The sequence below is a fragment of the Myotis yumanensis genome, unplaced genomic scaffold (genome assembly GCF_028538775.1).
Source record: "Myotis yumanensis isolate MYYU_CA2020_CCGP unplaced genomic scaffold, mMyoYum1.0.hap1 SCAF_7, whole genome shotgun sequence".
Classification (NCBI taxonomy): domain Eukaryota; kingdom Metazoa; phylum Chordata; class Mammalia; order Chiroptera; family Vespertilionidae; genus Myotis; species Myotis yumanensis.
Genome location: NW_027223758.1, coordinates 79,026,196 through 79,170,374, shown reverse-complemented (window position 1 = coordinate 79,170,374; position 144,179 = coordinate 79,026,196). Strand labels below are relative to the sequence as shown.

The 144,179-nt window shown below is 39.4% G+C and overlaps 1 protein-coding gene across 1 annotated transcript; it reads right to left on the bottom strand.

The window, feature by feature from the left end:
- Positions 1-49,326: 49,326 nt before the first annotated feature.
- PIK3C3 (phosphatidylinositol 3-kinase catalytic subunit type 3) lies at positions 49,327-120,841 on the bottom strand. Its single transcript, XM_070421071.1, has 25 exons — positions 120,724-120,841; positions 117,720-117,908; positions 114,245-114,388; positions 109,458-109,587; positions 100,341-100,427; positions 98,329-98,424; positions 95,240-95,311; positions 91,178-91,282; positions 90,464-90,556; positions 84,095-84,280; positions 81,680-81,834; positions 80,053-80,143; positions 78,764-78,831; positions 75,620-75,725; positions 73,900-74,016; positions 71,294-71,425; positions 69,944-70,072; positions 69,218-69,287; positions 67,229-67,293; positions 65,451-65,535; positions 64,377-64,451; positions 54,857-55,025; positions 52,274-52,364; positions 51,691-51,816; positions 49,327-49,554 (listed from the first exon to the last, which is right to left on the bottom strand). Exons 1-25 carry the CDS (start codon positions 120,789-120,791, stop codon positions 49,540-49,542), a joined length of 2,664 nt encoding a protein of 887 aa, XP_070277172.1. The 5' UTR covers positions 120,792-120,841; the 3' UTR covers positions 49,327-49,539.
- Between the last annotated feature and the right edge of the window lie 23,338 nt (positions 120,842-144,179).

The window sequence follows — 144,179 nt, the reverse complement described above, 5'->3', positions numbered from 1 at the left end:
GGCTGAGGCAGTGTGCTCATCTCCAGCTGTAAAGGCTGTTCTGTAATCTCCCCATGAAAAGGGAAAACAACAGAGGGCAAGGCCTCCCTCTTCCAGCAAAACCTCCAGGAAGTCCAGGTGTACCTGGCTGAAGCACTTCCCTCTGCACAGGAATGGAAGACCCAGTAAAACAGGGACACCACAGGTGTCTACCTGAGCCCTTGGCACAACAGATCTCCCAAAACAAACATGTATGCAGATCTGGAGAATTATCCCTTCTTAGAGCTATTCAGTCTTACAGTTAATTACAGGGTCATCAAGAGTACAGGCCACAACCTAAGCTTGGTCATCCCTAGGATTCAGAAATGTTCGGTAGGTTGTTTAATAAAAATTAGTAGGTAAATCGGCAAAGAATGGAGGGGTACATTTATGAAGACATGACAGAGACATGAGAAAATGTTTCAGTTTACTAGTAATGAAAAATGAAAATAAATGAGATAATAGCTCTTTACAAGAAAATTAACAAAATAATTACAAAATAAATAATTTCACTCTTGGAACCTAATTAGGCCATGTCTACATTATTTACTATAAGCCTGGAACATAAGGTCAACCTCTTTAGAATAAAATATGGATATATGTAGCTTGACCCATATCAATATGTCTTACTTAATAGTTTCTAAAAATGTAGTTTTTAGAAAATAATAGTTTTTAAAGTAGTCATTGCAGCATTGTCTAAACTATATATTCTTAAAAAGTAGTTGAATAAATTATTAAACTCAATAGGATATATACTTTTAAAAAGCAATGCCAATGAACTCTGCAACTACAAGGAACAGTGTTTATAACATTAATTAAACAATTCAGACTCAGAAATGTATAATTTCTACTATTATAATTATATAAGTGATACATGACAACTAAAACTGAAAAATAATATGCTGAAATGACATTAGCTACTCTGTTAGAGTTGTGACTTAGGATACTTTATGTCCTTAAAATCCATTTAACACTCTGTATGCTCATACTATAAATACATTTTACAAGACAATTAACTCTTGGGAATTACTCTAAATTCTATAAACAAAAATACATCTTATTTTACCAGACTAAAGAGATAATGAAATCAAAATGCATTTTGTTTGAAAACTTAGAAATGACAGGATGATGGCCAAATCACTTAACTTTTCTGGCCTTCATTTCCTCGTTTGCAAAAAGACATCGTAATACCTGTCGCTCCTATCTCACGCTGCTCAATGAGCTGATACACATACACGTGCTGATTAATCATATTGTCTAAGTCCATTGAGCTGCTATAACAAAACACCATAAGTCAGGTGACTTACAAAAAAAAAAAACCCAATCATTTCTCACCATTCTGGAGGCTGGGAAGTCTGAGAGTAAGGTGCCAGCAGGTTCATCTTCTGTGAGGCCCTCCTTCCTAGACCGCAGTCTCCTCACTGTACCTGCTCCTGGCAAAACGGAAGCAGGGAGGGTTCTCCAACGAGAACTCGATTCAAGGCAACAGCCAACACCTGGTTTACCTAGAATGCAAGTGAAAATCCCTGGTTGACTGCAAGCCCAACATCAACCAATTTTGTGACACTGTTTTTTTATAGCTTCTAGAATTTTAACCTATATTTATAGAAGTGAGAAATTTTGAGTACAGGTGGTAATATCACCACCATACTCAGGGCTCATGCAAAGATACTGTGATCGCATGTAAACGTCATTTTTGATAAGATAAACCTGTGAATAATGAAACCAGAAGAACAGACACGACTACATATAAGGAGTTTGAAAACCGTGCCATAGAAGTTGACGAAATAGGAGATTATTTTGTAACCAGGAGGAGCCAAGAAGGAACTGCCTAAAACAAGTGCATCAATGGCATATTCCAAATGGACAGTGTTTTAAAGCCTAAACAAGACATTTATATGAATTCCTATATTTTTGCTTTATTAAATTAGTCAAACTTTTTTCTTTTTCCTGGATTAAAGATATGTGCGTGGTATAATCTGGACAAATTCATACAATTGAAGTTTTTAAATAATTATGTTTTCCCAATGAAAAATCCATTACCAAGAGTCTCATTTTATGATTAAATCTTGACTAGTTGTTTTGTATGTATGGGGAGGGTCACCCTTCTATAAGTAACTACTTTAGTGAATACACAATTATGTCAGGAGTTGAATTTGTCCTATGTGCTCTAGTTATATATTCTCCAAATTTGCTATTGTTTTATGACAAGATGTAAAAAAAAAAAAAGATTAAAAATTGATTCAGTGATTTTGATACCTTTACTGAATTAAAACAAGCAAATAGTGAATAATTCAAACAACCTGGATTTACTGAGCACTTGTTACACATGCTAGGCTTTGTGGAAAAGAGAGAAGACGGGAAAGAGAAGAGAAAGAATTCTTCCAGGGCATCACTGTGGTGGTGCTTTGCCTACATTGTGTAATCATCCCATCGATCTTCTGTGGTAGCTATTATTATGCCTGTTTTCTGAAAGAGAAAACTAAGGTTCTGAAACTCAAAAGAACTTTGATAAGTGACTCACACCAATTTTTAGGGAGTGATTCCTTCTCCCAAGAACATGTGAATTCTAAAAGAAGGTTCTAGCAGCGGTTCTCAACCTGTGGGTCACGACCCCTTTGGAGGTCGAACGACCCTTTTACAGGGGTCGCCTAAGACCATCCTGCATATTAGATATTTACATTACGATTCATAACAGTAGCAACATTACATTTATGAAGTAGCAACGAAAATAATTTTATGGTTGAGTCACAACATGAGGAACTGTATTTAAAGGGCCAGAAGGTTGAGAACCACTGAGAGGAAGCAGTGTTTAAATCCAAAAATTTAGTAGGCCATTTTACTTATAATTTCTACCTCCCAAAGAGAACCTCGAGGTTACTTGGAAGTTACAAAACAAATTGTAAAAATATCAGTTTGGGAGCAATTTATTTTTAGTTTTATGGAGGCAATACTGACATATAATAAAGAACATACATTGAAAGTATACAATTTGACCAATTTTAACATGTATACACCCATAAGACAATCATCACAACCAAGAAATTAACACCCACAATCATCATCTACAAAGTTCATTTGTGATCATCTGAAATTCTTTCCTTTTCTCCACCCCAAGCAATAACTAATCTACTTTTTCTCATGATAGATTAGTTTATATTTTCTACAACATTGCATAAATATAATTTTACAGTAGGTACACTTTTTGGGGGGGGGTCTGGCTTCTTTCATTCAATATAATTATTTTGAGATTTATCCACGTTGTTGCATGTATCAATCATTTATTCAATTTTATTGCCAACTAATATTCTATATTCTTTTGTTTCCAGTTTTTGGCCCCTGCAAATAAAGCTACTATGAAAATTTTTGTGTAAGTCTTTGTATGAATGTATGCTTTATTTTCCCCTTGGGGAAATACCTAAGGGTGCGATGTTTGGGTAACATGAGAGGTACATTTTTAACTTTAAAAAAAAACTGTCAAAATGTTTTTAAATGTAGTCATAGCACTTTACATTCTAAGGAATAGTATATGAGAGTTCCAGTTGTTCCACATTCTTGCTAATATTTGATACTAGAGGCCCGGTGCATGAAATTTGTGCATGGAGGGGGTTGTCCCTCAGCCCAGCCTGCACCTCTCCAATCTGGGACCCCTCAGGGGATGTCCTGCAGGGATCAGGCCTAAATTGGCAGTCAGACATCCCCCCAAGGGGTCCTGGATTGTGAGAGGTTGCAGGCTGGGCTGAGGGACCCTCCCTGCCCGAATTTTGTGCACCAGGCCTCTAGTATATATATATTCCAGATATGTCTTCTATATCCATTTTTCTATATTTTACACTAGAATATGACTTTGCCTTTTTATTTCCATAAGAGCAAAAGTTTTTAGTTTTGATAAATTCAACATTTTTTTTTTTTTACTTCATTGCTTTTTCTTTTGATTGTGCTTTTTGGGTGGTATTTAATAATTCTTTGCCAAACTAAAAGTCACTGATTTTTTCCTATTTTCTTTTAAATGTTTTATAACTTTAGCTATTGCATTTAAGAAAATAATCCATTTCAAATTAATTTTTTATATGGTGTTATGCAAAAATTGATTTTTAAATGTTTTTTTTTTTTTGCTTGCTTCTTTGTTTGTTTACATATAGCTATCCAAATGTTCCAGTACTGTTTGTTGAAAAAATTACCCTTACCTATTAAATTTCTTTGGCGTCTCTGTCAAAATTAAGTTAGCCATATATGTGTACATCTGCCTCCAAAGAGAAACTCCCAAATTAATTTCTTTAACCATCCATGCACCCTTTATTTTAAAAATTTACTCAAGATGATACAAGAGCACAATAAAAAAAAATACATAAACAGTGGCAGCTGGATATAAACCAAGAAGTAAAGAAAGAGCTTTAAATAAATTAAGAGAAGCCGCTTGGGAGACTCAGTCAAATGGCAAAGTCTTCATGTAGAGCGCTGTTTCTCAACAGGGACCATTTTGTTCCCTGGGAGAATTGGCAACATCTGCAAACATTTTTGATTTTCACAACTGGAGTGATAAATGCTGCAGGGATGGAGCGAGCAGAGGGCAGGAAAGCTGCTGGACATCCTGCAGTGCACAGGACACCCTTCCGGAACAAAGAAAACTGACTGCATGTGAATGCCTAGCACTGAGTCTGAGAGGTTCTGAGGTTGAATGTTATATTTCCTCCACCTTGGATCCAACCATACTAACTAGTTCTATATAAGTGACATCTACATAATTATAACAATGTTGAGAGTCCCTAAGGTTCTTTTAACGTTACAGAACAGATTGTGAAAAGATGAGTTTGGGCAATACTCTTTTTAAATACATTTTTTTTCTAGACTAATTCGTTAAAATGTCATATGCTGTCACGACTACTTTGCTTTTGAATCTGTGATGTTAGCTACAAATTTTACAAGTTTGGCACCAACAAATGGTGCTTCACAAAGCAAGCTCCAACCCTAGCCGGTTTGGCTCAGTGGATAGAGCCTCGGCCCATGGACTGAAGGGTCCCAGGCTGGATTCTGGTCAAAGGGCGTGTACCTCAATTTCAGGCTCAATCCCCTGGTGGGGACTCATGTGGGAGGCAACCAATTGATGTGTCTCTATCACATCGATGTTTCTCTCTCTGTCTCTGTCTCTCCCCTCTCTTCCACTCTCTCTAAAAATCAATGGAAAAATATCCTCAGGTGAGAACTAAAACAAAAAAAGGCAAGTTCAAGTTTTGTCCTCCAGGAGGTCACAGGCCAGAAGAAACAGGAAACATACTTATTCATGCTCATCACACGTGGCAGGGAGTGGCAAGGGCCATAAAAGATGTACAGCTAGAGGGATTCAAGGAGATTAAGGAAGGTGAGAATGTATTCCGCTGGGGCAGGAGAGGATCTGTGGTAGACCTTGAGAGCAGCAGGATTTGGACACAGAAATGAAGAAGAGTGAATTCCAGGAGTGGAAAGCATGAGCAGAGGCATGAAGATGAGAAAGCATGGGGCACACAATGGGAACAGAAATTTAAGATGAAGAAAACTGCTGCAACCTGCACGGCAAGGTTCAGGATCTGAAGGAGGGGCCAATGTACAAATAAAAATGCTATACAAGAAATGTGAATTTAGAAGGCATTGGGGGGCCAGGTGATGACCTCTTTCCTGAAGAGGTACACACACTCCTGGCCTGGCCCACCTTTTAGTTACTTGAATACATATTTGCCCTTTAGCAATGCATACAGGCAGATCAAAGGTAAAGTTTGGTAAACAATGTAAGGATTATCAAGTTAGGAAATTGCCTTGAGCCATTGAGCCCACAGCAGGGCAGTTTTATGCTGATTTTCAGGGCAGTTTTGTGATGAATATCAAAGTCCATTGGCCTGCCAATGTTTCTTTTTGCATTTTCATGTTAACTTCTGTTTGCTTTAGCCTCTGGCAGAAAACCATCAGGAGCTGTATGTTTTTTATTCTAGAATGTTCTGTGCAGCTAGGGATATTTAAGGGTTTCCTCATCAGGGAGAACTGAACCAGAGGAACACAGAATCCCCAAACCCAATACTCCAATATTCTGCCAATGGAAAATGGAAAATTTAAAGAAAAAAAAAATAACAGATTTCTTTAAAAACAGTTAAACATTTCGGGTCAAAAATGTACAAAAATAGATACTCCGTTAAAATCACCTTTCTCCACAAAGTATTCCCTGAATTTTTCCAACCTTGGAAACTGTGTTCTCCTCTGAACATTAATTCTATTACAGTGACTCACAAGGGAATACATTGGATTATTAGCCACCCTCCTGTGTATTTAACCTTGACTCCTAAATAAATGTCTCTTTCCTTTTTGATTGCACATTTTTTGCTTGTTGATTGATAAAATTTCTCACAGTACACCCTAAGAAATTACATACATGCAGAAAAGAATTTCATTCAGAAATAGTTTTTGTTTAGTGGCTCCCCCAGCAGAGGCAGGGTATTGTTAGAATTAAGGTTATTTCTCGCGGCCTAATCTATGTGGCTTGTTTGAAACCAGCATGCAAACATCCTTTTTATAGCTCCATATCATGTTTATGTATAATTCAATCCATACCCTGGGGCATACTATTTGATGCTAAAAATAAATTTAAAAAAATCTATTTCGTTGTTTTTTGTGAAGGTATTTTCATTATTACATGTTGCTCAGGTGCAAGGGTTTATGGGACCATTTACACCCGATAGATGCTTTAAACATATGATTTTTATGACAACTAAAGTCCAAAATAAATTAAAACATTTAAAAAAGATATTAGGATCCTTTCCTTGGTCTTTGATTGATATTAATTGGGGCAGTTAAAAGGGTTTTCTTGGTTTCTGTCCTGCCTGTTACCAGGCGCTGGAATAATGAAGCCAAGATGGCAAGTTCCAAACAGCTAATGCCCACGCATTACCAGCAAGGACCCCAGAGCTCAGAATAAAAAGTGAAAAACAAGCAAATGATCTCTTAACCAATGTACCAATAACTTAGGTCAATTAAACAAATACAGGCAGTCCTCAGGCTACGTCGGACTCAACATACGTCGTTTCGTGGTTACATAGCCATCTCCTATTTACAATATTTATTAAAAAAAAATGTTCCGTCATTTCGACGTATGTACGTATGTGCTTTATGTTTTTTATTATTTATTTACCATAAGTAAAGGTCAGGAATTGTCATCTTTCTTTTAATTTTTTTTACTGTTTCACCTCAAACTGTTGTGTATGTGCTCCATGTGAGTGATGTAGGTGCTTACATAGGTGGGTTCCAACTTATGGCAAAAATCGCGTTATGTCACACCGTAGGAACGGATCTCCGACGTAACCCGAGGACCTGCTGTATTTATTGACCACTTTCCATAACACAGGCCCCTATGTGGTCAGTGGGTCCCCCTCTTCTCTCCTATAATCTTTCATTAGCCAACAGGGTCATTCTTTTGAATCCTGAGACTATTTTGGTTTCAAGAGAGCCATTTAAAATGCAAGCCCCTACAGTGACAGAAATTTGAATAGGTACTTCATATTAGATTATTATATCAATATTAAATTTCTTGATTTTGAAAAACAACTGTGGTTATAGTAAAAAAGTAAAAAAAAAAAAAAAAAATCCACGTTCTTAGGAAAAATGTGCTGAAAGAGTGGAGAGGCATGACCTCTGCAAATTACTTTCAAATGGTTCAGCAAGGTGATCATAATCCTATATAATAAAAGGCTAATATGCAAATTGTCCCTTCAGGAGTTCTACCAGGAGACCGGGAGTTTGATCACTCACTGTGATGTGTTGACAACCAAGGGGCGGCATGGAACATGGCAGGTGACCAGCAGCAGGGTGCTGAGGGGCAAGGGAAGGAGGAGGTGGGGAGCAGGGAACCTGATTGGCCCTGATTGCTGACCAGGCCTAGGGACCCTACTCATGCACGAATTTCGTGCACCAGGCCTCTAGTTATTATAACAATTGTAAAAATAATATGGTGGATGTTTTATGTTACATAGAGAGAGAGAAAGCAAATTTGGCAAAATGTTAAAACTGGGTTGAATTTAGGTGAAAAATGTATGGGAGTGCAATGTAATATTCTGGAAACTTTTCTGAAGATATGAAAGTTTTTCAATAAAAAATTTAATTGAGAAGGACTGAGGGTCTGTCTGATCAAAGAAGAACCCATGGAAAATGATGCCCAGGTGGTACCTAAAAGAGCAATGGGTCCCTTGATGCCCTTAGCAATTTATCTCCAATAGTTGTGAACCTCTAGCACATGCTTCAGAATCCCTAATTCTACCCATTCTCGGCACTCTCATCACATGACTTGGTGACTTTTCTTCACCTCTAATTTATATAGATAGATATAGATATAGATATAGATATAGATATAGATATAGACACACACAGGGCAGGGCACAAGTAGGTTTATAGTTATTCATATGGGAAATAATACAATAATTAATAAATAATAATACAAGAGGAAATGAATAAATTCTGTGTTTCACATACTCACAATTGTAAACCTACTCTTATATAATCTCCTTTCACAATTCTTAAAGTATAAAGGTGACAATGAGGTGTTCCTCACCAAGAACGTGGAAAAGAATAATGAAATCAGCTAAACTAAAATCACATGGGTCACGTGTCATGGAAATCTACATCACCTTACAGAGACAGAATGGTTGGAAGGTCACAAGGACTTGGCTAAAATATGATTAGTAATATTAACATAGATATAGAAACAATGTGGTTATTACTTTAAAAGGTTAGTTCAGAAAGAACAGCAGAGGAAAAGCAAAGACAACACTATAGAGACAACAGCAGATCGGTGGCTGGCAACCGGGGATTGGGAGGGGCGGGGCACATTTTAGGGTGATGGAAATTCCGTATATGTGAATATATGACTACACATTTGTTGAACTCGTCAAATTACACTTTTTAAATTGATGAATCTTACCGTAGGTAATCTAAACTCAACAAAGTTACCTTTAAAAATTGAAGTTATCACATATGCCAGTGTTTATCAGTAATAACAAGGTTGGGAGGACATACATCACAATTGATTGCTACACACCTGTGGGCATGAGACCCTGTGTGTCACGTGCCCTCCCCAGGCTGTGCTAGTTGTTCTGAAACCATGCTCCTCTGGGAGCCCCTATCCCTGCACAGAAGCCTTACGGCTGGTATCAAAATAAAAGTATCCTTTACTTTATTTGAATATAGTAAGAATTTCCCCCTTGTTCAGAGTGTTCTCCTGGCATTACAGCGTGTTCAGAGAGCTAACAGAACACACACAGCCTTTTATTTATCAGATATTAGCTCACCCACACTGAGCTTAAAATTACCAATAACAGCTGTACAATTCTGTCCTTCACGTTTCTTCCTCTATTTGGGGGAGGGTGGGAGAAGGTGGGGTAGACAAAGAAAAGATGGTCTAATTGCACCCAGGATGGATTTTTCTCTTTTTGTTAGGCTCAAATAACAAACCTAGGAAATGCTACATCCTAAAAGCCTGTCTGTTAGCATCTGCTTCCCCAGAGACCAAGAAAATGCTTTCATTTCGCTGAAGGTTGCTACAGGCTACATGCCTGCCTGGGAAAATACATCATTTTTTGCAAGTTTGAAAATGACTGCTAAGGGGAGTCTGAGCCCTACTTACACGCCCCATTTATGAGCCTTCAGCCCCCCGCTGCAGGGACCAAATAGGACAGTTTGGCCCTGGGGATTCAGGAATTCAGCTTCTGTCTGACATCCTCACAATCCCTAGGCCACATCAAGTAAAGAATGGTCCCTGCCACCAGCTCAGAAAACCCACCAACAGCAGGGACCCCATCTTGGTTCTAAAGGAGTCACTGGCCACCCCTCTCTCAGCTTCCCCAGGCTGGACCCTTCATCAACCATCAGTGATCACCACCACAGAGGGCGCTTGAGACAAAACAGCTGCAGAAATAGCAAGTCTCTTCCTCTTGCCTCAGCATCTCACTGAACTGCTCAGCCTGTGTGCCCTCAGCTTACATCTATTCCTGACCCTGCATCCCTGACCCCCATCTTCCCCTCTCCCTTTCGCGCTCCCCCCCCACCCCCCGCCACACAAACACACACACACACACAGGCCCTCACATTCCGGCTACACCAAGACTAACTCCAGGCTCAGGCCCGACATGATTCAACTGCGCTTGTGATATTCGCAAATACGCTCACAGACCTACACTAATGCTTACATTTGCACATAGTACTTCAGCATATTATTTCTGGCATAAAATGCATGAACTCTAAAGCGGGGTGGGGAACCTTTTTTCTGCCCAGGGCCATTTTGGATATTTATAACATCATTCCCAGGCCATACAAAATTATCAACCTAAAAATTAGCCTGCTCTACTTGGTCAAACATTTAATTAACTCACCTCTAATGCCTTGGCAGGGCCAGACCAAAGTGGACCTTACATGGCCCTTGGGCCAGACCTTCCCCTCCCCTGCTCTAAAGAGAAAAAGTTTGGTGTCGCCTTTTGACCTCTGTTCTGAGACCTAAATGCTGGGAGGTCAGCCAGGTGCATACACAAACTAAACCACCATCACCTGACATTTGCCACCTGCTTCTCAGCAAGTGCAATTCACCTCCGTGCCTTAAACCAGGTGCAAGTGGCCAGGGAGCTCCTAGTCCAGTGGTTCTCAACCTTCCGGCCCTTTAAATACAGTTCCTCATGTTGTGACCCAACCATAAAATTATTTTCGTTGCTACTTCATAACTGTAATGTTGCTACTGTTATGAATCATAATGTAAATATCTGATGTGCAGGATGGTCTTAGGCGACCCCTGTGAAAGGGTTGTTCGACTGCCAAAGGGGTCGCGTCTCACAGGTTGAGAACCGCTGTCTAGTCCTTCACAAACAGAGAAGGCTGGGGCTGTTAAATCTCAGAACCCCGATGCTCTACACCACCACCTGTTACCTGTTACGCTCTCTACCCGGAGAGCAGCAGCTTCAAGCTGCATCCAGACCCTACAGTGGCCATCTGGTTCCTGAGTCCACCTGAATGGCTAGGAGGACATAAGGAGAGGCACATTAAATCTCTTCCTATTTAAAGGGAGGGCCCAGACTTCAGACACTTGAAGAGACATTTGTCTGAAATGGAATCATTCCAGGAGAGAAGGCCCATCACAGCTGGAGAGACAACGTTTTCCTCCCCTGAGTTGGAAATTTGTTAAAGTCCTTTTTGTCTTGTGATAGAGGACTATTGTTTTCATTGACATTTTCACTGAAAAAATGTGGTTTCTCCACCTTTTCCTCATAGGCCAGTTCCATCAAGTCACGCTGGGCTTATTATACTCATCTTTCTTGGCCTTTATCCCAATCTCAACCCCAGCGGCCAGATAGGTACTAAAGCCCCACCTCTGTCTTCCCTTTACACTGTTATTGAGAAACATGGTGGATCCTTTGATCTAAAATATCAACTTCGAATGTCTTGGCCAGTCTTTCAGGGACCACCACCATCCTCCCACCACACAGGCCATTTCCCGGCACTTCCTTCGGCTCCAGCAGACAGGTATACTCACTCTCCTTGTCTACGCTCATCATTCCCTGTATCTTTCCTTCCCTTCAGTTCCCTTTCTTCTCCCCCTGGTATAGAAACCACACCCAGAACAAAAGTTAACTTCTGCATGAAGCTTTCCTGCAAGTTATTAGCTTACACTGTTGTTCCTTCCTTTTCTGGTGTGGGAATGCGGTTAGCACTTCATTTGGGGGAATGGACCTCAGGTGTGTGTTTCCCAGTGCTTCGAAAGGTATCCTGTATCCTCTAGAAACAAAGAGGAGGCTTCCCTGCCATTTCCTAGGCTGAAACACATAGAGAAAGTTATGTCCAAATACGTCTTTGTATCTGAGAAATCTATGCCTAATCTGAGCAATGCTCAAATCCAATGATCACCTGTGAAATATCCCATCCCCTCTGCAATTTGATATCTTTCCCTGGGAGAATATATCTCATCTACACAGCTACTCTACGACTTGGACAAATAGAGTTCACCTAGAATCTCCCTTCAAACCATATTTAAACCTCCACCCTTTCAGCAAAGACTCCAGGCTGGATCTCGGTGAGCCAGTCAGCTTCTCGAATCTGTAACCAATTTTTTTATTTACTAAATGCCAGCATTCAGCTGGAGGACAGATGGGAAAAGCCCCAGGTAACTGCTGACCTTCTGGCGAGAGGACTAAGATAACCACACCGCATTTCACATTCAGATATACAGAGGCGGGGTTGAGAGATCTGTCCCAGGGTTGGAGGAAGGAAGGCATATGGACCAAGAATGACATGTGGTTAAAGGATTCATGAATTAATAGAATCAAAGTGATGAGAAATATGCTGGTGCTTTCCTGAAAACTTGAATGCCATTCTGAGAAAGCCAGTTTGAGCAGAGGATGTTTATCCCCTGAAGAAGTGGGGTGTACAACTCACATAGAATGTGGGCCTAATGAGAGATACTGGTGGTTGCTATCACTAAAGCGTTGTGAAAGCCTGTGGCTGCTCTGTGGCGAGCAGGGCCAGCTCGAGGCAAAACTGGGTTTGGTTTGTTCTTCTCTGTCCTCCTCCATGTGTGCATACCTGTCCCAAACCCTCTCCCCGCTCCCTTCATGGGCATCTCCCACACTGTCCATCTCACCTCCTTGCCCCTTTTCCCTCCCTTTCACGCCACCGCACTCATCGCAGCCCTCGTGAGATGCACCCTGTGAACGATGGAGAGATGACTTGACGTGTGCTCCCCAGGAACATATGCATTTGAACAGGGAGAGGACTGGCATATACCCCAGGGGAGCGACATATTTACAGTTGAATTTCCAAGAGGCATTTTGGTCTGAGAGTTCTCTAAATGCAAATCACATTGCAGACCATCTGGGCGCTGAGACAGCTCTGCAAATAGACTGAAGCGGGGCAGCCACAGACAAGGTGGGCTTGGAAGTGACCCTGAGGAGCAGCACCGGACATGAGTGAGCGGGAGCCTCCAGGAAGAGCTTCAACTCAGATAAGTCAGGGCTGGCTGCCAGTCACGGGGACTCGCTGGCCTGGGGAGGGGCAGGGGTAGCAGGCAAGTAAAACTCTGGGGAAGAACCACTTGGTAATGAGTCATGTGGATGCCATGTCTGAGTCAGAGCTTTGAGAAGAGAGGTCTCCTGCCTGCTCCAGAGGGGTCCCTCAGAAAGTCCCCAATAGAGTTCACAGACTCTCCCTCCCAGCCATACTTAAAGCTCCTCCCTTTCAGCAAAGATTCACGGCTAGATCTCCGTGAGCCAGACAGACAAGGAAGAGCATCACACATCACAGCCTTGGTGACCAACCAAGTCTCTCTCTATGGATAGGTCAGCCAGAGAGTGACAGAAAGACACCCAAACTTTAACTCTTTTTGTAAAGTAACAATTGAATACTTCCTATGTACTAGTTTGTATGTCCCCAGGAAATGCATAACTGTATCTTCAGTCACATTCAGTCTTTCCTTTTGTTAGAGTATTTTTATATTCACTATGGGCTAGTAATGTTTCCACTTCACAGATTCTCTAGAGTCTAGACATTGCACTGTCATTAGAGGCTCCATGTATGTGGGAATAACATGGAGTACAGGCACCAGACAATGCCAAGGGTATTCGTGGACTGGAAAATACCGCAGCCCAGTAGAGCTGCATGAGATGAGACTGAAGGCCATGTCTGACTCTGCCTACCAGGAGGGTCCCCTGACGGATAATGAGGTTGTTACAATGCTGGCCAAGCACCTTCCCTTGTTACCTCATTCAACCCCCAGAGCGGACTCATGAGGCTGGTGTTTCACATCAGCTCACTTACAGATGTAGAAGCTGAGGCTCATAGATACTAAGTACCTCACTCAAGATCAGAAAGCAAGCCAGCCCCAGAGGCAGGATTTGAACCCACACCTACACTCTACCCAGTAGATTCTGAATGCTGGAGAAATGGCAAGAAGTGATTTGGAAACATATGAAGGGATGATAGTTGAATAACTGCAGGGCCTATGCCCTGGGTGGGATATTAAAAGCTACCTATGTCTGCTGCTTTACGGGAAGTTTTAGTTTGACATTACCAACAGAAACAGACTCTAAGAAATGATTTCATACTCTTGAATGGTAACGCCATCTTGTTTCCTGTTGTTCTCATGGTGTGCTGAGCCAGCACGGCCATGGGTAAACCTGAACTCAGGCCCCTGTTCCCCATCCTCAGCCCCACATTGGGCACCATATGTGCCACGCCAGCATGGCCAGGTTCAGTGAGCCTAAGAGGGGGCAGTGAAGGATTAAGAAAAGACACACAAGAGAAGAAAGCTGGCTCTGGGTGGGATGCGGCCCTCTCTGATGGAGAGACAGTGCCACAGCCTGTAAGCCGCCTCTTTATTTTATAGCCAGATTCCATGAGGCAAAGTAAGGGCGTGGTCAAGATGTTTACAACATTCTCTTGGGTTTCGAATCTACTCAATTACATGCACCTGATCAAGCTTTGTTTACTTGCTGCACCTCCCACAGCCCATATCACTTAGCCACATGGGGCTATAGGTTCAGACCATAGGTTCAAGCTTACAGCTATAGCTGTTGGCTATAATTGTGCTGGGAGGGCTTTGCCCTCCAAGCTAGGACTTGCACGTGGCTTTGCCATGAGAGGACAGTGCCCTCTCATTAGTCTGAGGCTTGAACCTGTCCAAACACTGTAGCCGCTTTCCACATGCCTCCTGCGTAACTGAATGATAAGAATAATGCCCCCACTGCCATTTCTATTAATGGTGTAATCTGCTGAGCTCCCAAGAGCATACCTTAGACTCACTGCCTTTTCCAAAGATAGACCATCTCAGCTTACACAGTAAGTCCTTGCCCAACACTGTCCAAAGGTTCTGTGATTCTAAGCAAAACAATGTATACCAAAACTAATTTTACCATAGGCTAATAATATAAATACTAGAAGTAAGTTCCTGTAGCATCTCATCAATGTCATAATCAAACAATGCTGAACAAAATTATTTGAGGACCTGCTATTCATGCTCAGTAAGACTCTAAACATGTTTATTCAAGCACTTTCTTCCTAATTATTAAGTTTGAGTGCATTTCAAGGGACATTTTATCTTTCTTTGAGTCATTTGCTTTGGGCTCACTCAAATCATTCGGAAGTACCCTGCAAGAAATATTTGCCGTTTAGGTATTATCAGAGTCACCACAAACCTTAAAACCCGGTTCATTGGGCCAACATTAAGTGAAATTGTCAATTTTCAAGTGTATTTTTTAATTCAAGGTTGAAAGAATAATTTGTTAGCAGACAACAATTATTCCCTAACTTTAGGTTCTGTGCTCAAGGTTGCAGTCACTCCACAACATTTAGGAGCATGCAAGAGGCACAGGAATGAGTTAATCATGTTGGCTGCTTAAGTACTCATGGCACCATCTCTTCTGCCTGGTATTCATGTCCCTGGGTCAGTATTCATGTTTTTGCCCTGAGGCCAAACTGTGCTCTTTTTTTTTCTCCATGCAGCACATCACCACACGAACCTCTTAGGAAAAGTCAGCATTTGATAAAGAATAGCCAAGTCAGAAATAAATCATAATATTAAGTTACAGAGGAACAAGGCTGCATACTGAACAACTGGTATACCATGATAACACAATTTAGGGCAGCTGTAAGCAAAATCCAGGTCAGCTTCAGGAAGCCGTGCAGGATGTTCCTTGCTGAGCAGAGGGCTACTATGTAAAACTGAAATCAAATAAAGATTATGTGCAGAATATTTTATCCCACCTGAAGATCAGTCAGTCTACCTAGAGCCACACAAATGATAGTTTTCCCTGTGATGTTGGCGCTGAGAAATAAAATTAGTGATCTCCCCACTGAGATGTATCCTCAAAGTTTATTATTGAAATAGTGCAAAAATATATAAAAAGCCCTTACCAGAATCATGTAATGATCAGGGCTGTGAATCTCAGGATATTTTAGAGGTGGGGGCATATTGTAGCCTGAATTTCTGTTTTTTTCTTTGTGTTTATGAACAGCCACAAACTTTCTAAAGGGCAAGGATGATTGTGTCATCCTAGGTTAAATTTTTCTGCTGCCCATGCAGGAAGCAATCTAGTCTCCCCAGGTTGATCTGTCAGGTCCTGAATGATATGGCCTCTCCATAAATCTCAAGCTCTCCTATAGCCACTCACCTTCAGACACAGGAGATTTTCCAGGACTAAGATCTTTTAGGATTCTGTGACTTGGCACACCCAACAAGGAAATCTTATTTTCTCCATATGCCATTACATTTTATTAATCTAATCAGTTGGAGTGACTGGATAGAGACCATGATGTAGGTATCTTTGTACCTCTAACTCCAAAGGTCCCAGAACCTTCTAGAAATTGCCAGATACTTGTTTTTAGTATGCCAAATATGACGTAGTAATTAAGACTTTCCAAAGCATACTTAATCAAAAAGAATATAATATTTTTTAAAGAATATAATGTTTTTAAGGCTTTGAATAAAAACCTACTTCCTCACTCATCTTATTGACATACCTGTTACTTGGCTAGGGGTGAGAACAAATTTTTTCACATATTTTAAGAAATATCATTGCGCCAGAACCGGTTTGGCTCAGTGAATAGAGCGTCGGCCTGCGGACTCAAGGGTCCCGGGTTCGATTCCGGTCAAGGGCATGTACATTGGTTGCGGGCACATCCCCAGTGGGGGGCGTGCAGGAGGCAGCTGATCCGTGTTTCTCTCTCACCGTTGTTTCTAACTTTCTATCCCTCTCCTTTCCTCTCTGTAGAAAATCAATAAAACATATTTAAAAAAAGAAAAGAAAAGAAAAGAAATATCATTGCAAGTCTAAATGGAGGGGAAATTAACATGCTCCCAGAGCTAGAGGCTGACTGATGACTCCTCACTTGATGCCTGCATATGAAGGGAGGGAGAGCTTGGAGAACCTCCAGTGCTTACTAGTAGACTCCATGGTTATATAGTTACACTTTCTAGTATGCAATAAAGACATTATGTGAAGTACCAAGCTCTAATTACTTGCTGTAAATGGATGCTGTATTGAAATGACTCATGAGGAATTTTAGCCTTCTATCTTGGCAACATATCCATAAGTCTGCAAAGATTCCTTGGATATATATATTATGTGTCTAGTGCAATATGGGACCAAACACCAAATTTTTTCCTATACTGGTTGTCCCCAATAATCAAAAACTAAATGTTTTTTCCGTAAAAATAGGAAACCAACTCCTTTTTTCCAGAAAGCACAAATTAAGATAAATAGATCAAGTTGAGGGTCTTTACATTTTGAAGGAATTATTGAGAAAACCCTGTGCAATTTTGAAGTAATTTACAGACTTTGTACTGTAAGACACACCGGCGTCCCCATCACCGCCCTCTCCTGAAAGAGGAAAAATCAATTCTCTTTCCCTGCATCTTGTCTTCCTAAATCCTGCGGCATGTACATGATAGCAATCATCTTTGGGGAGATTTTATCTTGGTAAGATAAAGGAACTTTGCTAATGCAGTGGCATTAATAACTACTAAAGAAATGTAAGCTAAAAGCCAGAAGGGAAATCTATTTCAACAAGCCTCTCCCCAGAGGAATTACCATTCACTTAGAGAGTTAAGACCCTCCCTCACTGCTCCATCCCCCACAGGTGGCCTGGCCCTGAGGAGCCCTCCACAAACAAGGCCAGATGGACTGATTAGGCCTTTCTCCAAATTAATGGTGGATTCTCTGGGCTTTGTCTTTCTGGTAAGCGAGGGAGGTTGCAAGTTCTGTCTTGCAATAGGAAAATAAAGTTGGCTTTCTCAAGGATGTGCATCCCCAGGGCCTTTGTGATGAATCAGCTTTCATAGATTCCTTCTTTGACCTTATTAAGGACACACACAGCAGATAATTTTAATAACGCAGCCTTCAATAGATCAAGAGTATTGCTTCCAAAGACTGAATAGCTGAGAAGACTAATTAATGTTGTTTCTTTGGGGAGGGAGCTGGAAAAGTAGTAAGAAGATGGAGCAATTACCCAGAATTTGGACAATAAAATACTGGCCTTAATTTTTCTTTTTCTTATCTGGCTGCCTCACACTAGGAATTGAAAGGAGTACATTTAGCCGGGTATGAGGAACCATAACCAGACCACAATCAATGGATTGCTAATGAGAACAGCCAGCTGAGCAGCCACAATAATCACAATCAATACAAAAGGAAACGTGAAAACAGTTTGGTATAGGGTCTTTCTCTAATCACTCCTAGTCACTCCTAATCAGAGGGTTTGGTGTGTATTCATTCCAGACACCTTTGATAAGTAGGCAGTATCAGAATCTTTTCAAATAATTGCATAATGAGGATATATGGACTACATTGTCTAGGATACATAACAGAGGCTAAGAATCATGTATAGATATGAAAGAAAGAGCCTTTATCCTTTCCTGGTACTGGATATGACAAATCAAGTGCCCAGTTTAACCTTACCAGAAAGAAAGGTTTGTGACCATGGCCAAGAACTTCATATTCCTGTATTCTATATCAGCCCATCTTCATCAAATAAGCACAACAAATTTCTGGACCTGATCATAAGGAACAACTTCCGTGAGTCCAACCATCAGGCTCTCTGATCTCACTAACCTCTCATCTGTCACCAGAGCCCTTTAGAGGAGCCCTGATACCTGGTAAGGAAGAACACTGGCCCTTCTGATTTGCAGGCTCACCATAGCCTATGGAACCTCACACCTTGTCATGCTGAGTAAGTAGGACTCAGTTGGAGAAAGTTTTAGCCACTAAGAAGGAAGGCAGCTGTCTGGAATAATCTGAGAAAACATCATCCAGCCCAAAATATGCCTGGACTTCCCCACTCTCCTTGTCTCTGGGTGTGTTGTGATCCCCCTAAGCAACAGGGTGTGGCTTTTTCTTTCTTAGCTGCCCTTCCTGTGCCTTTATTCTCCCTTCCCCACAGGTGAACGAAGGTTCTGGCAAGGTTAAGAAGAATGAGGACAATATTCATCAGCAGATACAGAAAGGAAGCAAATAAATATTGTAGAAAAACAAAAACAAGACACAGAATGGTGTACATGGTCTTTGGGGAAAGTACATATAAAAAGAAACATTGGAACAATAAACCAGAAGCTAATTATCAAATGATTACATGAAATTGGATAGAAGATTAAAGCAAACTTTTCTGAATATATTTTCTGTATTGTTTTGACCTTTGAATTATGTGGATATATTAACTTTTCAAGAAAGTTAAATTAGAAAAAAAACACACCTCAAATTGAAAACAAATTGAAACAAATGAATCTAACCATATATCATATTGGTAATAGAAAAAATATTTCATTCAGAGGACATTAAAACATAGTATTTTGACTCTGAATACTTAATGTGAAGTATTCTAAGGAAAAAAGAACCACACACACAAAAATAACCTCTCTCAGTAATTATATTGTTTACTGTAAAATTGGCATTTTTCCAAACTATTTTTAATATATGCTAAAACAAGTAGTCATATTGATATTTAGAAATTTAAACTTTCATAAAAAACTAATATAAATATTTTTAAAAAGAGTAAGTGAAAACACTCTAATGTTAGCATTTTAATTTAAATTATGAATCTGAGCTCCTGACTTGTAAAATATATATTGGTATTTAAAGACCCTGGCCCAGCCGACGTGGCTCGTGGTTGAGCGTCCACCTATGAACCAGGAGGTCAGAGTTTGATTCCCAAACAGGCCACATCCCTGGTTGCAGGCTTGATCTCTCTCTCATCATTGATGTTTCCTTCTCTTTCTCCCTCTCCATTCCTCTCTGAAATCAATAAAAATATATTTCAAAAATAAAAATAAAGCCGAAACCGGTTTGGCTCAGTGGATAGAGCGTCGGCCTGCGGACTGAAAGGTCCCGGGTTCGATTCCGGTCAAGGGCATGTACCTGAGTTGCGGGCACATCCCCAGTGGGAGATGTGCAGGAGGCAGCTGATCGATGTTTCTCTCTCATCGATGTTTCTAACTCTCTATCTCTCTCCCTTCCTCTCTGTAAAAAATCAATAAAATATATTTTAAAAAAAGAATAAATAAATAAATAAAAATAAAAACCCTGAAAGGATCTAGAATCAATGTAATCTCACAAGCAATGAACATCCTCATGCTCAGATTATGGTGTTGGTTACTGCTCCCCATGAAAAGAAACTAAAGCTCCTTAGCTGATTCTAGTCTGGGAGAGAAAAGGAGACAGGTGAGCCTGGAACCTCTTGTTGGGTCAGAAAGCAAAGGAGCTGCAAAGATTAGTGGTGTCATGCCAAACAGAACCAGGAGCCAATGTGGAGAGGCTATCACTGGTCAAAATTGTGACAATTTGGACCTCAAAAAGAATAATGACTATAGGGGATTGAAACAGACTGAATCAATGAAAAGTCAATGAGTGCATAATGATATTATAAAAAAGAAAAGTCATGGAAATCTTACTTGTCACCATTTGAGATATGTATTAACACAACTCCTCTGAAAACTGAAAAATAAAGGGAAAAAAACTGATCATCTATCTTGTCTTTCTTGTGGGAGCTGGGTTTAGGCTAATAACCCATGTAGTGAGGGAAAGCTCTTTTTTACATAGGTATGCCAGCTATAATTAAAGGAGTGGTGGGTTTTTAAAAAAATTCTAGAAACTAATTTAATTGACTGCTTCAGGTAAGGATTATCAATTGGTGTCAAAACCAGTAGGTGAATGGTTTGTATCGTTACACATTCATAAGGCAAAGGAATAGCACACAGATAATATTCTAGTCCCAAGAGAAAAAAGTAATTCTACAAAGGAAGGACTAAATTGTCCTTATTTTAATCCAGGGGTCAATGTTACTATCATTAATGACAAGTCAACCAGATGTTATGTCTTCTGACATACTACAATATTGTATATCTAAAATCATCCAGAAACGTTTAAGTTGAATGTATTAAGCCTTTCAACATAACTTCCAGTATATAGTAAACACATATAAGATGTATGTGGGCAAATGACCCCCACAGCCAAACAAATGAAGATTGCAATACATTCTACAGGACAACTGACCTATTTTCTTTAACACATCAGTGTCATAAGAAAAAAATAAAAAGGTGGGGTGCTATTCTACATTAAAAGATACGAGAGGCAAAGGTCAGCTGGTAAATGTTTCACAACCAGGGCAAGTAATGGGGAAGCCCCGACTTGCAGTACTTGCAGGTGTTGCTACTGGAACACCCCTACTAGGGCAATTTCAAGCTACCCGTGTGACATCAAACAGCTAGCAGCATCCCTGGTGCGCAGTATAAGCCAGCTGTCCCAAGCCACTGCTTAGGGGACATAAGCTATTCCACGTGGTCCTGGGTTGACACTGGAGAAACCAAGTGTACAAGTCATTTGAACATTATTTGGGAGGATATTTGATGAGTTTACAATTTAGTAAAATGAGACAATGGACATCATCAATGAGAAAAGAAGCAGGTTGCAGAAGAGTATATACAGCATGGTCTCATTTGGGTGTCAAACATGGCACTTATGCACAGATGGGCTATGCAACCGGTACCAACAGTGTGATTGCCAGGTGATGAGTACATGCTGGTGTTGGGTTTTAAAAAAACTTCTGTAAGATTCAACAATACACCTCTACTGATGCTAATACATGGGGCTGTACCATTATAGGGGTATTTTTTAGAGAGAGATGACAAATGAGGCAGAACTGACATTTTGGAGCAGAAGGTACCATGATAGGTGGTGTTTGAGGAAACTTGGCTGCACTGGTAGAAGCTCACAGATAAAATGGAACTCACAGCTCATCCGTTTTCCCTCCTTTGAGCTCTCGGTGATCCTTGCAGCCCAGATCACCATGAGCTCCCCCGTAGCTTCAGTCTGATGGGGCACTTTTTCATTCGTTTATTCAGTCACTCACTTCTCCACTCCGCAAACTGTTCTTGAGCCCTGGCTTCTTGGGAGGTTGACAGAGATGCTGGGTATGAAAGAGGACGCCTGTTCGCAGCCCTCGGTGTCTCACCTGGGATTCAGCTTGTTGCTCTTCCTCTTCCCATTACACAGTGCTTAGAGGTCGTTCATTCTTCTTAATTTATGTTGCAAAGTTTAGCACAGGACTATTTCCATACGAGGTACTCATAAAATAATTACTGACTACCAGACGGACTGACTCTGCTTTTGTAACTTCCTCAGGCAATAACTAAACACACAGCTAGTTCAGGCTATTGGCTGGTTATCTCCAAAAGTTTTTGATCATGTACTCTTCTCCTTAGTTAAAAAAAAAAAAAAGTGAGCTTTATCTCTCAAAGTATGCACATTTTTATCTATAAATTATATACACATTACATACCACCATGCTAACATAACATGTCTAAATGTTTCTTATTTTTTTTTTTTGACAGCACATTATTTCATTTCCACAACCTCTAGAAAATACTGGACTAAATGAGCCTTCTTGTTGTCCCTTTTCCTCCTCCTTGCTCTCCTTCCAAAATCCCCAAGGACGTGGGAATTGTCTTTACCAGAAGTTAAAGGCAGTTGTCCCAACCTCCTCCTATTCAGCCCCCTGCATCTGGAGAAGTGTCACGTGAGGGGTCTTGCTCATGGGTCTTCTACTCACACACACTCACACCTTTTGGATCTGGAATGAAGCCAGGTGAATGCAGCTCTGTCACCCCCTTTGTAAGTATCACCAGCCATGAGGCCCGTCCATGCCTCCAGGCCAGGGCTCTTCACCTGCCGCAGAGGAAATAACTTGGAGAGCTAACCGGGTGAAGTTCGTCTGAATGAAATAGGAAGAGCTATCAGGGCTTGTCCATTACCCATGCAGGCGAGACAGGAATAGGAACATCCACTCTGTCACAGCGAGCAGCCGGTGCTTTCGCACTCTTAGGCTCCGGTTAACATCAAGGTGTCTCCGGCTCTAAATGAAATGTCAAATATAATTTGACTCTGGATTCCCAAGATATATGACTGCCCTTGGAGGAAACTTGATAACTCAGCATGCTTGTGTCAAATGTATATCTGCCTGATAGGCCACTCTATAAAGCTGGTCCCCCCTCCACTCTCCCTCTGCCACATAACACCCCCCAGCCAGCCTGAGGAGCTGTGCCCCATGCCTCACTTTAAAGCGCATGAGACCTCCTAAAGAAAAATTGTGTGTCTGTGAGGCAGAGGCCAGTGTTCAGAGTTCTCTCTGGGAATCCAATCTTCACAGAATATGACAGCCCAGCATTAAAATGCAGAGACTTTCAGAGTCTCGGGACACAATTGGCATAGCACACATATTCCCTCCTCCTCCGTCTTCTAAATTCCTCATCTCACTGTCCCTAGCTTGGCGTTCACTTTCTTCATCTGTGGGAGAATCAGCCTCAGTGCCAAAATCTAACTGAAAAAAAATAAAAAAAGGTAAAGAAAAAAAATACAGTAGCCTGTTTCCTTAAGGCAGGAAACTCACAGTGTAAACTTGGAAGCGTGCGGGGCTGGTATTTGCTCAGCAGCTATTGGAAAATAGTGATAGATTAGGTAGTGAATGCCATCAAAAGACTCACAATCTGATCCAAAGTGATTTTTAAAAACTAACACGGTAGGTAAAAATTTCTGACAGCCTTCGCCCTGAGTGTACATAAACCGTTCAGTGGAATTTGATCTGTAGAAAACGACCTTTCTCATTGAATTCCAAACCACAGTCTGCATGCGGAATGTAAATATCACCATGAGGCGTGTCTCTGGGAGGGCAAGGAGCCTTCCTCTTCTGAACATCCACACTGCTCCTCACTGAGCATTTAAAAGGAGCCTGGCCCAGCCAGGGCCCTGGCTAGATTGCTCAGTTGGTTGGAGCATGGTCCCATACACCAAAAAGGTGGTGGGGACCATGCAGGAGGCAGCTGATCAATGTTTCTCTCTCACCAATGTTTCTCTCTCTCTCTTCCTATTCTCTAAAAACAATAAAACCTTATTGAAAAAAAGAAATTCGGTCCATTCTCCTTATTGGAGAACTGCCTATCATCATGGAGAGAGTAACAGCCTTGTTGGAAAAACAATGGAGTCCAGGAGGTGCCTGCCCTTTGCAACCCCAGCCCAAATTGCCTGTAATCAGTAACGTTATTCCCATTCTTATTCCTTTTGCCTACTTCCCCATGCCTGTAATTTGCCTACTTCCCTATGCAATCTTTGTCCTTCTACCCAATATAAGCAGCTGGTTCATGGGGTGAAGGGGTGGTAGAGCAGATTTTTGTGGATTATCTGCTGCCCTCCCGTGCTGCTGGCAATATTGGAAAATAAAAACACTCATATCTGATTAAAAAATAATAAACAAACAAACAAACAAACAAATAAATAAAAGGAGCCTGGCAAAATACTATGGAGGTTTCTCAAAAAAATTAAAATGGAACTGCCTTATGACCCAGGAATTCCACTTCATATAACAAGGCTAGGGAATGTCTGTGAAAAAACTCAAAACACTAATTTGAAAGGATATATGCACCCCTATATTCATTGCAGCATTCATTGTGGCATTATTTACAACTAGAGGCCCGATGCACGAAATTTGTGCAAGAGTAGGCCTTCCTTCCTCCGCCTGCCAGCACCGGCTTCCCTCTGGCACCCGGGACCTGGGCTTCCGTCGAAGCTCTGGCTTCGTCATCTGGAAGGACATCTGGTCTAATTAGCATATTATGTTTTTATTATTATAGATAGCCAAGATAGGGAAGCAACTCAACTGCCCATCAAAAGACGAGTGGATAAAAAAGTTGTGGAACATATATACAATGGAATTTTACTTGGCCATAAAAAAGAACAAAATCTTACCATTGGCAATAATCTGGCTGGCCAAATGCATTGACTAGGAAGATGGAACCTCCCAAGTTGTCCTTTAGAAAGATGACTTCTCTGCACAACCAGGCCTGTGTAAGGTCCCAGGAGTAAATGACATTTCTATGGGAGGAAGCGATGGTAAAGTGGGTGGAGGAGGCAGCTTTGGAGTCTTTTCCTGAAAAAACTACTTAAAGAGATTGTGCTAGACATCTATTGCTGCGCAACAAACTACCCCAAAACATAGTCTCTTCAAATGACTATTTTGTTTGCTCACCCTTTTGTGGGCCAGGAATTTAGGAAAGGCTGAACCACGCAGCATTGCTGGGGGTTGGAGGGTGGAGGTGACGAGGGCGTGAAGCAGCTGAAGGAGAAGGGTTCACATCCAATATGGTATCTCCACTTACTGCTCTGAAGCCTGGGCTAGATGCCTGGCAGCTGATTCTGGCTGGTGGCTGGGAGCCCAGGTATGGCTGTTGGCCAGAGAGCTGACACTCGGTATCACCACGTGGCTTGGGCTTCCCATAGCAGGTGGCCAGGTTCCAGAAAAAGCATCCCAAGAGTGAGGGCACCCAAAGGCTCAGGCAGATTCTGGGTGACTTCTTATGACTGATCTCAGACAGCCCGGAACATCATTTCTGCCACATTCTTTAGGTCAACCAAATCACTAGGTAGCAGAACTAGACTCAAACTCTCATTGAGAAGAATAACAAAGACTCTGTAGCCAGTTTAATATATCACAGGGATGTTGAGATGAATTCCACGTGAAGAGAGGTAACTGCTGCTTTCTTTACCTCATCTTTACATAAACGTGGTATAGAATAAATATAATAGTGAAATAAAAGCCAGGCCTTCCTTATGCCCAAAGTTAACTAATTATTATCACAATGAGCAAATCATGGAACCATTACACACACACACATACTCATATTTAAGCATATATCTACTTAATTGACACATTTAAAAACTAGGTGATGACGCATGATCTCACTTATTTGTGGAATCTAATGACCAAAACCACTGTATGAAGGTGGGCACTAAATCTTGAGTCCCCTAAAGTATAAATCAGAATAATAACACTGCCTGGAACAGTTGGCTTCGGCAGGATATAGCACTGGAGGGTACTTTAAAGGCTGAAGTCCTTTAAGAGGGGTCTTCAGCCCTGGCTGGTGTTTCTAAGTGGTTAGAGCATCAGTCTGTGCACAGAAGGGTCATGGGTTTGATTCCCAGTCACAGGCACACACCTGGGTTGCAGGTTTGATCCCCAGCCCTAGTCTGGGTACATGCGGGAGACAACCAATCAATGTGTCTCTCTCACATCTCTCTCTCTCTCTCTCTCTCTCCCCCCCCCCCTTCTCTTCTACTCTACCTTCCATTTTCTTTAAAAAAAATAAAATAAATGGGAAAAATGTCCTTAGATGAGGATTAACGACAAAAAAAGAGGTCTTCAAAATAGGAAGGTGAGGGTGGCAGAGACACATTTTTCAGACCTTTTGAAATTCACTCTTCCATCTAAGAAAATCCCCAAGTGAAGACAAGGCTGGGGTTCCCTTGGTTTCTCGTTCTGCAGCCTCCTCCCTGGATTATAAATTGTGAAGACCACTGAACTGGTAAGTCTGGAGTCTTGGATTTGGTGGTTCTTGCATTAAATAGCTCAGTAAGCCAATAGAGCCCGTTCATCCTTGGAACCTTTAACAGCTGCCTCTGAAAACTAAAGAAAGTGGTTAAGATGTTCTCTCAGGACCCTTTCAGCTCTGAGGTTCTTTGAATCAAATCTGCTCCCCTGAAGAGTCCTACAGTTTTGTGATTAGACAAATTCCTTAGGAAATGCTGGGTAGAGGTAATAACAGACATGGGAAGTGAGGCCATGTGGTTAAGAAAGCCTTCTCTCAGTGTTTGAAAACATGGGGAAGCGCTGTCATTGAAATCTTAGGGTTCATGCATAGTGCTTGGTGACTACACACATAATTTTGGGATCAAAGTTGCACCTGAAAGACTGACATCCAGTTAAAGGAAAGGGGGAAAAAGACCATCTAACTTTAATCAATGATGTACTGGGAAGAAGAAGGGATTGAAGAAGTTAACAGATTGTGAGAGTTCATGAAGATGTAGAATATTCAAAAGAGCCAATTCATTCATTCATTTATTTCTTCATTCATTCTTCCAGCAGATATTTATTTACTCCTTCTATGTGAAAATAATTTAAAACAATGCTGAAAAATACCTCTTTGAATAGTGCTTTATAATGTAAACAGTAATGTATTTCATAGTTTCACTAGAGGTCCTGTGCACAAATTCATGCACCTTGGGGTTCCTTGGCCTGGCCTGTGGGATCAGGCTGAAACCAGCTCTCCAACATCTCCTGAGGGGTCCCAGATTGAGAGAGGGTGCAGGCCAGGCTGAGGGACCCCACCGGTGCACAATCAGAGCCAGGAGGGATGCAGGATGTTGGCCAGCCAGGGAGGGACCTTGGGCGTGTCCAACCCTTCTCACTCAGTCCCCATTGGCCAGACTCCAGGAGCAAGCTAACTGACCAGTCAGAGCATCTGCCTCCTGGTGGTCAGTGCACATCATAGTGAGCAGTTGACTGGCTTTAGCATATCATTAGCATATTATGCTTTGACTGGTTGAATAGCCGGCCAGATGACCGGACACTTAGCATATTAGGCTTTTATTATATAGGACTGTCTTAACTCTGTAGGGAATAAATGGCAGATTAGCATTATTCCTGCTTAAGAAGAAAACAAAGCTCAGAGAGGTTGAGTTGAATAAATGTTATAGAGATAATTCATTGGAATTAAAATTCAGGTTTTCTAGTTCAGCTGGCTCAGTGGTGGAGCATCAACCTATGAACCAGGAGATCTGGGTTTGATTCCCCCATCAAGGCACATACCCTGGTTGTGGGCTCGATCCCCAGTAGGGGGCATGCAGGAGGCAGCTGGTCAATGATTCTCATCATTGATGTCTCTATCTCTCTCTCCCTCTCCCTTCCTCTCTGAAATCAATAAAAAGATATTTTTTTAAAAATTCAGGCTTTCTTATTTTATTAAGTCACAGCCATGGCCATCTGCTCCTACAAGTTCCTAGTTTTGCCCTATCAAGGGGATGACCATGAGTCCACCATGTTAATTAATGTCTGTTTTCCTTCATTTGGCTACTGAGAACATAGGCATTTAGATTATGTCCAATAGGAGGTGGGAATGTGTATACTCTTCCCTTGAGGTAACACACCCTTAACCCTGGACCACAGATGAAGAGGCTGAAGTTGGGCTCCTGGCTCTGACAATAGCTTCCCATTAACTTCTCTGAACCTCAGGCCTACACATGCCACACAGGTGATAACACCTACCCAATCCAGTATAGAGTTTGTTTCTAGTCCAGCCGTGGGCAAACTACGGCCCGTGGGCCGGATCTGGCCCGTTTGAAATGAATAAAACTAAAAAAAAAAAAAGACCGTACCCTTTTATGTAATGATGTTTACTTTGAATTTATATTAGTTCACACAAACACTCCATCCATGCTTTTGTTCCGGCCCTCCGGTCCAGTTTAAGAACCCATTGTGGCCCTCGAGTCAAAAACTTTGCCCACCCCTGTTCTAGTCCCATGTCAGGTAGAATATGTAGAAGCCTTTTGAAAACAAGAAGTGAAGCACAAATGTGTGGTGTGGTTGTTATGGTTGTTAAGTGTGTGGTTGGGAGCATAGATAATAGCCGATGCTGGCTTGACTTCTGGCTTGGAGATCAAATAAATCCAGAGAAGAGGGACTTGGAGACAATTCCTCAACAAAAAAGCAAAGTCCACCAGCAGCTCCACGCTTAGAAAACAAGGGACAGCTGGTCTCACAGCTCGGCCAGGCAGGAGCCTTGGCACCGCTCCTCAGATCACTGTGTCTGCCTGCTGAATCACGTGGGCCTCGCCAGGGGCTAAGCAGCAGCCTCCTTCTGGCTGGAGAGAAGCAGAGGAGGTCGTGACCACCTGTTCTGCTCAGGATGACACTGTACCTCTTCACAATTTGCTGCAAAGGCAAACCGGGGCTAAGCCAGGTCCAGGGCAAAATCGCAGAGTAAAAAAAACTTCTGTCTTCATCCTCCCCATTGATTCTTCGATCTCCCCATTTTCTCAAGGCATAGTGCCCCTCGAATGACCCCTGCTAGCTCACACCTAAGACTCTAGTCAAAGCCAGCGTGTGGGGACTTTGACATCTCTGCTCCCAAATCCACTGAGACTGTACTGCCCCTCCCTTGTCCTGTGTTCAGCAAATGGCCAGCTGGAAATCTGGGCTGATAAGCCACTCACCCTGAAGACTTTAACATGATCAAATTTAAAAGTAACTTCTCTCAGGAATATGGGCATGTTGATAATAGGCTCTTCAATAATTTTCCCAAAAGAAAAAAATCATAAGTGCCAAAAGGATTATCTGCAGGAAAGTCAATGGGATGTCAGGGTTGATACATTTTTTAAAATATTATTTTATTTTTTAAAAATATATTTTTATTGATTTCAGAGAGGAAGTGAGAGGGAAAGAGAGATAGAAACATCAATGATGAGAGAGAATGATTGATCTGCTGCCTCCTGCCTGCCCCCTACAGGGGATTAAGCCTGCAACCCAGGCATGTGCCCTGACCAGAATCTAACCATGACCTCCTGGCTCATAGGTTGATGCTCAACCACTGAGCCACACCGGCCATCCAGGGTTGATATCTTGAAGCTAAGGCTTGAATAGGGACAGAACTCTCCTTAACTCTCCACCAAAAACCTTGCATTTTCTTCTCCTGATAAAGTTCTCTTTAAAAAATAGAATCATTAAATAAGAACCACAAAACGCCTCCCTACTGGAGATCGAGCCTGCAATCACAGCATGTGCCTTGACTGGGAATTGATCTAGTGACCTCTTGGTGCATAGGACAATGCTCAACCACTGAGCCACACGGGCCTGGCAAAGTAGTGATTTTTAAATATTTTGATATGATGCACTATTAGAAATATAAACATATATTTTAAATCAAACACTGCCTGTGTGTATGTGTATAAACCAAAATTTTCATGAAACAATATCTGATCTTATTATGTATAGTGTACTTTGCCATTGGTTCTAGTCTATCAAAATTGTTTAAATGCTGTCATTAAACTGATTTTATACCTGACTGAAGGGTTATCACCAGGTGTCTAAGAAACCTAATTCTAGAGGAGACCCTCTAAGACAGTGGTTCTCAACCTTCCTAATGCCGCGACCCTTTAATACAGTTCCTCATGTTGTGGTGACCCCCAACCATAAAATTATTTTCATTGCTACTTCTTAACTGTAATTTTGCTACTGTTATGAATAGTAATGTATATATCTGATATGCAGGATATATTTTCATTGTTACAAATTGAACATAATTAAAACATAGTGATTAATCACAAAAACAATATGTAATTATATATGTGTTTTCTGATGGTCTTAGGCGACCCCTGTGAAAGGGTCGTTCGACCCCCAAAGGGGTCACGACCCACAGGTTGAGAACTGCTGCTCTAAGATTTCTTGTAACCTTTTAATTCAATTATTCTCTCACACTAACTTTTCTCTTATCTCTCAAGCTTCTCCAAGCAACTGGCCATTTACTTAATCTATATTTAAGCCCTTTATGTCCGTGTGGAGTGACATTCCAAATCCAGAAAAGACCCACTTATGGAGTAATGTTGGCCACTTCTAACGCATCCTGCCCACTGACTTCCAACAGCTTCGAAATGCCCTTGCCTTTGTTCTATCTGCTGTCCCCCGACCCCTCCTCCCCCCTTGCCGCCCAATTTTATGCTGTCCTTTTTATTGGTAGAGAAAATCCACTTTCTTCCCAAACCTCAACTTCATATAACAAACCCCAGCCCATGGCAACAGGTAGCTTCAAGAACAGCACAGGGACCGGGTGTTCTCAGGAGCAAGCTCCGCCCCTACCCTTTCACCCCTGGAGGAGCTAGGCTCTGAGAACATAATGTTTGCACCAGAACTGCCTCCAACAAAGGACAGGTGCTTGTGAAATAGAACTGTGCACCAGAATGAAAAAAAAAATTGCACTTTCTGATAAAGAAATAACATGTTCCTGGTTTTCTGAAGAGCAAATTGGGCCAAAGATGACCCTCCGTTGCTGTGTTTGGTTCATTTCCCAAGAGAAAAGGAAATTTCTAAAGGTGGTGAATACAAGGAGTTTTTCAAATGTGTGTTATAAGAATGTTACCTGCTCATGTCCAAGAGGCTGTTAACTGCCTACTGGCCTTACTTAGAGAATATAGTTTTGTGAAAATATCATGGAATCAGAAGATAACATTTTAAGTCTGGCATCTCAAATGCAGGTTGATACAAATGGTGACTAAAAACCTACACTCCTCACTGAGGAATCAGCAAAATATACAACATAAGTTAATAAAAGGTAAATAGGTAGAGCCAAGGGTTTTTGTAGGATTGCATAATAAACATGAAATCTCTACCACCTAGGAATTCACAAATGTCAGCTCCCTCTCACCACACGTGTCAAACAGGTGGCCTGCTAACTACAGAACAGCAAAAGGTCAGGGGAGGCGTAGGGGGGACTGGAAGCATCATATTGATGGCCTCGGGCAGACTGAAGTGGGTGGGGTGGGTTTCCAGAGTGCATGAGGAGGGGACTCTGCTGATTATCTTACTAGGGAAATAGTGAAAAAAATAATATGGGTCAAGTGAAAAATACCATTTGAATCTCACATCTGCTTTCCAATGCTAATCTTGACTAGGGTTCATTTCATATGAATCTCAAAGGTTAACATTGCCTGCCTTTACTGTGTAAACTTCATGTTTTATTAAAATAGTTCTGGCAAAAGAATTTTATAAAATTTAAAGTGTCATAGAAATAAAATTAATAATGTTCGTTCCATAAACATGTGTTGAGAGCCTGGCTGGGGTGATTTCTCTGGCTTCCTTACAACTATTTGCAATAAAATTAAATTGGAGGAGAGAGCTAGGTGAGGTTTTATAAAAGATGATACAAACCAGTTTCCTGAATGAGAAAATGTCACTCATTAGTCATAGAATGCAGCAGGGTTGGGGGAGGCATGGCTGGAGGGGAGACTTGAGAGAAAAGAAGACTCCCAAAGAAAAGAAGAAATAACATGAGCAGAGATCTGTAGTCAGTTCAGGAATCACATGCATATGCCTTGAACTGGGGAACTGAGAAGAATGGAACACAGGTTCTGACCCCCACCCCCAAGGTCAATGCAATGTGGTACCTCCCACGAGAGGGGCATGCCCAGGATGCAGCAGGTGAGTCAGTCAGTGCATAGAAGTTAGCCAGATGACATGGGAGGAGTAGACCACATCTCAGACCAGGAGCCCACCTGATTCGAGTGTATACCATTGCATGTGAAAGCGTGTAGCACGCAGGGGGGTGAACATGGCCAGTCTGAGAGAGCAAAGAGCCCAGCCTTTCTGTTTTATGTTAATGGGGATGGAAAATAAAGATGGCTTGTGCACGGCTTTCAATACACAGCGAATGAGTGTATTCTTTAGCCTGTGAGTGGTGTGGCACAGAAGTCTCCTGAGCAGACAAATGATGGTGTTAGGAAAAGTCATTCTGGCAACAGTGAGCTGGACATGCTGAGGTGGAGAAGAACCAGAGACCGAGAAAACTGGTTAGCTGGCTGCAAAATAAACCAGGCCCAAAATGGTGATGGCCCAGACTAAATTCATCAGGAGATACGGAAGGATCAGACTTGTTCTTTCATCTATCAGATGGAGGTGGAGTGTGTTCACAGTATCAATCAAAGGTATTCACTAAGATTTATTTCATTTCATTTATTTAATAAATTTATTTTTTAAATATATATATTTTTTATTGATTTCTGAGAGAAAGGGAGAGAGATAGAAACATCAATGATGAGAGAGAATCATTGATTGGCTGCCACCTGCATGCCCCCTACTGGGGGGAATCGAGCCCGCAACACGTGCATGTGCCCTTGGCCAGAATCGAACCTGGGACCCTTTAGCCCACAGGCCAATGCTCTATCCACTGAGCCAAACCAGCTAGGACGATTTTATTTATTTATTTATTTATTTATTTATTTATTTTACTTCTGCTGTTTCATTTTTATTCTACTTATTTTAATAGATTTTTTTATTGTTGATAGTATTAGAGATATCTCCCATTTCCCCCTCTTTTAATGTCTTCACTACTCTATTGCCCGTGTCCATGGGCTATGCATATCAGTATATAAGTTATTTGGTTTATCTCTTCTCATCCTCCCAATCCCCCATCAAGATATTTCATAGGAGCCACTTTCTGCTCTTCATTATTCAGGCTGCATTGAAAATACCAACCTCAGAGCCACCCAGCACTGGGAGCCCAGCCCTGACCTGGACCCTTGAGGAGATGGAGGCTAAAAAAGAGAGGACTGTCTTAAACCGGCCAGTCTTGGTGGCAGATAAATGAGAACAGTTTCATTCTTGTGACTCCAGTGCACCTCTTGTCACACCAGAATGTCACCCTAGAAACCATCCATCATTGTCCAGAGTGAACGAGGTACAGAGAGAGGGCTTGCTCCTGAGAGAGGCTGCTGAAGCTCTCAGCTCTAGGTTCTCCTTTGCTCAAAGAGAGAAGCACAAGTCCTTCATCCCTGGGGCACAGGCCTCCCCATCACACCTTCACCGACCAATGTTCACTGAACCCTGCAAAGAAACAGCCCTGGTGCTGGAAATGCAAACACAATGAGGTCTAAAATGAGTCCTGCCAAGGTGAGTTGCGTTTTGCTGAGGTGGACAGCTTGGGCCCACTGGTCAGTAGAGTTTGGCATTATTTTTGCTGTTGCTAAGTCGGGAAATACTACTAATAGTACTGATAGCACTCCATGCGTTCTCAGGAATTGAAGCATTGATTTGAAACTCAGTCTCTGTTGGAGGAGATGCCTTCAAGCCTGCCTTGTCAACCTCTCGCTCAGGGCCAGCCACGTCCCTGAAATCTTTAACCGCTGACTGGTCGAATCCAGACAGCCTGCCATGGATCGGACTTCGGCAGCCCTGCTGACCAAAGACACTCACTGCTGTGTTACACCCATATCAGCATTTCTTGAATTCTGCTTGAATTGAATCCCAACTTACCCTATATTTGTAGTCAGGTATTGTCACTGCAGGCCGCCTCATTAGGGTCAGCTCGGTTCATTTCTTAGTCCTAATGCTCCTAGTCCAAGGGACTCCTCTGCACATACTCCCTACTGCAATCCCAAAATGCCTTGGAGCAAAACCCCCTGAGAAGGACAAAAGCCACAGGTGTGGGAGCCGCCATTTTCCAGGAAACCCAGAATAAAATGGGGCCACCTAGGTATTGGCAGCAAAGTACCAGGAAGTAGAACAGAGAGGGCAGGTGCATGCACAGTGCAGCGCCCCTGAGACAAGCGAACACCAGACCTGCGTGTGTTGTGTTTGGATACTGCTTCACTTTACTCAGAGTGTATTTAATCTGGCTGAACTGTCCCAATTCATCTGTTTGGGTTATTTATGCGGAAGTGTTGAGCTGTTGTGGCATTCTCCACCTACAGCTACCAGGTTTATTTGTGCTTCAACCTATCACCACGGTTCTCAGAACAAGATGAAAAGTAAAACAGAAATAAACCACCCGGAGCCATCGTAGGGGGGCTCCTCCCTCCTCTAATGAGCCACCACAGCCGAACAACAAGGCTTTCTGATGGTGCACACATATTGCTGTAGCCATGGAAACACACTTAGCAACAAAGAAACCTTGACCTTTCCCCATCTGTTTAGAATCCTCACAATGACACATTAGCTTCAACATATGAAAATAAAAAAGAAGGGCATAAATGTTACATTTCCTATGATTCCCAGGCAGCGCCTAGCCCAGTGTGGATACAGCTCCTAGATGAGGAGGAAATGAGGCAGTTAGTTTTAGCCCAACTAACACACTGAGGGGGGATCCGGGAGACATTCTACTTGCATTAAGCGAGATGACTCAGATCAGCTCTGCTGCTGACCGAGAGTCCAGGAAAAGCTCAAATACTGGGCCAGGGATGGGCAGCAACAGGAAAAACGCTAGCCAGCGTAAATATTCCCAAGAGACAGTAATGGAGAGCTCTAACACTGAATCTTCTGTGAGGGCTGACGCTTTCTTCCAGGCAGCTGCTGTTAGCACGGATGCAGTCCAGTTCTGTCCAATCCGATAAGCATTTAAGGAGGCTGTCTCTGTTTTCATGGACAGATAAGAACTGGGGATAGAAATACATAAGACAGGGTCTGTCTCTAATAGTTCTCTCTCTCTCTCTCTCTCTTTTATGGTAAATAAAAAGATATTAACTCACTTAAATCAATTACAAAAACTCTGTGAAAGGCAAGATGGATGTTGCAAAAGTAATAAGGGAAGGTCAGTGAAGTGTCACTTGAGCTAAACTTGAAGATGGCAGAAGATTTTCAATAACTTAACTGTCATATGAGGAGAGAGATGAGTCCAAGAAGTATTAACTCTTTAATGAAGGAACCAGCAGTATGGCAAAGCCAATTTGAAGGAGCTGAGAAACGGATAGGTGTCAATTGGGGGAGGGGGGGTGGAGAACAAGGGAAATATTGCAAACTTAGATTGGAAACTGGGTAATGCCCAACAGAACAATAAAAACATAGCTTGGAGGTATCTTTTCTATACAATAAAAATCATCTGCAACATATAAATCTTCCACAATTTAGCACCCAATTTTAGAGAATCTGAGCCCTAATCAAATAATAAATAATAAGCCAAACAAAGTTACCTTCCTCCAGAGTGTGAGATGACCTGTGGGTGCACTTGCTATAAACTGTTCTAAGATGACCTTGAAAGGGATGAGGATTCTTTCGGCCTTAGTTCCAAGTTTTGGAAAACTTTCCTTAACAAGAGTGGAGTATGATTAGGAAGGCAACAGTGGAAACAAGCATCATTACAACTGAAGGAAGAGCTGGGATGACAAGGTCATTACTCAACCCTCCACCCAAGTGCATTATTAGGAGAAAAATAACACTCTAGGCTTTGGATGGAGTAAGAGAAAATAAGGTTCAGTTTTAATCTGAGAAACAGAGGCTGGAGTACATAATCTTACAGGAGTAGAAATATGTTGAGAATTATTTATTTCCATTTGCTAAAAACCCTCGTGAATGGACTAGTAATGGGGTAGGCAATCACTTTTGAGAATTACTGACCCCACAGGAAAATAAATAAATAAATCAAGAGCTCCAAACAAAAAAGAATGTATTTGTTGCTGCTCCCCACTTAGAGAAATATGAAATGCTTAATACTTGCTATTTTTAATTCAGAGTTAACTAATACATTGAATGCAAGCAATGTGTATGAAAATATGTACTAACCTTCAATTCCATGTTTACAGAAGTTGGAATGGAAGAAAGTGGGGGCAAGGTGGGGAAAGGCAGAGAAATGAAAGAGAGAATATAAAGGAGAAATGAGAGAAAGACCAGAGTAGGAATCAAAGAGTCAAAAAAAAATGAAGGCTAACAGGAACAGGGAGGGGACAACTGAGATGGAATCAGATCAAGTCACAACCAGGAAGGTGCAAGAGACATCAGAGATGAGTTAAAAGAGCAAAGTGAGAAAGTATAGGCCAAAACCGAGCGGTTCAGTAAAACTGGGAATAAAGGCATGTTGAGATTTCCGTTCTCTGATTATTCACTTGCTCTGTGGTTTCTTTGTGATGCTGTTAGAAGGAAGCAGTGATCAGCGCCTGACCATTATCCAATGTTCTGCGGGGAAACTCAGAGGGGAGAAATAGCTCTCTAATCGATAGGGGGTGTCACGTGGTCTGAATGAACTCAAGCTGGACCCAGATTCCCTGAGGTGAGAGGTGTTTGCTCCCCATGAAGCTTAGCAGCTAAGAAGAGGTGACTCGTGTTCAAGGACTCCCCAGACTTCCACCGGATGGTGTGACCTAAGCGAGTCCCAAGCACTGGACACCACCTGGTGTGGTGTGGCCATAGTAACGTGCCCAATGGACTTCCAGGACTCATAGAGTTGAATGAAATGACAGATGAGAACACACAGGCAGGAGTCCCGCAGCCTTCCCAGCCCAGGTGTGGCACCTGCTGTCTGGATGGAGCAGGTGAGGGGCCACGCCCTCCAGGCCACACACACACACACACACACACACACACACACACACCCCATGATGCTAAACCCCCTTTCGCTCTCCTATTTCTCTGAGTAAATCTACTCCCACTTCACATTCAGTGCCCAACACAACCAACTCCGCCTTGGAGAGGTTAACACAAGTTAGAGAGCGGCTACTGGGCCGTTTTCTGCTTTTAATTTCTGTTTAATGATGTATTAGCCAGGGAGCTATCACATCGCCTTAACAGCCTTTCCTGGACGATAAACTGTGCTTGGCGCCCACCTCGGCCCACAAACCCCACAATTAAGTGGCCGTTTGTCCTCGAGAGCCTGGCAGGAACAGGAGTCGGAGGCGGGCTTGCAGGAGCCCGGATTATTAAAGTCATAAATAACCTGGGTGCCCCCACCCAGTCCCCCTTCTTATTTACTTCCTTTCTGTTGCTTTGGAGATGGGAAGATGGGGGACTTAATTGCTTGGAAAGAAAGTTGCCTACGGACTGCATAGCACTGTCCTCCCAGAAACAACACCATAAACCTGGGAGGCTCAGGGGTTACAGCTCAATCAGGGCTCTGCTGCCTGGGTCTGGGCTTGACGCTACCCTCACTCCGCGCACGAAAATGCTCCAAGAAGGTGCTCCATGAGGCAGAGCCGCCTCTAGGGCCAAACGGAGGCCCTGGAAGACCAGGTTCTTATTCACCTTGTTCCGTCTCCTGCATTCAGTTTTTAGTAGGGTTTTCATTTTTAAAAATCATTTGGCAAGTATTATTTTAGGCGTAGAAATCCCTGAATAGTACCTTGTATTTAATATTCTTAGATGTCATTGTTTTACTCAGATATTCTATCTCATCTGATCACAGATTTTAAATTAGTATCACAAAATATACACGGATGGCTAAATAACAGTTATCTAGCCAGAGTTCATCTCTCTACAGCATTCTTACATCCAAAACATTATATAAAAGCATTACATAAAGCACAGCAGTTTTCTAAAAAGTGGAAATTGATGTCATACATATGTATTTCACTTTATACACAATCCTCACAAATGTATGTACTTTCCCAGTCCTCAATCTAGAAAGTAATAATCCTTCCAACAGGCTTATTTTTAGGGACCACTCAGTCCCCTCCCTACTTCTCTTGTCCAAATTTAAGCTTGTGAAATTCATGTAACATAAAATGAAGGGAACATTTCCGTGGCATTTGGCACATTCACAGTGTTACGCAACCACCACCTCTATCTAGTTCCAAAACATTCTCATCACCCCAAAATGAAACCCCATGCCCATTATCCCTCCTCATCACCCCTCCCCCCAGCTGCTGGCATCCAGTGATCTGCTGAATTTATGGATTTGCCAATTCCAAATATTTCATATAAATCTCATAACACGTGACCTTTTGTATCTGGCTTCTTTTATTCAGAATAATGTATACAAGGTTCATCTAGACTGTATTGTGTATCAGTACTTTATTCCTTTTTAGAGCTGGATAATATTCCAGTGTGTGGATATACCACATTTGTTAGACATTGTTTTTTGTTTTTCAATTTTTGACCGTTGTGAACAGTGCTGCTATGAACATTTGTGTACAAGTATTTATTTGAGCACCTGATCTCAATTCTTAGGGGTAAATACCTGGGAATGAAATTGACAAACCATATGGTAACTTTATGTTTAACTTTGTGAGGAACTGACAAACTAGTTTCCATAGCAGCTGAACCATTTTTTCATTCCCACCAGCAGTAGACAAGTGTTCCAATTTCTCTAATTTTATTTCACACATGATTCTCACAAATATGTTTGTATACTTGCCCAGCCTCTTGTCTAGAAAGTAGTAATCCCACTTGAGGGCTCACTGTTAAGGACTAGTCACTCCCCTTTTACTGGTATCGATGTGCCTACTTATACCAGCCCACAGTTTGGCCCCAAAGCTGAAAATTCCCATGAAAACTTAGGCAAAGTTGCCATGAAAAAAACTTTGGTTATTTTAAACACTAAGTTCTAAAAAAGGCTTCTCAGATACACAAGGTCCCCAACATTTTTATGTACCTATTCCAACCTCCATTCCAGACAAACTTGCTCAGTGCTGTCACTATTATACTCATGGAAAACTGTGCTGGAGGCAACTGGAACGAGAGGGAAACAATTCTGTACAGAGAAAACAAAGCCCGGCTATTTAAAGCCAAGGTAATTGTTAACTTAATCATGTAACAAGGTAAAAAGTGAGAAAGGGAACAATCAGAGTATATTATAATCATAAGAATGTAAATACAATTATCAAGTTAACCAAGTCTCACAACATAATATTGAACATGTCAAAAATACAAGTGAAAACCACTCTTCATACCAAGGACCAGGACAAACACAAACTGAATGATAAAAGACAAACAACAGGTACCAACAGTGAGATGCCTCGAATTTTGGAATTATCTGACATGGATTTTAAAGCAGGCATCATAAAATGTCCTCATTTAACAACTATGAACACTCTCAAAACAACTGAAAATTAGAAAATCTCGTTTTTGTAAGCCCGTATTTTGTCTAGGATATCAAAGTTCTTTCTTAATACCTATCTCTATTTTGAATCATGTAAATCAACGTTTTACAAAAAGTCCAATCCCCAGAAATTTACTTTATAAAATGTTGCCTCTAACATGTGTGTTAAGATTTGCACCATGATCCTAACGACGCTAAATTATGGTTAAGCAGAGAGAAGTTAAAAAGACTCGTGGTCGGCAAACTGCGGCTCGGGAGCCACATGCGGCTCTTTGGCCCCTTGAGTGTGGCTCTTCCTAAGCCTTAGGAGTACCCTAATTAAGTTAATAACAATGTACCTACCTATATAGTTTAAGTTTAAAAAATTTGGCTCTCAAAAGAAGTTTTAATCGTTGTACTGTTGATATTTGGCTCTGTTGACTAATGAGTTTGCCGACCACTGCTCTAGGCCATACAGTGAGTCTTTCTTCTTTTAGTTATTTAGAGGGGAAAACTTTCAGGGTTCTAAACTAGAAAACCAGCTCTGTTGACAGTGGGCAGGGCCCCAGGCCTCTAGCTTAGTGGGCAGCGCCATCTAGTGGCACCACTTTGTTTCTGGTTTCAGTGTTACCAGCATTAGCTGGATGGCTTCAGAAAAGTCACTTAACTCAAGCATCAGCAGTCTCCTGCATAAAATTTGGGATTACAGTGCTGGTACCTTCTCAGCTCCTGAGTGAAAAAAAAAAAAAAAAAATATATATATATATATATATATATATGAAGTAATGCAGAGCCTCGGGGTCTTTATTATTAGTTCATAGTTTTGCTGGAAAGATGAAAGTTAGTTTTTGCTTTGATGCTAACAGAAAGCAGAATCCTCAAGGTCCTGTGAATTTAGATAAGTTTGGCTGAAAACTATTGGTTTTCTCTCCTGCTAGAACTGTGGCATATGTTAACTTATTTAGTGTTTCTGAAAATGTATGAAGTGACTGCCCAGGACCTTTCTATGGTCTGTGGCCCACACAAGGCAATTACAAAGGAAAATTATGGGCCCAGCTCTGATGCCATCACTGGTAAAACTCAGAGGGGCCCATGGAGGGGGCGCCATCCTCAGTGAAGAGACAGACAAAAGCAGACTTGGGCTTCTCCCTGGCTTGGTAACAAGGTCCTGCCCAGGACTCTACAGGGATTGAGGTGCCCTGTCTGAGGCCCACTAATTGCCTTTCCTAGCCTCTGGGTTCTTCTGTTTCTCACTCTCACTCATATTCAAGACCATAATCTGAAACCTTGAACAGATATGCAAAGTGTTTCTTAAATGCAGACAATTAAAATAGAAATGTTCCTCCCTTGCGCAATTAATTATTTTATAGCTTTCCCCAAGCACCCTTTGTATAAATAGTGACTTAAATGGTGACTATAAAGTGTGCAGAGGATCTCCCCCTTTTTCTGTCCCTGCTTCTCAGTTGCAAGTTCCATGGACACCCAATCCTCCCCTCTCTGAGTATATGAGGAAGAACCACATCCGAGATACACTTTCCTTTTTTTAGTGAGGTTATAAAGAACCTGAAGACCTTTCAGTGCAACCCCTGCCACTAACTGCCCATGTGACCTGGTTCGGTGGCCCTCACACTTCACTGTAGCATGGAATTAACTAGCTAACTCATGAAAAGCATCAGCAGAGCCTGGTACATAGTCAGTCCTCAATAACAAATACTTGAACGATGACAAGCTGGCTGACCAACTTGTTAGCCTGCAAGGAAAAAATTCCCAGACATCAATTCGACATCAATGCTTCTGACACCATTGTAATAACCTGGTTATGTAACAGGAAAGGAGTGAAAGCCCAAATAATATAGGCATGCCACTTACACAGCTTTGCCAAAAAGCTTCCACTAAAGGAAGTCCCTCCCTCTCTATCTTGGCTCCAGGGCGCCCGGCTCTTGTGACCCCTGCGGCAGCGGGCTGTGCTCTCTGTGCCCACAAGGAGCATGGCCTCGTGGGCTTCACACATGGATTGATGGACTTTAATCTGGCCTGAATGCTGAACCACACCCACCTACCACATGGAGACTGGACATGGGCCTTATTTCTGACATTGCTGAACTCCCAGCTGCCCCTTTTCCAGGCCTGGTATAAGGGGCAGGGGACTTTGGAACCCACGAAGTGTAACTTCAGCAAATAAAGCCTTCTTCCACATTCCACCCTCCCTTGCCAGTCGTAAAAAATTCACTTTCTGAAGATAATGCAAGAGCCTCAAGCCCACTGGGATCTGAGAAGTCTGGCCCATTAATTCCTCCAGTACAACTTTGAGTTTGTTTTCTAATCCCCAAAATGCGTCCTCTGGATGGACGTTATTAGGCAGCCAAGGTGAGAACTCAATGAAGTGGGACTCTATCTCCACTTAGAACTGGAAGGTATCAATTAGCTATTTCATAATAGAAAAATCTTTGCTTATCTAAATTAGACCAGTTTTCTTTTTTTAACCCCCAACCAACTCACGTGTAAACACTTGTATGTATGTAAGTATGTATGTATAGCCAGAACTGTCCTCTTATTTGAGGCTTTCTTGCCCCAGGACGGAGAAAGCAAGTGTGAGGTGTTGATAATCAGCAATATCAAGTGTTGGTTATTCACTATAAGCCAGGAACATTATGTGCATCTCTGAGTCTTACAATTCTTCAGTCCTTTTCCATTCTACAGATTGTGAAACTGGGTTGAATACCTACAAAGATCACACAGCCAGCGTGCTGCAGAGCTGTGTTGGAACTGAATTTTCCTGACTACGAGTGGGTTCTACTCTACATTATTCCTCAAGAAGAGGTATAGCAGAGGTCATGCACAAGGGTCTGAGTCCTTCACCACCAAAATTCTCTCTCCCTCTTCTTCTATCCTTTGCCCGAAACTCCATCATTAGAGAAGATAGTGCTGTATCAGGGGAGAAAGACATTCAAGTGAGATAAATGAACCCTTAATCTGAGGACTGAGGCTTACTGTGGCTTTAAATCCCATGCCTCACTGAATATGACTTTTATCACCTGTGAAATATACATAATAAAACTGGTCCTTCTGATCAAATAGGGCTTTTGTAGCTTAGAATGAAAAATCAAAATGAGGTAATATACACAAAAGCACTTTTTCAGCCAGGTTTGCTTTTATTGTAGAAATTCTTAAGGAACTCCGTTTCTTTAAATCTTAGATTCTTAAGTTTTTAAAAATGTCCATTTAAAACTCAATAGGGGAAGGTGCATTTTACATGATACCCAGATGACAGAAGAGCACAGAGGATTAGGATACAGTTTAGTCCTGTAACCTGGAGGTAACGAGAAAAAGAGAGAGAGAGAGAGAGAGAGAGAGAGACTCCTATCTCACTAACTACTTATACCCAGCATTGACCCCAAAAGGTTACACATCTCAAGTGCAAGCAAAACCTAGGACTGGCATGAAAAATACCCCCTGAGCTTTTCATCTTCATTTCAAATATTGATTTATTTTCCAAATAGAAGCTGGAACACCAAATCAACTAAGAGCACCCATCTGATAAAAGATATGCAAATGTGTTTATAAATATTACAGTATCATCTATAATGTTGACAGGTCAGATAAAGGCACCAACCTTCAGCTGAAACTAAATTCTAAGTACAGGATGAAGATACAGAGTTTTTACACACACGCACTCAATCTACTTTATTTTCAGCTCCATAGATGGTTACAAATTGCATCTATTATTCATAGACTCCCCAACCCCTACCCACCTTCAGGTACAAACCAGACTCCAATATTGAAGGAACCTCCAATATTTGAATTTTAAAAACCAATAGATTATCAGATTTACCAGAAAGTATTCTAGATGTGTTGCAAAAAAATGCAAACAAAATTCTATATAACAAAAGCCTAATATGCAAATTGTCCCCTCAACCGGGAGTTCGACTGCTCGCTATGATGTGCGCTGACCACCAGGGGGCAGCATGGGACATGTCAGTGTCAGCGACACGGTGCTGGCAGCAGGCAGCAGTGGAGACACTGCTGGCTCCGATAGGCCCCGAGGAGAGCAAGACCATGGTGGGATGGTGGAGCAGGTGAGTGGGTGGCACCAGGCCAAGGCAGCTGCGAGTGGGGGCCTAATCGTCCTGCCAATCACCCCACAGATGGCGACCAGCAGTAATGGTGGGGGGCGTGGGGAACTAGGCGGGGGCCTGGACCAGATCCACCACCCTGCAGACAGCGACCAGCAGCCAGTAGGCCCTGATCGCCCGATTGGGGCCGGGCGCTGGGCTGGGACGAGGAACTGGGGGTGGGTGGCAGTGACCAACCTCCCATGGCACCTGAGCAGTGGGCTGTGACCTCTTGCCAGCTACCTGGGGGTGGGGGTGACGGGGATGGAGGTGCGGTGAGAATGCAGGTTGTCCACGGAGCTCGCTCTCACTTCCCCTGCTACCCTTCCCTGGAACACCAGGGCTCAAGCGCCGGGGAAGCCCCAGTGAGGAGCCCACCTCGCACCCATGCATCCTCTTCTGGGTGAGCCAGGCTGCAGCTGCGGGGATCGCAGGGGCCGGTTGGGCTCCCTGTGGGTTTGCACAGTAGCCGGTTTGTGAGGCCGGCTGGGAGAGAGTGCACTGCCTGCCCAGCTTCCGTGGCGGTGCCACTGGGTGGCCCAGAGGCCCACGCTGCAACCCAGCCCGCGGTATCCAGCTGCGCTCACTGCATCTCCATGTGGAGACTCGAGCGCCATGACTCAGGCGAGGGGGGCGTGTGAGGGCCTGTAGGCCCAGGTGCTGCCCAGGGGCCAGAGGTCAGCTGGGACCTGCCCTTCCTGCCAATGCTTGTGGTTCAATCGCCGGCCAGGCCTAGAGACCGCATCTGTGCACAAATTTTATGCACTGGGCCTCTGGTTTAAAATAACAAAAACCTGGTTAAACATTTGCCAAGCAAGAGTCCACCCCTGAAGCAGCAGCCCAGGGAGACCTCCTGCTTTCCCCAAGAGCTCCATCCACCATTCCTTTTTGTCTCTTTAATAAATAATTGAGATGTAAAATCCCTGAAGGCAGTGGGAGGGCCCAGGTAGAGAAGGCAGGATGTCTGCACAAAAGTGGCCCTAGGATTGATCTGACAAGTGACTGCCCGGGCAGGTCTCCCTTGGATGGGCCAGCCCTGAGCTAGAAGTCCCTGGGAAATGATGGATGGTTTTGCACTGACTGTCTGAAAGGAAGGAGCCTGTGGAGAGAGGTCCCAATTTGCAGTTCTTTTGTTCTTTTGTTTTTGTGAGCACTGACCTCTAGCTCCCTCCTGTCTCCTTCCTTCTCTCCTCCCCCACATAATTCTATGCCTTGAGAGAATCAGAATAAAAACAAAGAATAATCAGAGTCAAAAGACCAGAGGGCCCATCTCTGATGTCTTGTGTGGCTGATGAGGCCTTGGGCTCCAGCATATCTGACAAGACATCGATGGAATCGATGAGGCTAAATGAAAATGTGCAGAACATCCGTGTTCTACATGCAGCCATTGGGAGAGAGGAGGCCCAGCCAGCAGGGTCTGGAGGAGCATGTAAAGGAGGAACTGGCCTGTGAGGCTCTGGGGCAGGAAGCCAGCAGGAGCCGAGGGAAACCCAGGCATGAAATGAGTAGAAAGAACACTCAAACCAGGTAAACACTGAGCACAGGGCTTCTTTGTTTAGGTTGGAGGGGTCTTTTATGAGATTGTCAAGAATGTGCTCATTTTATAAAGTTGGAAAAGATGGGAACCCTAAAACACGGTAGGACTTTTGCTGAATGGGTGAAGGTATGCAGGTGAGTCCCACATTTAGTGGCACGGGTTGAGGCCTCACTGCCAGGCATTACCTGGGCTGGGTATGCACACTCTACACCTTTCAGTAGCCTAAGACACCACACAATAGCAATTCAGTGCCTGACCTGGGCAAATTCAACTGCTGACAGGCAGACACCGACTGCCTGGGCTAATGGGTTTGCATGTTCATTCCTATTGGGCTTCAGTCAAGTCACTTAGACACTGAGGCATTAACCAAGATTTAAAAATTTTTCCGAGTTCACTGAATGGAAGATTAATTACTGTATATATTGAACCAGGCTTCAATGCTTCTTTAAATCCAGCGAACGTATAATTTGAATATTCCACTCTGACAATTCAGCATTTCGTCTTCATGAAGCCTCGCTCAAAGAAATTTCAATAATGCTGTTTTTAATTAGCTACTTCCTGTCCAGTTAATAAAGCTAAAGTACTTAAGTCGCCCACTACAGTCCCAAGTCTCCTGTTCAAGACTGATGTTCTTTGTTCCTCCCACCTCCACCTCCACCCCTTTGCCTCAAGCCCACTGAACCAGAGGGATGAACCAGAGGGTTCATCTGAGTGGCACAGTAATTACGATAATAGCTGATACTTACATGGCAATTACTACGTGCCAGGATCTGTTGTAAGTGCTCTACGTGCATTAACTCATTTAACCTTCACACGACACTATGAGGTAGGGACTATTATTATCCTCATTTTACGTGTCTAGTGGGTCTCTGGAGTGGCTTACTCAGGGGAACCACAGTCAAAGGAAAAGGGGAGAGAAGAAATGTCCTTAGTTCAAGGACATTCACTCAGGATTGGAGGGATGAAGAGATTCTGAGCCCAGCTGTGTTTCTCAGTCAGCTTCTCCTGTGGTCTGCTTCTTCTAATCCAGGCCTGGAACTAAGTTTTAAGGGGATGAGACAAGTAAAGCCTCGCTGCGTCCTTGCATAAGGAGAGTGCTCAGGGGGACTGGTGTCTCGCTCCAGTCTAGGAAACTCGGAGGACAAGAGATAGTCAGTGCATGACTTTGGAGGAGGAGTAAGATGAGTCACTGCTTTGGTGAGGCAAAAAAAAAAAATGCTTAAGAATTTTTCATGGACTAGAGGTGGCCAACACATGAGAGAGAGCTGGGCTAGAACTACGTAAAATTCCACGTAAGAAAACTGCCAGGGAGGATGGAGAGTTCCAGCAAACAAAGTGATTTTGAAACAAACTGCCCAAGAGAAGACTGAGGGCAATGCAGCTGATCAGAGAAAGTCACTGGTCACTGGTAGTCCCTACGGGAGCCTCTCGAAGTCCACCCAAGCATGCACGCTCCAGAAACAGCCTCAAACACTTAGTGGACCAGAACATCACAGCTATGTCAGGGCAGTGCTTTTCAGGTAATGACTTTCTAGGCCCCTTACTCTCCTCCCTCCTTATCTCCCTGGTGGAAGGGTCAGAAACGGTATTAACCAGGCAGTAAGGGAGAGGTCTACAGGACAGAAGGTGGATGCATGGCGATCCAGAACTCATCTTCCCATCAAAATTCTGATTGTCTCAGAGACGGTATGCCTTCTCACCTGGGAGGTTTCATTCCTTTAGTTACAGACCCCTTTGCAGTATTAATCTTCCTTCTTTTGACTCATCACCATCATCTCATGGCTCTATTGTTGTGTATGTTAAAAGAAAAAATCATCCCTTTACCCAAGATCCTCTTTCCTCTGTCCCCTCATTTATCTCCTCTACAGGAGATGCAAATGTAACAAAAACACCCCACTTTACTAAGTGCCAATTAAAAAGCTATAATTAAGGAATTACAAGAATTCAGAAGGTTGGAGAGGTCACTTTCAACAGGGTTGATTTGAGAAAACTTTGGAGGAGATGCCAATAGAAATAGAACTAAAACAAGAATAGTTAAAAGCTTGTAGGCAACAAAAATGATTTAAATATGTAAAGCAAGGAAAAGGCAAGGGAGAGGATGGAGCTAGCCTATTAGCTTGGGCATAAACTCTCATATGAAGCTATGCCAAGGACTTTTCATCTGTACCAATTCTCTAATCTGCACGTGTACTTTATAGAAATCACAGTCCAAGTGCCTCTAGGGTGTCTCCTAATTACATGCTTCCTTTCTAGGTGGTAACTCCACTCCAGAGACAAACTCACAGATGAGAATTTAGGGACAAGTAAACATTATAATTAATGGTATTCTCTGAAACGGTGACTTAAGTAAACCTTCTTAATCTCCTCTGTCACTTGACATTTAATATTTATTTAGCACCGAGAGAATCAACTATTCTTTTCCTTTCAAAACAAAGTCACAAGACTATGCAACATGTTAATTTGCAAGGATTATTATTGCATTGCTCTTCTCAGTTTTTGTTTATTCCTTTTTCTCAAAGTTGCATGAGGCAAAAAAGCTGGATGGATTAGTGGAACTTCTAGTCTTAAAAGACAAAAAAATCACTTGGTTAAAATCAGAGAAGATATATTAACAGTTCCAGGGGAGCTATTTCAAAGTCGTTTAAAAACTAAGCTGATTCAAAAAAGATTTACTTCAGAAAGACAGTTTATGCTTAAACGTATATGTAAAAATACCTTGGGCTCCATCCTGAAGGCGGTTTACCTTTTGGCTACATTTTCATATCCTACTTTAAGTATTTACAACCTAGGAGAACTGGGAACTATAGTTTAAAAAACAACAACAACCCAAAACCAGTATTTATAAGAGAAAATGAATGTCTTATTTAAAATGAACTGTAAAAGAATGAGCTATAACATGTAAATCTTTAAGTATTGTAAATTAGGCAAAAACAAATACTGTAGACAGAAGGGAAGGGAGAGATAAACAAAACAAAAAAACTTCTAAACTGAGACAATTAATCCAAATTCATATAACTGCTCTCCTGATGTGATAACGGAAAAAAAGGATATTTCAAACTCAAAGACCATAGTGTTTTACTATCTATACTAATAAAAGGGTAATATGCTAATTAGACCAGATAGACCAGACGTCTTCCAGACGTCCTTTCGGACAAAGCCGCAGCTGGGAGGGCTCATCACAGAGCCCCGGCCAGGTGGGCAGGGCCTCCCTTGGTGCAGCATTGATCACAGAGCCCTGGCAGGGCGGGCAGGTCAGGCAGGGCCTCCCTGTGGGCAGCGATTAATGGCAGAGCCCCGGCCTGGTGGTAAGGGCCTCCCTCTGCTCTGCGATTGATCCCAGAGCCCCAGAAGGGTGGGCAGGGCCTCCCTGTGGGCAGGGATCAATGCCGGAGACGAGGCCAGGTGAGAAGGGCCTCCCTCTGTGGGGAGATAGCTGGCAGGCCCCGCCCATCCGCCAGTGTCACTGGCCAGTGGCCTGGGCCTCCCTCTGTAGGGTGATGGATCACGGGGACCCCAGATCGATGCCCCACAGAGGGAGGCCCTGCCCACCCTGCTGGGACTCTCGGATCAATCACAGAGCAGAGGGAGGCCCTTTCCACCAGACTGGGGCTCTGCCATTGATCCCACCCACAGGGAGGCCATGCCCACCCTGTTGGGGCTCGGGATCAATCGCAGAGCAGAGGGAGGCTCTTCCTATCGGGCCGGTTTTTGTTGTTTTCATATCATGTTTTTGTTGTTTTTATATCATGTCTTTGTTTTTGTTAATATTTATTTATAAATAAATTTATATATTATTTTCATATACATTTTACTAATTTTCTTTCATCTCTGACACTTCTATTATAGATAAAGGGCAAATAGCAATATTAAAATATTTCCTCTAATTAATTCCCTTTCAATGTGCATGAATTTCATGCACCGGGCCACTAGTCCTATATAATAAAAGGCTAATATGCAAATTGACCAAAAGGCAGAATGACCGGTCGCTATGATGTGTACTGATCACAAGGGGGCAGACGCTCAATGCAGGAGCTGTCCCCTGGTGGTCAGTGCATTCCCACAGGGGGAGTGCCGCTCAGCTGGCTCATGGCTGGTGAGCGCAGCGGTGGTGGCGGAAGCCTCTCCCACCTCTGCTGGCTGCAGGTGGGCGGTAAGGAGCAAGGGGTCCCGGACTGTGAGAAGGCGCAGGCTGGGCTGAGGGACAACCCCATCCAGTGCACGAATGTCATGCACCGGGCCTCTAGTTACAGAGCATAAAATTTCTCCCAAACTCTCATATGTACATGAGCCTAGAATTAGCTTCTCACGTCCTAGGTTATTAATAATGTGTATATTTGAAAATAAATATATACAATATTTTAAAACAAAACCCTTCAAGAACATATTTAAGCACTGACATCCAAGGGATTCAGACACCATGTAACATTTAGGATATATGGTATCTGGAAGATTAAACATTCTTGCTTGCTTGTTACTCTGAAGTCTTCATTATACACAGGTTGCTTCTTGGGCGACCAAACCCAGTTTCATTTTCTCCAGTACTATAAAAATTAACAACATAAAGAAACAAAGAGAACATAATTAGCTTCAATGTTCACAAAGAAAAATAAACAATAGTTATCTCATCTAATAAAAGAGAAACATGCAAATTGTAACTTCGCTACACCCCACGCCACACCCACCAGCCAATCAGAGCGACTACATGCAAATTAACCCAACCAAGATGGTGGCCAGCAGCCACAGAGCTGGAGCAAGCAGGAGGCTTGGTTGCCCGGGCGATGGAGGAAGCCAAGATTCCCGCCTGCCCTGGCTGGCTGTGGCCTCTGCTCAAGGCAACAAAGTTTCAATTATAGAAGATAAATAAATCCTAGATACCTGCTTCCAGCCAGCCTCCACTGGGAGCTTGAGTGGCTGGGGGCCGTGGCCAGCCTGCAAACAGCCCTCAGCCCTGCACCCAGGCTGGCCAGGCACTCCAGCAGGACTCCCCTCGCTGAAGGGGGTGTGGCCAACCTGAAAATGGCCCTCAGCCCCTCACCCAAGCTGGCTAGGCACCCCAGCAGGAACCTCCACCCTGAAGGGGGTGTGGCCAGTCTGAAAACAGCCCTCAGCCCCTCTCCCAGGCTGGCCAGGCACCCAAGCGGGACCCCCATCCTGATCCGGGACACCCTTCAGGGCAAACCAGCTGGCCCCCACCCGTGCACCAGGCATATAATAAAAGGGTAATATACAAATTGACCCTAACAGCAGAACAACTGGGAATGACTGGTCACTATGACACACATTGACCACCAGGGGGCAGACGCTCAATGCAGGAGCTACCCCCTGGTGGTTAGTGCGCTCCCACAGGGGGAGCTCTGCTCAGCCACAAGCCAGGCTGACGGCTGCCAGCAGAGCAGTGATGGTGGGAGCCTCTCCCGCCTCCTCAGCAGTGCTAAGGATGTCTGACTGCAGCTTAGGCCTGGTCCCCGCTGGCAAGTGAACATCCCCCGAGGGCTCCAGGGCTCCCAGAGGGATGTCTGACTGCCAGCTTAGGCCTGATCCCCTGGGGCGCGGGCCTAAGCCAGCAAGTGGACATCCCTCAAGGGGTCCCAGACTGCGAGAGGGCACAGGCCGGGCTGAGGGGACCCCCGCCCCCCCAGTGCACAAATTTTTGTGTACCGGGCCTCTAGTAGATTTATAAGATGCTTAGAAAAAGTTAAACACATGCTTTTTACAGAAAAAAACAAACTCTTAGCTTATTCTAATCCTTTAAAAAACAGTCTTCTGTAGCATGGCTCAGTGGTTGGGGGGCTGACCTATGAACCAGGAGGTCATGGTTTAATTCCTGGTCAGGAAACATGCCCTGGTTGTGGGCTCAATCCCCCCTTGGGGCGGGGCGGCGAGCGTGCAGGAGGCAGCCAATCAATGATTCTCTCTTTCATCTCAGAAATTACAGAAAAGGAAAATTAAAGAAATGATTAAAGATCTGAATAGGCTTTGATGACACAGTGGACACTGGGTGAGGGGGGAGTCCAAGCAGACTGACTTTGAGCTTAGGAAATTAGAAGTATTAGTAACTGTGTTAAGAAGTCAGGAGGGAGTTCACAAGGAGAAGCATGTGAGGGTGGAGAGGAAAGAGACCTAATTTTTCTGTATGCTAACCATTTTCCTAATCATCATTACGAAATCCATAATTTAAACAGGTTTTAAATCTGAGGTTTATCATCATCAGCTAGTGTGGAAAGGTCTTCCCTCATCAGACATTTGTATGAAAGATACTGTTAACAGCAAGTCTACAGATACACCTTTTCAGTGTGTGGTATGCATTGCTTTTCTCAGCCTCGAAATCCTTCCCTAAAACTTCACCATGCATCAAAACTTAACACGCGTTAAGTCTCAGTTGGCATGGCCTCCACTAAACCCAAAGTCATTTGCAAGAAGGGCTTATAATCATCACTGATCACAAAGGACGAAGACACCCAAGTTGACAATCCACTAAGAAAATGTAAGTGGAATGTTTGAGAGTTGACTGTGCATGAAACATGTTCACATCAGATGGCCAGTGAAATAGCAAAAAAGGCTTCACCCCCCAAAACATCCCAGAAGAGTCAGGAGCTGGCATGAGGAGTGTGGCTCCATGAGGACTCTGGGCAGCAGGTGGAGAAGTGGGAAAAGTATGCTTCCCTCAGGGAACTGACCTGGGCAAACTTGTGAATCTGCTCCACCACTGCAGCAAACAGGGCGTGGACACTCTCGTCAATCAGACTCTGCATGTAATGCACCGCCTCCTCGTCCGACAGGTCCAGGCGGAATTTATCCTGAACCTACAAGGCCACAGTCTGTTAGTCTTCTGAACAAAGAGAACCAGGCATATTTCAAAGACATAGAATTAAACGGATGTAGACATTACACTGCAGTATGAGTTATTTCTACATCAAAGAAATAATTCAGGACTTCTAAGGAGTTCTGAAAACTGCTCATTTGAGTGTGGAAGTTTACTGCTTTTGCTATATGCTCTTTTAAATAAAAAATGTTTTTATTGATTGATTGGTTTTAGAAAGAGAGGAAGAAAGGACCAGTTATGTCAGAACTCGGTTTTTGATGCCAATTACTCTTTTCCACAACCAGAGAAATTTCATCTCTGACACTGTTGGTGCCCTTTAGAAAGTTTACAATTCAAGTTAAAAAAGCTATACTGGGGCTGAAAAAACAAGGGAAATGGATTGTTAAATCTTTCATATATGAAAAGTAGACTGATGTTCGAGGATATATAGAAATTACCTTTTTCACAGTTTTATCTGGTTCAAGAGCAATATCTGGAATGTTTGCATCCACCATCAAGGAAAATAAGTTCAAAATTAGATTAGAATACCTAAGGGTGATTGGGGAAAAAATAACAATTCATTAGAATTTTGCAGTTCTTCTCATATCAAAAACACTCCTAGAAATAGTGGTACCCGGATCTCTATAACAATTACTGTTACCCCGAAAGAAAATGGAATGTGAGACTATTCACCAGCTGTCTCAATGAAAGCAAGCCTCGAAAAAATATCTTACTCTGGGGTCTTAATATAATACCATTTCTAGGTCCTACACTATGGAACAAACTTTTGGAGTAATCACCAAATAATCACTTTTTTTTCTTCAGTTTTCAGGGAGTACATTCTTTTTAATGGGGTGTAAGAGAATCCCTTTTATACCTAATTATCATTTGGCTAAGCCATGAATATCTGCCTTTGCTAAATGACGACAAGGACCTGCCACTCTAAGACCACCTCAGTGCCAGGGGTAAATGCATGAAAGGGAAACACTGCCATCCCACTAACCATTCAGGAGTACCCTCCAGAGACATGAATCACCACTTTAGAAACCAGTGACTGGGCTGAATAGAAGCAATGCTAAAGGAAGGAGAAAATAGCTAGTACTCTACAGTATTAAAAATGAGCAAGATACTTAAATACCATCATCTTTGGATTATGGTGACCCCAACAGGAACTACAGGTTTATCCTCACCAATCCTCAAACTTTCACCTTACTCCAAACAAAGAGGAGTGCTACTATTCCACATGCTCATCCAGAGGTGGAGCCCGGGGGATGGAGTACATGGGTGCACAGAAGCACAATCCACCTCCAGCCCAGACCCCCTCCTGGAACAGCCATGGTCTCAGTGGCCCCTCAGCACTCTAGTGATGAAAGGAGGTTCAGGTTAGACTTTGGAGGTGGGTGTGAGTAAGACAGCTTTGGTTTCAGAAGAAGGGCCAACACAGGTGCCCTGCACTGTCCTCTCTAGGGCATGGAGGCCAGGATGCAGGAGGTGCAGAATCTTCATTTCAGCCGTCTGCCTATCCATAGTGTGAAAAAGCTCAATCTGTGACATAAAAACCATTTACTGCTGGAACTGTGATGATAATGGAACTAAAGACAAAAATGACTATACACATAAACCTCAAATTACCTAATATAAATATTTTATATTGCCCATGAAAGCCAAGAGGGACTATAATGAAAATTTCTACCTTGATATAATCCTCTCATCAAATTAGGCCCTAACTCACTGATTCTCTTTGGGAAAAAAAAAAAAAAAGTAAGATGATATCAAAACAGTTTTAACTTAGCTTGAAGTTACTGGTTTCTTGTGAGAACTGATAAAAAGCATATCAAAGATGTCATTTTACTTCTACTCAAATAATTTTATTCATTCAACCAACAAATATTTACCGAACACTCACTCTATGCACTGCTCTAGACACTAAGGACATAGTGGTGAACTGAACAATCAAGGCTCCTACATTCACGAAGCTCACATTCTGGAAGAGGTTGGGAGCTCATACAATAAGCTGTTTAAGAAAATAATGTCATACCTGGGTGACTGATACAAGATTTAAAAAATAAAGTAAAACAGGAAACAGTCAGAGATTGAGGGGTGGGGAGTCACCTTAAAGAAGTATGATTTTATTTTAAATGTACTGAGAAGCCACTGAATTTAAAGAGTTGAACAGAACACTCAGATTTGCATTTCTGAAAGCTCACATTGGCCACCTTGTGGGGAATAACAATGGAGGCAGGGGAACTTTCACAGACTCCAGGGTAAGAGAAACAATATGGAAGTGATGGAGCTATATTCTGGGGATGGAGTGGGTGACACACAAGTGGAGGTGGGGAGAGAGAACAGGGACTGAATCTCACTGAGGATTTAGCCTAAGAAATGGGAATGAGTGGTTACCCATCAAAATAATAATGAATGAAGAACAGGATTTAGGGCAGGGAATCAAGAATTCCATTTCAGACATACTGAGTTTGAGATGCATCCTAAATTCTCAGCAAAGATATCAAGTAGGCAGTTAGGTATATCTCAGAGGAGCTATCAGGGCTGATGGGATTAGTTTGATGTCATCAGCATTTGGATCCCATTTAAAGTTACAAGTCTGGATTAAATGCTTACGGAGAGAGTTAAGGGAAAAAAGATCAGAACCCATAGACTGATAATGAAAACTGTAGACATTCATTGTGTAGAGGTAGACAGAAGAGGACAGGAACCAGCAAAGAAGAAGTGACCAGTAAGGAACAAAGAAAACAGGAGAGAGGGTTACACCAAATATAAGAAAGGTTTTTAGAAACAGAGACATGGTCAGCTATACCAAAGATGCGAGGAGCAAAAATGGCAATAGATACACCTGTATATCTCAATGAAATTAGTTTCAACAGCCGAGTAAGACTAGCAGCCTTACTAGAGAAGGCAAAGGAAGGAGGCAAGTGGAAACAGTGAAAACGGAACTTTCTGAAGTAGATGTTTGAACAACTCTACTTTTCTTGCTCTATAAAATGAGTTTACCAAAATTCTCTCTGCCAAGCAAACCCACTTACCTTCGCAGGTGGAGGAAAGCCGTGTAGCACTGCTTCCGGAACTCCTGGTACTGCTCGCTCTGCGTGCCCCCCATGCCTTCCACCATCTCTTTATTCAGCTTCATTGGAGGAGGAAGAGGCTTCGGATCCCGACCCAAGATATATCCAAAGTCTATGTGGAAGAGTTTGCCTAGGTGTTGATAAGAAACACATTTGTTTCCATAATTATCTTAAGGAACTAGGAAGTGGATATGTCATACATTTGGTAAAGTGGTTTCTCTTCATAAAGTCTATCAGTTCATGGACAAAGTCTAGTAAATTGATGACCCTCTAATCCCAGGCTTGGGAGTAGCCTTCAGAGCATATCTTAGTTCATTAAACTCACATTCATCCAGCTAAAATTATGCTTAAAATCATTCCACAGGAATATTAAAAATTTAAATCCTACTTTTAGATCTCCATAATCCAGTTAGCAAAGCCTGAACAACTTCTTTAAGATGTTAGTATCAATAAGTATCTTGTAGCAAGTTTCTCATGCTAACATTTAAGCGAGCTACCCTTCATATAGCAGAAGACCATTTCCTTTAAGTATTTCTAGGACAAAGCCACAATCCCCTGCTAAAAAAAATCCCTTATATTTCACATTATACTGTTAGCTTCTTCTGAAACATTTCCAACTAATCTGTGTCACTCGTTACCTGCAGACTAAGAAACCAAGCACAGTGTTCATGTCAGCCAAGAGCTGAATACAGCTGCACTGCCCATGAAGACAAACCTGGAGCAGTCATCTAAACTCACAGACCAGGTATGTAAGAATAGGATCGTTCGTTCACTTTAGAGCAGAGGTCGCCAACCTATCGGACCTCACGGATCACCAGTAGTCCGTGGGCCACCGGTTGGCAACCGCTGCTTTAGAGAATGCTTCACCATAGAATTCATAAACATCGTGTGATTTACAAGAAGTTGTTTAAGGCAGGGATGCTACTATTTGTTTTTAAACATTTCAGCTAAGTGTATATTAAAATTATTTATTTACTTATCTTTCTTCTCCACACTAAACTGTTAAAGAACCATTAAGAGTCTTATAATAAAAAACCTTGTTTCATTTATTTTTGTTATAGTTCTAAAACCTGGGATAATGGAGAGTCAATGTAGCTATTTTGCATTTATTTAACCAAAGTCATCTCAATTTCACATTTACAGCTTATACAACTTTCAATAACATTGTTGATGTGAGAAATTTTCTTCTAGAAATCTGAAAGTTCTTATAATGGGTCGTTTTGTTTTAAAATTTCCTGCCTTCGTTTCCATGAAGATCTAAAATAAAAACAAAAAAGGCCGCCATGGCCGGGTAGCTCAGTTGGATGAAGCACTGTCCTGTACACTAAAAGGCTGTTGGGTCGATTCCCGGTGAGGCAACCCATAGATGTTTCTCTCTCACATGATATTTCTCTCTCTCCCTCAAATCAATAGAAACATATCCTTGAGTGAGGATTAAAAAATATCAATGAAAGAGGTCAAATCTGGATCCTCTGGATGCTACATTACTAATAGTACTTTAGTGTTATTTCAGTGTTGGTGACTGAGTTAGTATCCAACAGCAAGGCAACTTTAATTGTTGCAGGCTGATACTAACAGAAGCAGGATTAGTTCTACCTTGAAATTACATGGCAGCATCTTGACAATGGAGGTTATGAAGTAGGTTCAAGTAGAGAAAAGCGATATAAGAATGTTCACATGGGATATATTAACAACACTCTGAACTCAAACTTCCACTATATTAACTGTACCATCGTCACACTACAAGTGACAACTTCAATTTACTTTTGTCATATTAATGTTGCTAGATTAAATTTTGCAAGTTTGTAACATGATTTAATCCATAAATCTGTTTTTTAGTTATGGAAGAGAATATGTACAAGAAGTTAATACCAGGTTTTATGTGGTACATATTTAAGATTATAAAATGCAATATGTCAACACAGGGGGTTTCATTTCTGTTTAAAATAGTTTTGTGTATTACTCATGATTGAAAAACACATTTCAGAATTCTAAAATAGGCTCCAGAGGTCTCTAAACATAATGAAATCAAATTTTTGGAAAATCCTGAGTTCACCAAATTCCCAAATGAAGTCCATGATTCCAAAAAGAAAAAAAACTAGTTTTAGAATAAGATTTGGTAATTGCAGTACTCCCTGGGAAAGCATCATCTCCTAATCTCTAACTTTACTTTTATTGTTGGCTCTATGACATCTGTTTCCCCCCTTTTGCCCACCTCCACCTAGCCCCACCCCTCCTTCCCTCTGGCCATCACCACTCTGCAGTCTGTGTCTATGGGATATGCATATAAGATACATTCTTTAGCTAATCCTTTTGCCTTCTTTCATCCAGTTCCCTCCCTCCTCTCTGACAGCTGTGAGTCTGTTCCATGTATCCATGCCTCTGTTTTTATTTTGTGACAGCATGGATGGACCTGGAGATTATGATGCTACATGAAATAAGCCAGTCAGAGAAAGACAAATACCATATGACCTCACCTACATGTTGAACCTAATGAACAAAATAAAAACAGAGGCATCTCCTAATCTCTTAAGGTTCAAGGGAATAGGCTATCTTTGAATTGTCTAGAATTTGGTGAAAAGTCCATGATCAACTTCTGTTAAGGATTTTACTGCCTTCAACTAAATACAGGGTGGGGAAAAGGTGGGTTTACAGTTGTTCATATGGAACATAATACAGTGATTAATAAATCATAATACAAGAATAAATTCTGTATTTCATATACCCACAACTGCAAACCCTGTATATAGCCTCTGTCCAACTAAGCTAAGCACTTCATTTTGTGTTTTATTCTCTTTCTGGAGTTACCATTTTCTGCCTTGTTAGACAAACACCATTCTACCCTTATTCGTACAGGTATAGCTAAAATTCCCTTGGTTTTATTTAATTATGTAAGTGATGCTTTGTTTTGTTATGAGTATAATTCTTAATGGTACTCAGCACTTGAGCAGATAACCTATCTGACCAAGCTTTGATTCAAAACTGCACCCTTAATGAATCACGACATCCCAGTATCAAAAGCTATCAGCCATCATACATGGTTTATTTAATGTGCTCTCTGCTTTTAATAGGAAACCCAAACTCAGTCCCACTTTTCTTCATTTCATTACAGGCATTATTGGAATTCCAATGTCAACTATGCCTCGCTGCTTTCAAATGAAGAGTGTATTTCTATTCTTCTTACAAGAAAACTCTCAAGGAACAGGATTACTGCTTAATTATAAGGTATAAAAGATTCAGTATCTAACAATGAAACCATTATTATGCTTTGCAAGTTCACAGAGTCATGTATTTTGAAAAGAGGCTATTAATGCTTCAAGAAAATGTACCTCTTAAGTAGCAAAGGGAATGAATGGCTCTTTTAAAGTTAATACCTGTAAAGGAAACTTGTAAGGATTTAAAAATGCACTTCAAAAAATTAAAAGCTTAATTAGGAAATTCAGGAAGATTATTCAAATCTATTACCTTAAATAGTGAGGAGGTAAAGTGTACATAAAACAAACTGAATGTTGACTGTAATTATCTCCTATATACAAGGGGTAAGAGGAGTTAATTAAATTTTCCTGTTATTTGCATAAGTGACAAGAACTTATTTCTAAAATTATAGGTCAAGACATTTGCAGATCTTGGATTAAAGAGAATGTAGACTCCTGAAATTAATAATATTTAATAGAGTTTTTAAATTTCCATTTTTTCTATCTAATTAAAAAAAACATACAGCAATCATTAACATTTTCTTTATAAGATTTCAGTAAATACGAGAAGACTTCTTGATACTAAATATTCAAGAAACTTTCAAAAGATCAGATTTAAATAATGTCTAAAAAGAAAACTATTCACATGAAGATAAGTCCTTCTCATTATTTAAATAACTAAAGTAATGATCAAAGACTTAAAAAAAATTATGGCTAAAAAGTGAAGGTCTTATGGGCCCGGCTCTGTTTTGTATTGAGGAAAACCAATCAAATTGGTAGATAACAGTATGTCCAGAGTTTACAATGAAAGTTTAGACAGGAAACAGATTTTCCTGGAAACCCTAAGAATGGATAAAAATGACATTAAAAAAAACCCACAAAAAAACCCTAGTTCATTTATTCACTGTAAAAGCACTTACTGAGTGCTTACTAAATACATAAAAGTGTTTATAGCCCTTTCTCTCATTTCCCAGAAAATAAACGAGCACATTGAGAAAATAAGTCTGTAGTTTTAGGTTTTGCAGCATACTTAATCTACCAAACTAACTTAAATACAAACAGCTGAGGAGGCACCACTATTTGAATAGTAACTAAGTTCTTTCCATATCAGAAGATTCTGAATATCATAAACTGTATTATGTCTTGAGGAAAAAAATAAGACAAATATAGTATATTTTTAAATATCAAGCTTTACCTTAAAACACAGAAAGGATAACATTAAATCAATGAGTAAACTGTCCTCTTCTATAACTTCCTATGCTACTAAAATTAAGAGCCACTCAAAAGAGAATTTAAAGGCGGAAACTTTAAAATGTTTGAAATTTAGAGTGGTAAAAAGGAATTTTTTGAAATAAGTTAATTATTTCCTTATTGCTAAAACTAGAGGCCTGGTGCACAAAATTCATGCAAGGGGCTTGGCCCTTGCAGCCCTGGTGGCTGCTCCAGCTTCGTCCGGAAGGTTGTCCAGACGGTCGTCCTGCTGTTTGGCCGTCCAGTCTAATTAGCATTATGATGTTACTATAGATTATGATTCCAAATATCAGCTACATAGTCAAAAAATGGAAAGCATTCTTACTTCCTGATGGTAAAGCAAACTAAACCATAAAAGCTAGCCAACCTCAAGAATTATTTATTACTAGAGGCCCAATGAATGAAGATTTGTGCAAGAATAGGCCTTCCTTCCCCTGGCTGCCGGCACCGGCTTCCCTCTGGCACCCGGGACCCGGGCTGCTTTGCTCCAGCTGCCGCCAGGCACCTGGGACTTGGGCTGCTTTGCTCTAGCCACTGCCCCCACCCCTGATGTGTGTCTGCTGGGGCTGGGGGCGGCATGCAGTCCCCTCCCACCCATCTGCGCACGCAGCTCCTCCTGAGCGGTCATGATACAGCATCCTCCTGAGCTGGTTGTGATGCCTGGCTAATTTGCATATTACCATTTTATATATAGATGTGCTCAGTACCATGGAAAATTCTATTATGTATCTAATTCAACCCTCACAACACTACCAGGAGAGAGGTTCTATTATTATTTACACATTCAGAAGAAAAGACTGAGTCATAGGTATATTAGATAACTTACCCATAGTCACAAAATGGTAGAAAAGCAATTTAAACTCAACTAATCTGACTTTGAGACTGACATATTAACTAATGCAATGCAAGACTATTCCTAAGAATTAAAAAACAAAATGAATCAACTTCACATAAAATTAAAGAATGATAAATAAGATCAGGATAGGAAATATATTTAAAAATTATGATTAGGATAACAATAACTTTTTGTTTACTTGGCTCAAAGGGTTATTACTCTGAAGTGTCAAGACAGACAAAAAAGCCACCATTCCTCACTATAGAAATGTGTAAATCCAGATTAGAAGGGCCACCCTTAGCTTAACAATAACTTCTTTGGTACTACACACTTAGCTCCTTGTTTTCATTTGTGAACGTTTTTCCGTTATTTACATATTAATTCTACATGTTAATTCTATTATAAAGTCTATACCATAAACAATGAACAGGTTTTTCAGTTATAGTGGTCCTTTTTTCATCCCCTCAAATTCTCAAATATAAAAATAATCCTTTCTTCAAAGAGTTGGGATAAATCCAAATCATGTTTCATTTGAGTCCTGCCACAAATGATTACTTTGAAAGTTTCCTCAAAGGACATCAACTCAAAAAAATCCACTTGCTTTTTCCCATGTCACACTTACATTTTAAAATTTCTTGCTCAAATAATGCTATATCAATGCATTAATAAGTGAAACACAGTTCACTCCCAAATTTGCTTCAATAAAACAAGGTTACAACTGAGCACATGGCAATACACTGACAAAGGAACTGACAGTGCTTTACTTTTATGGTGGATACACAGCGCCCTCTGCTGCACAAGCTGAAGAAATGTCAACCAAGCTAAGTTGTTAAGTCCCAAGGTTATCTGAAACCAAATGAAAAGCACGGGGCTTCTTGAAAATCAATAACTGAGACTCATATTTCACTTTTTTTTTCAAATTACCATTGCAAAGATTTTAAAATTCTCTTTATACAGTGATGTATCTTCCTCCACACAATCCTAAACTTCTCAGTGTGACCCTTTCTGTCATCTGTATTTACTTTTAAAAGTTGAAGAATGTATTATACTTCCATTTGCCTAACAGAACCAGATTTTCCTTATATAACCTAATTTCATTCAAGTTAAACCTGAAAATTGAAAACATCTACCCTAGTGAGGAAGACTTAAGATGCCAACTGTATGATAAACATCTGGATAAAATAATTATAAAGAAGTTAAGAAAAAAAATCACTCAAAAATGCTGTTTTTTAAAAAGACAATGTGCCTTTCACTTAGTACATTTTAAGGAAAGTTTTGTTTTTAAACGCAAATTTGAAGCACCCTCTAGTGGAAAACTGGTAACAAAAAGTTAAAACTGTTTCTGAAATTTTGTAATTCAATTGCCATAAAACAAGTAACTATAACCTGGGCCAAAAAAAGTAGATTAGGCAGACTCCTCTTTCCAAATGACCCCGCCCCCCAAACAGAGCAATTCTTAAAGAAAAAAAAGTCTATTATTTATCAATTCCCCTCCCCCCAAATATATCTGCATACAAGATCTGCGAATGTAACATCGTAGATGTATGCTACTCTATACATTAAAGATCACATTGTTATAAAATGATTAAGTCAAATAAACACATGGAATCACTCTGGTAGCTTGTTCCATGTGGTTAACAGATTCAACCAAAAAGAGAACTAAGGAAACAACCCAGAGCACTTCTTCAAAACTACAATTCTCTCCAAACACATGGTAACATTTCATAAGTAGCTTTTGCTAAACTAACAAACTAGGTGACAACCCCCAGGGCAATCCAGCTACAGTCCTTCAGTCTTGGTTATTAAAGCCATTGCCTGGCAGAGACAAGGTTCCCACGTGCAAGTTCTACCACAGATGGTTTTTACATTAGTAATTTAAAACTGAGTAGATGAAATACCAGATTATGTGAATTAACAGGGTTATCCATTAATAATTAGACGGCATACTATGTATTATGTAAATTCTTAGCATCACAATTTGGAGAAATACTACCAAAACAGAAAATGTCCTTAACTGCGAGACCATTTAAAAAAATAATTTAAAATCTATTTTCTGAGGAAGGCTAAAAACAACAGAATTATTTAGCCTAGGGAAGAAAAGGGCTACATAGAAGAGCAGATAATTGACTACTGATTTATTGATACTTTAACCAGCTGTTATCAATGCTCTGAGTCATGGTGGCTAGCTGGACGAACACGGTCCCTGCAGGAACCTGCATCTTGAATGGGAGAAGATGAATATAAGAAATCAACACCTTTCATTAGGGTCAGGATTTGTGTTTTATTCACTTTGGTATCCCCAGCACTTACAACAATACCTGCCACATAGCAGGTGCTCAATAAATATTTACTGAATTATATAAAAAAGAAACTTCAGCTAGTGATGACTAGTATAAAGAAAACAAAACAAAATAATCAATAGAGAGTAATGGGGAAGGGTGGGGTGGCAGGTATGTTATTTCAGATCAGAGAATTAGAGGAGGATCCTTTTAAGGAAATGCTATGAGAACTTAGACTTAACAACCAAAGTCAGACTTGCAAAGATCTGAAAGAACTTTCCAGGAAGAGGAAACAGGGCGCTGGCTGAGGCAGGAGTGGTCTGACATTGAAACATTCAGACTGGTCGTGTGGGCGAGCCATGGCAGCCACAGTAAAAAGTCAGATTTTACTCAGACAGTCTGGGCAAAAGAAAGCACAAAACCTCTTGATTTATTTTGGAGGTAAGGAGTAGACATGATTTGCTGACAGGTCAAATATGTGAGATGAGGCCAAGGAATATTAAAAATGTCACCTAAGTGTGGTGCTTAAACAACTGGGTGGATAAGGCTACTTATTGAGATGGGAGAGCGAGGTGAAGAGCAGGTTTCAGACAGGTGATGGAGGAAGGGGACAACTTTTACAATTAGCGATATAATTGGGAGTTCAGGTAAGCGGTTATATATTTCAATTTGAAGCTAATAAAATAGACTGAGGTAGAGAGCTGTAAGTTCGGAAGCTGTTTCCAGAGATGTTTAAAGCCATGGGACAAAAGAGTTATCAAGAAGTAGGGGGAGGGGGAGTAATTTTTCCATAGAAAAAACAAAGAATTAAAGATAGAAGTTAAAGTGAGTTCACTCCAGCTAGTGTAGCTCAGTGGTTGAGCATTGACCTATGAACCAGGAGGTCACGGTTTGATTCCAGGTCAGGGCACATGCCTGGGCTGTGGGTTTGATCCCCAGCAGGGGGAGTGCAGGAGCACTCATCAATGTTTCTATCTCCTTATCCCTCTCCCTTCCTCTCTCTCTAAAAATCAATTTATAAAACCAACATAAAGTGAGTTAAGTTTGCTGAGAATTTAGTAAGAGAAAGAACACTTTAACATTCTAACTAGAGCTGTACAGAAAGGGAATGGACTGCCTACACACACCATGACTGTCCACCAAAGGAGGGTTTTAAGAAGCAAGGGCTAGATGACCATCTGGAAGATTACTACTAAAGTGATTCCTATAAAGCAGCGGTTCTCAACCTGTGGGTCGCGACCCTTTTGGGGGTCAAGCGACCCTTTCACAGGGGTTACCTAAGACCATTGGAAAACACATATATAATTACATATTGTTTTTGTGATTAATCACTATGCTTTAATTATGTTCAATTTGTAACAATGAAAATACATCCTGCATATCAGATATTACATTACGATTTATAACCGTAGCAAAATTACAGTTATGAAGTAGCAACGAAAATAATTTTATGGTTGGGGGTCACCGCAACATGAGGAACTGTATTAAAGGGTCGCAGCATTAGGGAGGTTGAGAACCACTGCTATAAAGGATGGGAATTTCCCCTAGATGGCCTTCAAAGGTACCATATGCAGGGGTGGGGAACATTAGCCCTCAGCCCATATAGAGCCCATGAATTCACTTGGTCTAGCCCTGCCATGGCATTAGGGATGAGTTAACTAAATGTTTGAACAAATATATATATAGCACAGGCTAATTTTTAAATTGATAATTTTGGATGGCCCCAGAATGATGTTATAAATAGCCAAATGGCCCTTAGCAGAAAAAAGGTTCCCCACCCTTGATTTAAAGGGACTTTTAAGACAATGATTTACCTTCACTTATGCATATTATTTTGTTACGAAGGTAAAAAGATTCCAAGGTAAAAGAAAGAAATCACTGGCATATGAAATGTCTATCTGCTAGTAGCCGTTATACGTTACCTGTTTTTGTTAGCAAAAGGTTATCCAAGTGCCTGTCTCCAACTCCAAGTATATATGTAATCACACAATATCCAGCTGCAATAACAGTTAAAAAACAAACACACTGTGAATAACACATGCAAACCAGGTTATATGGAGCGCTGAATACAAAAGCAATGTGTGCTGCTTTAATTTCAAATTGCTTACTACTGTTTTTGATTTCTCACCTAAATTCTCAAATTAAATTTATAAGCTTTGACTCTATGAAGTTTATTATTTGAAACTCAAAAGAAATTACTATTTGCAACAGAAAAAAAATCGTGTAGAATTCTGTCAAATTATAAAAGCCACTTGTTTCAAAAGTGAAACCAGGTTTCAGGTCTACCATTTCTCATTTATTAGACATGCATTAAAGATGATGTGAAAAAAAAGTGTCTACAGAAATGCACATAATGAGTCAGTCAACCCATAATCGTGTTGTCTACAAGATAAAAAAGTAAATGCAGGGTTTAAAAAAACAAAACAAAACAAAAACTTTACAGAAACAATTCTGAAGTGCCAGCCAATAGAAAATAAGTGAATTCATTTAAGCAGTAAAGACATTTATGAAACTCACAATAGGACTTATACCTCATTATTACTATTAATCAAAACCACTAATGACTTCTTTTATCAACATTTTATATATCTTAGTCTTCTTATAGAGCATTTTTATGCCTCCCCCAAATCCACATGTTGGAATCCTAATGCCAAAGTGGTGGTATTATAAGGTGGGGCCTTTGGGAAGTCCTTAGGTGATGGGGGTGAAGTCCTCATGAATGGGATCAGTGCTCTTGTAAAAGAGACACCACAGACTCCCTAGCCCCATCCACCACATGACACAGAAGTCTTCAACCCAAAGATGACCCTCAGCTGACCATACTGGTACCCATGGTTGGAATTCCAGCCTCCAGAACTGGTAATATGGTTATAGTAGCCTGAAGGGACTGAGACACCTTAACACATTCTAAATGTGTATGGATATGGAAATCGCAGAGTAGCCTACTTCCCTTCATTCTAACATATCAATGGAAGGAAATAGTCTGTCAAACTTACCACAGCTTTTAACATACGTGTCCATTACCTCAGCACTGATCCCATAGGGCCCATTGTCACTTGGTGCGTATTTTCTAAAAAAGTTCTGAAAAGATAGTATTTTACATGTTAACAAATTCAATATAATTCTTAAATACATTAGGCATTTCGAAACTAAATAATTACCATAGGTATCTGATCCAAAATTTAGTCTGTAATTATAAAATGTGGATTTTAGGAAGCATATTCCTCAGGAATAAGTCTATTGCTATGCTTACAAACTGTTAAGACAAAACAAACAAACAAAAAACACACATATATGCTTAAAGAAAGAAGAATAAATTACTGCTGTATCACCATCCTTAACATATCACTTGTTTCATCTTTCTTCTGAAAGTAAATATGAGGGTTGTGGGTTTTTTTTATATCACACATTCTCCTGAAAATGAACATGAGTTGTTTTTAATTACAGTAAACACTTGTTATCCAGGGGTTCCACATACATAGATTCAACCAGCCGCAGACCAAAAACATTTGGGGGGAAAAATGTTACCTGTTGCAAAACCTGAGGCTTGAAGGGTATGTTAGGTGGTTCCCAGACCTCCGATAGGTTTGATTTGGTAGATGGAGTCACAGACTCAACATATAGTTGTAGCACGAATAAGATTTATTATAGCAATAAGCACCCTCTGCCTAGCAACTATCAAAATTTTAAAAGGAAAGCAGGTTGATTGCTATAAATGATATTATTTCATAAAGCACAGGCACAGCAAACCACCCTTATCAGTTATGGAACAGAGGGAACACACTGAAAGCCAAATTTCCTGATGCAAGCCAAGGGCTGCCTGTGCAATCCATCAGGCCTTCTAAAGACAGTAGCCTTGGCCTGCACAAAGGGTTAAGCAGTCACTCAATGTTCATAGCGAAAAAGCAGCAGAGACAAACTCCAACCCCGGGCAGTTTGATGTTCTGACCCCGAGCTTTTAACCACTGTACATAACTGTACCCCAAACGTAAGAACAGAGTAACCGCATGCTCTGCCAAGAAATCAGAGTAATGCTTTCCTGCACATCTCAACTCCATACTGAATTAGGGACACTCTAAGTCGAAAAAGACAAAAACACACTGTAGCAAATGTCCTCTATCAAGCTCCTGTTGTATTATCTTTCATCTCAGGCGTATCGATTATTCTGTGAGAATATCATTCATTTTTCTTACATAGAGAAAAGGAAAAATTATATTTAAAGGTTAACAAAAATAAACCAGTAAGATATAATAAGAACAAATCCATATATTTAAAATGTAAAAATTCCCAAAATACACATGGCTTAGTCCTAGGATCTACTTGCCTTTTCTTATATTAAAGGAGGCAGAGATGTTGCAAGAGGAGGACAGGGGCTTGAGAAAATAATTGTGCAAAAATGCACAAGCAAGAATATCACTAGAGCACTAAACAAAAATTTGAGATAATCAAACTGTTCATTAATGGTTAAATGACAATATTTCCACACTTTGAAATGTAGCCATAAACTTAAGGCATTTTTAATTTGTTCACCAATTAATTACTGATCTCCTATTATGTCCTAATTATGTCTCATATTTGAGAACCTATATGTCCTAATATGGAAGAATTTCCAACTGTTAGCATTGTTTACTTCTGAGGAAATGAAAACATACTTGCAGGAAAAAGGGTGATAAAAGGAGACTTTCATTTTAACTTACATACTTTTATATAGCTTGAAATTTTTATAACAAGAATATATTCATGAATTCTATAAATCTTTAAATAAGTATCATACCTGAATGCTTCCTTCTGTATCAAGAACTTCAGCAACAGGAACTGACTGGATAAACTGCATGAAGCCTACACAGAAATAAATTCATAGCCCTGAGCTAAGTTATTGATTAAGCAATAAAAATAAAGGTTCTGCTAAGAATAACCTTCATTTGCAAATGTATACACTACATACCTGAATAACTCTAAAATGTCTGCAAACACTATTTAGATTCATTCTGGCGGTTATCTCAAAGGATAAGGTAACTTTTAAAAAAATAAGCTAATTTAATCTGTATGTTTCTCTAGGCCAATTTCTATAATTGTACACAAGGAACACAAAAATGTAAGAGGCCAAACTTCTTAAATCTGGCATAAAAATTTCTTCTTTCTGTATTCTGTATTTTTTAAACTTATCAATTAAAAATTTTGCATTCCACATTTAAAATCACTTTAAGAATCTGAAATTGTGTAATATCAATCACCTAACCTTAAAACTGTATTCTGTTCATTAGCTTTTTATTTAATACTCCATCTTCTACCTTTTAATGGGAATGATAGAAGAAAAGTGTAAATCCTTTAAACTACCAAAAAGAAGAGGGAGGAGATAGTATACAGGAGAACAAGGAGAAAAATCTGGGAACAGCAGGAATATAAAACAACAAACACATTAAAAAAATCAAAGTTGAATGAAGGAAAGAATTTCAGGATCATAAACAATCATGATCTGGTTTTGGAGAGCCTCATATCAGCTATTTGCATGCAAATTAAGAGATTGAATACTGTTAGAATATGAAATGTCTCATCCATTACTATAACATAAACACGAAATAGTCTTCATTAATTCACTTACAATTTGTTATTGTTTCTTTACTATGTAGCAAGAACTTTGCCAGGTAAAACATAGAGCCTTGACCATGCCTTCATAGACCAAGCTTCAAACTTACAAGCTTGCAAGTTTTATTGGGATAAATACTACAGATGGAAGAGTACTATGAAAGAGAATAGTGTACAAGCATGTCAAACTCACAGCCACTGGGCCGCATGCCTCTTTTAAATAACACGAGTTTGACATTCCTGGGTAGGAGACCTAAATTACAATAGAGAACAGAAGGCATCTGGCAATTTGAGCCATGTTTTGAAGGATAATGAGTTAACAGGTAAAGCTGTGGAGGAAAGAATGTAAAAGATAATGAACACAGCATATGTGAAAGCCTGAAGGCTGAAAGACCACAGTGCATGGAGAAAAGGGAAGGTGGCCAGTGTGGCGAGAGCCCCAGAAGCAGGGGTGAGAGGCAGAGGACAGGCCTCAGGGGCAGGTGCAGGGGGAATGTCCCTCTGCAGAACTAAGCTGTGGCTTTTGCCTTCATCCCAAGAGCAAGTGAAAGCTAATAAATCAATTTAAGCAAGAGAGTCAAAGACCAGATCTGCATTTTCAATAAGATCATTCTGAGAGGAAAATGAGAAGAAGAATTAAATTATCAAAAAGATTTGGAAGTGGCTTGGGAAGGGCAGGAAACCTGAGATAACTTGTTTCTCTGGGTATCTAAAGGTATGCAACTCTAAGAGAAACAAGACTATGGAATTCACAACAGGCGTTGCTAGGGAATCTCGCTCCAGCTTCCAGAGGATATTCAATGTCAAAAAGCTGTGGATGCTATCAATCCATATAGAAAATTAGGTCATTAGTGGCTTTTATTAGCAGAGCATAGTACAAAGCCACTCTAGTAGTAACTCTGAAATGATGATTTAGGACACAGATTGCCATGTAAGAAATTACTGTGAATTATAACCAGGTTTGAATGCAAAGAAAGGTTTTAATTTTTCTTCCAAATATGATGTTTAATGATTGGAGAGGAAGAGAGGCAGGGAGAGAGGCAGGCAGGCCAGCCCAGCTGGTCTTCGGTGCTGCAAATGAGTTCCAGTTCTAGCATTTTTAATACCTTTCAATTAAAAAAGGAGAAGTATACTCATTGACATTGAAATAGACCACCACAGTGTAAACTAAACTTACCATGTTTTGTACTGGTGGCTAATACTTTATAGGGTGTTAACTTCAAATCCAGATTTTCTTTCCGCAGTAGCTGTTGGTCAAAAGGTAAAATACATGAACTAAATGTAAAGATTGTAATGAAACAGTTTTACAGGCAAGTATTACAGCAGTTTAATAAATAAGAGTCAGGAAGTGAACCTAAACTAAGATTTAACTAAATTCCTTAGTTAATTTAACTTTCATCATCAAAATAAATTTATGAAGCACTTACTGGATGGTGTGCCAATTTTTTATCTTAATCTAAATCACTGTCAGTTTTCAATGAACAGTAGACTTCCTCCTACTAATTTATGCAGGTGTTTTTCTGCTCATAAAGTATTTTAGACTCAGAAAAAAAAGAACTAAAAGCAAATATGTTCCTTTAAAATCCTGGGATAGGGATGGGATTTGAAAATGATCTAGTTGACTAAGAGGAAGGAAATTACTAAATCCAACATTGAACCAATTTAGTTGGGAAAAACTTTTTTATAAAAAGAAACACATGCAGTTTCATTTTATCCCCATCTCAAGAGCCATTCTGCAGTGCAGAAAACAGCTGAATTTGTTCAAGGTCAAGTGGAGACTGCAGAGCTTCCTGCGTTGTACTTGAAATGTTACAAATATGTCCTGTGTCCATATACAGCATATGTACTAAACCAGTTTTCTAAAATGAAATGATGTTCCCCACCAACATAAGGCTATGTTCACCTTGTCCATGAGTGAAATGATTTGAAGAATAAGTTGATCTTGTCGTAAGTCATCCCCATGCTTAAATATAACTGGGTATTTGCCTCCATCTTCTGTCTTAAAGAACAACTGTGCAGGCATAAGGGCACTCTGGAAATAAAAATATTGCTTTCAAATTTGGATATAAGTTAATGTATGAAAACTGACTACACACAGAAGAAAATGCTGACATGTAAGATTTGCCAACAGTAAACAGGACCTGAGAAACAAGATGGTTGGCAGCAAGAGGCATTAGGGAACGCTGGAGAAAACGGTAAGCTAGCTAATAGCCAGGACTATTGGGCATACGGAGCACAAGCCCTGGACTCGGTCATTAGATTTCATCTAATTAAGTGAAAGATTCTGGAGAAAACGTATAGTTATTCTAGAATAAAAAATAAAGGTATTTGAGATCACCCTTTATTTCATAAAAAAGTAATTTAAGTCTCAAAACTGCAAAGCCAGTCACATACCTGCCATTAGAAGCAAGGGATCTTGGCTCTATCTGGTGCATTTTAATGCTGTACTGTTTTACCTCATTTACTCCAGTATGTCTCTAACACTACAAATAATCACGGCGAGCACATCTCCTCTTTATCATGCATGGTGCCGAACTCCTGACCCTCTCTAGTTTCAGATTGCCTTAGCAGCTATGCAGAGGAGGTGTTAGTTTTATCTCACAAGTGAGGAGACAGGAGAAAAAATGTGTGCAAGGTCATCCAGCTCATATGGGGCAGAGCCTGGACCCATGGCCATGTCATTACAATGCCCAGCAGATAATGATGCTGCACAGGTCATGATGGGTCCTGTGGCACAACTGGAGAAGACAGCTACCACCAGCTGGCTGTTTTTAACTATCCAAGAGTTGGCTGGTCAAAGGAAAGCCTAGCATGCCCTTCAGGACTAAAGAGAATTATTGTACTACATAAAAATATGAAGGAGAAAGTTAAGCCATAGGAACAGGTTGAGCAATGTTAAAAAGGTTAACTGGGACTCATATCTAACCAAGTGAACCTATGAACTGAATGAATAATATAAGGTTTTCAATTTAACTTTTTAAATAAAAGCTCAAATGGAAAAAAGTAGGTGTGACTCTTAAAAAGTAGTTAAAAAAATTAAAGATTAAAAAACAACCCAGATATATATAAAAATACTTTACACATTTCGTACTTAAGTGCCTACTGGTAATATAAGATCTGAAATCAAAGCACTGCTAAATAAAGGGTACTTTTCCCCCTAGCATTACTAAATCGAATACAGATATTACCTGCAGTGTTCTAGCTTTAAAGAACTAGGTTCCAATCATCCATGTTAAAGATCCATCATGATTACCTTGAATAGTGTAGCTGTTTCTGGGATTATTCCTCTAATTTTCACCTGGGGTTCTAGAGGCAATGGGATAAGTTCCACATCTGACAAGTTCATCTTTTCATTATCTCCAAGCAATGCCTGTAGTCTCTCATTCTAGAAGAAGACAGGAAGGATTAATTAGGTTAAACTTTTTTAAAAAATAGTTTATAAATCATGGTAAAGACATAAAGACTGATTCCATTAACTTTAAAATATCTGCAAAGCACCACAAAAAATATGTGCCAAGTGAGAGCTTCCAGGGGCAGCATGCTCTAACAGGAGCACTCCTTGGATTATGAAGAGCTGGACTTGCACATGGTCAGGGAACACATTTCTCTTGCTCATCTGAGAATCAGGAATATACTCAAGCTAGACTTAAAGATTCCATTTTTGTTTTCAAATGATATTGAAGCCACAAAGAGAAACGAACTTCATTTGAAGCATAATTTTTGCATGACCAATTATCAAGCAAGAATTTCATGATGCTGCTCCTGTGCAAGTTTTGGGTTTAAAAAGTAAACTCAACCCTACCCAACTTGAACCCTACCATTTATTGTTCATTAACTCTGACTGATCAATCTTCTCCTAAGAAATCATCATTTATTTTCTTCAGCTCACTCCCACACTGCATTGAACCAACATTTCACGTCACAGTGAAATAGCTTCATCACTGAGCAACAGCTGTCCTATTTAGACCAAGCCCTTCCATTCCATTTCAAAATAATATCCATTTCTTTGAATGCTATGAGAGTCATGCACTCTTTGAACAGGCAAGCTTATTCTTTAAGAGGCAAACTGACTTGTCAGTCCCCGCAGCACAGAGCACTTGAACTGTGATGCTACTGAAAGGATGTGTGCCTCAAAGGGAGAGCTCTGAATCAGTAAGACAGAAGTTCAGAAAAATGTTTAAAGGGCCACCAAGACATAAATTAAATTCTTTCCCTTTAGTAAGACCTCAATTCTCCTTTTGAATCGGCAAGTTCAAGTTAAAATCAACTGAAAACTAGTATGAATTTCTACATATCCCCTACAAAAATCAGTAAGTCTACCGAACCAAATGTGCCATCAGACATATCTATGTATTTGAAAACCCAGCGGGTGAACGGTGGAACGACCAGAACAACCAGTCAACGTTAACTAATTTGAATATCTAGTTATACCATCATAAGCAATTTCTAGTTGGTGTGCTCGTAAACAGTAAAATAACTGGAAACAGATAATAAAAGAAGGGCCAGAAATCCAGCCACTTCTTCCTACCTCCACTGCTCTAAGCCCTGGGGTCCAAGCCACCATCATTTCTCATTTTGATTCCTGCAGCAGCCTCCTGCTGTGCCTCTTCTTCAACCTCTGCCTCTTTCAGTCTCTTATTAAAAACAACTAGAGTGCTGCTGCTGACAAGAAAGAAGGCTCATGTCACTCTCCTGTTCAAACCTCCAATAGCTTCCACTCTCACTCAATGTTTAAGTTAAAGTCCTTAAAATGGTGCATATAATGTGTTTCCTCTTTATCCTATTTTCTCCATCTTAACTTTGTGAACATTATTCTATGCACAGATCTCTGCTAGCAATTCTCTCTAGACCTGATCCCCTGTCTCTGAACTCTTGACTCAATTTTTCACCTTTCCCTCTCTCCACTTGCATCTCACAAGCCTGGAGAACAACAGGAACATGGATTGTGTTGTTAACATAGTAGAAAGGCCTGCCTACTATGGGATTAGGTGAAGCAGGGGTGGGGAATGCCCATGGCTGTATAAAAGCCCTTGAAATCATTTGGTCTGGCTCTACCAAGGCATTAGGGGTCAGTTAATTAAATGTATGACCAAATATAGCAGGCTAATTTTTAAGTTGATAATTTTATATGGCCCACAAAAGATGTTTTAAATATCCAAATGGCCCTTGGCAGTAAGAAGGCTCCCCACCCCCGAGGTAAAGATAAGATATCAAGTGAGTCCTTCATATTACGTAAGCTATTGATTAGAAAACAGTGATGCATTAAGAACAGATGCCCAACTGTCCTCATCAAGCAGAAGCCTTGCTGTTGAGAGAAAGATCAATGCACAGGCCATGCATCAGAGTCAAAGCCAGTGCTGTCCGAAACAACTGTTCTGCAACCCTGGCTAAGCCACTCTGGACCTTCACTTTCACAGATGGATTCTAATCTAAATGATCTCTAGAGACCCTTTCCATGTCAAATGGGTTATATTCTAGGATGCTAAGATTCTAAAATAAGAGCCAATAAAACACTATAGGTAAAATATAGACTCAAAAAATATGGGTACACATCCCAATGCTAATTCTTGCTGAGGACACTGGACAAATTAACTTAACCTCTCTATTCCTACTTTTCCTTACAGCTGGGAAAATAATAATAGTTCCTAACTTATAGGGTTGTTGTGAGGATTAAGTCAATATATAAAACTCATAAAATAGAATCCCATACATAATCAGTATGCTTAAGTGTTCCTATTACTAAAATTAAATAAGTTTTTCATAAAATATATCAACCCAAAAGAAAGTACCAAAACTCAGAATTTTATGACATCGAGACATTATTAGTCATAAATAAAAAGCAAGTCCCATAGGTTTTACCTTTTTCTTACGATTTCCGCTTTCACGCTGCACTGCCTTCATTAGATGCACCAGCCGATCTACAAACGTCTGCTGTGCAGCCAGCAAGGAGCGCATAACTCTGACAGACTTGTCACCCTGAAGGTATTCAACGGGAAGGAAAATTAGTTCTATGCAGCATAATGATCAGGGTTTCTTTAATAGCATGGGCAATCTTTATTTATTCTTCTAATAGCTGCAAACTTCAATGCACAGTGTAATTGAAAAAGATTAATTATCTTGAGTCAGAGATGAGAAACCTGCGATCTTAAACAACACCAGCTTTTCCACAGTTGAAATATTAAGTGAGTCTTCAGCAAGTACTAGTCAATCAAAAATAGCACTTTTTTTTCCTCACAACCATGTAACAAAATAGAATTCATTCACACAAAATGATTCCACTCATTGAATCAATAAATTTCTGGATGCCTATGATGTCTTTAGCAATGTGCTGGGGACATGGTAGCAACAATATTGGTAGAACTAAAAATCTACCAAATAAAAGGTAAAGTTCTCAAATAGCAACATTTTATATGCTGGCTTAATAAAATAAAAGTTATAATAACTAAATGCTATAAAGTCTTAGTGATTCCCAGTTCATAAAATATTATAAAATACAGTGAATTTTCCAATTACACTGATAAGGACAGCTGGGAAAATACTATCACCCTCATTTTGAAGATGAAAAGATGTAAGCTCAGAGGAACTGAGATTTCTTCACAGAGTGACAAATGCCATAAGTGATAGAACTGAGATTAGAATAGAGCACCAATTTGCTAATTAATTATTTGCTATTTGCTAATCAGTTTGATGTAGAGACACTGAGCTCTGAGGACTATATAAAAGTTTAGTCTCAAAGAGTTAAATAAGAGTTGATTTAAATATTTAATAAGATGAAAGATAAAGTAGTATTTCTGAAAATCACAGATTGATGTGCTTTCTTTTCATTGCTGTGCACCATATTTTCTCTTTAAATGACCAATGCTAGGCTGTGAGTTTTTAAATTTATTTGAATGGATTATATATGATGTACAGTATGAAAATCATGCATCTATACCAACTTGCTTGTTTCATCAATAGCGAAATTTAGAGGGGTTGTCTGCCTCACCTTGGTACAACTGCTGGCTGAACTGTGACACTGCTGTAAGAGTCACAAACACCAAGGGAAAATGGATTTACATACCATCTCTAAAAAATGTTTAAGAAGGAAAATATATGTTATATGGAAAGTTTCTGCAATATGACCACTGCCAAACTTTTTTGGAACATACTTAGTTTTGAAAATAAAAATAGTAAACAGAGGTAGAAATGGAAAAGCAAAGTGTTGGGGTTTTTGGTTCCATGTATAGGTTTTTTCATTGAATCGGGGATCAACAAAATTTCTGTAAAGGGCCAAGGAATAAATTCTTTAGGCCCACTGGGCATACACTTTCCATTCCAACTATTCAACTGCTAAGGTAGTGCAAAACTGGCCATAACGAGTATGAAAACAAAAAGCATGACTAGGTTCCAATAACATTTCACTTAAGAACACTGAATTTGAATTTCACATAATTTTCCTATATCACAACAAATAATATTCTTCTTTTGACTCTTTTGAACCATTTGAAAATATAAAAACCATTCCCAGCTCAAGGGACATATCAAAACAGGCAACAGGCCAGATCTGGTCCAGATTTGTCACCCTATGTTAAACGGTTACCTTCAACAATGCTTGGCTGAATCGTCTCATCACATTCAAGTACATCTCATGGGTCTTTGGGTCTCTCTGCTGAGTATCCTGATCTTCACATTCCACTATCACATACCTTAAAAATATGTTGTCATTCAGATGATGTGAAATGAATCTCAGGTTCATTTTGTAAATATTTATGCCTTTCCACTAAAAGATTAAATCACATTTGCAAAAATAATAAAATGGAAGTAATGAGGTATTTTATCATCACTCTTTTAAAAGTGGAAATATAAAGGCCAACATATAAAACCATCTATAAAAGGTAAATAAATAACAGTAACTAATTCGCACAATATACTAGATTTTCTAAAAATTTTGGGATAAAAAAAAAACGAGCATTTTTTCCTATACTTTCTGAGGTACAGAATTGCTGGGTCATATGAGAGTTCTAGTTTTAATTTCTAAGAAACCTCCACACTGTTTTCTGTAGTCACTGCACCAATTTACAGGGGTTCCCAACTTTGTAAACATGGCCACATTTATGCACACAGATGCATAAATCAAAAGTTTCAATGGATTATAGATGATATACAGTATGAAAATCATGCATCTGTACCCACTTGCTTGTTTCATCAATAGCGAAATTTAGAAGGGTTGTCTGCGCCACCGTGGTACAATTAGCTGACTGTAGAGCTAAAATCGGAACACAGGACATTGGCCTCCTCTGTCAGAATTCTTCCTGTCCTACTCAGCTTACTCCCACATTGTTTTGTCTTGAGAAGCCACAAAAAACTTTTCAACCTTGTTAACTAATAGTGTTTTACAAATCTCAAGTCACAGCCACCGTATTTCCTTGTACTATTTCTGGGAAAGAGTATATTCAGCCATGTAGAAGGTAAATTTCATGAGAGCCGAGAGCTTACCCTTGGCACTTCCATGCCTGGCACCTAATATTCAATATATTATTGTTGAACGAATAAATGACTTATCTCATGGATTTAACCATATTTCTAAGTTGATAATTCTCAAATAGGTAAATACATTCCTTTTAACACATCTACGGGTTAATTTTGATTTCATTATGTGGTCTGCTTTTACTTGCAAACTTGCACTGTGCCCATTTTATGCATTCACACTTCAGTCAGGTCAATCCCCTGACTACCCCGTTGTGCTTCTGGTCATGTTGCAGTACTGTCCACAAACACCTTCCCATTTCCACCTTCCCATAGTCTACCCATCCTTCCAACAGAGGGCAACACCCTATCTCTTTCAGGAAGTCTTCGCATGTCCTAACAACTTCTTCCTGTGTGTTTACACAGCAAACTCATTTACAAATGAGCAATACTGATGACCACCTTGTGCAGGCTCCTTGCTCTCCTAGACCACCAAGTAAACACAATGGCCACAGAGATTTCGTGTGATTGAGGGTATAGATTGGTGCTCAATATAAAGGTCAAGGATCAAACACCTCTCTAAATCATTTAAGCCAAAGTTCTGCTGCACAGAACAGTCCATATAAAATAAAAATCACAGTACCATTTCCAAATATGAAGGGTAGATTTAGATCATGACTAGAAAATGTAGATTTGAATCATTTCTGAATTCTCTGTTCAGAGCAGTAAGCTAGATTTTACAAAGCACTCCAAGGTATTCCCTTGAAATCTGTCATCTTCAAGTAGAAAGGCAGACAAAACTGACCCGTTTCCCGTTGTAAGATGACATCAGTGGACTACCTGTTTCCTGGCAATTTTGTTTTGTGGGGTAAATAACCTTTATTACCTTGAAAAGTCTTAAAAGTTAGAGAAAAACATGTCAAAGCATCCAAAGTTTATTTTCAATTCCATCATACTGGAATAGCTATAAAAATAAAACTCTGAAACGATTTATAGATCCTGATGCCCAACATTTCACAGATCGGAGACTATAACTTCTCTCTGTGGCTTAAAAGGTTGACACTATTCATTTTAAAAGGATTGTCTGCACAACAATAGGCCCCTAAGGGTTCAGCTAGAGCAGAAATCCCATTTAAATCACTAGAAAGGGAACAAATGAAAAAGGAAATTCAAAATGTTCAAAAGGAAATAGAACAATTAAAATGTATATCTGGCCTACTGGACAGTTTTTCTAAACTCAGTCAAAAACAAAACAGTCTTTTGTTTAATTCTATCATAGAAAGGAAAATGCCTCATTGTTCTTAAAAAATAATGAACTTTCAGAATGGAGATCTATTAATTCGTACTGTTTAAGTAAGCACAGTAAATTGAGCAGTAAAAATTAGAGATTATTTCTATAGTTAAAAATATATCAAGTAGGTGGAGAAGTTTTAAATGTTCTCTCAATGTCCAGAGGCTTCAGGCAGGGCTTACCCAGCTGGCTCTTCCCTTTGTTTGCTCTGCAAAACTAGATAAGGTTTCCTTATCTAGTGTTTAATCCTAGTGTTATTTTTTATTGAACCAAAATATTTCTCTTAGTGGCTTAGTCTTCTTGTCCTTTACACTGTAGGGTTTTGTGACAGATAAAGGGAATCATGCTTCATATTAATTATATCTTAAAAAGTGAATTAGTCTTCCTGTGCCTTAGTTTCTTCCTTTCCTTCAACTCAAGAGACCATAAAATAGAGGTATTTAATACTTGCCCTATTTAACTTCACAGGAGCAAATAAGAAAAGGTCACTGAAAATACTTTGTAAATGGCAAGTGCTAGGTAAATGATCTAATCTTCAGGTTCTACCAAGTTCAATTATATGATGACTTTGCCTCAGTTTCCTCGTCCATAAAATAAGTAACCTCACATTCCCACTTTCCATTTCTGTATGCTTCCGATGTTTTGGTAAATAATGTGAAAATACACACTCCCAAGGGACTATAAAGCATCATACTTAAACTCAGATACCATAAAAGGCAAGCAGACATCAAACTGAAAAAAACAAACAAAAAAAACCACACTCATTACCTTAACCTGATCTTAGATACTGGAAAATTAGTGAAAAGAAGAGAAATGGTGGTGCTAACAAGCATTCACGAGCACAGTTGTAAAGGAATACAGCTAGATATAAATACCATACTTAGGCTTTTGATGGTTACTCACACGTTATTTTAAACTGACTTAATGTTTATGATATTGGGAGGGGAGGGGCCTACAGAAAATAAACAGAAAATTATTTTCACATACCAGTATAAGTAATTAGCCAGTGTTGAGTTTTTGCAGGCTCTTGATATCAAAAAGGTGCAGAGATCTTGCTGAAAGAATTAAAAGAAATGTATATATGTATATGTATATATATATATATATATATACATATATATATATATATATATTACCAACTGCTATTAACTGTTTGATATCTAAACACATATTCGTTTTAAACATCAGGGGTGTCAAAGATTCTTCTCAAATTAGAAGTCTTAGGGAGAAATTTAACAATACACACTAGTGCTTCTGCAAATGCACTTCCGAATGCACTTTTCAGAGTAGCACCAGCCAAATAGGCCTGTTTTACCTCAAAAGTCAGTCTACTTATCTAAAAAGATTTAATTTTTCTATGAGTTAAGAAACAGCTTTGTAGTGTATCAACCTTAGTATCAAAGCCACACATTTCTACAGTGTAATCACAAACACCAAAAATTACAGTAATGTTCATAAATATGTTAGCAATAAATATTGAGTTTCTTTAATAAAATACTGAAGCCAGTTTATTTTTACATTGCATATGAATCTATTCATATGCCCAAAGCACCAATAAAAAGCCTCGAATTGAAGATCATCTGGTGCTTTTTGCTGAGAGGAAAAGTCATAAACATGCATCATAAAACAGGTTATTCAATAAAGTTGTAATATTTGGTTTATTAATCAAAATCAATGTTTTAAAAGCCACCATAGGCCCTGGCTGATGTTTCTCTGTGGTTAGTGTTGGCCTGCAGACTGAAGGGTCTCAGGTTCAATTCGCAGTCAAGGGCACTTACCTGGGTTGCAGGTTCCATCCTGAGACCCAATGGCAGGAGGCAACTGATGTCTCTCTCTCTCTCTTTCTCCCCCCCGCCCCCTCTAAAAATCAATGGAAAAAAATACTCAGGTGCTAATAAAAAAAAAAAAATCCATGTTTCAAAAACCATTCTAGGCCCTGGCTCGTGTGGATAAGTGGTTAGAGCACCATCCCATGCATTGAAGGGTCTCAGGTTTGTTTCCTGGTCAGGGCACATACTCAGGTTGTAGGTTCGATCACCAGTTGGGGCACGTGTATGAGGCAACTGATCGACATTTCTCTCGCACATGGATGTTTCTCTGTCCCTCCTTCCCCTTCTTCCCTCTCCTTTCCTCTCTCTCTACTATCAATGAAAAACATATCCTCAGGTGAGGATTAAAATCAATCAATAAATAAAAATTTAAAAAATGAAAACCACTCTACGGTGTTTATCTGGTAGGATCTCTCCTATAGCAAACTTGAGAAGCTCTGCACTCACCTCCAGATTTTCACCATCTGAACCTTCTTTCGTTTTAGATGCAGGGGGAGGGGAAGACACTGGAGGAACAGGACTGGTTATAATTTGGGAGCTGAAAAAATAATAGGAGATATCACTGATATGTAACATATTCTGTTTGGAACAGCAGATACATTTTGTGTGTTTTTTTTTAGCATATTTCATCTCGACTGTGTCCGGATAATGTGTCGCTTCCTAAGGTGTGTTCTGTGCAACACCAGAGTCACAGTATGCTTTGGGAAAGAGGCCTTGTGGTCAACGAATATAGATAGTAGCTGCTTGGAGATGTGCAAGTCTGCATATTGCTAAATACTATTGTTAAAAAAAAAAAAAAAAAAAAAGCCCATTTTACTTTAAACAAGCATTCCAACATTTCTCAAACATATTTGGTCACAAAACCACCCCTAACAACTTTTATATCTTTTTAAAAATACACAAATTAGTGACCAGCAGACCATGATTTGGGAAATACTGGGTTACAGTGTATATCCTGCCATAAAATCTTAAGCAGACCCTAAGAAAACATTCTAGGTGGCATAAGTAAGGAGGAAGGTAGCATGACTAGAGAGAGAAGGCTCCCAATGTATACTGGGAGAAAATGTAAGGGGTATCTTCTCTTACAAACAAAAACAAAAATTCTCTCTGTTTTTCAGTTCTTCTCCAAATGAAACACAGAAGATAAAAACAGAAGATAAAAACGGCATTAACATAATCGTAAAAAATTTCAGAAATATAATCTTGAGCCCATGTGACAACTGAAATATCTGGACTGATTCAGATTTCCAGAACTCATTCTCAAGACTTTACAAAATAGCTTATTATCACTGGGCCTCAAAGTTCTTGCCCAAAGGTTCCTATTTATTGCAAATTTTAAGATTTGATGAAAAACATAATGGCAAAGTAAAAAGAACATGGACTCTGGAGTCAACTCTACCATTTGCAAGTTATGAGCTTTGGACAATTTACTTAACTTCTAGTAAGTCATTGATATCTAAATTCTGGATAGGAGCATCTGCCTCAGTAGATTACTGTAACAAAGCAATGTATATAGACTACCTCACAGTGTCTGCTACAGAGGTGAGAGTTCTTAATTGTTATTATTGTTACTAGCTGATTTTAATTAAAGTAACATGCTCTTTATTTAGTATAACTACTAAAATATACAATTTTACAATAAAATATTTGAATTCACTAACATGCCGTCCTTCATTTACTTTAACAGTAAATAGTATCTAACACTTACTGAACATTATGTGTCAGACACTTTTCTAAATGCTTTATGTGTATTAACTCATCCAATGTTTCAACAACCCTTAAAGATCAGTTACTATTGCTATCCTCCCTGCTTTTAAGATGAGAAACGGGGGCCACAGAGAATATGCAACTTACACAATGTACACAGCTAGTAAGTGACAGAGTCAAGATTTTAACTTAGGTAGTTTGACTCCATAGCCTGCAAAAACTGTGAGTGCACATGCCATATTCATTGCTAAAACTTCAAACTTAGTACCAACTAGGATTTTGTACATGTAGGGAAAATGGAAAGAAGACAGTTAGAAAGGAGGGAAACTCTCCGATGTGAAAACCAGTCCTCCCTGGATATCCATACCTATCTATTTCTGCAGAATTTATTCCAGAACTTGATGTACTCTCTGACACTGAACCCTGACCATCCTTCTTGGTAGGTTCTAATCCATTCTTTATATCGTCAAAATTTTCATATTTGAGAGCTTGGACCAGTTGTAATAGGTACATCAATAAATCCTGGAAAATAAAGAAATGAGATAATATTAAAAAAACAAATGCAATACGGTTATAGACATAACTTATTCCTAAATATTATGCTAACAATTCACTTTCTCTACCACTTATCAGCTGTGTTTCCTTTGTCAGATCACTAGGATATCTAATCTTGTGGTGTTTCACTGGGTCTTCATCTATAGATGGACAGATCATACAAGCCTTAGGAATGAGGTATGAGGATTAAATCAATTAATAGAAGAAAGTCACAGACTAGTGCCTGGCACAGAGTAAGTGGCCAGTAAATTCCTTGTTTAAAGTAGTATCCAAAAAGCAAAGCAAACACCAAAAACAAACTAACTTTGCCCCACATAATTTTTTCTCATAACTATCAAGTGACATAAGCAACTATTATCACTTGATAGAAAGGAAAATGAGGTGAGAATAATACAGTATGTAGTGTTTCCAAAGACACACACACACATATATATATAGGCCTACAGAGTCAGAGAAAAGACAAAATTCAGATCTTAATATACATCTAATGAATCAATAGTTTTTTTAGCTGAGTATACATAATTCAGTACCGAAGTAAGGGTCAGAGAAAGGGAAATCATGAGCTAACTTAACCACCATAGTATTTATGCTATATTTTTGAAATTTCAAAAAAACAAAACAAAAAAAACCCTAAAAATTAATCGTTGAACCACACTTAGTAGTTTAGAATGCATATAATGTTTCTATTATTCTCTACACCTCATAACAAAAATTATAAATGGTCTATAAAGAGCTCAGTATCTACATGAACACTGATAACTCTAGACACAAACACTTAGCCTCTAAGTTTGAGAAAACAAAAGCCAGACAATCAGAAATAATTATTTGCAACTTTTTTATTTAGATATGAACTCACACTGAGGGATTGTGTTGACTACACCATAGAGGGCTTTATCTAAACTTTATGACTCATGTCAAATATAAAGAATTAATGACTTGAGTGAAGTTTCTAATGAATTTAAAAATAAGTATTTTGATATTTCAAATAAATATGTAATAATTTTTTTACTTGCAATACAGTAAAGACAATTAGGAAGGAGAAGATAATATGCCAAATCACAATGCTAAGAACTGCTCTTTAATAGGAGAGTGAATAACATCCTGTCCTGATAAAATTATACAATATCTGAGATTTTCCTCAGGGAAGCTAATGAACGGGAGGGAACAGGGAGGAGAGAGTAAGAGGTGTTATAGATGAAATAAGATTGGCTATGAGTTGGCAATTGTTAAAGATGTGTACTTTAAATGCAAGCACTTACTATACTATTTACTTTAGTGTTTAAACTTTACAATAATTAAATACACACATGCAAATATCAACCTTAATAAAGGCTGAGCTTTGCTTCTTGAAATTCAGATACCACTACAAATTCATAATGATTTAATTGTGTTTAATAAAGATCTTTGATAAAGTTCTATGGGATCAGCATTCCTAGATATATACTGAGGTTTGAGCATAAGCACTGCAGGCTGGCATAGACTATTAGGTTATATTTGAGAGCACATTCACTCTATAAAAATTCATAAGTAAAAAATATTGCTGGATTAGTCTACCTTATTAGGAATTATTAAAATTCAAGATGCAGCAACTTTGTGTCAACACAGACTGTTCCTCCTTCCCTCGGGGCCTGAGATATAAAAACAGCCAGCATCAAGTTTGCAGGCTTTGCTTTCCAGAGGATTCGAAACCACCTTCAGATAGTCTACACATACACACAACTGTCAGCAGTGGAAAGTTTAAAGGAGTTTGAAGGAGAATAAGATGACCATGCACCTCTGTTTTAGAGGCCCCAAGGGCTTTGCAAGGCTACAATTAAATGGAGCTTGTTGTATACTGACTAATAGAGGGGATCTGAATTATTCCCTAGCTGGTGCTGCATTAAACCATTTTTCATTAGAATTCCTCTTTCCAGACAGAGCAAAGCAAGCTCTGCTGCCAGGTGAGTGTCCTGGGAGAGATTGTCCTATCATGAAACAGATCAGGAAGTAAATTTTCATTTCACAGAGGAGTCCCTGGAGGAATATTTTAATTTTACTTCTGAAAACATACCCAGTATATCCTCTTCTCCCCTGAAAAAATCTCCTTACCCCTCCTTTCTCTAACACACACAAACACACACACACACACACACACACACACTCTCTCTCTCTCTCTCTCTCTCTCTCAGCCTAGGATGAGGCTCTAGTTTAACATGTACCCAAAGAGGAATAATGAATACTGATGTACCTCATCATCTGCCTGGCGCAGCCGGGCCACAGCATAGCGCCTCACTGTGGGGTTGGTGTAATGGGAGGACAGTAGCTCCAGGGAATCCTCCACGTCCATGGGCTTCCATTTCCCCAGCAGTTCCAGTGCCTGTTTGGCCTCCTGAGGTAGATCCCAATTAACACATTTCAAGAATTTTGTCAAAGCCTAAAATCAGAAAAGATGTTTAAATTAGAAACAACAGCCTATGACCTGGGGCAGGGAAGGTCAAGGGTTATGAAGCAGGTTCCCCTTGACCCTGATGAAAGAGTGGCAGAGTCAGTGATAGACTCCTTCTGTGAACACTATAGTCATAGATTCAACCCTAGAAACAATGCAGGGCAGGAAAATACAAAAGCATGTTCCCTGTAATTCCACAGATCAAACTACTTTCAGAGCACAATGAATTTTTTCAGTTTTCTTTGACTTTTCTTCACTATGTTATTTTATTTTTAAATATATGTATGTATGTGTATATATATATATATAATTGATTTTTAGAGAGAGAGGAAGGGAGAATGATAGAGAGGAAGTCATTCATTGGCTCCTCCTGCACAGCCCCGGACTGGGGATTGAGCAAACAACCCAGGCATATGCCCTGACCGGGAATTGGACTGGAGACCTTTTTGTTCCTGGGTCAATGCTCAAGCACGGAGCCACACCAGCCGGGCATGCTTTGGTATTTTAAAACACTACAGGCCTCAAGACAAAGTTGAGGCACATCTCATGAACTCTCAAATGCTTCTGAGACGAGCTGACCATTTTACAACATTTACATGTGACATAAAACAGATAATGAACGAGAAATTCTGAAGGCAAAGCAGGGTAGACTCCTCACCACTAACTCACCTTGAACATTTCTCTAGAATCATTGAGTTTCTTAGATACTCACATACATAAGAACTCAAATAAATGATTGTTATGTCTCTCTTCATAGAAACAGACAAATAAAAACTCCACAGAAACAAGTATAAAAATAGATAAACACAGAAGCAGTAGCAAATATTCTATAATTCAGCTAACTGTTTTAGTAGCTTTCTGAAACCTCACTACTTTAGATCGGTAGCATACTGAAGTTTCCACCAGACTGTCAGGTAAGTAAATTACCTTGGAGCATGTCACTCATGGTTGCATACATAATAGATGCTCTTTAAAAAAAGGTGCTTACCTGTCAAAAATTCAACTTTTCCAGGAAGTTTTTGGCAACTTTCAGCTCTTCCTTCAGTAGCTGCCTTAATCCTAGTACTTTCATTTAAATGATGCTCTTCTAACTGCCAAATACTTTTGAGGGCTTTCTTAATTCTACAACTGGAGTCTGCATTCCCCAAGGATAGCTATCTATTTCTCCTGCACCTCCTGCACACCATTTAGTACAATGTTTCCCCTTCCAATAAGAACACGGACTGCCGTAGGAATCACCCATGCAATTACTTTTCATTTCTAAAATATATTTCTAGGTTGAATGTGGAAACAAAGCAATGCTTCTTAAATAACTACCGCAAAAGGTTTTCCATTTCATCGTACATCAGCAATCTTAATAGAAACATGTGGCTATGTGATTATAAGCAAATCTTGCAGCATGCCTATATTCAATTCAATAACTGAAACAATCTAACTCGTACATTCTCAGATTTGTAGACTTATTAGTAAGATTTATAGCGTACACTACTGCCAAGATACATAAGGCACTGTACAAAGATGTCCACAACTTTATAGGGTTAAATATTACAAATATAAACAAGGAGGTAGTAGAATGAAGGAAACAAGAAGAGAAATGATAAAGACAGAAAGCATAAGACTCTGAAGACAGCAATAATAATGATGATATTCCATCTTCAATTCTTAAAGATGCTTTATTGATCTCTGTAAAAGTACAGGATTCAAACGTAATGTGATCCCTAGAGTGCACACACAAGCTTGAGAGCCAGTGTGTTTGGGGTCAAATCCCAACTCTTGGCTCCATCAATTATTAACGGAGTCATTTGGAGCACATTATTTAACTTCTAAGTGACCTATTTCATTAGGTTGTAGTGAAAATTAAGTTATTGAATACAAATGTTTAGGACAATAGCTAATACATAATAAATACATGATAAATGTTAATATTTTATTATCCAATATTTTAACCCATTTCTGATGTTGAGTCAAACATCAAATGTTAACATTATCACACTTATTACCATGTTTTATATTAATAGCAATAAATTTTTTTTTTTGTGAAAAGATGCAATAAATATTTTTGTTAAACTCCCTTTGATCTTAGAAATCACCTCACTGGTACTGCCTATTCTTACAATCATAAGCACAATCACTTTATAGCTGTAAGATACAATACTTATCATACATATTTCTAATTTTAACTCCTACCAACTCAGTTATTAGAAATTTCTACTTGGTTGCTAAAGGAAAACCTATTCCTCTACTCAAGACACTCCTGATACCAAGCATGTGAGTTTTCTATACCATTCAACTCCCTAATTTTCAGAGGAAACCAACTAGGCATTCTACAATTTAATTCAATTTTGACATTAACACCTGGGGCCAGTCTCACATGATTAATTCCCATTTCAGATGCCAACTTTGGATCCCCAGGTTGCCCAGATTTCTGAATACATTCCTCCAGTTTGATAATTTGCTACACTGGCTCGCAGAATTCAGAGAAATACTTTACTTACTACTGTTGGTATATTATAAAGGATACAAATGAATAACCAGATGAAGAGGTACATTGGGCTAGGTCGAGAGGGGTCCCAAGCACAAGAGCTTCTGTCCCCATATAGTCTGAGGTGCCCCTCTCCTGTTCATCAACCCAGAAGCTCTATGAATCCCATCACTATAGGTGCTTATGAAGGTTCCATTACATAGGCATGATTTATTAAATCACTGGCCCCTCTCAATCCCCAGGCCCTCTCCCAGAGATCAGGGGGCAGGGTTGAAAGTTCCAACCCTCTAATCACAAGGTTGGTTCCTCTGGCAACCAGCCCCAGCTTCCAGGAGCCACCTCATTAGCATAAACGAGTGGTTCTCAACCTTCCTAATGCCACGACCCTTTAATACAGTTCCTCATGTTGTGGTGACCCCCAATTTCACTGTTACAAATTGAACATAATTAAAGCATAGTGATTAATCACAAAAACAATATGTAATTACATATGTGTTTTCCGATGGTCTTAGGCGACCTTTGTGAAAGGGTCGTTCGACCCCCAAAGGGGTCGCGACCCACAGGTTGAGAACCGCTGGTATAAACTCAGGTGTGGTTGAAGAGAACTCATTATAAACATGTTTCCTCTCATCACTACCACTATGGAATTCCTGGGTTTTCGAAACTATGCCAGGAACCAAAGACCAAATATATATTCCTTGTTATATTGTAATATCACAGTTGTTTTTCTAATAAATTCAATTAAGAATCACTTCTTAAATGCTATGGACCACAGATTTTAAAATATTTCATAAATTTAACTGGTTTTGTTGGACAAGTTGTTATAAACTTTCTAAGTGCAACATCAAGTCTAGGCTAGACGGCTTTCATTGGCAGTAATGAAGACTGCGTGCCAGCAAGCCCTGACGGTCACATAGACAAAAATAGGTGGAAAGACCAAATTTAACAACAACAAAAATAAGTATAACTTTGTAAGAACAAATTTCCACCAATTTGTTTTCTGGGCACTGCAATCTCCTCCAGAAAATCTTTTTAGCCTCAGGAACCAAATGCCAAATAACTTAAAGCACTCTTCCTGGGAAATTGACCTTCTTTTTGTAGATAAATTAAGGGACAAGGGTACAGGAGTATCTGTTTCCTACAAAACCCGTTTTAAATGATTACAAAGATACAAATGTGTCTGTGTGAATATGTTCTCTGGTCACTTCAAGGCCAATATATTGAAAAGTGCTTCCCAAACATTGGAAAATATCGTCCACTCGGCCTAGTGATCATAAGAATCCTATAATACGTCCTGAGAATTGAAGTTTCATCACCCACACTTCGAAAACTTAAAATCAACTGGTTAAATGAAACTTGTCATACACTTTATATCACTTGAGCATTTTATTTCCTTTGCACCTATCTAGAAGTAATTGAATTTCAGTGGGAAGTGACTACTTTTTAAACAAACAATTTTTCTTGCTCTGTAAATCTATTCTATGCTTCTTGAGCCTATACATTCTAACAGTTTAATTCAATATCTTGCTGTGTATTTTACACAACACTGTGCTGCATTCAAAATACAATTTCTGTGACCAACATTATTCTTCATTTAACAGAGTATCATATCCTAACTCAATTTTTTTTTTTTTTATAAAACACAAAATAAGAAACCTGTGATTCTATTGAGGAATATTTCCTTTCTTGTGGTGATGAAGAGAATAACACTCAAAGCTAGAGTAAATTTTAAAATTCTTCTCTCATTATTGTTATGGATATAAGGAGAATGAAGATGCTCAACTACAAAGAATTTCCAAAGGCCTCAATAAAAGATAAAGATTCAAAGCTGAAGAGTTAAGATGAGTTGCAGCTGGATTTTTATCTTTATTTTGAAATCAAGAAAACACAATTGCTTCAGAAAAACAAGTTAAAGCAGCTAAAGACTATCGCATGAGATTATAAAATATACTAGAGACCTGGTGCATGAAACTTGTGCACGAGTAGGGTCCTTAGGCCTGGCTGGCGATCAGGGCTGATCAGGTTCCCTGCTTCCCGGCCTCCCCCTTCCCTCACTCCCTCAGCGCCCCGCCACTGTAACTGGTCGGCCGCCATGTTCCATGCCACCCCCTGGTGGTCAGCATACGTCATAGCGAGTGATCGAATTCCCGGTCGAACTCCCAAGGGGACAATTTGCATATTAGGCTTTTATTATATAGGAGGATTTATTCATTCTCACAGAATTTTAGAACAGCTTTCTGACTGATATTACTTTTCCTTTTGTTTCTCTATTCTGCCCCCAATGCATTTCATAATTTCTGCTGAGGCATGTGCATGATGCTGAAACTATAGAGGATCTCTACAACCCTCTATTTTGTCTTCACTGATGACTTTCTATTCTAACTCATAAATGTGAGCACATCAAGGAGCAGCATTGAAAATCTTTGTGTTGCACAGGTTCCTTAATCTAAGACTCAAGTTTCCTCACCTGTAGAACGGTAACAATAATACCTAAATTGGCCCAGTTGGTGAGGCTCAGTGGTTGAGCATTGAAACCTGAACCAAGAGGTCACAGTTTGATTTCTGGTCAGGGCACATGCCCAGGTTACAGACTTGATCCCCAGTAGGGGGCATGCAGGAGGCAGCTGATAGATGATTCTCTCTCATCACTGACATTTCTATCCCTCTCTTTCTCTCTCCCTGCCTCTTTGAAATCAATAAAAACATATTATCATTAACACTAATACCTAAATTGTGGGGTTTTTATGGGGCATAAAAGATCTTTGGCATAAGAGGCTGTTTAATAGATACTGGCTACTATTATCATATTTTAAGAGTTATTGAGTCAATGTTCTAAGAATTTGCAGACTATTTTAAGAACTGGAAGAGACTTAAAGTTCACTGTCATTTAATCAACCATATTATATCTGAGGAAATTAAAGTTTAGGTAGGTAAAATAATCTGCCTGCAGTAAAAAGCTTATTAGTGGCAACACTGAGAGTCAAAACCAAGTCTGCAGATGCAGGTCTAGTGCTGACTTCATCATAATTTCCTCTCCCCAGAGACTTTATCTGGTCTATGGCTTCATTATGAAAAGCATATGTCTAGTTCTGACCGAGCCTCTATGCTGCACTCCAAGCTGGCTGTCACTCTACCAACTCAATTTACACATTTCAAATTACATTTCTCATACTCTCTCTAGCCATATGTCCTCCAGAATTCTACAGTTCCTTTAGTGATGTAAATATTTTGCTAGCCAACCCAGGCTCAAAGAAGTGCGAAGAAAAGAGGCAAATCAACATGTACTCTGCACCTACTATTCATCAGGTACTTGGACAGGTTATTCACCTGCAATATTTGACCTGATAAGGAACATTTCATCATTGAAAAAATGAGGAAACCAAGCTTCCAAAGCAATTTGCCTCATCTTACCTACTAATTATAAGTTGCAGCACCAGAAACAAAACTCATGCCTCTGACCCAACCCATTCAGTCGCTATCAATGCATCAACAAATGGGTACATGTGTCTTTGTGTGTCTACCTCTACATTTTTTTAAAAATGGATTATCACATACTAGTATATTGTTCTGCAACTTTTTAATAAATTTGACAAGAACTCTTTATTTCTATGGCAGTTATGCCTCACCTCATTCATCAGCAACAAACATTGTAGATACATTTGATATATGAAAACATTCAAGAAACTTACTTTTTCTTGGTTAGTAAGATAACATCTAAATTTCCAAACAAGATCTTGTTCTTCATATGTGAGTTGCTTGGTTGGTGGATAACTCACAATAATCTACAACAAGAAAAAAAGAACTACTTTTATCAAATATATTCTTCCTCTATATATTCCCATTTAAAAATTTTCATTTACTTAAAATATTTCTATTATAGAACTACTGTGGAAGCATAGAGAATGTGCATGCAGCCAAGTAAGACTTAAATTTACTGTCCTTATCAGTCCAAAAAGGATATTACTAAAGGGGAGAAAAAGATAAAATGAAAAAGTCATACTCCATATAAAGTATATAACTACAGACCTAATTTAATTAAACCAAACCAAACCAAACAAAATAACTAAAGACTCCCCCTTAAATGGGAAAAATCCAAACAAATCTTTCTCTTATCCAGTCACCATGCAATACCATGCATGTGTGCACACCAAGGCCTCTCTTGGGCAATGCAGCTTAGGGCCATAGCGCCAGCTGTAAGAGTGCTATTGTGTGAAAGTATATGCTATTTGTAGCTCTATCTCCAGGACGGATATATTTACTGAAAGCCCCCAAATAATAATAAAACTACCAAAATTTGAAATAACTTTGGGTTCATTAACCTTCATAAGTGAAGTGGTATCACATCAATTATAACCAACATACCCATGTCATTATTTTTATTTTAATACTTTATAAATTCTTACATTTAGTTGGTCTCTTGTAGTAGCATTAGGCTTGAGATCATGGTCAGAAGGTCCGCTTCTTAAACTCCGGGCAAGCTTGTGGTGTTTGCTCTCAACCAAGTTCTCCTATTAATTATTTAAAACATTAATCAACGATGTAAACTTCACCAAAAGGGAGTTTCAATACCAGTTAGAAATAGAAAAGTTAATAGTTAGTTAAGACCATTTTATAATACTATTTTATTTTGGTTACAACTTGAGTCTCCTATGTGTTTAAAAATATATCACCATTTTGAGATAATAAAACTAAGCATGCCTTATGCTTCACTAGTGCCCTAATAGGCATGCACATGGCGTTCCAGCTTCTTAAAACATCTATCCCCATTCTCTAGGTATTCAAGGTTTTTATGTTCTCTCGTCATTCAATACCACCTTCTCTCTAAGATCTTCCCTGACAACCCAGACTAAAGCTTCCCCTCTTCCTATGAGCTACTAATACCTTGTGATACCCTGTAGTACTATCACCTTAGCAGTTTTAATTCCAATAGTAGGTTAAGGGCAGAGACAGTGACTATAATAATTAAATGTACATATTTGGTGTTAACTATATTACCTACGGTCAGAATCATGTTTTATTTTATTTTTAAAAATTTTTTGGTTAATCCTAACCTGAGGAAATTTTTTTCCCATTGATTTTTAGAGAGAGTGGAAGGGAAGGAGGAAAAGGAAGACAGAGAGAAAGAAACATCAATGTAAGAGACACATTGATTGGTTGTCCCGCACACATGCCCGGGCCCCAACTGGGGTCAGGAACGAACCTGCAATCCAGGTGTATGCCTTTGACCAGGAATTGAACCCAAGACCCTTCGGTGTGCGGGCCAACACTCTAACCACTAAACTATACCCGCCAGGGCCAAAATCATGTTTTAAAACACTGTCTTGGCTAAAGAGACTTTTTATTGCATTTATTTTGGCACGTGTAAATTGTCTATTCACATCCTTTTCCTAATTTTCAATTGGCTTTTGGTCCTTTGTTCTCCAGTATTTAAGACTTCTTTATGTATTAGATATCCGCCCCTTTGTCTGAGATGTATGCCACAGTTTCTTCCAATTTATCAATTGTCTTTGTTTTGGTGTTTTTGCCATGCAGTCAATTTTTTAATATAGTCAAATTTATCAATCATTTCTTTTCCTGCCTCTGGGTTTTGAGTCATCATTACAAAGTTTTTCCCTACACTGAGAGTAAAGTACCAGTAAAGTTTCATTTTTTAACATTTAAATCCCCGATTCATTTGGAGTTTTTCCTTATGATCTGTGGGAGGAAAGGGTTTAATTTACTATTTTCAAAATGGCTAATCAGTTCCCCAGCACTATGCTTCAGTGATGACATGCCACTTTTATCATGTACTAATTTCCATACTTTCTTGAATCTATTTGTGTATTCAGTTCCACCAGTCTATCTGTGCATATATATATATGATAGTATCACACTTGTAATTGTAGTTTTACAGTCTGTTTTATTGTCTGATACCTGGTATGCCAGCTAAGTGGCACTCAAAGTTACTTTATTAAAATATATTTCTCTAGTAAGCAATGCTGAACTGAGTTTTTGAGCACAGTGGGTGAGAAGAGTAGTTTGCTTTTTTAACTTTTCTTTTGTGTTTGCTTCATTTAAAACTAACATTTTTTAACAGGGGCCCTAGTTCCTTTTTTTAAAAAAATACATCATCCATAATATTAAAGCTATAACTGCTGATGAGCATTTTCTTTAGAAAAGAACGCTCTAAATATACAGACATCTCATTGACCTGACATTTTGGTAGGAGTTACACAAAAGTAATACCTATGATCCCAATATGACAAAACTTGTTTACTCTTGGCCATTTTGAAGGTACCCACAGAGTACATTTATTTGTGTACTTCAAATATTCTGAATGTGAAATATAATTTGATTTTATAATGAAAACTCAGGGTCAAATTTAGATATATTGACTCAATTTTATTATGCTATGCATAGGCTCTGTGAAAGTATTTAGGGTGTTTGTTTCTAAAAGATTCCCAAGTGACCTTTCTTTTCTAATCTTTTATATTCTTTTTACCCTATCTCTTCCTCTGATGTTAGGTCATCAGCTACTACTTCCTGATTCAATGACCTATATTTACTTCATGTTTTCATTTTCCAATGTGCTACCTTTAATCTACTTTAGTCTGATTAGGAAGGTAACTAATCTAATTAGAAACTCATAAAATAAGAATAAAATGGTTCAAAGTGAAGTAGCTGCATTTTAGGTATGACTATCATGATATCTATTATGCTGTTAAAAGGATTTTTTTGGCTGGAACTTTCTAAATATAAGGTCTTCTAATTAAAGTTCTGCTGCAAAAGAGGAATTTACTCTTTGTATCCATGAAAGAGAGATTTCAAAAATGCAATAAGGAGGTGTCTCAAAATCATCCAAGACTTCATGATTCAAATTGAATAGTTCTAATAGCTACAATGATCCTCCATATTTTGCAACCAACCCAGTCTCCCTGAAAATTTCCATCATTGATGCTTTTACATTCTGGTATAAACCAATCCCCCTTCTAGATGATGGGGAATTGTTTCAAATACAGGCATGCCTTGTTCTATTACGCTTCGCTTTATTGAACTTCACAGATATTGCTGCGTTGTTGTTGTTTTTTTTTGTGTGTGTGTGTGTGTGTGTGTGTGTGTTGTTTTTTTCTTTACAAATTGAAGGTTTGTAGCAAGCCTGAATCAAACTAGTCCATAAGCACCATTTTCCAATGGCTTTTGCCCACTTTGTATCTCTGTGTTATATTTGGTAATTCTTGCAATATTTCACATTTTCTCATTTTTATTATATTTGTGATCAGTGATTTCTGATGCTACTATTAAAATTGTTTTGGGATGCTAAAAACTCACCTATATAAGACAGCAAACTTAATTGATAAATGTTGTATGTGTTCTGACTGCTCCACGGACCAGCTGTTCCCTATCTCTCTCTCTTTCCTCAGGTCTCCCTATTCCGACACAAAATATTAAAATCAGGTCAATTAGTAACCCTACAATGGCTTCTCTCACTTTAAATCAAAAGCTAGAAATGCTTACGCTTAGTGAGGAAGGCATGCCGAAAGCTAAAATGGACCAAAAGCTAAGCATCTTGCACCAATTAGCTAAGTTGTGAATTCAAATAAAAAGTTCTTAAAAAATATTAAAAGGGTAAACAGTGAACACACAAATGGCAAGAAAGTGAAAACAGCTTTATTGGTGATATGAAGAGTTGTAGTGGTCTGGACAGATCAAACCAGCCACGACATTCCCTTAAACCAAAGTCTAATCCAGAGCAAGACCCCCCTAACTCTCTTCAATTCTATAAAGGCTGGAAGAAGTGAGAAAGCTGCAGAAGAAATGTTTAAAGCTAGCAGAGATCGGGGAACCAAAAAACTCCGGTGACTTACTTTATTGGGATATCCACTTAACCAGTCAACTGCCACGATATTTTGAATTTAATTAAAAAAGGTCCACCTCGTCCTAGCCAGTTTGGTTAGGACAGGTGAATAGAGCGTTGACCTGCGGACTGAAGGTCCCCAGTGTGGGGCGTGCAGGAGGCAGCCAATCAATGATTCTCTCTCTCTCTCCCTCTTCCTTCCTCTCTGAGATCAATAAAAATATATTTAAAAATGAATAAATAAATAAAAAAGGTCCACCGTTTGTGTCTATAGGCACTTATGGCATAAAAATGGTTAACTTTGGTAACCTGGACCCAAACGTGCAGTACCTCCAAGGTGTGCCTGTACCTGTTCCCCTAAGTCCTCACTGCATGACTACATGCCTGGCTCTTCATAATCTAAATAACATGGCTCCCCAACACTACACTATCCTGACCTTATTTTTATGTGTTAAAGTTTCTGATAAAAATCCCATCTGAACTTGATTCCACATAGCTGAAGTGGATTTATAAATTACTTTTAGGTAACTGAGGTACTTATATACTTTTTAAAAAGAAGTGTATGATGTCGATCTAAGTCACAATCACTCTGGATTGGAGCATTTTCATAAGAAATTGGATAATAACTCACCATAGACATCTGAGGGTCAGGAACTTTCACTATCTCAAAGCTTGTTAAAATTGGAGATGACTCATCACCATCCTGGATTACAATGTAATAAATTTCCAAAATAAGAAGGTAAATAAAATTTAACCAAATGGTAAAAAACAATACATGTTAATGTACTTTAATTCTATTTAATGAACATCCTTCCTTCCTTTCAAAAATTAATCTTCTTTCAACTACATTTTATTTTTTTTTCAACTACATTTTAAAATATATTTTTACCTTTTTTTGCTGATAAAATATTTCAAGAAAAATAAAATATAACAATACAAATTTGTAATATAGTTTTTTTTAGAGATATGAAGTCTGGAAATCAGCAGATGGTTTTTGTCTTTTTTTCTAAAACTGTTTATAATGACAGGAGGTGAAAAATAGTATGTTCAAATTGTCAAACTTAGAATAAGAAATCACAGAGCTAATTAAAATACAATACAATGGATAAGTTTCATCACTTGCAAAAACTACTAACTAGATGTTGGCAACTTCAAATAACCACAATTGAGTTTCACTCAGAAGTAGAATTATAAGCGTGGGGTTAATGTTACTCAGATTTATACACAGCTAGAGACTCAGCAGCATGGCTTCTCAGAGGGATAGCTACTCAACACAATGCAAACCTGAATAATGAGAATCAGTCCATCAATTCTTAAGAAATAAAGCTGTCTTATTTTGTTGGTATTATCATTTTTTGAAAAATTTTGATCCAATTCGGGCAAGAAAGGTAATTTAGGATAATAAAATGTCACTTCATAAGAACTGGAAAAGACTAAACTAATTAAAGTCAAAATTCATTTTCTGACAATTGTATACCCAACATCAAATTTTCCTGTCAATTTCCAAATGCTCCTATAATTTCAATTTTAGATATGTGCAACAAAATCAGGAGACTGAAGAAGGGGAAGTACTGTGACTTTACTTTAGTTCAGTAATTGAGTCTTAGAAAACCACGAATTCCCACAGCCATTGTTTAACAGGCTGATTCTTAGTCACAATACCAGAAAACACATTTATCAGCCCAACTGTGACAAGTAATCTTCACTAAGGCTATCTGTCACAAAAGACAGGTGACAAGAAAGTCTATTTCCATTAGATTCAATACACTGGCCCAGCAATCTTTACACTAAGTGGAAATATGACAGGATGGGTACACAGGCATTAATTTATAGACAATTTTTCAAGAAGCAGTAGAAAGGGGTCAAGAACCTTTTCAAAAATACTTGAAATTCTTCTAATTTCTGTTCTGTTATTATTTCATCTATTATCAAAACAGTCTTTCAAAAGATCCTTCACATCTCCAATGTTTTAAATTACCACCTCCATCAGTATGCTTTTGCAATATAAACTCCATATGGGCAGGGAATAATACTTTTAATGAAATTACATATGGCATAAAGTATAAAATGTAATTTTATTAAAATGTATTGGTGACAAAATTTCATTCACCTATATTTCCCTTTCTTTTTATAAGGTCGTTTTTTCTAATAAGTTAATAAACAATGTTAGTCTATCTTTCTATCTCCTTTCCCCTCCCAAGAAATATCATTTATAAAATAAAAAGCTGAAACAAGTTAATGTTTCCTAATCTTTTACTAGAAAGAAAGGATATAAGCTCAAGGGGAAAAATATAAATATTAACTTGAAAAATACCAGAAAAGTGATTATAAATTAACTATACAAACCCTATACCTCCATTATAAATACATCCTTCAAATAATAAATTATAGTTATAAATACATATTTTTTAAATCACTTGTGACAGCTTGAACACACTAAAGTTAAAATGTGATTTAAAAGTGCTGCTTCTAATGAACATATATACTGCATACTAGAGGGCCAGTGCACAAATTCTTGCACCAGTAGGGTCCCTCGGCCTGGCCTGTGGGATCAGGCTGAAACCGGCTCTCCGACATCCCCCAAGTGGTCCCGGATTGCGAGAGGGCACAGGCCAAGCCGAGGGACTTCACTGGTGCACAATCAGGGCAAGGGAGGGACACGGGAGGTTGGCCAGCTGGGAGGGACTGTAGGAGGGCTCCAGGGCGTGTCTGGCCCATCAGTCCCAATCGGCCAGACCCCAGCAGCAAGCTAACCTACCAGTCAGAGTGTCTGACCCCTGGTGGTCAGTGCACATCATTGCAAGTGGTTGAGTGGCCTTAGCATATCATTAGCATATTACGCTTTGATTGGCTGAACGAAAGACTGGACAACTGGGCACTTAGCATATTAGGCTTTTATTATATGGGATAAGCTTAGCTATATACTAGAGAAAATATTTTTCTATTATGTCATGTATTAAAAGACTGTCCTCATTCGTACTGATGTAAGCACTTGCCTTACTATTTCTACAATGATTGCAGATATCTGGTTTATATTTTTTGAACTAAGTACAGTTATTTTTGTGGTACTTGAATAAAGACTCTTCAATAAGCATTTAAGACACAGGTATTTTCTAGAGGCTACATGTCAAACCACACACCACTTTCTTTCATGTAATGAGCAAAGCAGAGGAAATCCAGAATTGCATGTTATCACTCAGTCTATTGATAACATTATTTTCTTAATTCTGCATATATTTTATGCATAAATAAATGTAGATTTGTGAAGTCTTTCATAAGCATACTTATGTTTGGATCACATATAAAATTCCATTACATTATATATAAATACTCAAGTAACAAGCAATCCTTAATGTTCAATAGCATACTACTTAAAAAAAAAGCATGATCCCCCTTTTTACTTTTCAAATGAATTTTAATTGTTAATAAAGCTATTGCTTTAATATCTTACTTGCCACTTTTCAGAATAATTAATCAAAAAGTTTTTGATCTCTTGCATATTTATTGAATTCTGTAACCCAGAACTGCATTCTATGAATGATCGACTTTTGTAATCTTGGAGCTACAGGATGATTTGTGCATACATAAACAGCTGCACCTGACAGCTGTCTTCTGCTATCCTGCAACCAAATAATTCATCTCAGCAGGAACAACAGTAATTTTTTTTAATGTTTCCCCTCCCCTCTACTTTAGAGACCATAACAGTTCCAAGGCAAATACCTTTTCATAATAAACAATGCCATATTCTTTATCGTCGCACTTGACACATCGAAACTCAACCATCAAATACATGAAATTAGAACTTCGTTTTTCACTCTAAAAAAAAAAAAGATTTTTATTAATTCTGCATATATAATGTTGAAAAATAACCATTTTCAACATTCTCCTAAAGAATCAGTATGTATCGTTATTCCCAATTCAGTAATACATGGATCTATCAGGTACAACTTAGAATGTGACAAATTTTCATTTCGTTATTATAAATGCACTGTTTCATGCAGCACTTCTATCTTATACACAGCACCACTCTTTTACCCAGTACTGTCTACTAGTCACTTACAACTCTCTCCTAAACTTAATGACATCGTTGCTTTATTCAGTAGTTTGGATTTTATTAAATAAAATCTTGATTATATTATGTATACACTGCATTAGAACTATTTACTTTAAAAAATAAGGATGTTTTGTACTTCTAACAATTGTAAGCAAAGAACAATTCATCCTTAAACCATATGACAAATCTAACTATATCAATTAATACAATTATGACAAAAATCAAAAGTTAAAGTGTGAAAACTAAGAACTGAGGTCATTTGACCTAACAAATATAAACTTTATAAGTTTTTCAAAATTTATAAGTGATCTTGAGATGACGTGCAGGCATTTGTAAATTTTTATCAAATTTTTTAAAGTATACTGGAAAAGAGTTACTTCCACCTTAACATAAGAAATGTTGATTCTGTGTATAAACTTGTCCCCTTAAAAAAGCAAATACTATGTTGTTAAAGAAGTGAAAATCAAATGAAGTCTAAAAGGTGGTTAGTCTTGACCCAAAAAAGTTTTTTAAATGGTTTTAAATCTACATGTATAAAATCATATAAAAGTCTAAGGAGGTCACTTAAATTTTCAGCTTTATAAAGCATATTATACTCTATTAGGGTAACTAATGGTCTCTTATCTTTTATGGGGGGGGGGGGAATGGGAAAGGCTGGGCAAAGTAAGCCCTAACGTTACATTTTCTACCCTAGGGGAACCTAAGTTGAAGGATAAAAAAATAATAGCGAAGTATTTTGATTAAACTATTTTTGGAATGCGACCATTATCAAAATTCACAAAAATTAACTTCTATTACAGTTTGAATATGAGAATGTAGTATGAATAAATTTGGGAATGACGCCCAGTATTCATACTGCATATAAATGGTTAAACACCACTAATTTTTTTAAAAGGTAATGTCGGGATATAACTTTTACAAGTGTTCATTATAAAAATGAAAAATTTCTCTCTCTCTCCACCTCCTGAACACTTTTCAAAGAACAGTGATCTGTAGATGTCCCTATAAGCTAGGCATATCACAAAATTGATACTCCTCTTCCCTAATGTAATTAATATAACTGTTTTTTTCAGCTATCTTGATACTGAATGTTAGACCAGACATCTAGTATTTCAGTATAAATACACAAAAAAGAAAAATATGTGTTCTCACTTTCAGGAAGTTTCATTGACGTCATCTTTTAAATAAACATATTCTATACCAATACATAAAATCAAGAAATAAATCAACTACTTGAACCACGCAACTTCATTAAGGGTGCAGAGTCCTATATGCAGTATGTAAAACAAGAAGTATCTAACTGGGGAGAGAACTTGCTAATGATGATTTAAGGTAACTGAAATGAAGAGGTACCACTGTTGATAAATGTATCTAATATTGACTTGAACTTGAACATAATGAGCTGCCAAATGGAGATAGAACACACAAATGAAACATCAAACTCACAAAGGCTTCACTTATATAATATTTAAGAGACTTGCTATATCCACTACCTATTTATAACATTGAGATATAAGAAAGGCATATATCACACGTTTTCACTTACTAGCACAGAACTCCCTAAACTACACTTATTCAATAGCCCCAATAGATACCTGGCAATAAATCTTGTCAAAAAAATTCCTGATTTAGATAGCTGAGAGAAAATATTTTGAAATAAAAAAGGGATACAACCCACCTCATTTATCATTTCAATTTCTCTAAATGTCAATCTGTCCAGCCAATCTACTTTCACCATGTGTCCTTGTCGATGGGCTTTGGTGAGCTGCAGAACAAATATAATGAAGAAAATTTTAACCCAGACCTCACAGAAAGGAAGGTGGAAAGGGGACAACGATGTCCATCACACCCTTTCAGAATCATACTGGAAATACCAGCTAATGTAATAAGAGAGATTGAGAAGAAAAGAAAATTGTCTAAGTTCACAGATGACATGACCATCTATGTAGAAAATATGAAAGAATTTACAAAAAAAAAAACAACACCCCTATAATTAATAGCAATTATAGCTAGGTTGCAGAACATAAGGTTAACATACAAAACTCAATTACTTTCTTATGTACCAGCAATAAACACATGAAATCTATATATATATATATATATATATATATATATATATATATATATATATATATATATAAAAGCCTAAGCGACCCTTACAACCCAACGACCGGAATGACCGGAGGACCAGCTGGTAGCTATGAAGCACACTGACCCAGACTTTGCTGCTGGGGCCCCGACAGCCCCGAATCTGGTTCACCTGCACCCCGGACCCAGACAGGGGGAGGAGGAAGCCCGATTCCTCACAGGTTGGCCATTGGTTAGCTTGCTGCTGGAGCCAACCTCCCTCGCTACCTCCCCTCAGCCGGCTGGCCCCTGCATCAGCCCCAATTGCCGGCCAGAACAAGGGACCCCACCTGTGCACGAATTTGTGAACTGGGCCTCCAGTTGAAAATAAAAACAGAGGTATGTAAATGATATCTCAATAAAGCTGTTATTTTTTTTAAGCATCATTTATATTAACACCCAGAAAAATGAAATTGGTAAAAATCTAATAAAATATGTAAAAGATCTATATGAGGAAAACCACAAAACTCTGATAAATGAAATTAAAAAAAAAAAAAAAAACACTAAACAAATGGAGAAATATTCCTGTTCATGGACTGGAAGACTCAAAATTATGTAAAGATTTCCAGTTTGATTAAACTTGATCTATAAATTTAATGTAATCCCAGTGAAAATCCCAGCAACTTATTTTGCAGATAACAAAAGGACGCTAAAATTTATGTGGAGAGAAAATGATCCAGAACAGTCAACATAATATTGAAGGAAAATAACAAAATTTGAGGGCTGACACTACCCAACATCAAGAATTATTATAAAGCTACAATAATCAAGAGAGTCTGGCATTGGCAAAAGAACAGACAAATATACTAATGGAATAAAAACTCTGGAAATATATCCACAGAACTATAGTTAAATGATCTTTGGCAAAGGAGCAGAAGCCATTCTATGCAACAAAGATACTCTTTTCAACAAAAGAACTAGCTAGACAGCTACATACAAAAAATGAATCTAGAAACAGGAGTTACACCCTTCAAAAGAAAAAAATGTAGTACAAGCCTCACTTTTCATTTTCAAGCCAATAGGAAACTTTAAGTGGATATCAGCTTTACAGAAGCACAGAATCACAAACATTTTGAATATTCAACCACAGAAGATTGTTGAAATAAATTATAGCATATCTATACTATGCAAAAATTTGAAGTCTTTACAAACATGTTGTACTAGTACAGTAAATCCTCACTTAAAGTTATTGATAGGTTCTATGACTTCAAACAAAATGACCTGTAACAAAACAAATTTTACCAAAGGCGAATTGATATAACCAAGAGTTCCGTTCCTATGGCATCTAATCAACATTATAAGGAAATGACATCATTTGAGGATCTGCTGTATCTTAAATGACCTTAAACAATTTTGAGACACCATTAAGTGTTAGAGCCGTATTCAATTAAACACACACACACACACACACACACACACACACAATATGATAACAGTTTAAAAATATCTTCTATATACATAAAAGGCTAAGTGACCGACCATCCATCCTTCTGTCCCTCCGACACATATGACGCACACTGGCAATTTAAAAATAAATGTTGACTCACACATGCATGATACATGTAAAGCTCTTGCTGGCGCCAATTGCACACGTGTTTTAATTTTATAAAACTATATTATATATAGTATATTGACTATTTTGACATGTAATTTTTTGCAGTAACATAATTACTGCACGAATCTTTCTTCTAATTAATTTCCTTTCAATGTGCACGAATCCGTGCACTGGGCCACTAATCTATAAATAAATTCATACATAACACACATATTAATTTATTGAAAGCATATATCAAGCAACATATTAATGACGGTTATTTTTGGGCAGAGGGTCAGAGGTGATTTTTATTGTGTCTGTGCTTTAACCATCTTCTACCATGGTAGAAAATGTGTATTATCTTTGTAATAAGAAAAAATAATGTTATTTAAAAACTAAAGCTATTTAAAAAAACAATTCATTGTGCAAAGACTGCTGTTGAGAAAACCACCAAAAATTAGCACTTATTAAGATATGCCAAATAAAGTTATTTTACCTCATATTTTAAAACCCAAAGAATAAAAACCCATTTAATTAACATTACTTCACCATCTGAAATGAAAGCCAGGTACTAACATAATTGTTCTCTCAAATTATTTCTTACAAGGGCCTTTCATCTAGATCAGTGGTTCTCAACCTTCCTAATGCCGCGAAACTTTAATACAGTTCCTCATGTTGTGGTGACCCCCAACCATAAACTTATTTTCGTTGCTACTTCATAACTGTAATTTTGCTACTGTTATGAATCATAATGTAAATATCTGATACGCAGGATGTATTTTCATTGTTACAAATTGAACATAATTAAAGCATAATGATTAATCACAAAAACAATATGTAATTATATATGTGTTTTCCGATGGTCTTAGGCGACTCCTTTGAAAGGGCCGTTCGACCCCCAAAGGGGTCATGACCCACAGGTTGAGAACCGCTGATCTAGATCCAACTGAAGAACCATATAAATTGAGCAATGCTACCATTTTTCAACATGTGGTTAATAAAAACTGCTATAATATAGAAATTTATAGGCTTTAGGCATCAAGCTTGCTCTTATCAAGAAACTTTAACAGGAAAGTTACACAGTAAACGGATTTCTCCTCAAAAAGTAGCTATACAGTAGGGGATATTGGTGCAGATACACATAGGCTTTCTTAGGGAACCTAAGGGGGAAAATAATGACAAAGCTATATATTTTTTACTTCTTTTTTCTGTGCCACTTAAAAAACAACACCACACAAATAAGCAGAAAAAAACCCATTCTGCTCTGTCACCAGACAGAAAACTTTTAGATTCACAGAGTCTATGCAAATGCTCAAAATTCTCTCTTGAAGCATTTATAGGAATATTGCCCAATAAAAATGCCTGATACTGCTATTAGGTAAGACTATCTCCCCCTAACCCCCTCACATAATCATACAGGATAGTGTTTCTTGAACTACCTCCTATGTTGTTCTTCTAAATTCCTTTCAGTTAAAGGCCATAATATAACTCTTTCAACTTGAACATTTCCTTGAGCCTAGACTACAACTGAGCTAAATTAATAAACAATCATTGAACAGAACAGCGTTATCCCTCAGCTAGTCTACTTGCATAATGCAATATGGTTCACTCATAAATTTCTATTATTAAAAAGTATAATTCTCTTCAATAAACATTAAGACACTGAATTTTATCTGTATCAAATAAAATGCAAGCAATGCAGTAATTTATAATTCAAGACAAAATGCAGCTGTATATAAGAATTCACTTGAACAACTACTGAAAGTAAAAAAGGAGTTGTACATGTCTCCTAAAGAATTTGCACACATGCCTATGTATTTAATTCTTAGGTAGCACAGAAGTGCTTTCAGCTTCCTGATTAATAAAGTCTTTGCCACAAATCTTCAATTTTACTTTGAAACTTTACATAGAAATCTTATTCAGGAAGAGTAGTCTTTGCCTCATAAAAGTTGCATTTAGCTAAACTTCTCAGAGATTAATCTAGTCTTAAAACCACGTTACCTTCTATTTTTTTCTGGCAGGAATTATAGCTGTAAAGACAGACATAAATCAATATTATTTCAGGGTTCAATCTTTCCCTCTCAAACTAATTGTCTACTTGCTACCATTAATTTCAAGAAAAATCGAGAAGTTTAGACAGTCTCAGACAACAGTAAGCAAACCAAAATGACTGATAGAAAAGATTCTACTATGTATCATCAGGAATACATTTCTAAGAGATTCCCAAATCCTTCTTTTATGACAGAAAAAAATGGCAACATACAACCAAATAAGCTATGCTTATAAAAGTTACACATATTATTTAGTAAAAAAACCTGTAGCTAAGAGGTAATTTCGATGTCAATGTTGCTACTAAGCAAGTTTCATAGTTTGAATAATTTCAGCATCGGTCATCATAATCTGTTATTATTTTCATTTACAAACATTGAGAAAGAAAATAAAACAAAATGAGACTTTTCTATCCAATTTAGTCCAATACTGCATTACATACACTGTTTATACCATAACTAATATCAGTTCATAAGTGAACTGGTAGGAAGTTAGAAAAATAAAGATTATCAAGTTAAATCATTATCACTATGGAAAAACTGACACTTAGGTGAGGAGACCTAATCAAGTACAGATATTACAAAGAATAATAACTTCCCTAGAAAAGCCCTAACATAAACTCAAAACTATCTCTAGGGAATCAGTATTATATTCTGAAAATAGTAAACTATGTCATTAAAAGGAGGAAAAAGATTTTTAATAGATCTTACTAAATAATGTGTTCTATTATACTACTTTTACATGAATGTTTTCTCACATAGCTGCTTCAAGGTAGAAATGTATTCAGAACCCAAGAAGAGTACACTTAACGTGCTATACTATGAACAAACTGCTCTGAGGTTGTTTCTTTTTCAGAATAGCTAAAAAATGTTAATAATGGTATAATTATGATTCTTATAAATAGGGAAAAGAGAGCCCAACTACCCACACTTCAATAAAAAATACTCACAAGTACAGAAGTAACTGGTTATTCAATGAGCCAGTGTCAGAGCTATAAATCAGGTCTTTTGACTACCAATCTTTCTACCCAGTTATAATGTAACTTATTACTATTTAAATCTTCCACCAGTTTTGATAGTTCTATTAATTTTAAAAACATAAAAAGAAAGGTAATGCCTCTATTTTTCAAAACATCTCCTTGAATAATTCCATGTTCCCCATTTCTCTAAAATCTAACTATAGAATACATACAGAATTTAAAATCCACATAAATAATCAATTTGAATCTATTCAAGTATTTGTAACAAAAAATGATGTCCAGCTTATAACAAAACTCATTTCTTAAATCATATTTCTTAAAGCCAAAACATTTGCCAACCTTATTTTCTAATTAATCTTTTCCCTTTTCTAGATTCATCTAAATGAACTGAATAAAAGAGACTTCTTTACCAATACTAACTTTCTAGCTGTTCACACAAAGAAACTAGCAACTGCTTTCTCTGTGTGGCTCCTAAAATGTTTCTATAAGTGTATCAGCATCTGTTCTTCTAAGTTAAAAAAAAAATGATTTGAGAAAGAAGGGAGAGAGGGAGAAAGAGAGGGAGGGAGGGGGAGAGGGAGGGGGAGAGGGAGAGGGAGAGGGAGAGGGAGAGGGAAAGGAAGAGAGAGCTTTGTTGTTGCACTTACTTATGCATTTATTGGTTGGTTCTTATATGTGCCCTTACCAGAGATCGAACCCACAACCTTGGCATATGGGGACAATACTCTCTAACCAACTGCTAGGGCAGCATCTGTTCTACTTGACTTTTATCCTTAGTAAAGGGTTCTCACATGTCTGTACCCTGAAGTTCCTACCATATTGTGCAGACAGCAGGTTCAAGTAATCCTGCAACTAGAAAGATAATGTCAAGAGAGAAAGCCTTTTTAACACTTCCTTCAAAATGAGAGAAATATCTCACACAACTTTCTGGTTCCTTCAGGGTAGCTCATGCTTGATGGTTCACTAAGAATCAGCAATCTCCTGAAGACTAACTTAATTTCCAAGGTATTGAAAAATGGTGTCCTGTGTAGTAGACACAAATAACCTGATTACCAGGAAGACAATAATATGGTTACTCATCCATTACAAATTAGTAAAATGGCACTCTAGGCCAGTGCTATCCAATCGCACTTTCGGCAATAATGAAAAGATTCCATTTCTTCATTGTCCAATGGGTAGCTGCTAGCCACATGTGGCTAGTGAGCACTTAAAGTGTGATTATGACAATGTAACTATGGTAACATAAAATTCTGAATTTTATTTAATTTTAATGAACTTAAACTTAAATTGCCACATGTGAATTGTGACTATTACAGCTCTAAATTGTAAATAACCATTTGAATTGATTGACATGAACCTTTTCTCAATATAACTAGTTATTTCTGGATGTACTAGAAAAATCCAGCTCCCACTGCTATAAAATGAGGTCTGGAGCCTGAACCAGAGTGACCCCATGCAGGCAATTTGAAGGCCAGTCTAAAACATCACATCTTACACTACGTCACTGTACCAATGCTCACTTACACACCGTTCAACATTCCCCCACCTATCTGTATCACTCAGACCACAAAACATTTTTCATCTAGTTTTTACTTTCTCTTTGCGGCCTCTTAATCAAATTGACAGAAACTAAAGCACATTCCAAAGGCATCAAGCAGAGATGCTAAAATGAAAAGGAGACAGTAGAGAAGCATGCTTTTGCACTAACCTTTCATGTCTAAAGACATGGATTCAAGTATAAATCAAACACTAAAGCTTGGTAGTCACATCCAAAACCCCAGGTGGGTATGCATCCTAGTCATAAAACTCTTAAAATATGACAAGCTGAAAAACAGAGCAGATGGGAACAATGGGCAGATCTGCTCAAGGCCACAATCATTAAAAGGCTGGGTCATGGACAATGAAAGTGTAATGAATGTCCCAAAAATCTGGCCTTTATTTTCACAAATCAATTAAAACAGAAATACGTATTTATTCCCCCCACCCCCCCCCCAAAAAAACCCCAGAAATATTTATATTAATAAAAATTATTAGGGCAGCCAGAACTGGTTTGCCTCAGTGGATAGAGCGTCAGCCTGCGGACTGAAAGGTCCCAGGTTCGATTCTGGTCAAGGGCATGTACCTTGGTTGCGGGCGCATCCCCAGTGGGGGGCGTGCAGGAGGCGGCTGATCGATGTTTCTCTCTCATCGATGTTTCTAATCCTCTATCCCTCTCCCTTCCTCTTTGTAGAAAATCAATAAAACATATTTTAAAAAAAATTATTAGGGCAATTTAGAGATGGGAAAGAGAAAATAATGAGGGAAATGTGGGGGCAGGGGGGAGGCGATTGTACTATGTTAATTTCTTCCTGTTCCCAATAAGTCTAAGAAATCCAGTTATATAAACTTAACTAAACCAGGGGTCCTCAAACTACGGCCCGCAGGCCACATGCAAATACAAATATTGTATTTGTTCCTGTTTTGTTTTTTTACTTCAAAATAAGATATGTGCAGTGTGCATAGGAATTTGTTCATAGTTTTTTTTTAAACTATAGTCCAGCCCTCCAATGGTCTGAGGGACAGTGAACTGACACCGTTTAAAAAGTTTGAGGACCCCTGAACTAAACCAAAGATTATTCAGTTTTGTCTCCTTTTCTCACACTCATTTTTCCTCAAAGGAAAACTACACATGTTCACAAAATGATGTACAATCATTAGAGAGGTTAATTCCATTAAAATTCTTCTTCTGAAAGGATTTGATTTTTAAATTGTTAAACCTAGAAGTAAGGCTTTTAAACTTCAGTTATTCATATTGTGGTTATAATTCTATTTGCATAGCTGAGCAATAAATCAGAAGAAGAATATTTAATCCAGTTTGGGTTTGAGGTTCTTTGTTTAATAATCATCTAACACCATGTTTTCACAGGCCATTTAAATAGTTCATCTTCATTTCACAGTCCTCTTGTGCCATTATCCCCAGGCAGTCAAGACTTAGGCAGTACTATAACTGAATAAACTTTCTTACATTACAGTTTGAAAACTGTCACTATGCTATTTATTTTGGCTCGTGGGTACAATGTACGATAACTATGCTGTCGTATTATTAAGATTTATGTACACCTTGTTACTCTTATACCAAATGCCTTCTCGACAATTAGAAACAGGCATAGTAAATTCACTGGCTGGAAAATCAAAAGTGCAACAGGAAACAAACCATTCCATTCTATCCCCATAAACCTCATCTATTTGTATACTCATTTCTTGTCTTAAAGTGAGAGTGTGTAAAATATAAAGTATTACATCTACAATTTCTGTTCCTTTTGTATAAAAATAGAATCATAAGCATACATTTGCTTTCCCAGTTTTTAAAAGTGTATTGTACCAAAAAGGATCTTCAAATAGTATTTAGCATAGTGCTTTGGGAACAGATATTGACAAAAGTTATTTTGTTCTGACTTAAGCTCAGATTTGAGCTTAGCTTTTGTATTCCTAAATAAAAACACTTCAGTAAAACAATTTTGAAAGATAAAGTCTTCTTACAAAACTCAGTCTTCTTACAAAAACAGGAGTGGGAGTGGAGAGAGGACAATTTAGACTAAGTAATCTTCAATTCCAAACAACGTAAGGTTCTCTAGCATGTAACACGTGGCATCTTTAAGACTGTCACCAAAAATAAGTTCATCTTGAAAATATCACCAAAAACTCCCCATTCTCTAATCTGATGGGATTACAGACACGAAAGGCCACACAATGTATGATTCCATTTGTATGAAATGTCCAGAATAGGAAAATTCACAAAGACAGAAAGACAAGAAGTTCCAGGGGCAGGAGGGAGGAGGGAATGGGGAATGACTGCTATTGGGTACATGGTTACATTTTTGATGAAAATGTTCTGATATTAAATAGTGGTGATGATTGCACACCTCAGAATTTACTAAAACTTAAGTTACTGTATACTTTTCAAGAGTGAATTTTATGATATATGGATTATATTTCAATAAAGCTACTATTAAAAAATTAAATCTAAATTTAAAAAAAAATAATCTGACAGAATTCAAAAGGTTAACTTATACTACATTAGACATCATTCAGAGCTTCCCACCAGTTGGAAAAGTTTATATTTTTACCTTGGCAAGGCGGCTCATCTGATCTTCTGAGAGTGTACTGCTTGTTCTGCCAGGAGTTTTTGTGGGTTCTGACCCATCTGCTTCTACATTAGGCCAGACTTTCAAGTCATGCATCCCTTGACGAAACATGCTAGGCAAAAAGAGAATGTTCAGGGCAGAAGTAAATTAATGCAGTTCATTACAGGAAATTTTAAATCCCTAAACAGAGAGAATTCCACTCTAGGAAATGCATGTCTCTCTTGCCAACCTTTAAGCCTCCAGTGAGTTGCAATGCAATTAACTAAGCAGCTAAAACCCATGTCACACTGCTTTTCACCTCCAAGCCATTCTCTTCTCCTCTAAGCAGTCAACTTTTACAGAGATCCTAAAGGTAGACTGGACAAATAGAAGGATCCTAATGGGCCATACACCCTTCATAACTTCAGTGGAGATCTTGAAATAATGGAGATCAAATTGCGACCCAATGAAGGAATGTCACATTTACAATGACTGAAACAAAATTTAAATAATTACATAACTGTCTACTTTACATGACAAGTCAGCATAGTAGATTGCACAGTCAAACTGCTGGGGTGACCTTGGGTAAATTGCTTAACTTCTCTGTGCCTCAGTTTCCTAATCTATAAAGTGGGATTATAAAGAGTACCTGTATCTCACAGGGCTATTAGAAAAATTAAACACATCAGCACAAGTAAAAAGTACTTCATTAGTACCTGCCACATAATAAGTATTCAATAATGTTAACTAATGTTATCTTTTTCACTAGGTACAGGTTGATCCTCCTGTCTTCTTTTCTGTAAGAGCAATGCCTAATGGGAAATACAATAGTGGATTTATACAAGAAAAAGTTCCCATGTCTACAAAATATATAATCAGAACTTCAATCTAAGTTTGATCATCTGCTTTAAAGTGAAACACTTTATAATCTTTGATTGTCCTGTTTCCTTCAAAAAACTACTAAGATGTAGAATACAGGTTGAACAAACCCATAAAGCAGCGGTTCTCAATCTGTGGGTCGCAACCCCTTTGGGGGTCAAACGACCCTTTCACAGGGGTTGCTTAAGACCATCAGAAAACACATATATAATTACATATTGTTTTTGTGATTAATCACTATGCTTTAATTATGTTCAATTTGTAACAATGAAATTGGGGGTCACCACAACATGAGGAACTGTATTAAAGGGTCTCGGCATTAGGAAGGTTGAGAACCACTGCATAAAGGAAGTTTGGAAAACTGTGTTCTTACAGATATGCTACTGTCGTTTCTGAGTGGTTTTATTTGATTTTTTTTTTATAGGGGAGGGAGGTAAAAATAAAGAAAGTCTTTTGTTAATGTGTTCTTTCTTTTTTAAGTGTATGGTGTGTTTTTTTGTGTTTGTTTTTTTAACAAAACTGTTCAGACAATATATCTCCTAAAATAGCATCGCCCCAAAGCTGAAAGAGCAAGCTGCCAATTGCGGTGGAAAGAATAAGACTGTAAGTGTGTGCAGGTGAATAGGCAAGCCCAAAGCATTTTGTTCTCACATTAAGTATTTTTTAAAGTAAGGTACACGTTGCATATATATTGATGTATTTTCTTGATCTTTAAAAACATTACACTTTAAAAGTTTTACATACATTTTAAAAACTATTATTATCACGCTTTGACTAATGGAAACTTTCTTCACAGATTTTCCTGGAGTAATAAAGAGGATTTTCACTGAACATTATGCAAAGTAATGATGCCATAAACATTTAGACTGGGAACTATAAAGGATAGCTGCAAGCTCATGAGCACAGTAAGATTAAAGACCGTATCTGTTGCAAGGTTTAGCTCTAAGGTTGGCAGTAAACAGGTAATATCCAGCAACCATAGCTGTGAAAGTTTACCTTATAGGCCCAAAACAAATGCACTGACTTGTAGTAAAGAACCAAAAATCTTAATATTTACCATGTTAGAGCTTTCAAAAAAATTTACATTACAAAAAACACACATATACAAGCCTTTCATAAAGTTCATTTTCATTCCCTTTCAACTGAGTATTAGATTCAACATCAAGCAGACCTGCTTAGACTCTAAGAAACTAGGTACAGTGAGGCAGCAACATCACTTTAAATGATTACCCTTAAATGTACCTTCAGAAACAAAGGATGGTCTCCCTCCTTTTTCTCCACCTCCCTATACCCCAGTGAATACTTTGACTGGCTGAACTTAAATAAAAAATAAGTACGTTTGGCAGGAAGTCAGTTTAGTAAATGATTTAGGTGCCTTGGGATGGATCTGGAGAGAAGATTTAAGGACAGGGGACATGGAGGGCAGGGGTGGTAGCAAGTGACTCAAATGATCAAGTGAACGTATTACTTTCTTTTGACACTAATGGAAACTTTGTAGAGAGTTACACAGCCTCCAGGTGGCAAGCCAGAAGATGCTCAGAGCATCCTGTCCACTTGGGAAATTAAGCCAAGCAGGCAAGACAAAAGGAACAGCACAGCAGGATCCCCTTCAGATGCCTGCAGAGGCCCCAGCAACAGCTGCTGCTGCTGCTCCAGCTCCCATGCCAAGCCGCTGTAGCAGCAACTGCCCAGACCTCCGAGTTCACATTTGGAAAAAAACATCTGCAAGAGAAATCTGCAGCTTGCCTGTAGTTCTTTGCCAATCCAATCTAACGATCAATCCATTCCTCACCTCCTTAGAAATCTCACAAGCTAGACATTCAGAATGAGGACAATTTATTCTAACCATATTCTAACAGATTAGTCTTTCAATTATTAATTACACTATTCTCCAAGAAGTACTGCTTCACACTGACTCAAGTATACAAAACAGATATTGACAGTCACAAGACTCCGAATACTATAATGCAACTACTAGGCATTTTGAGGAACCCTTTTAAAAGCTACTTAGGGAACAAGGTGGGGAGCATGTGGTGTTATTTCATTGTTTAAGAAACATTTGAGGAAACTACCACTTGCCTAAGTCATGAGAATGTGGAGGCACATGGCATGGCTTTTAATGGCAGGTGGAAGAAAGTTGCACAGGCATCATGCCAAGGCCACCCAGAAGCCTCCTGCTGCGTTCTCACCCTGGATGTCAGCAGCACCACACACAGCTGTGCAGGAGTACAGTCCATGTTTGCACTCTGCTGTAGCCCCTGAACATCCTGAATGTCCCATGCCTCCACAATCCAAAGCTGCACAGGAAGGGCAAGGCCATGCCAGGGACTCCCTGGGCTTGTCTCCCATGAAACCAAGTTCACCCCCAAGGAAAGGCCCAGGGCACAGAGAGAAAAAGGAGGTATTTTAGTTGCATAATAGGCTTTCTTTGAATTCCTTTTTCTGAGATGGTCAGTAGAAGCATCAGCCTAGAGGGAATAGGACAGGTTTTTCACATTTCTTCCCCACTGCTCAGAGTGTCCATAGAGCTCTATTACTACCTAATGGTATCGTTTGAATAAGTGCCCTACTACCATATAGGTGTAAAATGAAATGTTGATGTAAAACCTTATCTTTACCTTAAATAAAGTGACAGTGAGCTGAATATCCCCTTATATCTGACTAGACACAGACCATTCTAATTAAAGGATTTTTTTGGTTAGGTATCATATACATATTTGCAAAGCAAACAGATTTACTATCATTTGTGTTTCTTAGGGTTTTTTTTTTTTCTTAAAGTTGTAATATTTAGTAACATAGTTATTTTCATTGTATTTATTTTTGTCATTACCCACCAAAGTTAAATAACACTTATTTTCCATGTACACCAAGATATTAAAATGTTGCTTTCAATTAAATGGAAGTAAAAAGAGTGAGCTGGTTTAAATAAAAATACCAAGTAAATAAGACTGAATGTATTTAATATAGATATATGCAGGAATTCTGAAAGTGGTAAGTCAATGACTCATTTTTGAGAAACCCTGCTCTAAGGGAGGTAATTCCTCAGCATCAGAGCTGCTCGCTAACATGTTTCATTTGTATCTAACATCTGATGTGTTCAGAGAAACCAAGTTTGGGGCAGAAAATTGCCCAAGGAGCCTGGAATAGCTTATCTGCCAAAAAGCACAGAAGCTACTTATGATTACAAAGGACATGGGTCAACTTGAAGGGGCTCCGATTGACCAAAAATGGGAGTTTCTGAACATTATAAAGCTTGAAGATAGCAATGGAAACATTCCAAAAATGTTTAAGACTACAAGTTCCTGACAAAACGTAAAGACAAAAAACAAAAATCATCAATTACTTTTGCAGGTTACCAGGGTACCAACTCATTCTTAAACTTGATAAAAGATCAAGTTCTTCAAAGAAAAATTCCAATTAATATACTCAGAAAGAGTAAAAGAATATCAACAAAAGGGATAGAAATATGGGTTGTGTTTTTTCACAATAAACTTCTATTATCTGTAAATCTTTAAAAACAGAATTAACAACTGTTCTATTATAGTCATTACCACTATTAGCAAATTAGTGCTTTTTAACCCTGCTCATTGTCCTTTTTATCACTATTATGACAAAGCAGAAAAACAAAGCTCTCACAGTATATGCCACATAGTCTTTTTTCCTAAAAGAAAGATTCTAATTTCCAATACTATTTTCTAATAGGAATCACATTACCAGTAACTAACGGTAGAGTAATATAAATTGTGTTTCTTAATTAATCTGTCTGTATATCCTATACGAAATTCAGTCTCAAGAATTATGGAATCATGTACCAAACATGTACACACAGAGAACCAGACTGGCATGAACTTCCCAAAAAGAAAAAGGATGAGAAACTACAACATCCCTAAATATTAGAAGAGAATGCTTACCCGTATTTTCCAAAGAGCGAAACCGTTGTCCCACCTACAGGCACTGCCTTTCCTGGCCCATACACATCCCATATAGTCAGGGCCACTTGGGCATTCCTGGGCAGGTCAGGGTACTTCACAGGCAGTTTTAGCCATTCATTCCAGCTATGGAAATAAAGTCAACATAAGCATATATTATATATTTAAAACTTTCTTTTAAATTAACAAACCATGCCAGAAGATTTGGCCAGAAAAAAAATGCCTCAAAGATTAAGTTAGTACTACAAAAAATAATGCGAGTTACCTTAGTTTCGCTCTAAGCAACTTCAATTTTAAATATAGAATACATGAAAAAGTTTAAAAAAAAAAAACTCACAGAAAAACAACACCGGTAAATCCTTTAATAAAAAATCTCAGACAATATCACTAAGACACAAGAAATATGATAATGGCTAATAATAATCTGGGAAACCACTTAAACCTGGTTATAACCAAACTTGTTTTGAACCAAACTGTGATTTCATATAAGCATTCCCCGGAACACAGGTTTTGTAGTATGAAAAGAAAAAAATCAAAATTACTGCCCTAACTGGTTTGGCTCAGTGAATAGAGCGTCGGCCTGCGGACTGAAAGGTCCCAGGTTCAATTCCGGTCAAGGGCATGTACCTTGGTTGCGGGCACATCCCCAGTAGGATGTGTGCAGGAGGCAGCTGATCGATATTTCTCTCATTGATGTTTGTAACTCTCTATCCCTCTCCCTTCCTCTCTGTAAAAAATCAATAAAATATATATTTTTAAAAAATTACTCATAATACATTCAAAGTGATGCTGAGGATAACAAGGCCCTACAATGTGCTTCAATAAGGCAGAAAACAAAAGCCTTAGAAAGGTCAAAGTAGACTACCTACTACTTTGTAACATGAAGTTACCAGACAGCTCTGGACAGCAATGTCACATTTTCTTACGTGAGTTTTTTCTATTCCTCAAGTTATTTCATTAATACTGATAATGCTTACCTATTAGTTTTTTTTTATGCTTTTAAAGAATGTTTGTATATATGATTTTCCTAAAGAATGTTTGTTCTTCATATAGTAATGACAGCACAGCTGGGGTTTTTTTGTTGTTGTTATTTTTTTTACTCTTTATTCAGCTCAGCATATTAAACAGAACTTTCAAAAACTTAAAGGACAAATAATTTATATCCACCATATAAATTCAAGGACCTACAGGCAAATCAGAGTTGGCTAGCCATTTAAAAGAGAATCAGTCATTCTTTTCTTCCATAAAAGTCTCGAAAAAATAAATCACACACCTGAAAAAGCTAGAGGAACAAACTTATTTAATTACTATCCACAGGGTGGACTACGCTGAAAAGGAAAATACTAGCAGTGGCATTTTCTGCCAATGAACAAACCAGAGGTTAATTAACCAGAGGTTAATTAATTGTAATTAATTAATTTACAATTAAAGAAAGTCAGCCAGTGACAATATCCAAAATAAACTGTGAAAATTCTCACATCTATATTTTGTCCTTTGAGAAAGAAACAATATATATAATCAAGCAATCATTTGCCTTAAATCTTTTGCACTCTAACCCCAGGCTTTAATCAAAGCAATGGTACTTGAACCTGTTTTATATACTGGGCTTCTGCAGAAGAGTTCTTTTGAAGAAAATGAAATCTACAGCTAAAATACAGTTTGAAAACTGCTCTACATATTTTAGGAATTATGGGAAGATCTGGTCAAACATCGGAAAATTGTGTATTTTGAATATCATTTTGTTCTCCACCTCCCCATGCATCATCCCTATACTGACCTTCATTAAGCTCAAGACTAAATTCACCTAATAAAACTTCCACAACATTGCGAGATCTAAAGCCTGATTCTTGATGGTCTAATCCCACCCACCCCTACTCTCACAGACCACTGTACTAATTCTCTAGTCTGATTAATAGACTCCTAAATCCCGTTTGAATTTTTAAATTATGTTAGGCTGTTAGTATATGTGTCTCTCTAAAGCCATTTTAAATCCATCATGGAACAAGAATATTTAATTTTTTAAAAATTAAATCACTTGCCTACACAATAATTTTCATATATAAAATTTTAAAATTTGCAGAATTCCACATCTACAAATGAGAATTTTACCTTAAGTAAGTGCTTATAGAAATTGATGGCTGTGCAAAGTAAAAAGCCTATCCTACTGTTACCTTACCTAACATGAGTTCTTTTTTTCTTTTTTAGTACTTTACTATTTACTTATTTATTATTATTATTATTATTATTGATTGATTTTAGAGAGGAAGGGGTGCAGGAGAGAGACACACACACACATCAATTTGTTGTTCCACTTACTTATGAATTCTGTGGTTAATTCTTGTATTGTTGCTTCAAAATAACACTGGGTATAGATAAAACAAGATTGGCCTCGAGTTAGTAATTATCAAAGCTGGGTGATGGAGCCTTGGAAGCTTATTATACTCTACTTTTACAAATTTGAAAATTTCCAGAATAACAAGTATATATACAAATATATACTTCTCTGTGTGTGTGTGTTTATTCACAAAAAGACTACTAAAGAAATTACATTATTTAAATAATTGGTTTCAATGCAGCCAGATCACCAGAGCTCAGGCTTCTGCTCTCTCTGAAAAAGACTTCCCAGCCTGCTGGGCCGCGCTTGGTGAACAGAGGGTTGTACCCTCAATACCAGAGCCTGGCAGTCCATGTGGCACACCTTATCTTCCATGAGCACTGTGGGCATAAGCTCCTTCTGGAGGTACAACTGTGTATCCTGCAGCTAGCCTACCAGGGTATTGAACAACACTCATGGATTGAGCATTAAAACTGCTCCATATAACCTATCAAATAAGAAGTATCAAGAGGTTAAATTAAGGACCCATGATATCGTGGGTTCTGGAAAAACAGGAACTTCATGTTCACTAAATGTCCCTTGCACCCTGACAATGGTTTGCTAATGGACCATCTCAATAAAACATGAGCTTAAAAAGTTGGTTTCAGCCCTAACCAGTTTGGCTCAGTGGATAGAGCATCAGCCTGCGGACTGAAAGGTCCCAGGTTTGATTCCGGTCAAGGTCATGTACCTTAGTTGCAGGCACATCCCAGTAGGAGGTGTGCAGGAGGCAGCTGATCGATGTTTCTCTCTCATCGATGTTTCTAACTCTCTATCCCTCTCCCTTCCTCTCTGTAACAAATCAATAAAATATATATATTTTTTAAAAAGTTGGTTTCATACAATAAAAATGTGTTTTTGATTTGGGTCATTTTGTGAATGAGTCAAGTTCTCATAAAAATATGTCAATATACTGAATACAAACAAATTTACTTCCATCTTAACTATCTAGGTCAATCAATCCTTACAAGTATTAAATATTTTTTTAAATTCCTCTGTAATCACTACTAAATCATACTTAAAACATCTATAAAGACTTTGGAGAACAGTCTGGAACTCATCATATGCAAGAAAACAACTTACTTCCATCTTGTACTAAATGCCTTGTAGGATGTTCTCACTGGCAAGGCCAGAGGCTTCCCTTCTGCAAAAACTTGACAAGTAACATAAAGGTCAGAGCAGGTCTCCTGGTACAGTCCTGAAAACTTCAGCATTGGGTCTTCTAGAACAGCTTTATAACTCTTTTGTTCTCTCTTCCCTTCCAAACTCCCTCTGGAAGTATAAGAACAATAATGTTTAGACAAACATTTTTTAAGCATATAGGCAACAAATACCAAAGTTTATGATTGCATCACAGTGACCTCATGCTACCCAAATATTTTCCTGTATATGAAGTTAAAGTTACTTTTACATCTAGTAAAGGAATCTTAAAATCCTAACACACTTACAATCATTTCTATCTTCATCAATATATTTCGCTATCTTAAGCTTCTTAATTTCAAATCCTGTCATCAACGTTTGGTCTACCTTCCAGACATCACCAGCTTTCCAGGCCTTAGTTTCACTTTTATTAATTTCAAGTTGAACACTTATTTATCTATTCTTTCAAAACATTTACTGTACTAGGCATAGTGGCCCAGAAATGAAAGATAAGATAAACAATACAGCACTACAAGAAAATGTTAAGTCCTTGTTTCTGGGGTGAAAACTTACTTTTATTTGCATATTCTTTTTGTATTCTTTCATTTTTTTTTATTTATTTACTACGTGGATGTACTCTCTGATCATTTCTTTAAATTAAAAGTGATAAAAGATAGGCACAGGAAACTATGAAAGAGGTAGAAACACCAATTGGAAATCAAAATTGTAACCATGTTCTCATTTTATAAATGAGGAAGCAGGGACTCAGAGATCAAGGATCACAAAGTAACAGAGCTGAGAATAAAAACCAGGGCAGACAAGGCCAAAGCCAATGTTCTTCCCACCACAGAAAGACACTGTACATCAAAAAGTCTGGGAACTTGGGGGTTCCAAGTCCCAGAAAGATAAACAAGAACAGCACAGACCAAAGCAAAGAGGAAGATGGTATGTTTGGAGAACTTCAAGTTGTTTGGTATAGTTAAAGCATAAAGCTCATGCAGGAAGAAGCTAGAGAAGGGAAAGTAGGGGGGCCAATGAGGCTAAGCAGTCACCAAATTCAGTCCAATGCCTTACACAATGAACATTCAAAAATCTAACTGAATTATTTGATATGAGAGTACCACAGTCGGATTGGTATTTATGACACCATTGGCAGGAGTTTCAGAACCTAATGGAGAGGTGCAACTGAAAGCAAGATCAGTTAGATTTTCATTAAAAATTATGAAGGAAAAAGACAGGCTAAGGCTAGAGCAGTGGTATAGAAAAGATATTTGGCAAGTAGATTCAAGACAACTTGTGAATGATTTAATAGAGAAGGTAAGAGACGATGTCGCATGACTCAAATTTTTGTGTCTTAAACTGGATGAATGTTACTAATAATCACCAAAACAGGGTGAGACAATATAGGAAGTTCAGAGTTACAGGGGTAAGCTAATGATGTGCTCAATCTGGGACAAGTTACTTTTAAAGTGCTTGGGGACATCTAAAGTGACCGTGTCTTATAGGCCATTTGATATTGAATTACAGTGCTAAGAAAAGGGACATCAAAGAACAAATTGTTATTAAAACCATAGAAATAGATTAAAAGGCGTGGGGAGAAAAAACAGAATTAAAGAATTTACTATTCTCTGATTTTATGATTCTAAATTAATACTGCCAGCCAAAAAAAAAAAAAAACAAGGACAGTCTGAGAAGCTAAAAAATGGTTAGTACCAAATTTTACCAAACTTCTGATTAATGCTTTATCTTTGCCTTGAAATAGTCCATGTGTGTATCTGTTAATAATGGACCATTCTTTTTGTTTTTCTTTCCTTTTAATGTTCAAAAGTTCCAGAAACACATTAATATGTCCAAGAAATACTGAGAGGAATGAGACTGAAGGAAAAAGCCCTGTACCAGATGATGGTATACGTACAGGACCTGTATAAGCATCTAGGGGAGTTTGATGCAGAAATTACCTTAAATGGGTGTATAAAGTATTATACAAATGGGCAGTGTAGTTGTTGACATACTGTTTTTACCATCACCCAAAACAAATAGCAAAGTGTCAGAGTCTTATGTAACTTCTGCAAAGAAAAAGAAACAGTCACTCAAAGGTGCACCTGACAACTGAGAAGATGTATTCACTGCAGGCAGGCAGCCCTCTGCCTGAGGATCATTGGTTTACTGCTGACATATTACCAGTGATAACTGTGATGAATAATTTGTGGTAATTTTTGCGTATGAACACACTCCTCTAAGACTGCCTTAAAGTGGACAGAATTTCCGACTCGGTTCTACCTGCGCCCCACCTCCGTTCCCTTGCTCTCGTCTCCAGAGGTCATGCCCTGGGCCTTTCCTTCAACAGCGAAGCCCCAAGGCTTCCCTGCAAGGCTCTTTTCTCCTATCTGCTGGTCCCTTTGCAACTGGCACCCTCATCTTAGACTCGCTCCCCGCGCCCCTAGCGAAACAATGCCAGACCGTCCGGAGGGTCACCCCAACCCTCTGTCCCTTCCCGTGCTTCCTGCTCCTACTGCACATCCATGTGCTCATCTCATCCTCAGCTACCACATCTGCCCGTGTCTACAGAACTCTGCAGTCTCTGCTCCACCTCCCAGCCCCGGGTTCAAGGAAAGACCTTCCAATTACCACCTGCGGGGCGACGTTACCGAGACTAGATTTCTGCACCTGCAAAATGGGACGAGTGACCCCTCAAAAGGTTGCTGTGCGCAGCAACAGGCTAGGGAGAAAGTAAAACCGCGTTGGACTTCGGGGCTTATTCCCACCGCTCTCCTCCTGCCGCAGCGCCCCCTCCAAGCCGCGTCCCCCCGTCTGCCCCGGCCACCGCTCTCCCCGCCGCCCCCGGCCGGCCTCCGGGCTAATAACCATCTTCTACCCTCAGCCCACAGGCCCCGCCTCCTCTCCTCAAACTCCAGCAAGCCCCGCCCCGGCCCCCAGGCCCTCTTACATCTTGAGCCGCACGTTGATGTCCAGGTCACAGCTGTAGATGTAGTGGAACTTCTCCGCCTCCCCCATCGCGCCTCCGCCCGGAGCAGCACCGACCGCGGGAAGCACGGCGCTGGAAAGACGCTGGGTTTGAACCAGCTGAGTCCCACAACACGGGCGCTTCCGGTCCCGCCTCTCGGCCAGGGCGGAGCCAATCGCTGCCTGGAGCGCAACCCAACGCGCCGGAACTCCCCGCCCAAGCGTCCCTTCTGCGCATGTGCAAAGCAGTCTTCCGTCTGGCTTAGAGGTAAATAGAATTCCGGCAACACAGCCGATCTGGTGGCTTCCCAGACTTTCGGTATTCTTCCTGTTTGGACAGAACTTTTTTGTTGTTGTTTGTTTGTTTGTTTGTTTTTAAATAAAAAAAAATTGTCATTTGAGCTTGAGCTGTTCCTAAAATCAATCCGGAAGAAAATGCGTTTCAAAAATAATTGTAGCAACTTTCACTGGCTACAGGCTAAACCAGGAACAGTCATAAGACTTAGAATTTTGCCAAGTTTAGATTTCAGTGATCTTCCCCAAATTTGTAGATTTAATAAAAAATTTGCTTTCTCAAGTATCAATTTTCTCTTTCTGGTATAAAGAGTGAAGAAAGGACTAGACAAAAAGCAAAAAAAAAAATTATTTCCACTTTTGGCATTTATGCTACTTTGGACAAAGCAGTTGGGTGCTTATTTGTGTTAGGTGACCCAGGAAAGCGGCGGCGAGGAAAGCAAAGAGAATCGAGTGAATCAGAAAGAAAAAGGAGAAGTTTATTTGCGTTCTCGGGCGAGACCCACCGGCCCAAAAGGTGGGGCCAGTGAATTTCGGGACTTCAGGGAGGGAGGGACATCTCTTTATTCAGGTGTTTGGTGAGGGCGGGGGCCTGAACTGAGGAAGTGCCCGCAGCAGGGATCATCACACATTCAACTGAGGGAGTCTCGGCCGCAGGGGGTGGGCGGCACATTCAGGAATGGGTCAGTATCTTGTGCGGGGATCTCTGTGAACTTCAAGGAGAAGCAGGTATCTGTGTCTGGCACGCTGACCCGTGAGAGATTCCAGATCTGTGAGAAATTCCAGAGGAAGTCCATTGTCTCATCCCATGTCCGCATGTATCCGATCCCGGGCTCCCTCCGACCTAACAATTTGCACGGGGTATATTCAGACCCACTGTAGCTTTGAAGGCTGAACTCGACCGCAATGACTCCAGAACTCAGGTTACTAAACCCTCTGAACTACAATGCTTGTCTCTATAATATTTAATATTATCTAAAATTTTACTCTTCATTTCCAACTAGATTCAACTCTTTGAAGGCAAGAATAGAGTGTCAGTATACTTCTATATCTGCCCCCTTTAGTGCCTAACACATTAATGAGTTTAATAATTCCTTGTTATTATTATTGGTGATATGAATAAAAGTCTCAATTTTCTATGTGTTTATTTGTAGTGCCTTTCAGAGCAAAAAAAAAAAAAAAAAAAAAAAAAAGGCTAATGTACAATTTTTTGTCCAAAGTAAATTCTCAAAAATATTTGTGGAAGCAAGATTAAGGAAAAACATGATAGCTATTCTCCTATAACTAAAAGGTGCAACAGAAAGAGAGCAGACTTAATTTGTTCTTAAGTATAACTACCACCAATGGTTGGAACTTACAAAAAAAATGTAATTGCAGCAATCAATAAAAATTGAACTTTTGAATCATCAGAGCTGTCCAACAGTAAAACAAATAGTTACAAGTGCCCTGTCTATGGATAATTCCAGCAGTGGGTGTGAGGTTTGATGTCAAGTTTCTCAAACGTGAATAAAACATTGACAATTTGTAAAGAACTCAATTCTCTGATCCCAATACTGACTTAAATTACTTTTATTATAGTGTTATTTAATGTCTAAACCTAAATGAAACTTCATAGATAAACATACACATGTATTTCTTATATATTATTTTAAAACCAAATTTAAAAATTAAATATAAAAACTTGAAATTAACAACCTTAAAGTAACACTGCCTTTTTGTTAAAACTACTGTGTATAACATGAATATGGTATTGGCTACTCTTACAGTACCAGCTCTTTGAAATGCTGCAGGTCTATTCTACTATATACCACATGGCAGTTCAATTTTCTTGCCTCAGTTTCTATTCAGATTACTATGAAATCTTCATGTGTAAGTACTATAATGGCATTTGGCCTTTACTTGGCCCCCAAAACATTTTTTGTCCTAAGTCTATCTCTGTCCTTTTTCGTTAGCTCATAACAGTTAAAGTAATAGTAATTGACACCAACAGTCATGTCTCAAACACAACACAGATAAAAGCATAAAAATGAAATGTCAGTACTTAGTTCTAAGATACTTATTCATAGAATCCAGCATAAACTTACATTAACTTTTAAAAGATAATTATGGAGAAAAAACTAAAGTAAAGTCACAGAAATCAAAACTGGCAGTGCATTTTCTGGACCAACCATGGTTCAGGAAAACGTTGGTTAGTAGATCTGAATATCAGAGTACTTTTAGCAAGGCCATGCCCATAGGGGAAATGGAAGCTTTAGGCACTTTATTATGAAAGGAAAAGCATGATATTTCCTTTCCCAGGTGATCTTTCACAACTCATAAACATAGCACATACTTACACAACACAACACTTTTAGAATCCATAGCACAGACCACTGCCTGTCTTTAGAAAAAAACAAACAAAAAAAACCAACCTTTTATACATGGATGTTTCTTTTGTGTGGCAGGCTACTTCATTGACTATTTGGTTCCATATTTAATTCACCTTTGGAGTTGCCATTTTGATTTTGTTTTCTTATGCAATCTTGTTTCAATTTTATGTTTAATTATTCAGCTAACAGATTTTAATAATGGTTAAGAATTTTTTTTTATAATGGTCCATTCCTTTAAGTGACCCAGGACTCATGAAGTGATAAACAGGTTTGTTTTTGTCAATTTCTGTCACCCAATTAATCCTCTTTAGCTGGTAATAAAAATTGCACTCTTAGCTTTAAAAAGCTGCCATCTATTATTGAGCTTTCATCAAGAGAAATAATAAATGTGATATTGTGAAATTGAAATGATCTCATAAAATTGTTGCTCCAATTTAAAAATTGCCTCTAGGAGTTTTCTAATAACTCCAGGTCATTTAGAATCTGTTAACATGGTAGAACAGATAACAGTGAAGAAACTTGAAAAATCCTATTTCATAAGCCAAGACTCTTGGCCATTTGTCAAGTGACAATGTGGAAAACGATATACTTGAGAATGTCTACTAGTGATCCTGGAGCAGGAACTCACAGGGCCTGGGTGGTTCCATTAAAAAAATGCAACTTCAATCATCTTCAAAAGGGAAAGGTCAAAAGAAAAAGGCTTTTTTGATACCTTAGAACACATCTTGCTAACGGATGCACAAAATAAATCAAGATAAAGTATGGACTCGTATAGACGCAGTTCAAAATGATGGTGGCTTGATGCTGAGATGCTGAGTATAGTTCCCAGGGAAGGGGGTAGGGAGGTGTGCATTCTCCTTGCTCCAGATGTGGCTGCCTCTATAATAGCTCTCTGCAAAACAAACAAGGAATGCTATGTTCTCTTTTTCCTTAAAAGCAAAATTCCTCTTCGGATTTCTTTTGGTTAGTGAATATGGGTACTAATGCAGGTCTTAAGTAAAAGTGAATTGGTGCAACTTGAACTTTTGAAAAGTGGGGGATATTCATATTATGATAGAAACTCTTGAAAACACTGTGAAAGAAGAACAAAATGAGGGATAGATTTTTGAGTGAGCTGATTTAACTAGTGTTGGGGAGGAAGGTGAGATTCGAGGAGACTTCTCTGAGAATGTGATGTTAGCCTTGCAATGCTGAGATGTCAAAGAAGTTTCTTTGCAGGGATGGGGGAGAAAGACTGGAACTCTCTCAGGGCCCAGTGCAGTTTTGTAATTCACAGATTTCATGGGGCTAAGAGTTTTGTTTTTTAAAATTAAACATTTTGATTGAAGACAACATAAATAATAATCAGACATTTCTCACACAGTTTTTTTTTTTGGCTCTCCATTCCAAGGTCTGAGCACTACATACCTGTCATTCCCACATTGAGTGAGGAGGGTGAGGAAGCACAGAGAGCTCAACCCACCACCATGTTCCTGATAACACATTGGTCAATTTCAGGTATATTATTTTATTTAATTATCTCAACAAATTAGTGGATTAGATACTGTTCCCCTATTTTACCGAGAAGTAACTGTAGAGTGGGTTAGGTGATTTGTATATGATTCTGAATAAATACAGGGCAGAGCCACTGACTTCATAAGCATGATATTCTTACCATGATATGTTCCAGAGAAATTCTTGGATTTACTTTTTGCAACAGAAGATAAATTCTAATGGCAGTATCTTTAGCATCCTCTGTATTATTTAGCACTGCTATTGATCCCTCTTCCTTTCTACAGATTAACTACCTGGATGGAGGAGATTTTGGCCCATTCAGCATCTTTGCAAGTCATCCATTTATTTAACAACTAGGTGCCCAGTGCACAAATTCATGCACCTTGAAAGGAACTGTGGGCCATGAGGCTGCAGTGGGTACAGGCGTGGGTCTTGGCCCATTCTCTGCGCCCCTGCCTGACCCCTCCTCCTGAGGCTCAGGACCCCTCTCTGCTGGCAGCCCTGCTCCCACTGCCACCTCCAACAGGCTGACAGCACAGGCCCCACACACACCTGCTGACAGCGCCAAGTGATCAGGACCAGCACTGGTCGCTGGCAGTGAGTGTGAGCGGTGGCTGCGGGTGCGAGCACCAGGCAGGACCCCAGTGCATGGGAGCAAAGAATTTTCAGTAACCACCAGAGGCTCACCCCAATGATAGCGACTGGTGCCCTGCCTTGCTCTGGCGCCCCCGCTCACCTGCTCCACCATCATGCTGTGGCCAATGCCTGCCATGTTTTGTGCACGCCCCCTGGTGGTCAGCGCATGTCATAGCGACCTGTTGTTCAGTTGTTCGGTAGTTCCAGTTATTCCGCTGTTCAGTCTATTTGCATATTAGCCTTTTATTATATAGGCTATTTAGTGAGTGCTTAAACTATGCCATGAACTACATCAAGCATTGTTATAGACATTGGCTTCTCCAATTTCATCAGGGAGACGATGGGAACACCATCTGCATATGGTACCATCCCAGCATCCCTCAGTGTGTATTTTCTATGCCATCATGCAATCTATCCTGTAATAACATAGGCCCAAAGAGCTGTACTTCATTTATTCTATAATATTGGGGGATGATAATGACACCAAACCTGCTGTTCAAAAGCCAATAATCAAGAGGCAGGGTCTGATGGAAGGAAAGCAGGTTTATTCAAGAACCAGCAGCTTCATAAGATAGGGGAATGTTGTCTCAAAGACAATCTTAACATCTCAGTGCAGACAGGGGTTTTTAGGAGCCAGGGAGCGGAAGGCAGAACAAAGGAAACTGGAGGGTGTTGTGGACTCTCATTGGGGGTGCTATGTGCTAGGGGCACAGTCGGCTCTGATAACCATGGGAGCTGGTCAATCTATGGTCTGTTTTTTTTCCTCAGGCATTTCAACTCCAGGAGCTTAGCTCTAGTTGGCTTCCTTTGAGGTTAGTTCCTGGAATCCTTTAAGCAAACAGGCTGTTTATCAGTGGTTACATGTGAATTTACAGGAACAATATTAAAATAATGGTTGCATGGGTTTACAATATTAGCTTTCTATATTTCTGAGAATTCACTGTTAGAAAAACCATTGCAATGAGTGTATCTTCAGCCCACATTATGTTTGATCTGCAATTCAGCCCTGTGTTCATTCTTCACTTTGTGCTTCTACTTGCCCCACAGGACAGATAAGCTGCTGTGTTTTTTGTTGTTGTTGTTGTTGTTTTTTAAAATATATTTTATTGATTTTTTTTACAGAGAGGAAGTGTGAGGGATAGAGAGTTAGAAAGATCAATGAGAGAAACATCAATCAGCTGCTTCCTGCACACCCCCTTCTAGGGATGTGCCCACAACCAAGGTACATGCCCTTGACCCAAATCAAACCTGGGACCCTTCAGTATGCAGGCTGACACTCTATCCACTGAGCCAAACCAGTTAGGGCAAGCTGCTGTGTTTTTGACAATGCTTATTGCCTTTTCTGTGTGCATTTGGGTTTGTGCATGAATTTTAATCATAGAAAGGTTATTGACCCAACACTCAGACTTGCTTCTCTGAGACAGAAGGAAGAGGTGCAATTATTATTATAGACAATAATTGGTGACACAGGTACTTCTTTGAGATTCCAAATGGGATTCTAAGTCACTTTGCCACCTACCCATATTCTATAAATGCACAGGAAAAAAATAACAGAGACCCTAAAAGGAAGGAAATACCCTCATTGTTTGTATACATTTCTGGGAGACACCCTATATTTAGTACCACATTATTTTGCACTAAACAGATTGTTTAGTTTGTACTTTTTAATGTTGACTTCACTGTTTAAAATGTCACAGTATAGTACTTAAGTGTTGTCTAGTGTTCCTAAGTGTAAGAAGGTTGTGATGTGCCTTACAGAGAAAATATATGTGTCAGGTAAGCTTCATCAGGTAAGTAATAGAGCAGTTGGCCATGAAGTCAATGTTAATGAATCCATAATATATATTAAATAGGTGTCTTTATACAGAAACACATAAAACTAGATTATGTGTTGATTGATGGAAATATTGGGACCAGAGGCTCACAGAAACTTAACCCTATATTATAGCTAAGAGCAATGGTTCCTTATATACTAATTCAGTGTTCATGGCTACCTTATAGAACAAAACTACATAAGTAACCAGAATTGATGGTTATGATGTTGCAGAAGACCCAAGAGACACCAAGTGATGCTTTAAAGAAATGGAGGGACACTGTTTAATTATGCCAGTGGATTCAGGGAATAGCTTACCAAATCTGAGTACCGAAACATGCAGGGGCCTTCATTTTATATCTCCCTGTGGTCTTTGTCCCACAAATGTGGATTATGCTTCTGGTCGTTTTCACGGGCCTTGCAAGAAGACCCTCAGGTGTTGGGGGTCTCCAGGCCATATCTGATGGTTTGGCCTGGCACCAGTGTTAATAATCCTCCCTCCAGGGCAGTGCACTGTTCACAGTTTTATGGCCTCTGTAATAGGTTCTGTAAGACCAGTTTCTGGGAAGGAGGTAATGACTTAATTATAGGTTATCAAGAATGGATTGCTGGCATCGATTCCAATTGCTAGCCCCCAAAATATCAGGGTTACATTTCAATTAGCCCTTTTTAGCCTTCTCAATGATAGTATGAAAAGTAATATAGTGTTCCATGGGAGTACAGTAGACTGGCTCTTTACATTTGTAGGGTGTAGATGAGACAAGGATGGTTTTGCAGAGGTAGAAAGGATGAAGCAGTGATCTGAAAGATGAGTAAAAGTTGGCCAAGTGTCTGTGATTGGAAGGAAGAAACATGTTACCGGAAGAGGAAACAGCCTGGGTTTTCTTAAAAGGGGATGAATTGAGAGAAACACAGAACACAGCAGGTAGGGAGTATATTCATTTGCCAGGACTGCTATAACAAAATAGCCTAAACTGGGTGACATAAAAAACAGAAAATTAATCTCATACATCTGGAGGCTAGAAGTCCAAGATCAAGGTGTCTGCAGGGTGGGCTTCTTCTGGGGGCACAGAGGGAGAATCTAGTTCATGTCTCTCTAGCTTCTACTGGTTTGATGGCAATCTTTTGTGTTGAGTTTACAGAAATATCACCCCGATTTCTGCTTTCATCTCTTCATGACCTGCTGCTTGTGTGCATGCCAGTGTTCAGATTTTTCTTTTTGGTAAAGACATCTGTCATATTGAATTAGGGCCCACCCTACTTCATTAGGAACTCATCTTAACTAATTACATCTGCAATGACCCTATTTCTACCTAAGGTCACATTCTTTAATATAAGAACTTTGAGGGAAAACAATTCTACCTATAATTGACAGGAAAGATTACAAAAGAGGGTTAGAGATAGGAGGAGCCAGGGCCTGGTTAAAGAACACTAAAAACTTCATACTTCAGCATTAAAGGCAAGGCATAAAAAAAAGGAAGAACCATGCACTTTCCATTGACATTCCTCCAGATTATGTGATTTTAGTCTGTCCTAGTGTTTGAGTGATTTTACCACTTTGCAAGTTGTAGGCAACTAATAGCAATGCAAAACAATTCCTACAGACATATCCAAATTGACTTCCCTCCACCATCTTTGGAAAAAGCAATTTTATCTTAATTTACATATTCATGTCAGTATTTTTGAGCTAAAAAAAAAGGCAAGATAGTTTAGTTCTAGTTAATAACTGGAATGAGATTGACAATGTTGAACTTTATTTGAGCCCTGTGTTCTTGGACAACAGAGAAGGTAAGAAACCTCTACTCTTTGTGATCTGGGAAGATGGTTTACTACAAAGAACCACCCTTCTCCCTATGACTTACATAAAACTTGCTAATGAATCTCTTTTTAATTTTGACAAGTCCAGACACAGACTCTAAATTTCTATTCTTTGTCCCATAAATAATTAACTAAGCTGTTTTTCTTCCCCAAATTAGCCAGACACAGAGAGAAATATTTCTTGTTTAGTGACTTACTGAGAACCCCCCTGATTATAAAAACAATCCCAACTGTAAAATCTCTCCAGCTATAACCTATCTATTTCTCCCTATAAAAGCTTAAGATGAAACCATCCTGCTGAGACACTCTGATCTTTAGATCTGGAGTGTTCTTCCTATAGTTGTAGCCTGAATAAAAGTAATTGTCTTCCTTGTTTGGTGTTTGTCTTTGACAAGAACCAATCAATCATCGAGTCCAAGTACCTCCAAATAGCCCTGAAATTGGAGTAAAATCTAGAATTTAATAATCAACTTGTAGGTTCAGTGAAATTATTATTTCCTGTCAACCTTAGTTCCAATGTCAAATTAATTTGCTTCTCTTTTCCCTTCCAGAGCTGAAATCTCATCCTGTAATTCTTGAATCTATTGCTTGAACATATTGCTATTGGGACCAATAATCTCTAAATAAAAAACCCCACAAACTTCTTATTGGATATAACTATTTATAATTAAACTGAAACAATTTAAAATTATATAAAAATAAAAAAAATTCTGCAGGTAAAATTATACAAATGCTATTTTGTCTTTAGTGGTACTTACTGCATAAAGTCATTTAGTCATATGAACATTTGATGACATGCATTTCAGTATTTGCATTTCCAGATGACTTTAGGATTACTGAAAGTGTTTTTCAGTGCAATGTGCAGAAATTACAGATTCCCATTTTCTATAGAAGGCATCCTTTTAAAATGCACATTTTGCTTATACTGATTTAAATAGTTCTGCCTTGACTTAGAATTTTTCTGTGGTTTATTGATTTTTTTTCTTAGGCTCACAAATGATTTCACCTGGAAAGGAAAAAGACCTCTCTCTCTCTCTTTTTCTCTCTCTTTTACCTCATTCTTTTTAATTTCATTGAAACAAGATGATATGCATGTTATATGGGTAAGGTAATCAGAATTATGAAATAGCATAATGTATTTACAGGTCAGTATTGCTATATAAAAATATAAGCTTTATTCATTCAATACATGTGTGGAACACCTAGAATGTGTAAGGGACATGGTTTTGCCTGTTGTTACTTTTTCTTTGATTTTTCACCCCACATTGATTAGCATGGAATATAACCTTTATTTTCTATAATCACAAAAGGTTCCAGGACACCAAGACACACACACACACACACACACACACACACACACAGACAGAGGCCTGGTGCATGAAATTCGTGCACGGGTAGGGTCCCTAGGCCTGACCAGTAATCAGGGACGATTGGGGCCTTGCAGCTGCCAGCCGGGGCCTGCCTTCATTCTGCGCCAACCCCTGGTGGTCAGCGCATGTCATAGTGAGCAATCGAACTCCTGAGGGGACACTTTGCATATTAGCCTTTTTTTTTTTTTTCTTTTTTTCTTTTTTTTAATAATTTTTATTTCTTAAAGTATTACAAAGAGTATTACATATGTCTCCTTTTTTCTCCCCTTGACATTCCCCCAGCCCCTACCCCCCGCCCCCCCCCGCCCCGTGTCTTGTGTCCACTGGTTAATCTTATATGCATGCATATAGGTCCTTCAGTTGGTCTCTTAATCCCCCCCCCCCAACCCTCCCCAGGCTTCCCACTGTAGTTTAACATTCTGTTCAATGTTGCTCTGCTTCTGTATCTACCCCTGTTCATCAGTCCATACTGGTCCCCTTTATTTGTCCCAACCTCACTGGAGTAGTCTCAACCTCACCAGGGCCGTCTGAGCCTCACCAGGGCCGTTTCAACCTGACCGGGGTCGTCCCTACCACACCGGGGCCGTTTCAACCTGACCGGGGTTGTCCCTACCACATGGGGCCGTTTCGACCTGACCGGGGTTGTCCATACCAGACCGGGGTCGTCCCTACCTCACGGGGGCCGTTTCAACCTCACCGGGGTTGTCCCTACCACACCGGGGCTGTTTCAACCTCACCGGGGTTGTCCCTACCACACCGGGGCCGTTTCGACCTGACCAGGGTCGTCCCTACCTCACGGGGGCCGTTTCAACCTGCATATTAGCCTTTTATATATCTCTATATCTATATCTATATCATCTATATCTATATCTATATCTATATCTATATCTATCTATATCTCTCTATATATGTAATGGATTATCTTTTGAGTAATTGCCCCTAGGTGCGTAACAATGAGCAAATCTTTGTTTTTATTAATATGTTGATCTTTTAAATACTGAGACTTAATAGTAAATTAAGTAATCTTGGGACTGGGAAAACCGTAGCCAAAAATTTTTAAAAGTGAACCAAGAAATTCAGTTTTGCCAGTGTCCCCAGGGAAGAGCAGTGATTAGAAGAAGAAGAAGAAAAAGCAAGCATCTCCCTTTCTGTTTTGCCTTATGTAGAAGGAATGCTAAGGCTCCCTTCTGAAAGTGCAGTAGATTGTTAAGTGAATAAATAGATTTAGAGGAAAGGTGGGGGGAGGGGGGGGCGGCAAGTGAAACATCACCACAAGGTGCTGACCTCTGCCTTGCCCCATTTTATGCCTAAGGAGACTGGCAGGCCCCTGACAGATTTGAATCTTGGAGTGAAATAATAAATTCTCTTTTGTCTTTTTCCTTCCCTTTCCACACCCCATCAATCAGAGATTATATCTGCACAGAGGCAGTCTCTATCATTATGAAGCTGGGCGCTTCCTGATGGAAAGCTGCATTTTAACAAAGAGAGAAAAGGGGAAGGTGAGTGAGAGAGAGAGATGCCTGGGGCAGCGTCATTCTCTGACCCCAAGCAATCTTCCTACCCCAGTCCAGGTTAAAACAAACACGTCTGCCCTATCAGCGGCTACCATGCCTCCTGCCTTTTGAGGAAGCGGCTTCTCAGGATCCCGCCTAATGAGTGCTGCCTGCCACTCTCAGACAGGTTTTTACGGCGTGAAGAGCCCTTGGAACACACACTGAGCCCTTCTCTCTGCTTTGCACTTCAAGAACTTGTGAAGCTTCAGGGGAAATAAGAATTCAGGATTTTCTTCCCTCTCCTCCATTGTGATGAGCAGTGTTTTTCCTGCAGAATGCATTGAAGCACCATGAAGACTCACATGTGGCTTTCAGGTTAGGGGCACTGAGGCCTAAGGCGTGTGGTCTGCTGGTCCAGGACGAAAGCATCAGGAGGTGGGTATCAGCACTGGGCCAGGAGCAGCCACCTGTCCTCCCTCCATGGTCCACCAGCCCTGCCAGGTAAATGAGAGGACCTGCGGTGACAGAGAGGGAGAGAATATTTGGTGAAAAACCCCAAACTGCTGTACTGCAGTCCTCTCTTACCTGCAGTTTCGCTCTCCTTGGTTTCGGTTATCTGCGGTTAAACATGGCCTGAAAATAAGAAATGGAATGGAACGCGGCCACATGGCTCAGTGGTTGAGCATTGACCTATGAAGCAGGAGGTCACGGTTTGATTCCCAGTCAGGGCACATGCTCAGGTTGCAGGCTCGATCCCCAGTGTGGGGCGTGCAGGAGGCAGCCGATCAATGATTCTCTCTCATCATTAATGTTTCTATTTCTCTCTTGCTCTCCCTTCCTCTCTGATATCAATAAAAATATTTTAAAAATAATAAATGGAAAAACCCAGAAATAAACAATTCTTAAGTTTTTTTTTTTTTTTTAATATATTTTATTGATTTTCCACAGAGAGGAAGGGAGAGAGATAGAGAGTTAGAAACATCGATGAGAGAGGAACACTCCTGCACACCTCCTACTGGGGATGTGCCCACAACCCAGGTACATGCCCTTGACCGGAATCGAACCCGGGACCTTTCAGATCGCAGGCCGACGCTCTATCCACTGAGCCAAACCGGTTTCGGCAACAATTCTTAAGTTTTAAATTAAGGCTTTTCTGCGCAGTGATGAAATCTCGGTACACACAGCTCCCTCCCGCGAGATGAGATGCAGCGTCTCCACGTGCGAGCGTAGTCACGCCGAAGCCATCTTGGTTACCAGGTGGAACGTCCTAGCAGCACAGTGCTTGTGTTTAATAACCATTCTTTTACTTAAATATCCCCGAAGCCCAAGAGTAGCGATGCTGGCAAGCCAGATATGCCAACGAGAGGCCATAATGTGCTTCCGTTCAGTGAAAAGGTGAGTACAGTTCAGTAAGATATTTTGCGAGAGAAACAGAGTATATTCATATAACTTGTGTTACAGTATATTGTTATAATGGTTCTGTTTTATTAGTAGTTACGGGCGTTCCTATCTTACTGTGCTAATTTATAAATGAAGCTTTATCACAGCTGTATACGTATAGGAAAAACACGGTATATTTAGGGTTTGGTTCTCTCTGTGGTTTCAGACGTCCACTGCAGGTCTGGGAGCCTATCCCCACGGATAAGGGGGAGGCACTGCTTTGTTCTCCCTTTCTCTGCCTTCCTCGGCGTTTCTCACCAGGCCTGCCAGTCCCGCCGCAGGGCCTGAGATGCGCTGGACGTCGAGTTGTCCAGCTCTGGGCTCTGACTCTTTCCTAACCCTTCTCCCCTGCAGCCACCCAACACACACAGCCTCCTCCATTCCAGTGGGGAGGCTGATCTAGAAGTGTGGCCTCTTGTATGAATGTCTTAGGCTACAGCTGGGCCCACCTTGGATATTAGAATCTGGATGGAGAGAAGAGGAGTGGACAGGACCAGGTCTTCAATCAATAAAGGCAGAAACCTAGTCCTGAGATGGGCCATCAGCGGGGAGAGGTGATGGGCCCTGAAGGCAGGAGCTCAGAAAGATCAGGGAGTTTAAAGCAAAGCCATGTTATGTTTTTATTAGCCCCTTCCTGCATAAAAAAAAAAAATACTGAAAAAGATATTTTACATCTGTGTTAATAAAAGATGAATATAATTCCATTGGATCATATTTATTTCTTCTTCTGATTTTAAAAGAAATCAAAATATGTTCCTAGTTCCCTAAAAGCAGCACAGGTACTGTGCCTGCTGTGCCCAGTGGTACGTTGCCCTTCCTATGAAGGGGCACAAAGGAGAATGGTTGGACACAACAGTAAGGGTCCAGTGTTTAATCCACCTCCTGGCCTTGAGTAGATGGTGTGTTTAGAGGAAAAATGAAACAACAGCTTTCAGAAATGAGGTTGAGGTTACCGTCCGATTGCAAAAGGTAGATCCGGAAGGCCCAGGGAAAGGATTCAGAGAGAAGGATGGAATGGAGTCAGATTGCTCTGGTGTGGCCCAATGGGAATGATTATTCAGGCAGTGACAGAGGACCTGGACTTCGGGTGGTGAGGGGCACATGCCTGGGACGCTTGTTGTCCTTGGAGCAGTCGGAGTTGTTCCTAAGTGGGGTGATGGTCCCTGAGAGCTCCGCTCTGGGAATTCAGTTCACTGGGGTGCCTATTTTAACCTCAGAGGGAATGTTCCCTCCTGCTGGGATGATCTGTGAAATGACTGAGCGGGCTTCCTGACAGGTGTGGCTCAGTGGCTGAGCTTTGAATTATGAATGGTTTCATTCCTGGGGTCAGGGCACATGCCCAGGTTGCGGGCTCCATCCCCAATGGGAAGAAAGTAAAAGAGCTTCCTATTTCCATTCAATAAATTTGGGAGGCTTTATTACTTGTCAGGAGCCTAGCACCTGGGGCTAACTTGCCCTTAATTGCTGGTGACCCTGGATGAGTTAATTCCTTTAAACCTCTGTTTGCAAGCCATGTAAAATTCGCTCCATTTATCAGAGTTAGTAGTTGCTCAATAAATAATAATTATTTTACCAGTGAATGCTTACTATGTGCCAGGTATTTTTCAAGCTGCTAGGGATTCATGGTTATTGTCAAGGAGTTCATAATCAAATGATGATACAGCAAAACAAAGAATTATCCCTCCTCCTCCTACACACACACACACACACACACACACACACACAGTTGTGCATGCTGTGATAGAACTATACACAGTGAAACTATATATATAAGAGCCTAAGCGACAGGTCGACACAGGAGCTGCCCCCTGGTGGTCAGTGCGCTCCCACAGTGGGAGTCCCACTCAGCTGACCAGGAACAGCAGGGCCAGGATGAGCGGGAGCAGCTCCTTCCCAGATCCCCACAGGCCACACCGAGGGGCTCCACTGGTGCACGAATCCATGCACCAGGCCTCTAGTACTAAAAATAACTAAAAAGTGAAAGGAACCAGAGGGCTTGTGGCAAGATAGTAGCATTTGGTTTAATTTTCTGTGTGTGGGGAGGCAGTCATAATTGTTCTGAGGACATCTTTTTTTTTAAAATATATATTTTATTGATTTTTTACAGAGAGGAAGGGAGAGGGATAGAGAGTTAGAAACATCGATGGGAGAGAAACATCGATCAGCTGCCTCCTGCACACCTCCTACTGGGGATGTGCCCCCAACCAAGGTACATGCCCTTGACTGGAATCGAACCTGGGACCCTCCAGTCCTCAGGCCAATGCTCTATCCACCGAGCCAAACCAGTTAGGGCAGACATCTGCTTTTTAAACCTGAGCTGCTCAATTCCACTCTGAGAAGGCACAGCAGAGTAAAACCGACATCTGTATTCTTTTCTGGATGAGCAAAGCAGCATGGAGGAGGCAACACCCCAGAGGCCTGAAGGTCCTGTTCTGTCCCTCCTTCTTTTCAAGCTGTCCTCCCCACCTCTCCTGATAAAAGTTCTCACCTCAGGTTGTTTGGTCATGGAGGACCAAGGTGAAGGGTAACATGGGAAGTGTTTTCTATGTGGTTCCTGTTTTCTTTTTCTTTCTTTTTTTTTTTATTTCTCCTTCCTTTTTAAAAAAAGTTTTATTTTCGCTAAATGAGCAGGCAAGAACCCCAAACTTACTGTTTCTCAGAATCAACAGTAAAGAGCCCTGCAAGGCTGATAATGTTTGGAATTTCTCTCTCTCTGGGATTACAGGCCTTTTCACAATGCTGATGCATGGTTTTTAGCTATGTTAGTTCTATAATGTTAGTTCTGAATGTTTTCATAATATTCCCCTGGTAGTTAGAAGCAGGGAAAGATTTATTTTAAAGGGGAAAAAAAGAGATCATTATTTCAGCCCCAGAGTCACAAGTTAAGAAAGGAAACTTGGAAAGTGTAAATGTAATACTCCCAGCTCAAATTCCAAACCACCTCGAGTTTTGCCCAGCTCCATTTATTTATCATTTCAATTACGGAAGAGATCTGTGGCTACAAAGAGCCACATTGTGTCTATTTTCTAAAGAAAGAAGAGGCAATTTCAGGCCATTATTCTTTAAACTCTTTCATGTGAATATTTTTTTCACTGTTGAGCATTTTACGAAATGAAGAACTTTACCTATAACCAGTTTCTTTTCATCCTCAAGTCATCTGAACTCAGCGTTTTTCACCTTTTGTGATAGTCCTGCACCCCTTGTAACTGAAACTTAATTATTATGTTTACCAATGATAAACAAATTCACTTTAACAAATCATATGAATTTTACCAAAGATCTTTAAAAATTTCACTAATTTACATGCTACAACTATGGCTATTCTCAAGCAAAGTGTTTGTTCAACCATGTTTTTCTGACACATCATTCAAGAAAAGTTAATATGAAATATTTTTTCTCTTGACACCATTAAGACCTAAAACAAAAAATCTCTTCCCCAAAAAAACCCATTTGTTCAGGTATATTTTAAAGATGTTGTTTACTATTTCAAGTGCAATCTTTGCACTTATGTGGGAAAATCAGATATGTCAGGTAAGAGCCACTCATCACTAATTCAAAAAAATTACAGAGGCTATTGAAAATATTACAAGTTCTGGTAAAGCATCTAATAAGAAAGATGTAAATATGTGCTAGAAACATGGAGTACTCACATTTCATATAACTGTGTACATTTTATATGCTTCTACAGCATATTGTAACATTCAAAACTAGAATCTTGACTATCTTTCCACCTTTACTGAACAGATCAAAATGTTGGCATTCATTTTTTGGGATAAAATTGTCCTTCAAAATAAAGAGTAAAGTCTGGCTGGTGTGGTTTAGTGGTTGAGCACTGACTTATGAACCAGGAGGTCATGGTTCCATTCCCAGGCAGGGCACATGCCTGGGTTACGGACTTGATACCTATTAGGGGGTGTGCAGGAGGCAGCCAATTGATGTTTCTTGCTGGTCTTAGTGGTAGAGTCGAGATGACAGAGAAGAGATAGGTCAATAGATTTTACACTATCTCAATAATAGAAAGAAAATGGGCTGTGGTGGTGGTGGGGGGAGTCCCAGGAACCTGTACTAAAAATCATGACTGTAGTCCCCCAAAGAGGGAAGAGAATGAAATTGAAAACTTATTCAAAGAAATAACAGATGAAAAATTTTCCCAAAGATGGTAAAAGACATAAATCTACAGAGTAAAGAGCTGAGTGAATATCAAATACAATAAGTCCAAAGCATCACATCCCCTTTGATGATAGGTATTAGCCAAAAAGAGCAAAAGCTTCATGGCTAGATGGGAAGGGCACATAATATTACTTAAAGACCCCTATTGTTCTTTTTACAGAAAAACACTCCTTAGAGCAGTGGAACTTTATTAAAGTCTCAAGCTACTCATTTGCATACTTTTCAAATCTTTGTTTCTCTTTTTTCAGTGTTTGTTTTATAAGGAAATATTTTATGTGTTCTTTCTCCAGTAAATACTTATTGAATATCTGTATTCTGATGTAGGCACTGCGAAAGATACAGGTAATACAAAAGGGGAAAAAGGCAAATTATTTTCACCTTAGGATTTTGATGGGAGACACTAATATTGATATGGCCATGTAATCAGAAATGTCAGTGGAAGTTGTTCCCAAAGGAGTCATGGTTTACACTCATGTAGTTTTGGTTCTTATGGGAGAACATGTATTTCTTTGAAAACATGAGCAATAAACTTCTTATTAAGTGACTAGAGGCTCAATGCACGAAATTCATGCAAGAGTAGACTTTCCTTCCCCTGACTGCCGGCACCAGCTTCCCTCTGGCACCTGGGACCCAGGCTTCCCTCACAGCCCCGGCTTCATCCGGAAGGTCCTCCAGAAGGGTGTCTGGTCTAATTAGCATATTATGCTCTTATTATTACAGATGGCAGCAAGGACTGTTGGAGCACGTGTGCTTTTCTATTTGCTGATGGGTAATGACAGATACTACCCTGGAATCAGAAAATTATTCAGATCAGTAAATAATTAAGGGTTGGCTTCACAAAAAGATCAACTCCCCACAAGGTAGCTTTGTGCAGGGCTGCTGTCATTGAGAAACCCCAGAACAGCTACACCCCAGTCAGTTTCTGGTGTCTACACTCAGATGGTGTCCCCATCCTCCACAGTGCAAAGCACCACAGGAAGGGAATGCAGCTATGGAGGGCAAGATCCTTCTTGTGGAGCCCAGGCTCCTGGTGGAGTTAGCGGTATTCAGCCAATCACATTGCTCCACAGGATGTCATGTGATGTGGGGAGACATACATGCATCAGTCCTTTGTCTCTAGTGGCTAGCCTGATCCAAATGATGCTTTCTTATGTTGGTCATAACCCTGTTTATTAAATATTTTTTAAAAAATCAATGTATGTCTGAGGAAACAAAGATTCACACTGCCTACATCCTTTGCTCAAGGACTCCAAACCAAGATAGGTGGAATTACAATTTCAGAACAGGTCTTCCAACTCTCAGACTCGGGTCCTCTCAACCTCATCCAATGATCATTTCCTGCAGGACTGAATCAAAAGAGGATATAAATTCCAAATGAGAAAAATATATGAAAAATATATTATTCATAGCTTGAAAAGTTAAACAGAAAACTCTTCTTACTTAAATGTTTAAAGATAGGAGAAATTCCCATTATTGGCCAGGTAGAGGTATTAATGTTTCATTTACTAAAGTTATAAGGTCAATGTGTATTTATCTTTAAAATTTGAGGAAATGACTTGATTGTCTTCATTAACAAATATCTTTTTTTTTTCATAAAAAGGATATGCCTTTAACTGATTAAGAAATAGAATGACCATATAACACTCAACATCTGTAATATCAAATAAGAAATAATCATTATTATACTCTCTGTAGTGGGCAACTGCTGGGGCCAGTCCAGCCCACAAGATAATCTCCCTCTGAGGGACCCTTGATTCAGAGTTAGCTCCCAGAATCCCTGTATGTATGATGTGATCCTCCTTCCTGGCCTATAGCAGAGTGGGTGGTCATCTGACCTATACAATGCCCAAAGGTCATCTCTCCTGGGATATGACTTAGGCATCTCAAAAAGACCAGTCTGTATCAGGAATTATAATATGTAAGTAAAAGCTGAGAAAGCCAGCCTGGAGAAAGAGAGAGAGACAGAGAGAGAGGGAAGAGAGAGAGAGAGAGAGAGAGAGAGAGAGAGAGAGAGAACATTTCAAAAGAAGTAGAGGGGAGATATTCAGAGACATTACTTCTACCAACTTTACCAGATCTGGTTTTCAACTTTTTTGAGCCTTGGAGGCATTCTTGAATTTGGATTTGTTTAAACCCCTCTATATCATTTTAATAATTTCTTCTGTTTGTCTTATATCAGCTTTGTACTTGCAGTTAAAGTATCTTATGTAATGCTTGGGTTTCAAAGGCTCTATATGACCTGGTATTATACTATATGACCAGCCATGTTCCCCAGTATTTTCTAAAGCTTTCTTTATATTTGTCATTCTCCTCTTTTACTTACATGGACATCACATCTCTCCTTTTGGTAAAAGTCACACATCCTAGCTTAGAATGCTTTATTTTCTTTCCAAGTAACAACCATTCTTGATAAAGTTCAAGCTAAACACCCTTTCATACAGATTTGCTCCATCTTTAGATTCATAGCCTATATTAGGGTTGATAGGTGATGTTGCAGCAATAAATTACCTTGAAATATCAGTCATTTAACAAATATTTTTCACTCTGCATTTCTAATAAAGGTCATCAGGGATTTTGCTTCCACACAATCACTCAGGGACCAATACCTGTAAAAATAGCTGTGCCATCTGAAACACACAGTAACCTTAATTACTGAAATTAAATTCATCCATTCTAAATAATTTATGGAATATAATATCCCATTTAATTATGAAAAAAAAGTCATATGTACTCAACCCTATAGCAGATTTGTGGACCAAGAACTAAGTGAACAGAAACTCTGAGATTCCAAAATATGTTGTAACTAGAGGCCTGGTGCACAAAATTTGTGCACTGGGGGGTGTGTGTGTCCCTTAGCCCAACCTGCACCCTCTCCAATCTGGGACCCTTCAGGGGATGTCCGACTGCTGGTTTAGGCCCATAGGGATTGGGCCTAAACCAGCAGTCGGACATCCCTCTCTCAATCCAGGACTGCTGGCTCCCAATTGCTCACCTGATTGCCCTTAACTGCTTCTGCCTGCCAGCCTGGTCACTCCCTAACCACTCCCCTGCTGGCCTGATTGATGCCTAACTGCTCCCCTGCTGGCCTGATCACCCCCAACTGCCCTCCCCTGCCAGCCTGGTCACCCCTAACTGCCCTCCCCTGCCAGCCTGGTCCCCCCCCAACTGCCCTCCCCTGCAGGCCTGGTTTCCCTCAACTGCCCTCCCCTGCCGGCCATCTTATGGCTGTGAGCACTGCCATCTTTGAGGGTGTGGCAGTCAATTAGCATATTCCCTCCTTAAAGGCTGTGGGTACTGCTATCTTTGAGGGTGGGGTAGTCAATTAGCATATCCCCTCCTTATTGGCTGTGGGTGCCACCATCTTTGAGGGCAGGGCAGTCAATTAACATATTCCCTCCTTATTGGCTGTGGGCTCCTCCATCTTTGCAACAGTGTGAGGGTCAGTTAGCATATTCCCTCTTTATTAGATAGGATATTTTAGCATTTATCAATCTTATTTTCTACCCATGCAGATGCAAAGGCTATTAAAGTTTTATTTACAATTATAGAACACTGAAGTGTTGGGAAAACTAAAGAAGGAAAACAGGTGGCAGCCAGTTTGGGAGAAAATTTTCTCTGCAGATTTTTTTCCCTTCCTTTAGAAAAAACAGATGCCAAGACCATGTCAATATTCAGGTCTCAAAGATTACAAATGATGCATAAATAAAAAGTAATTCTGTTTGGTAACCATAATACAGCCGGAGGAATATGCTAATTTATGTAAGTTGTATCTTTAAGTAAGATTAAGAAGCTATTACTATAATAATTCCTATTTCTTTGCTTATGTCTTAGAAGGAAATAAACCAATGTAAGAATTCTGCTTCTGCCTGCATTGTACCTTGTATTCCCTCATCTGCTAACCCCTTTTCCCCAACTCCTGCTTTACCATCTTTAGGAAAAGGACATTAGTGTGAATGGGAAGGAGGTGGGAGAAGGGGTACAAAATGGTGCTGCTAGAAGTAACAATATATCCATTTTATGAGGATAAAGTCCCAACTCCTCTGGCTTTCCTGGGACTACAAAGATGGGATTCATCTATTCCTTAACACTGAATCCACCATGAGCTATATCTGTCCTTAAAGGAAGGATGGCTGAACTCAAGAGCCTTTCACCTGCCAGTCAAGCTGGGAAACAGTCGAGTTATGGGAGTGCAGGGCAATTGTTGTCTTTTATTTTCATTTTCTCTCTATAAAAAAGCCTCTCTTTCACCCTCTAAAAGTGACTGATGTTAAAGAGTTGGTTGTGTTGAAACATGAGAGAGAGCAAGAAAGAAGTGAAATAATCCCTCTTTAAACCTATGAAAAGGTTTTATGGCAGTCATTCTGCAATGACAACAGAAGTGACTGTTGACATCTGGGGAGAATAGGACATTCAAAATCAACGTAGAGCTGGACGGTGCATAATAGTGTATTATAGGGAACGGACATTCATAATGCTGACCCTCTTTCATGAAGAAAAGGAGGGTATGGTCACTATTCTCTGCTTCAGAAGTCAGAAAAATAAAGCATTTTCAAGATATTTCTATCAAGTGTGGTTAAGGAAAACACAATGTGGGGCTTGGCTGCCAACCTGTTTCAGTTATTGTGTGGTATTTACCTACGTGGAGCAATTCTTTTCTTAATGATGACAGGTGTATATATTATCACTGAATTTTGATTTCCACAAACAGTTTTCCTTACATCTGCTGAGAAAGAGAATACATATTGTATTTAGAAATATAACCCAAGAGAGAAACAGAAGAAAAATCAATATTTGGCAACAGAAGTCTTAGGTTCATTATTGAATAAAACTGGAAGAAATGTCATAAAATTCTATGAACCAATCTCATGCCTTCAGATAAAAAAAAATGTCTGAAAGCATCAGGACGGTTTATAACACATTCTCTTCCAGAACTCCTCCACAACAGTGTCCCACGTATTTTCTTAGAGCTTTCTAAGGAAAGCCCCCAACTTATAATAATGATGATAATCAAGATATACTTTAAAAAAAACTAGCCCTAAAATTTCCCCCTTGAACTTTTGTATAATAGCTTTGTTGAGATAAATAATATACAAGAACATTCACCTTTTTAAAGTGTACAATTCAGTAGTTTTTGGTACATTCTGAGTTGTGCATCCCTCGCAACTAATTTTAATGCATTTTGCTTGATATTTTATGCTGCAAGATAATTACTACTTGATTGATGACTTGTTCTGATATTTCAGATGCAGATGGCAATTCATTCATTCTATTCAACAAACATGTATTTAGTTCCAAATATGTGGCCAGCAGTGTGCTTAGGTAAGGTGTTAATAATCTCATATCTAATACTTGTTGAGTACCTATTATATGCTAGGCATTGGGATAGGTTCTTTATATCCACCATTTCATCTAATTTTCCCCAAATCCTTATAGGGTTGTTGACCCATTTTTATAAATGAGAAAACCAAGGCTTAAGAAATTAAGCAATGTGCACAATGCTACCACACTTGTAAATGGTAGGCACTTGATCAATCACACATATTCCCTATGTCAGTCTAGGGAGGGAGGGAGAAGGGCAATGCTAAGACCCCATTTGAGGCATCTGAGTGTGGGATCCTAGGGAGGTACCAGACATCATAAGGATGTTGGGATTTGGCAGTCAGGGAATTGAAAGGTAAGCATCTGTAGCTTATTTAAAATGGTGCATGTCACTAGAACTGCTGTTAAATTTAATTGTTGGAGGTGAGTAAAGTAGAGAACAAAGGACTGTATCCTGAAATGAAAAAAAAAAACACAACAACTTATGTATCTATCTATCTATCTTTCTTTCTTTATTTGTTACTGTTTATTCACCAGAGACTTTATGATAACTAGAGGCCTGGTGCACGAAATTCATGCACGGGGGAGGGTGGTCCCTCAGCCTGGCCTGCACCCTCTCCAATTCGGGACCCCTGGGGGGATGTCCTATGTCCAACTGCCTCTCGCAATCCTGGACCACTGGCTCCTAACCTGTCTGCCTGCCTGATCGCCCCTAACCCCTCTGCCTGCCTGATCGCCCCTAACCCCTCTGCCTGCCTGCCTGATCGCCCCTAACTGCTCCCTTATTGGCCTGATTGCCCCTAATTGCTCCCCTGCTGGCCTGATTGCTCCTAACCACCTCTGCCTTGCCCTGCACCTGGGACCCAGGATTCCCTCCTCTGGCCAGTTGCAGGCACCCAGGACCCGGGCTGGCTTTGCCTGGGCCAGCCGCAGCCACAGGGGACCATGGGTGGGCAGCTTCGCCTGTGCCGCAGCCGCAGGCACCCAGGACCACGGGGCAGGTAGCTTGTCCCTCTCCTGGACCACAGCCTGGATGGTCCCCATTCCTCTCTCCCCAGTGTTGTGTCTGAATCGTTAAGGCGTGAGGGTGTGCCGACCATTTGTATATTAGCTCTTTATTATTTACTAGAGGCCCGGTGCACAAAAATTTGTGCACTCGGGGGCGAGAGGGGGTCCCTCAGCCCATCCTGTGCCCTCTCGCAGTCTGGGACCCCTCAGGAGAT

Bases quoted from the DNA above. Each gene is read 5' to 3' on its own strand.
- PIK3C3 (XM_070421071.1), bottom strand. From the start codon at position 120,791: ATGGGGGAGGCGGAGAAGTTCCACTACATCTACAGCTGTGACCTGGAC. The intron at 95,312-98,328 runs GTATTTGCCTTG...ATTGTAATCCAG, and splicing joins GCATTGTTTATTATGAAAAG to GATGGTGATGAGTCATCTCC. The intron at 81,835-84,094 runs GTACATCAGTAT...TTTATTTTCCAG, and splicing joins TGCGCCAGGCAGATGATGAG to GATTTATTGATGTACCTATT.